The sequence below is a fragment of the Lemur catta genome, chromosome 2 (assembly GCF_020740605.2).
Source record: "Lemur catta isolate mLemCat1 chromosome 2, mLemCat1.pri, whole genome shotgun sequence".
NCBI classification, from domain to species: domain Eukaryota; kingdom Metazoa; phylum Chordata; class Mammalia; order Primates; family Lemuridae; genus Lemur; species Lemur catta.
In genome coordinates, this window is record NC_059129.1 from 99,250,394 (window position 1) to 99,394,572 (window position 144,179).

Genomic DNA, 144,179 nt, shown 5'->3' on the forward strand with positions numbered 1-144,179 from the left:
TTCAAGAGAGAAGATGGGCATAGAGAGGTAGACTTGGGAATTATTAGCCTGGAGGTAATAATACCTAAAGACATGAATAAATTCCAATATTTTTGCCATGCCAAAACTTGGGCCTTCATGGCATTTTATAGTTCAGGATGAAAAATTTTGAAAAAATACTGCATCTTTTTCTTGTAGTGAGCTGTATCATTAGGTCTACTACACCATAGCAATTTTATTGATGATTTTATAATTAAGACACAAAATATGAATTATCAAGAGTACCTATATTCATTTTGGCTCTCCATCTATTTTGAACTATTCCTCCTACTCACTTCAACTGACAGGATTGGCCACAGAAATCACAGCACCATTTTCAATGCTTTTAAAGAATATTTGGGTGGGCCACCATCCCAGTTGCTCTCCACTTGAATAAATTGTCAGAACACCAAGAGCTTTTGTACAGCCAAAAAGAACCAAAGAGTGTGCAGCTGGAGGTATCAGCTGTGCATGTCTAATTCTGGCCAAAATAACTCCCTAGAGTGCCCAGCTGTAGAGAGAGAAATGAGAAAAGAAGAAAGACAGTAATTCAGTCAGGGAAGTCAACAGCAGCTAAAGACACAAGCTGGTCACAGAGTACTGATACAACTGGGTAGTAGAAGAGGTGCTGCCACCACAACATTTGGGTAACCTGCAACTGCAAAGTGCACATCTGTCTGTGACCATCTGTCTGAAAGCATGCTGGGGGTCAGAGGCACAGTGAAATACAGTGACCTGAAAGTGGAATGAGATAAGATAAGGAGAAGAGAAAAATATGTAAGGAATCTAATTGACTTCACTTAGAAACAGACAGCAAGTTCAAAGTGTGGGATGGGGTCTCCGTAAGTAAATTATGACTCAGCCAGTGCCATTTTATCTAAGAAAGTAATTACAGGAAACCATTGTTTCCTGAGAAGTGTCTCTATGAATGAGCCTGTTTGGAATAGTGACAGAAGGTGCTGGCAGATGAAGGGTAGCGCTGGGTGACTTTCCCAAAGATGATCTGGCCTTCTTATCTCAGTCAGGTACAGAACTGAGATTACTACTACAGAAAGCATTGAAACTTGCTTTCCTTGGCTTCCATGATACCCAGTACATTCCATGCACTGATTTTCCTCCTCCATCTCTTGGCCATCCTTCAGTTGCTTTCACAGATTTCTCTTTCTCTGCCTGTTTCCTAATACTGGAGCTCCCCAGGGATCTAAGCCCTCCTCTCTTCCCAAACACTCTCCCTGAGTGATCTCATCTGTTCCCTAACTTCGGTGTCATTCATGTGTTAACGACCATCAAATATTTACTCTCAGTCAGACCTGGATAGCAACTGCTTACTAAACATCTCCTCTTGGGAATTTTACAAGCTCAATTTGTCTAAAATTGAACTCTTGACTTTCTCCTAGAGACTCATGCCTCCTCTAATGTTTCCTATCAGTGAAGGGCACCTCCATTCACTTGTTACCCAAGTTGGCCACCTTACAAGTGCTTTTTGGAATGTTCTTTCCCTTGGCCCACACTTCAGTCACACATCAGTGTCCCAAATCATCCATTGCTTTCCAGCCCCATTTCCATTAACCCAAGGGGCCACCACCTTTCATGACTGGCCTTCATTTCATCATCACAATGGCCATCCCAAGGGTCTTCCTGTCTGCGATCTTGACTCTGCCCTACTTCACCTTCAATCAATTCTCAAGAACCTATTCTATAATAAAGCCAACCATCTCACCTCCTCTGCCTAAAACTCTTCCATGGGTTACTCTTGCTCTTAGGATAAGGTCCAAGTTTATTAATATGATTTGCATACTTTGCCCCATTCCACCTTTCCATCCCTCACCTTTGCCTCCCTTTAAACTCGACAATCCAGTCATATTGAGTTTTGTCTATTTCCTTGAACCTACCAAGTTCTTCCTTGGCTACAGCATTTTGCTAATGACAGCTAGTCTTCTCTTCTTTTATTTGCCAAACAATAACTATTCATCCTCAGGTCCCAGTTTAGACAAAACTTTCTCTGACAAGCCTTCCCTGAGCAGCCCAGTGTGGGTTAGCCACCTCCCCCACCCACAGTGAACTCCCCAAGTACCCTGTGTGTCCCCTCATCAAATCACATTCTATTGTTAACGCCCATTGACATATCTTTATCTTCCATTAGACCGTGACCTCTATAAGGACAGAAAGCATGTCTGTTTTATGGGCAATTGTATCTCCAGTACCCAGCTCATTTGGGCTTGTTATATGTAGAATGATTAAATGATTGCATGAATATGTGGGTTGCAGACTCACTGATCAGCAGCAGAACTGTACCAGATCTATGTCAAACTATACCCCCTCAGAGAATTAGAAAGATTTCCAATGTTCCTTTGTCTAGGATGAGCCTGGCAGCTGCAACATCTCCAGGACATTCATTTCCTGAGGTGTGGCCAACAGGTGTCTATTGAGGGATTCCCAGCTGCAGCTCACTGCAAAGCTCTTACTCCAAGCACAAAGTAGTCTCTTCATTTCCAGCAAGGGGTATCAAGAATTAATGAATCTTTCCTTTAGTATCTGGTGCCTAGGGATGCAGAATATAAAACAGAAGGGTCTAGGGAGACTCAGGGTCTTCCTAGAATAGAGTGTACTGTACTACACCCTAAATCATTGGTTTCAAAACTTGAGCATGTATCAGAATCGCCTGGAGGTTTTGTGAAAGCACAGATGTCTAGGCCTGCCCACCAGAGTTTCTGATTCAGTAGGTCTGGGATGAGGCTGTAGAATTTGCATTTCTAATAAGTCTCCAGGTGATGCTGATGTTGGTGATCGGGGAGCACACCCTTGAGAATCACTATACTAAACATTTGAGTCAGCCCTTTTAGTGATACAAACATAAGAGAAATAGGCTCCCAATGCACTGGAGGGGAGGAGAACCTCCTCCTAAACCCCTGCCCATTGCTGGGCAGGAAGTAGGCAAACTTGCATAGGAATCAAAGAACCTCTAGGAAATAAGAAATCAGAAATCCCACCCCTTTTGTATTGAGGTTGATGATTACTAGAACCACTCTGATAGCTTAGTACAGTCTGAATTAAAATAACTCCACAAGAAAAGCACATGGGAGACCTTTTGGTGGAAGTGCCTACTCAAATATTCATTCTTCTGAAAGCAGCCCCTCATTTTCCCTTGAGGAACTACTATTCTCTGGCTCTTAGTCCTTATGATTCGGGTAAGGCAGACTTCACCCCCTTGGGCACAGAGGAGAGCCCAAACTTAGATCTGTCCAATAAATGTGTGGCACACCCAGCCCACAATGATTGGTTCAGAGCTGGCAGGTGACCCAAGATGATCTAAGGAGAATCAGTTCTGTAAGATTGTTGAAACTGTTAGGAAAGAAACCCTCCCTTTCCTCTGGGCTTGTTGAACCGATAGGAAAAATATAATGGCACCAACACTGCTGAAGAAAACTCAGCCAAGAGACAAGAGAGACATACTCCTGACAATATCATCTGGATCCAGCAGAGCCTGCAGTTATAATACCCTAGAAGTTGAGGTGAGTTTCTGTCACTTGCACCTGAAAGTCTTGACTGAAATAAGAGGGAATTCTACTAGCCAACTTATCATTGATGTGGTCCAGGATGCCTAAGTAACCAATTGGCCTAATGCTTTCTCTCCATATGGACAGACCTGCCAGGTTGACAGCTTTGCCAGCCCCTCTGCAATTCCAGTAAATAAAATTTGTCCTAACAAATCACTTCGTTAGCATAACACTTAGCACCTTGCCTCACCACTACTTACTTGCTTTTTTTTCCTTGCTCTGAGAGCTCTCTGCAAAGAACTATGCTTTTTATAACAGTTTTCTTAGTGGTCATGCACAGTAGCTGGCTCACAGTAGGTGCTCAATTAAATGACCACAAACAGCCTTTAAAAGAAAAATAACAAGAGGCCAGTTGTGTGTGGTGGCTTGTGCCTGTAATCCCAGCTTGAGAGGATGGCTTGATCCCACAGGCTCAAGGCTGCAGTTAAGCTATGATTGTGCCACTACACTCCAGCCTGGGCGACAGAGTGAGACCATGTCTCTAAAGTACATATATAGAGAGCGAGAGAGAGAAAGAGAGGGAGAGCCTGGTTACCTGGTTAGTCTATATCCAAACAGAATGGAATTTTTTATTTTTTAAAAGACAGGCAAGGGGAGCAAAGCACACCGGAAGTAATACTAAACTAAAAACAGGCAGCAACCGTCCAAGGTAAGCTTCAAAAGTCAGGTAAACCTTTACTCAGTTCTAGATTATTTCTAACTAAATCCCAACTCCCACTAGATGCGTCACCATTTTTCTTTTCTTTGAAAAAGCATGGTGGGGGGGAGTGCACAAGAGAATGACAACTGAGTTGGTGACTCCCACATAAGTCAGCTTCCTCTTCCCCAAATCAGTTTCCAGAAACTGCCATATCATGCAACGAGAACTCCTGGCTCCTAACTCAAAGGAAAGTCTCAGAGGTCTTGGGAAAGACGACAGCAGCCCTCCTTTGGTGGCTTTCAATGATAAATAGCTTCCTGCCAAAGCACTCACAAACCCTGAACTCATGCAAAAGAATTACTCTATGAAAAACAGAACCCAAGAAAGAGTTTGTACAGGTTTGTCACAGCTTTGTCGTCAAACGTCCTGTTGCCTCCTGAGGCGTCTGCAAGACCCACTGGGCACAGCTGTGGTCACAGACTCTCCATCCAACAACTGGACCTGAGAAGTGGCCCATCTTTCTGACATCAAGAGACCTGTCCTAGAAGAAAAACAGAAACAGCACAGCGGAGCTGCCTTTTCAAATCCTTGTGGATGTCATAAGATTAGCAGCTTTCCTCTGAGTCTACCTCAAAGACTTCCTTTGCAATTGTTCACAAGCTAGCTCAAGGGATAGGCAGTGAAGTTCACTAAAACAAAAACATAACCTCAAACATCTAAAGCAGCTGGTGGAAATTGTGACTGTTTTAGAAGAGCTGACTTATCTAGCTGAGTCAAAACAAGTGTGAGTGCTTCAAACAGGCACAAGATCAGAAACTAAATTAGGTGTTTATTGAGTGCTGTCCCTCTCGATTTTTTTTTTTTTCTCCTTTGCTGGAGATGAGTCTCTTCCTTAGCTTCATCCTGGCAAGGAACAAATCTTTTATGATATAAAAATTGACACGTTGGGAAATTCGTTGCAAAATAAGGGTTTTTTTCCTAATTGTAAAAGTACTATCTGTTCTTCTTTAGAGGATATTTAGAAAATGCAGAAAAGCCACAAATAATAAAATAAAAATCACCTATAATTCCACCACTGTTTCCATTTTTTTTAACTTTGGTTTTCGTACACATACAATTTTAAATATCTGGATCTAGATCTAGATAGATGAATATAGGTATCTGTGTTAGACTCACTCATTTGGATCCTGATTTTTTACCAAGTACATTATGATTGTTTTCCCATGTCATTTATATTATACAGACAACATTTTAATGTCTGCATAATGTCACAGTATATAAGTACCATAAACTATTTAGCTAATGCCAATTGTAAACATTTAGGATATTTCTAATTTTGTGCTATTATCAACAATGCTGTGAACAAGATCCTTATTGATTAATCTTTGCCCATGTACACAGTTAAGATTTTTACTTTCTCAGGGCACTGAAATTCAGGATATAAAATGAATAGTAATTGCATTGAATAAGTCTAGCCCCATTCTCCCACAGAATTGCTGATAGTTGTCTTTTTTTTTTTTGACAAATTTTCAGACCAGTTAGGCTGCTACTGTTAGAACTACAAGGCCTTCCTGGTTTCATAGAAGGCTTGCTTTCAGTCAAGTTAATGGTTTCTTCAGTCTGTAATGGAGAAACATTAAAATAACTTCTAAAAATTTATGACAAGAAGTGAAAGCAAGTAAAATAAATAAATATTAGGAAATATTACTAATCTTGTTAAGAAAAAGAAAATACACCATAGAAGAGTAATTATATCAAATAAGGTTTCAGGCTTGATTAAACTGGGATACTCAAAACTTTATCTTCCAGAAAACTCTTAAATTTAGATAATGTGTAACAGGTTTTACAATTATAGGAAACTATTAAAATGTTTCCACTTTTTCCTATTTTCTAATTCAGAAAATGAAATGTTCCTAAAAAGAAGACTCTTAAATGGCATTATTATTTCTCATTCTAGATTTACTGCCCACATTGAACAACAATTGCTTCTGAATTGGCAAGAGATATCCACTCACTATTGGGGAATGAATCACTCCCCAAAATCACTCCAGAATTTGGATAATGGAGAAGTTTACCTCCCGCCAAAAGCTAAAAAAAATGCTGGTAAAATTTAGGAAAATCATTATCATGAAAGCCTGCCATGGTTTCAGAGAGCATCTCTTAGTAGTTGCTGCACTCTATGACCTCTAAAAAAAACACGTAAGCAACTCCATGCCTACACACAGCCCCTGCCAGTTTCCCTTAAAAGTCTCATTCTCTTCATCACCACTGAGTGGAATTAAAAACAGTTGGTCAAGCTCCACTAATCGACAGCTGCTTACAATTAGATGAAGCATTTAAAGCCATTCTCCTAACTACCTTCCCAACTGCCTAACCATTCAGCATGAGCAATACACCGTGACAATTTGCCAGAATGTTTAACTTATCTCCATCTCTAGCGGTTTCTATACCTTCCTTTCTTCGGTCTTCCCACACACTGTCTGACTCTTCCAGTTCCTCTTGTTAAATTAGGGGAATACAGAGAAGGGATTAGTTAAAACCAGGTCAAGCCGAGCCATTTTGTGCAAAGATGGAAATTTCTACCCAGGCAACTATTAGAGGGCAGAATAATCTCGATGTTTCTCAAAGAAAAGAGAAAAGATGTCTTTTTTCTTTCTTTCTTTTTAAACAATGAAATGGAAAGTTTGCTGTAATTTTCCTCTTTTAGGATGATGAAGAAAAGCAAAAGTTACTGGGCTTTTGTGAACTATTTACAATTTTCATAACTTGTAAACAGTCATTTTAGAGCAAGGAGAAAACGTACAGATCACTGTATCCAATAGTTTCCTTTACAAATGAAGAAACTGGGCATCAAGAATCTAGTTGCTTTTCTTAAGGTCACACAAAAAGTGGCAGAGTGTGTACTAAGTCCAATCTCCTGATTCTCAGTCCAGAACATTTTCCGCGACTCCAGCTGCCTTCTCTGCAGAGAAAATCATCCCATCTTGATGGTGGCACCAGTTTTGTCATCTAAGGGATAGGACTGCAGTTCTCCTGTGCTGCTCCCTCCAGTCAAGAGGCACCCAGATCTCCAGCCCTGCCCATCTTGGGACTTAAAAGGGGAAAAAATAACATGGCTTCTCCTTTGCACTACTCCATCTTCCCCACCTAAAAAAGACACTGCACAAACTTAACCATCTCCAACTACAGTTACCTTTCTCCATCTCACCCTCTGATGTTTATCACTAGCCTATAGTCATTTGGGCTATTTTGACATACCAAGGGCAGGAGGAAAATGAAGGAAGGTAAGAGAAAAGAAGTGAGAGCAAGAGGGGTCGGGGTTCAGTAGAAGGAGGCAGTCATGCCTACACAGAATTCAAGAAGGAGCTGAGAGCCAAGGCAAGAATGGAGCCCTCACACCCTAGACCTCACACTCACAAGCTGTCTTGTCCCAAATCCACTACTCTTCCTGAGTCTAATCCCCTCTTCTCCAGAAACCTCTTTACCACAACCTCAAGACTCCAGTCCAGTCTTTGAGACAATCATGGGTTCTTCCTATTATATCTAAGGGCACCCTAAGTACATTATCCCATTTTTTCCTTAAACTAATATTTCCATTATACTTACCATAGAAAATGTTACCGCTATATATTATGTGGCTTCAAAGTCTCTTTATTATTTTATTGTGCTTATAATAATGCTTTAATATGCTATATATATATGCTTATGTTTATATACATAATATGTTCCTCTCTATATGTGTATATCTATGTCCCTACTACATTCATTTACTTTCACATATACTGTACATAGAGGGAGAAAGAGAGAAATTTAAAAAATTTTCCTGTGGCCATAACATTCTAAATGTTAAAAAATATTCTTGGTGGAGTTATCATTACATCTATTACAAGTATACAGTTGATCAATATAACATAAACATACACAAATCTTATAATTATTAAATATATAAAATGTATTGGAAATGAATCTCTTAATGCATTTAGTGGCATGTTTTTTACCCCAATTAATGCAAGTAGAGCAGGTCCTCAAATAACATCATTTTGTTCAACATTGTTTCCTTATAACGTTGATGAGAAAAAAAAAAAAAGGAATCGATTCCCAGTCAGGGCCACTGTCTGTGTGAAGTTTATACTGTTCTACCTTTGTCTACATGGGTTTTCTCCTGGTAATCCCATTTCCTCCCACATCCCAAAGACGTGTATGTTAGGTTAATCAGCATGTATAGTTGTCCCAGTCTGGGTAAATGTGGGTGTGTGTGAGTGTGCCCTGCAATGGAATGGCCTCCTGTCCAGGTGGGTTCCCGCCTTGTTCCCTGAGCTGTCAGGATCGGCTCTGGCCACCCAAAGCCTGAACTGAAATAGTGGGTAAATAATTATCTTGTTTTTATTAATCTTTCTTAAATATATATGGCTCACATTTATTTCAACATTTAATATTATTAGAAGTGTTTGGGAACTTCATTTAGAAGCTTGGTGATGTTTTTATGACCAGAAATATGCCGTAAGAACTTAACTCTGTTTATATCAATTATAAAAATCATGGTAAAATTGGTTTGGTTATACATTATTTCACTTAAAGTCATAGTTTCCAAGAACCTATCAACAACATTAAGTGAGAGCTTACTGTATTTATGATTTGATATTACTTAATGCTAAACTATGGCAGATTTCAGAGTCAATTCTTTTACCAATTTTTCATTTTTATGGATGTAAGCACTGAGAAAGTACTTGTTTTATTCACCTAAATAGAGGAAATGAGAGGAGTTTTGTTATAGCAGTGACTCTATATATTAGGGTCTCCTTCCTAGTTACATACCAAAATGGAGAGTTATCTATCACCAAAAATTATTTTTAAAACCCTATTTGCTGATAGCTTAGACCCTCCTTCAATTTTGTAGAAAGCGAAGAACTGGAAACCAGTTGACTTGAGAACAGATTTTGCTTTTATTCCATAATTAGAGTCATTCATTTTTTCAACACCAAAGTCAAGATTTTGAATTATTCCTTGTTTTGTCCCCCAAGTGATTTTACATCCTAGGACAAGACACCCTAGCAAGATTTGCTAGGCGATAAGTATGCCTTTCTTTCACAAAGAGGTAGGAAAGGTAAATTACACTACCAAAGTACTGGCTCTGGGGCAGATCCATTTTAGTATATAAGGAAGGTGATTCTCTTAGGACTACAGGTGCCTGCATGCCCCTCAGGAAGTCTTCACGCACCCCAGGAATGCACGTATCCCAATTTGAATATCACAGGACTAAAGACACTGCATAATCTAGTCCCTGCCTACTTTCCAATCTCATTTAACCCTTGTTTCCTCCATACCTTAAGCTCCTCTGAGTCATTGAGCATGCTGTTCCCCACTCCCAAAAAGTCCCTTCCTCAGAGACACCTTCCCTGACCATGGAATATAAAATAGGTTTCCTAGCTATTCTCTCTCGTAGTTCTCTGGTCTTCTCCTTCACAACACTGATCACAATTTGCCATCATATATTAATTGGTATTTATTTAAGCAATCCAGTTAGACCAGTGTCTGATGTGGTCACTGGCATCGCTGGAATTACTTGGGAACTTGTTAGAAATGCAAATTCCCAGGCCCCACCCCAGACCTGTGAGTGACAAACTCTGAAGGTAGGACCTGGCAATCTGTATAGTCTTCCAGGTGTTTCTGATACCACTAAAGTTTGGGAATCACTATACGGGATCATAATCTCCATGAGGACAGAGACTACGCCAGTTTTTTTCCCATATATGTATATATATACATATATTTCCACCCAGGACTTTGCCCAGTGGCCAGCACATAAGAGATGCTCCATAATTTTATATTATTGAATAAACCCAAATAAGACAGAAGCTTGCCCCACAATAAGCACATTTATATAGTGACCCATTATATATGTGGAAACATATACATATAAAACAAAAGTTTTACAAAGTAATATCCTTACAACATGCCATATACTTTAAGCATTCTCTGTCCTATTCTATTTGTTCTATTTCTTTTTTTTTTTTTTGATGCTGATAAGAGTACCACTAAATGTATTTCACATTTTACTAATGGGTCTATGTGCAGTTTGAAAAACCCTAGTCATTGAGGCTATTCTAAAAAACAATTTCTGCCTGTGTTCCTGTTAATCTTTTAATCTGGAATTCCTTCCTCCCCTCATTTCCTCATGCCCAAATCCTACTGACACTTTAAGGCTCCCCTCTTCTAGTGGATTTCTCCCATATGAAGCTCATACTTCCCCTTCTCAATTGCCACCACATTTTTTCTGTGCCCAGCTTACAACTTTTCTTACTTTCTCCTTTTAATATAGTGTTTATGGGATATCACTTTTCCTATTAAAGTTAATCCTTCAGTTAACCTGTGTTCATAATAGCATTATTCACAATGGCCAAAAGGTAGACACAACCCAAGTGTCTATCAGCAGATGAATGGATAAATAAATGGTGATATATACATACTCATACTATGGAACATTATTCAGCCTTCGAAAGAAAGGAAATTCTGTAACATGCTATAACATGGATGAACCTTGAGAACATTATGCTAAGTGAAATAAGCCACACACCCACACCCCCACACACACCCAAATACTGCATGATTTCCCCTTATACAAGGTAACTAGAATAGTCAAATCCATAGAGACAGAATCCATACCTGATTCATTTTTGTATTTTTTATAGCATTCACCATATAACTTAAAATAATGTTTCCTAAATAAATTAGACTTTCAAAGAGCAAGCTGTTAATTTCACTTAGAGTTCTGTGGAGAAATACTTTTCAAGGAAATAGGGTTTCAAGGCGTGGCTAAGAGAGGGAGGGCATGTAAGAAAAAGGGGACCATCTGAGCAAAGTCCTCATGACAGAGAAGTGGGTGGCACATTCCAGCAATATTATTTATGTGTGTGGTGCAGAACAAAGGCTATAAAGTCAGAAAGGGTTGAGTGGCAGAGCATCTTAAATGACCTGGACTTTATTCTACAAGGAAAGGGAAACCATCAGAGATCTTTAAGGAGAATAATGTGGTTGGTTTTCTGTTTTAAAAAATTATATCTTTGGTGGCAAAATATAAGCGATACCTAGGTGTGGCAGCTCTGAAAATATGCCACTTGGATCTCCTGCTGTGGGCAGCACACTGAGTGACCATCCAGCTGCTGCCCCTGCGGGTCCATCATGGATTTTGTGTAGAAGACATGTTTTCCCAGCTGCCCCACCAATATGGCAATACTAGCACTGACCCATTTCTGAAAGACAAGGAACTTCTTCAACTTGTGGCTCAAGGACCTCCCATCTATCTACCCACAATTTTATTAGAATGACACCCAAATCTGAGACTTTCTATGCAATCTTCCTTCTTTCCTCCAGTCAGATGTGTATGGCAGTGCAAAGGCTCTCCTGACCACTTCTGCTTCCCCATCTTTATCCTTCACAGGCATTTTCCCCAACAAATACCTTGCACTTTTAATCCCATCTTGGCATCAGCTTCTCTGGGCACCTGAAGCAACTGCAGAGGACAAATAAGATCAGGAAGAAGGTAAGAGGTAAAGAGGTTAAGATAGACATGGCTAATTAAAATGCACATATGCCCTTCCTCAAAAACTTAAAACTAGAATCACCAGATGATCCAGTAACTCCACTTCTGGGTATATAGAATTGGAAGCAGGGATTCAAGAAAATATTTGTACACCCATATTCATAGTAGCATTATTCACAATAGCCAAAAGGTAGAAATAATCCAAGCGTCTGTCCTCAAATGAATGTATAAACAAATGGTGGTATATCCCATTAACTACCATGTGAGTTGTATTTAACTCACGATAGTTTTGAGCCCAGGGTCTTATGAAGCATATGTAATTCACATGTCTCTTCACCTTGGGAGCCATGAGAACTATTTTTCAAGTCGCATATAACTTAATGCACAGAAAACAATAAAAATAACCAATTTTTCACTAAATTAGAAGGATCGTTTTGTATTCAAAGTTTTTATTCTATTTTCATAATAAAACACCGTGGCACCGAGGAAATATTTTTTTCTACTGTGGCAGTCAATGTGATATACCTACTATGGAACATTAGTCAACCTTTAAAAGGAAGGAAACTCTGTAACATGCTATAACATGGACGAACCTTGAGAACATTATGCTAAGAGAAATAAACCACTCACACAAAAAATATACTGTATGATTTCCCCTTAAACAAAGTAACTAGAATAGTCAAATTCATAGAGACAGAAAGTAGAGTGGTGGATGGCAGGGGCTGGAGGAAAGGGGAAATGGGAAGTTGTTCATTGGGCATAGATTTTCATTTTTGCAAGATGAAAAAGTTCTGGAGATCTGCTGCACTACGATGTGAATCTACTTAACACTATCAAGATGTACATTTCAAAATGGATAAAATGGTAAATTTTATGTGTATTTTACCACAATTTAACATCTGCCTGAAAATATACATATGTGTTTATTAATGTATACGTGCAGATATTGAATATACAACAGATACTCAAACTAACTGAAATTATCAAAATTGAAAGAAGAGTTCACCTAGGAAGCCACTGTGTAGGAAAGAATCCAGATGTTTTATCAAACTGCATTTCTTCATAGGCATAAATCCAACCTAGGTCAGACAACACTAGACAATCTTCCACAAAACGTGAGATAGCTAGCTGATCAGAACACTCTCACCATGTCACATGCTGCCAGAGAAGCTGGGGCTACAAAATACAAGCAGACGTCAACACTTTCACCTTCCACTTTCTAAATATCGCTGATCAAGCCAAGTTTCATTTCACTTATTGGGCCACTTTCCATGTTGGGGGACAAGGGTTGAGGGAGGGAGGAAGAAAGTGTTAGGATCCAAGTTTCATATCTGCTAAAGTAAACTGATGTTGCTTACTGCTGAGTTTCAAGAGCAAAGCTTCCCTAATCAGCCAAGAGTTGCTCAGAAAGACACATAGACCAGGGTCAACAAATGTTTTCTGTAAAGGGCCAGGTAGTAAATATTCTAGACTTTGCAAGTCATACAGTCTCTGTTACAACCACTTAGGTCTGATGTTGTAGAAAAAAAATAGTTATCAATAATACAAGTGAATGTGCATGGCTGTGTTCCAATAAAACTTTATTTGCAAAAATTACAGTGAGCCAGATTTGGCCCATGGACCATAGTTTGCCAACTCCTGATATAGAGCACTAGGAATTCTTTCAAAAAATACTTTCTTCCAGTCTGGATGTGAATGCATTACCTGCTTTCTGATTTTTTTTTTATCTGCTTAATACAAAAAGTACGCAATTAAAATCTGGTTGAAAATGTTATGTTAAGCACCATCTTTCACAGAGAAAATGGCCATGAAACAAACTCTGACCTGGAGGAAAGAAACCAAAATAGTCATCTGATTTCAATCTGAAATTATTTTTATCTGCTGGACCAGCAGTTCTCAAAGTGTGGTCTTTGGACCAGCAGTATCAGCAATGCAAGGAACTTGTTAGAAAGTAGGAGTGTGCCCTTCCCCACCGCAATCTGTGTTTTAACAATCTCTCAAGTGATTCTGATGCAAGACTTAGTGTGAGAACCACTGACCTTGACTATGTCTGAAGCTGCCTCAAATTCTCCAGCAGCAAAGTAGGAATATGGAAATCTTGTTATTTTTCCCCCGTCCCTAAGGTCACAAGAAGATAGCCAAGGCTGGCTGATACTTAAGGTTGTTGACTTAACTTAAGCCTATTTGTGTTTAATTTAAAATACGTGTTCTTTTTTTTTCTTTGAATTTGGATCATCTGCATTTAGAAGAAAGGATTGTTCAATTCTAAATTAAATACAATGACCCTTGAACAACACAGGTCTAAACTGTACAGGTCCATTTATATGCAGATTTTCTTCTGCCTCTGCCACCCCTGAGACAGCAAAACCAGCCCCTCCTCTTTTCTCCTCCTCTTCAGCCTTCTTAAGGTAAAGATGATGAGGATGAAGACCTTTACAAGGATCCACTTCCACTTAATGAATAATAAATATATTTTGTCTTCCTTTGTGATTTTCTTAACAACATGTTCTTTTCTTTAGCTTACTTTATTGTAAGAATACTGTATCAAACACATATAACATATAAAATATGTGCTAATCAACCATTTGTGTTATTGGTAAGACTTCCAGTCAACAATAGGCTATTAATATAATAGTTACATTTTGGGGAAGTCAAAAGCTATACGTAGATTTTCTACTGTGTAGGAGGTTGGTGCCCACATTGTTCAAGGGTCAAGTGTATATATTCATAATGATTTTCTTCATCTTGATCTGTGGAATTATCAATAGAGTTCTTGGGACTATAGAGATAAAATATTTAAGTTGTGATGGGGATTAGATCCCAGCTGGGCCAGAGCCAAGACATGTACACCTTTGGTGTGTGGAATTAGGCAATACTCAAACCCCACCCAAGTATCTATTTGCATCCCTAATTAGGGACCAAGGAGAATCCTGAAAAAAATTTCAAGCCATGTCCCTGATGGAGAGTCAGATATTAGAGACATATCTGGGAGACTCAGTGTGTTGGGGAGGAATGGAAACAAAGAAGAATGGGGGAAACAGAAGTCAACCCCCTATACACACAAACATATACCCCAAAATAAAATTAACCATAAAGAAAAATAATCTGACAAAGCCGTCATGCCAGCCAGAATGCCTTTCAGAGCCAATGCTCCTGTGCAGAGCTGGTTTCTGAATATGGTATAGCAAGTGACCCATGAACCATTTCCCTCCTAGAGGTACACGAGCACCTCAGAGATGCATAGTGGCTGGGTTCACTGGGTTTGTACATTGGAAAAGCAGGCTCTCTAAGTTCTATAATGTTCCACAGAGCCAAGCAATTCTCCTGAGGCACAATATCCTTCCCACTTTGCACGAGGATGCTGTACTCTTGAAGAGATGTATGAGGACCTCCAGCTCTGGGGTCAGATGGCCAACTAGCAGCACAGTAGAAGCCAGGAATTTTGTAGTCAAGAGCACCACTAGAGCTTCTATTAGGCACTTTTTGGGGACTCCTTCAACACTTGGGGAAGTCTGCACAAAGACCTGGAGTTCCCAAGTGAGCCAGCCGGAGACTGGATATAGCAAGATTCTGATATCTGTGTTAATGTAACTTTATTGTACCCATAAGATGGTAAGGGTGCAGGATGTGTCTAATAACTCTTGTGTCCTGTATCAGATTCTCTCTGTTTCACCTTTCAGTTATTGTAACAACTACTATAGTGACTGGTTTTGCACAGACTCCAACCAGCCTCACACAGGTGTAACCTGAAGGGCCACTCCTGAAGCAAGCCTCTTGTCTCCCATACCAGAGCTCCTATGTTGAGTCGGGGGAGAGGAGCAATTAATACCCATGGAGTGAAGTTTTTGAGATGCGGTCTTGCTGTGTTGCCCAGGCTGGCCTCAAACTCCTGGCTTCAAGTGATCCTCCCATACCAGCCTCCTAAGCAGCTGGGATTACAGGAGCATGCCACCATGCCTGGCTAGCCATGGGGTTTTAACCAAGGGGTTAGGAACTAATTAATAAATGCTTCCATCTTTTTCCCACCACCACCAAATGAAATGGAAAACCATTTCATTCGGCTCCTCAGGCAGACCTGAGGGATCAAGTGCCAGTTGCCCGCAGTTGTGGTTGACCCAATACTATATATTTGTTTTGTGTCTCCCTCTCTGCTCTGCATTCTGCCCACCACTAGTACCTCTTGGGTCTCATTTCCCCATGAGTAATTGCACTTAAACCTCTGGTTCAGGCTCTGCTTTTTGAGGAGCCCATGCTAAGGCAGAATGTTTAGGTTTCATGTGACTTGAAAGCAATAGTACATTTGTGATCAATACGGGACTTGAACATCTTTCAAGACAAACAAATGTATTATTTCCCATTTATGTAATTAACATATACCATAATAATTCCATTATATGCCTCTAGCACAGGTAAAATAATCCTCATCATTTCCCTAGATTCCTAATCTTGCATTTTCAACATACAAAGAACTCTAGCCCTGCCCCTCGCCCCCCTTTTTTGAGACAGAGTCTCTTTCTGTCTACCTGGATAGAGTGCAGTGATGTCACCATAGCTCACTACAACCTCAAACTCCTGGGCTCAAGCCATCCTCCTGCCTCAGCCTCCTGAATAGCTGGGACAACAGGTGTGCACCAACACACCCAGCTGATTTTTTTCTATTTTTGGTAGAGACAGAGGTCTTGCTCTTGCTCAGGCTCATCTCAAACACCTGACCTGTCCTGACCTCAAGCAATCCTCCTGTCTTGGCCTCCCAGAATGCTAGGATTACAGGCAAGAACCACTGCATCCAACCTCTAGCCGATTCTTTTTTTTTTCCTTTTTTTTTAAACTTACAGAATTTCTGTCACCCAGGCTAGGACATGATCATAGCTCACTGTAACCTTGCACTTGTGGGCTCCAGTGATTCTCCCTCTCCAGCCTCCTGAGTATCTGGGACTACAGGTGTGTACCACCACACCCAGCTGATTTTTTTATGTTTTGTAGAGGCAGTTACCCACACTGGTCTCGAAGTCCTGGGCTCAAGTGATTTTCCCTCTTTGGCCTCCCAAATTGTTGGGATTACAGGCATGAGCCACCTCACCCAACCTCTAGCCCTTTTTTTTTAAAGCTAAATATAACCACATGCCAGAACTCTAAGAATTCATTAAACAATATTCTAGTGATCTGAAACAGCAATATTGAACAAGTTGCAAAGCAAGCTCAAGGTAGATGATGAGCAGGAAATATAAACAGAAAGAAGACAAAAATACTAGTGTCTTATTAATAGTTTTGACAGAGAGTGAATAACTGAACACCTATTCTTACAGCTGTAATAAGTTATTTTCTAAAACCTGGGGGAAACAGAGTCTTACCTGGTATTTAATTTCCCATCCTATTCTGTCCCTCTCTCCACCACCTTCATCTTCCCACTAAGGACTAATACTTTTCTGAACTGTCAGTTACTGCTTTATTCTGTTTTCTGTTTCAATTTTAAATATCAAACTCTAAAGATCATTTATACACAATTTGCAGGCAGAATTCAAGGAGAATACTTATATTAACAGAAACAAATTAAATCCAGGTAAGATTTTCAAAACAGCATACCTGCTAAAACACTTTAATTCTTAATGTTAAAACTCAAATTCTTGGAGTAAGAAGAGTTGAGGATAAGGAGAAATTTCCATTTCAGATAACTCTTTTTAGTCCAAAACAGAAAAGGATGGTGGCATGGATTAATTTTTCTACCCATGGTAGCTGTGTTAATTTCTTAGACATAAAAGTAAAAATTGCATTCCCTCTTTGTTGTGAATGAACCATCCCACAGCCCTCTTTAAACATACCCTAATGGGCCGGGCGCGGTGGCTCACGCCTGTAATCCTAGCCCTCTGGGAGGCCGAGGCGGGTGGATCGCTCGAGGTCAGGAGTTCGAGACCAGCCTGAGCGAGACCCCGTCTCTACTAAAAATAGAAATAAATTATCTGGCCAACTAAAATATATATAGAAAAAATTAGCCGAGCATGGTGGCGCATGCCTGTAGTCCCAGCTACTCGGGAGGCTGAGGCAGTAGGATCACTTAAGCCCAGGAGTTTGAGCTCGCTGTGAGCTAGGCTGATGCCACGGCACTCACTCTAGCCCGGGCAACAAAGTGAGACTCTGTCTCAAAAAAAAAATAAAATAAAATAAAAAAATAAACATACCCTAATGATGTTGGGCATCCTGTATCATCAACATTTACCCCTCTTCTGCGTCTGCCCAAGACCTCCCCAGGTGTGAATCATTTTAAATTCCTGAAAATGAAGCTTCTCTTCAAAGACAAAGCCTTTAAAAGCAATTAAAAATGATCCTTAGGATTTTTGACATCATTAGGGCAGATTCTTAACCTCTAGCGCTGGCGATGGTTTCCCTAAGAATAGTGTAGGCTGGTCATTTGGTCCTCAGGCCTTAAACCACTATGTTTTGATGCATTCACTGTGATTATCCTATAAACAAGTACCACTTTGATATTACTGCAACATAAGAATCAATAAATTTACTGGCCTAATGGTTTTATTGAATTCAAAGTACATGAAATCTTATTCAAAGTCACCCTGTATGCCTCCACAGTGTCTCTGATAGTAACCCACAACCCACAACATTGTGCTAGGGCAAGAAACCTTAGCTAATTTGATTTTTCCTAGTAAAGGAAAACAGCTAAAATATATAATGTATTTAAACAATCAAAGGAATATATAATACTATATTTCTCAGCCTTCGAGTATGGCTATGTTCTGACTAATAAAATATAAACATCAGAAACATGTCAATTTTTCCTAAGTTCATCTATAAATATAATATGATCTCCATAAAATTCCAAATTCCAACCATTTGAGTTTTTTTTTCCCCTGGAGCTAGACAAGTTGATTATAAAAGTATTTGTTCTTCTGGGTTGGGTCACTAAGGGGAGCCTTTATCCCCTTCCTTCTTCCTACTGTGAGAAAGAGAGATGACTGGAACTCCAGCAGCCATCTCAGGTCATGAAAGGCCCTTCAGATGAAAGCCACATGCAAAGGTAGTAGACCAGAAAGATAGAAAGCACGTAAGCCACTGATGTTCTTAGAACCACCATAACAGCCTTGCACTCCTACATTCATCCTCCTTTTACCAGAGAAAACAAACTCATTTAAAACACATTAAGGTACTCTTTTTTTGTTAACTGTAGCTGAACCTAAGCCTACCTGATACCGTATACCATTGGCCAAATGGCCAGATGGTATCATCCATGAACCAAAATGGGCCCATCACTTCTGATGCCTCTAATTGAAATGCATCCAAAAATTAATAATAAGGTAGGCTGATAGAGGTGGCTAGGTATAAGATAGGTAATTATAAAGTAAATATAGCAAAATACTAATTGTAGAATATAGATGGTGGTTGTATGGGTATTCACTATACCATTCCTTCCACTTTTCATAATAAAATGCTGAAAATCCTATTGACAAGCCATCAGTACTATTTATTATGTTTTAAAAATATTCCTGGGCCGGGTGCGGTGGCTTACGCCTGTAATCCTAACACTCTGGGAGGCCGAGGCGGGTGGATCGCTCGAGGTCAGGAGTTCGAGACCAGCTTGAGTAAGAGCGAGACCCCGTCTCTACTAAAAATAGAAAGAAATTAGCTGGCCAACTAAAAATATATATAGAAAAAATTAGCCGGGCATGGTGGCACATGCCTGTAGTCCCAGCTACTCGGGAGGCTGAGGCAGTAGGATAGCTTGAGCCCAGGAGTTTGAGGTTGCCATGAGCTAGGCTGATGCCACGGCACTCACTCTAGCCCGGGCAACAAAGCGAGACTCTGTCTCAAAAAAAAAAAAAAAAAATATATTCCTGGTAGTGAGTTTTGTAGCTTCTCTTTTCTCATTAAAAAGGCCACTTCTCTTCCTGTTCTATAAACACTACTGTGAGCTTCAAGTCTTGAAAAATAGGACTAGAAGTACTGCCAATGGGACAAACTGGGTGCAAGTAAAAATTTTAAAGGCTGTATAAACAGAAATCCATCTGGAAAGATGTTTTCTTCTTCAGCACAGTAAAAGTTAGAATAGAACTTCCTGATATAGACGTACCGTTTGACTCTCTGCAAATCCCACTGGGTACAGGAGAGAGGCATCTTGCTCTTTATTTAAAAGTAAGTTTCACCAGGAAAATGAGGCTCAGAATATTCAATTCTCAACTAACTGCATTCAACCCTAGGAACATCATTTTCTTCCCCCACGGAGATGCCCTTCTCTCTTCTTGTTAATACAGGTTAATACTTCTAAGGAGATATCATTTCAGTTTGGTCTCCTGATCAACTTGAAGCATTTCTGTTGAGAGTAATAATTGTGGTGTTGGATCTTTTCCCATGGGTATGTATCATACGCAAAACAAAAGTGGAAAGCACCGCTGAACAATTACTGGCAAGAATGCTAAAGTTTGCAGAAGCCTTGGCTGCAAACTGCCAATACAGAAGAAAAAATCTTTTCCTATTCTTGGAGATGCAGTAAGAATGTGAATTAGGGCTCCCTAAAACAATGTCCAAACTGATTTTGACTACTGTGCCTACCAAAAGACTCTATTAGTTGGTACTAAAATGCCTTCAGAAAACGGTACAAATTTAAAATCCCTGAGAATTTAACTCTGAACTCATCCAACAGTATTTATTTATTATATTTATTGAAGGGCTGTAGGAGTAGACACTAAGCCAAATGAAGAACATGGATCCACATTAAAATCCTGTAGCATCACTTGCTTATGATTTGCTGAAAAGTTCTGCTTCTGAATCAACATTTTCCAAATTTGATCTCATCTCAGAAAGAATGCTTCAACAAAGCCTGGGGGAAATATCCTCAGCCGTGTTTAAATTATTTTAGGATGAAAAAGAAGACAATTTATTATTTTTATATATATATGTATATATATATATTTAATTTTGGTGGAAAAGTATCCATTGTTTATAGAGTTCTATAGCAGAGTTTTCTGGGAGAGAAATAAAGGATGGAGAAGACCAGACATATGGACATTGTCAGTATTAGGCAAAGTGTTAAGCACTTTACCTGTATCATTACCCTTGCAAAATCCTATAAGAAAGGAATTGTTTTTACCTCCATTTTATATAGGAAGAAACAGAGGCCTAGAAATGTTTGCCCAAGGTCACCTGCTAGTAAGAAGTGGGGCTAACACTGGGACCTAAGTCTGTCTGATGTCAGAGCCTGATCTTTTAAACATCATTTGATACTACTGTGATCTTTGAAAGCCAAGTTCCATGCAGAACACTCACCAATGAGAGAGCTGGGGGAGGGAAAGGGAGAAATGAAAGGAAAAAAGGAAAGGAGGAAGGGAGGAAAAGAGAAAAACTGGCCTAAGATACAGGTTGGTAATATATAAGTCTTTAGAGGTTATAGATAAGAAGTATCTATTCACTTCAAATCTAGATGATTTATTTGTTTCTTACTTTCTTATCCTTAACTTCTTCGATGTTTTACTTCTGGTAAATTAATAAAAAAGAATGGCAAGTACTTATCTCTTAATCAATTGTAAAATTGATTAATTGTAAATGCTCTGCCTTTTTCCATTTTTTCTGCATGTTTTTCTCCCAAATATTAATGGAACACCTACTGTGTGCCAGACCTTGTCATTTATATTCTTCCAGTATAAAATATGTCCAAATTAATTCACTTTTATTAATTAAAAGGAAAAATTATTTTTAACTATTAACACAGAGTAAGACAATGAGGCAGTAAGATAAAAGGCAACAAACAAGCTGTCAGAATATTAAGAATATTAACATTAAAGCATCAGATGAAGCCTCATGTTAATGAACCAGACCAGGCATCCAGCTTGAGTTTCAGCTCCACTTCCCTAACCTTCACCACAAGAGCTGTGCAACCACCACCACCACAACCACCGATATTAAGGCTCCAGAAAGAATTTGATGCCACTTGAGAAGAAGAGCAGAAAAACAGTATGGACAGCTGCCAGAGTGCCAATAAGGGTCAATGAGAAGAACTGAGAATACATTTCTACTTTGTTTATGGACTGTTGGCTCAGTGAGTTAACAGAAAAGGGTCAAAACCTTGTCCATCTTGGTCACCACTGTATCCCAAGCACTTGGCACTCTACCTGGAATATAGTCGACACTCAAGTGAAAATTGGTTGACTAGTTAAGAATTAATGAATAATGTAGAAAATGACAAAGAGCCAGAAATGACCACATTATCTCTGTTAGATGAAACAAAAGGAATAGCCATTTATCTAGAAAATGTTAAGATGTCTATATCCAATTTATGTACATCCAGATCTCCAACATTCTCACAATTTTATTATGAATCTATATCTCACAGTAAGCACAATAAAAACCACAGTAGTCTACAACTCTAATAGAAGATGTAATCATAGATAAGAGATGTAGAAAGGCATCACATGGAGGGAATTACTCACTTCCTTGCTCCTAAACCTGTTTGGTCTCAAGATTTGTCACATCCATAAAAGAACCTTCCTCCTGGAAAGAACGCTTTGTTGGTTTCAGCCCAGTGACCCCACTGACCACTGCCTTCCAAGCACCCTGAAACAAGAAACAATTGTGAAATGTGGGGAAATCTTGTTTATCTCAAGTCCTAAGACACCAAAACCCTAACCAACAGTTAGTCTATTTGAGTGTAGTGGGAAAGATAAATATTCTGGTCAATTTTCCTCATTAATATCACCTTTTTCTCTTCCTACTTCACCCCAAGAGAGTTTTGTATGATAGAGTCATGGCAGTTCAGTATATATATATATGAACATGTTAAAATAACAATGTATTTTGTAGCCATTTTTATTCCAGCCTTTTGTGTCCATCATCATTTATTTTCTTCCTACCCTAACAGCAATCCTCAGAAACCACTGATAGTATTAATAACTGCCCTGAAGCCACTCTGTTCACAACCAGAGAGAAGGTGAAACATGGCCCAAGGAGCCAAAGAGGAGCAAACTCAATCTAAGGGAGAGCATCTAGACAAGGCAGAGAGTAGAGGAACCTGGCATGGAATACAGGGTCCCTGGGGAAAACAACTAGTTAGGCAGAGCTACAGTGGGTTGCAGTGATCCTCAGCAGCAGAGGGGGACTAGTTCCAGAAACTCTGCAGGCACCAAAATTCACAGATGCTCAAGTCCCCCATATAAAATGGTGTAGTATCTGCATATAACCTACACACATCCTCCCGTATACTTTAAATCATCTCCAGATTACTTATAATAACTAATGCCAAGTAAATGCTATGGAAATAGTTGTTATACTATATTGTTTTTATTTGTGTTACTTTTATTTTTGTATTGTTTTATATTGGTTTTTTTTTCCCAAATATTTCCAATCTTCTGTTGGTTAAATCTGTGGATGTGAAACCTGTGGATACGGAGGGCCAACTGTATAAAGAATCTGGGTCTTGATGTGGTGATAATAGAGAGTAGTAGTACCCAAATAGTAATAAAGAAAGCAATATACAGTAGTCCCCCCTTATTTGTAGGGGATAGGTTTCCAGACCCTCAATGGATGCCTAAAACCATACATAGTACTAACTAAAAAACATACACTGTGCTTTTTTTCTATATACATATACATATACATACTTATGATAAAGTTTAATTTATAAATTAGGTATAATAAGAGATTAGCAACAATAGTTAAAAATAAAATAGAACAATTATAATATACTGTAAAAGTTATGTGAATGTGGTTGCTGCCTCTCAAAACACTTCATTGTACTGTACTCATTTTTCTTGTGATGCTGTGAGATAAAATGTCTCCCTGGGGAGATGAGGTGAGGTGAATGACGTGGGCACTGTGACATAGCATTAGGCTACTATTGCCCTTCTGATGATATATATTAGGAGAAGGATCATCTGCTTCAGGTGATCCTGGATCATCAAGCCACAGTGATATCAATGACTAATGGGCAGGGAGTGTGTACAGTGTGGATAGGCTGGAAAGAGAATGATACATATCCCAGGTGTGATGGGGTGGGACAGTGCGAGATTCCCTCATGCTACTCAGAATGATGCAGTTTAAAACTTATGAATTGTTTCTGTCTGGAATTTTCCATTTAATATTTTCAGGTATGAGGGAACTACTACTATAGATGGATAGGAGAGAGAGGGAACAAAGGGACAAACCAAATAAACTGTCAGGGAATCCAAACTTAGATGATGAGGTCCTTGGCCTCAGCCATAGAAAAATCAATGAAGGACCAAACAAAAGACTTACTAGACAGTGTGTCCTCAGTGCCTTGCATGTTGCTGGAACAACAATTCATTATTGAATAAATGGAATTAAAAAAATGAAAAAAATGAGAAGAGAACAAAGGAGGAGGAGGAAGAAGAAAAGAAGATGGGCTGGGGATGGGAGACAGAGAAGAGGGACAAGAACAAGACCAAACAGAGGAGGTGAGGTGGAAGCTTGGTAGCTGGCAGGATGGCTCTAAGTGTATATTTACTTCAAAGGAGAAGGAAAAGAGGGGCAACCATGATGAATTGGAGAAACACAGCATCTGGCCGAGGGACTGAGGTGGGGGGGGCAGGGGGGCACAACTCCTGGTGGAGCCTCCCTGAGGGGAGTCAGCAGGTCAGCAGTATGGGGCACAGTCCGGGACAGAGTCAAGGCTGGAGATGGAATTCTGAGGTGAGATCTAACAGCAGACAAGTAAATGAGATCACCAAGAAAGAAAAGCTTTACATGCAGGAGGAAAGGGAACTAGCAAAGGGGACTGAGAGAAAAAACTGAAAAAAAAAAAAAAAAAGAGAGAGAGAGAGAACTAAGAAAATGCAGTTGCATGACTATGGTGGAGAAAGTTTCAAGGAATTGTTTGGGGTATGAGAAGGACCCACACCTGAGGGGCAAGGAGGCTGCACTCAGCCTGGGTTCTGCCACCAGCTAATCTTGTGAGCTGGGCAGTGTCTGAACTTGTTTAGCCTCCATGTCATAATTTGAAAGTGGTCTCTGAGATCTATGCCAGCTGTCAGGACCCTTGAGACCCTGAGGGCTAAAGATTTCAGAGATCAAGAATGATGGAATGAGGAAAAGAGAGTGGTAACTTCAGTAATCTCAAAGAGAGAATGCTACCATTAGGGTAGAAATTAGCAGGAAAGGACTAGGAAGAAAAGAGTAGACATGACTTCAAGACTTTGCAAATAAATACAAGTGCCCAAAAGAGCAGAAGGATCAAAAGGAGGTTTGGTTTTCTCTTTATCTTTTTAAAAATTTTATGGGTATATAATAGTTGTACATATTTATGGGGTACATGTGATATTTTTATACAAGTATACAGTGTTTAATGACCAAATCAAGGTAACTGGGATATCCATCATCTCAAACATTTATCATTTTTTTGTGTTAGGAACATTCCAAATCCACTCCTCTAGTTATTTTGAAATATACAATATATTATTGTTAACTATAGTCACCCTATTGTGCTGTTGAATACTAGATCTTATTCCTACTATTTAACTGTACTTTTGTATCCATTAACAAGCCTCTCTTTATCCCCACCACCACCACCACTACCCTTCCCAGCCTCTGGTAACTACCATTCTACTATCAACCTCCATGAGATCAATTTTTTCAGCTCTTACATATGAGTGAGAGCATGTGATATTTGTCTCTCTGTGGCTGGCTTATTTCCACTCAGCATAATGTCCTCCAGGTTCATCCACGTTGTTGCAAATGACAGGATTTCATCCTTTTATGGCAGAATAATATTCCATTTTGTATATATGCCACATTTTCTCTGTCCATTCATATGGTGATGGACACTTAGGTTGATTTCACATCTTGGCTACTGTGAATAATGCTGCAATAAACATGGGAGTGCAGATATCTCTTTGACATAGTTATTTCCTTTCTTTTGGATATATTCTCAGCAGTGGGATTGCTGGACCACATAGTAATTCTATTTTTAGTTTTTCCAGGCACCTCCACACTGTTTTCCATAGTGGCTACACTACTTTACATCCCCACCAAGTATGTAGGAGCATTCCCCTTTCTCTGCATCCTTGCCAGATGTTATTTTTTGTCTTTTTTATAAAAGCCATTTTAACTGGGGTGAGATGATATTTCAAGAGGTTTTGTTTTGATGATGGGAGAGACTAGAGCTTGTTGAAGACAAGGAGAGGAAGAGATTAAAGATAAAATGTGAGAAAGAATTTAGAGAAGATGGGTAAGAATGGGATTCAAAGTACAAGTAGATAAAAATGAAAGAATATTTTTATCTGAGGTGCTAAGGAGAGGGTTGTCAGAAAACTCAAAAACTATGCTATATGAGTACTATGAAGAAAAAATAAAAGAACAGAGACTACTCACCTAGAACTGAGTCTCTATAACAGTCTGAAAAGGAAGCAAACGTTTGTATAAGTTATCTATTACATCATTACAAATTACCCAAAACTTAATGGTTTAAAACAACAAATATGTGCTATTTCACACAGTTGGTAAGGGACAGCTTAGCCTGTCAGTTCTAACTCAGCATCTCTCATGAGGTTGCAGTCATGGTGTCAGCCTGGGCTGCAGTCATCTGAAGGTTTTACTGGGGCTGGGGAATTCACTTCTAAGGTGGCTGCCTCACATAACTGTTAGCTGGTAGCACAGTTCCTTGTAACATATACATTTTCTCATGCCACAGCATCTGGCTTCCACACAGAAGAAGTGATCCAGGAGGGTAACCAAAATGGAAGCTGCAATGTCTTTTGTGACCTAGTCTTGGCAGGGACACACTGTCACTTCCAGCATAGTCTATTCATTCGAAAGGACTCACTAAGTCCAGCTCACTCTCAAGGGAAGGAGAGTTAGGCTCCACTTGAAGGAAGGAATATAGAATAATTTGGGAACATATTTTAAAACCACTACAGTCTTCAAAGACTATGAATTAGGAGGAGGATTGGCAGTTAAGAAAAATGTAACTATGAAATATCCACTTTGGGAATAGGCTAGGGGACACTGAGAAAAGATGAAAATGTTCCCTAAAAAGGTTATACTAATGATACAATAACAACAACAAAGAATGACCTTTTATAAAGAGCAAAAATGATTATATGAATTTATACCAGTCAGACCAGAAGTTTATAAAGAGGAGAAGACTAATGTTACCAGACAAGCAAAAGCTTACAAAGAACCTGTTAAAGGTCATAAAAGGTGGAAGACTAATAGTATACCAGACCCACCAGACACACCTGACCTCTGTGGAGTCAGCAAGGAAACACTGATACGTGCCCAAGATCTAGCAGACAGCAACGCTCACTGTAGCTGTCACTCGAATCCCAGTCCAAATGGGTAGGAAAGTTGCCACGCTATTAACCTGAGTGCTCTCTGCAACACTGAATTAATTATCCCCCGGAAAGCAATTTAGAGCAAGAATCATGTTATTGTTGTTATTTTCATTTTAGTACCCCAGTGGTAGTATGATGTCTGAGGGGAAAAAGCATAGAGAATACATAAATATCTATTTGAGGGAAAGTTGGATGAGTGAGTGTATGTATAAAACTAGTTAAAATGAAGAAACTAGTATACGTTATTTCCCTTAATGCACTTTGAATGTTTAGATTTTAATGGGACAGAGGGTACTGAATTCATTTCTTCTTAACCTTGGAAATACTGGTAGTTTTCAAAGGATTATATAGCATACAATGTGGTAGCCAAATATGCAAAATAGGAAACAAATAGCAAATTTATTAATAAAGGTACTACTATGTTCAATAATTAATAAAATTATTTGTTAGAGTTTACAATTAGATTTTACAAGGTATATTTTACAACTGAATTATGTGTTCATCTTTATTTTCTTCTGCCTGTCACTGCTATTTAATCAACATGTACAACAGATATGCTTGAACTTAACACATTTTCAAAAAGTATATTAATTGACCCAGACTCAATATACTTTCTTAATCTAATTATTCATAATCAAGGCCTCACTTTAGCTAAAAACCTATGTTTTAAAACCCATGTTTGTCAAAAATAAAAATAAGAAAGCCAGCTAAAAAATAAGTTAAGGCTGGGCGCAGTGGCTCACACCTGTAATCTTAGCACTCTGGGAGGCCGAGGTGGGAGGATAGCTCGAGGTCAGGAGTTTGAGACCAGCCTGAGCAAGAGTGAGACCCCGTCTCTACTAAAAATAGAAAGAAAGAAATTAGCTGGACAACTAAATATATATATATATATAAAAATTAGCCGGGCATGGTGGCACATGCCTGTAGTCCCAGCTACTCAAAAGGCTGAGGCAGGAAGATCGCTTAAGCCCAGGAGTTTGAGGTTGCTGTGAGCTAGGCTGATGCCACAGCACTCTAGCCTGGGCAACAGAGTGAGACTCTGTCTCCAAAAAAAAAAGTTAAATTCTTCCCAATTACAGATAGTTTGAGTGTATATTTTAACATATAAGAGATACTATTTCCCCTGCCTCATAAAAACATAGTAAAACTATATCATCATAAGCATATATTTAATTTTATTGAGTATCTGTTATAAATAAATTGGATATTATACTGGAAATAAAGAATGCATGAATCTATTTATTGGGTAAATATAATAAAATAACTGGTAGACAGCTACATGTGCAGAAAGTTGTTCAGATCCATTTTCAGCATGCCTATAACTTTTCTGCACATTTTAGTGAATACTGTAAAACAATCTCAAATTAAGTAAGATTAAAATCAAATGGGATGTTTGTTGCTTATTTTAGTATTAACTTTATTGTAACCTTATTCTAATTTAGTATTATATTCAAATTTGATATTTATTAAACACATGGAAAAGTATATTATATCCCATAATAACATATGAAATGTATATAAAATGGAAACTATAGAATGATATAAATATCAGCATGTCAAATGGTCTTAAGAAAGAAATGTATATTCTACTCTGGATTTTTATAGAAAAAAGGTTAAATGGGCTGGGCGCAGTGGCTCACACCTGTAATCCTAGCATTCTGGGAGGCCAAGGCGGGTGGATCACTCGAGGTCAGGAGTTTGAGACCAGCCTGAGCAAGAGCGAGACCCTGTCTCTACTAAAAATAGAAAGAAATTATCTGGCCAACTAAAAATATATATAGAAAAAATTAGCTGGGTGTGGTGGTGCATGCCTGTAGTCCCAGCTACTCGGGAGGCTGAGGTAGTAGTATTGCTTAAGCCCATGAGTTTGAGGTTGCTGTGAGCTAGGCTGATGCCACGGCACTCACTCTAGCCCAGGCAACAAAGTGAGACTCTGTCTCAAAAAAAAAAAAAAAAAAGGAAAAAGGTTAAATGACATTCTACATTTATACAAATCAACTTCAATCATTTTTAAACACTAGGAAATGAAATGTTCCTTTTTTTTTAATTCACTGATGATATTATTCTTTATTATGGAAAGAGAAAAGGACTAAAGCTTCAAGAAACTTAAAAATTCATCTCCTTCATGCTTCTAGGTGATTTTTCAAAGCAGCAAATGGTAAAACAGGAAGGAAAGAAGGAAGGAAGGAGGGAAGGAAGAAAGGAAGGAAGGGAAGAAGAAGGGAGGAAGGAAGGGAGGAAAAAGGAAGGAAGAAAGAAAAATATATACTCACCTATATGCAACAATGGACTGATATTTTTGACTGTTTTCATAAGTGGGCAATGATTTAACTGGACTTCTCTAATAGGCATCAGAGATCCTAACAAAAATACCAGTGTGCCCCTAGCCCAAATGCAGAATAAATGACTCTAAATCCATTCCAAAGGCCTATAATGTTACAAATAATCTGGAGACTTCAATGAATGAAGTCACTGAATGATCAGAGACCCTAGGGGCAAATGGGGAGAAATTCCACATGCTCGCAGTGTTTGTATCCGTGGACATCTGTTGGGGGAGGCAAGAGATTATATGCAGTGATGTGCAACAGTCAGCACCTCCAAGCTCTCAAGAGCCAATTGTGCAAATCTCTTTCCAACTCCACATTCAGTGTGGTATCTTAAAATGGGCTATGGTGGGAGTATTTACACCATAGTAATTGGCAAATTCTACAAATCAGGCTTTTTCTCCAGAGGGCCAGTTGTTGAACATTTATGGGACTACTACTAATTGATTACAAGTCAACATATCCCTACAAAAATCTAATGAGCAGTACTCATGCTACAGTTTTCCCAATTTACTGGTCCTAGGGAGATTACCTTCTTCTTCTAACCCCAACTTTCCAGGTGAAATCGATTCCCTTTTAGAAATAGGTTAAGTTACAATTACTAATCACTTGATCAATTTAAATGTCCAAGTTATTGATTGTGCTGATCCCATTGTCAAAGCCAATAAAATTTCACTGAATTCAAATTTCCTGTTCTTAGCAGCAGAGAGACAGACAAGTTAATGATGTCATCTCCAATATTATCTGTACCACACAGTATCTAGAATTATTTTTATACTACATCAGTGTTTGTTGAAATGACTTGCTCATGCAATACCAATAAGATGGGAAAGAGAATTAAGCAATATAGGATAAATAAAGAGGAAGAGATGCTAATAAACAACCCAGGGACACGGTTTACATCTGCTGGTAGGTACATTTCTAAAAACTATTCTAGATAATAGAGTGAAACAGATAGTCTGACTCTTTTCCATTTTTCCCTCCTAAGCTGGCTCTGACAGTAAAGATGATTGTGCTGGGTATCTTCCACTTCCCCCTCCAGATGCCCTCTCCACCTCTCTCCTCCCCTCTCTAGGGGACTGACCTGCATGGACTTCCGCAGAAAGTCTCCCTTGTCACCTGTCTCCTGGGGAGGAGAGGAGGAAGAAGAGAGAGATCAGATCTTTCTCTCCCTGCAGGGTGCAGTGGGCTAGCTGTCCCCCTCCACCAAAGATCACAGCTCTTTATCAGGCACCTGTGCCATGCACCTCCCTCCTTCCTGTTCCAACAACCACGACCACCCTTGCCCTCAAGTCTTGGGTGGTAGCCATGCCCAGCTGTGCCACCTCTAGCATACTGCACTCTTCCTTCTGGGTTGCCCCACACTTTGCCAAGATGTTTTAACTGTCCCTTTATTACATTCCCCTGCAATTTCAGGGGAAAAGAAAATCAGAATAAAGGGGTTCAGGAGGAGAGGGCTGCAGGCACTTGTCCAGGGGATCTGATGAAGGCTGGGGACAGTCGTTGCTGGTGTGGACAGCTGCTGATGCAGAAAGTCCCCTAAAGCAGGTTCTACACAAGCAGGCAGCCTTTATTTTTACTTTCTTTTCTAATTTAAGACAACTTGTAAGCTCAGAGTAGCTCTGAGCCAACACTAGTGGTGGAACGTCATTACCAAGATGAATGATAACTACTTGTGGCTCTGAAGACAAGTATCTGCTGGGGATTGTCCAGAGTATAACATAACCAATGCTCATCAAATCTTTTCAGAATGAATGAATACATGAAACAACCATGTAGAGATGGACAATGAGGCCAGACAGCATAAAAAGAATATGGATATTCATTTTAACTGAAATACAGTCATGTTATATTGTAAATAAAGTTATATGTCCATCAATAGGAGAAATATGCAGTTTAAAAAAAGAGATTCTATAGGTGTTGATATTAAAAATATTATATATATATATGTTCAAGATATATTAAGTGATAAAGGCAATATGTGTTTTTAAAAAATGGTAACATAGTCCTACATAAATATATATACTTGATATATAACAGATTTTTAAAAGAATAGCATCTATGGTTAGCTCCGAAGAATGAAAATATGAATTGATGATAAAAGGAAGAAAGACACACTTTACTGTTTTATCTTTCTATGCTGTTTAAATTTTTATCACAAGTCAGGATGACTTTTTAAAAAATTTTTTTATTGTGGCAAAATTTACCTAACATAAAACTTACCATCTTAAACATTTTTAAGTGTACAGTCCAGTAGCATCAAATATACTCATGTTGTGTGACTATCATCACCATCCATCTCCAGAACTTTTTTCGTCTTCCCAAACTGACACTCCATACTCATTCAACAATTCCCCCTTCTCTCCTCTCCCCAGAAGAATGGCTTTTATAACTTAAGAAAATAACATGGAGAAATTCTTTCCACACAAAACATCCATGCAGAATTAATGATAACAGTGCTATCTTTAGAAGTGAAATAATTATTAGACTCTGTTTCTGAAACTGGAAATTTCATAACACAATATCAGACTGAGTATTTGTCAGTGTACCATTAATGTATGCAACTGATTAATCATCCTTGACTAATTGTCCTGACTCTGGTTCATTGTTACATCCATACATTATGACTTGGAGAACACCACGAAACTCCAGTATCAGTATGCTAATAAGCCTAAATCCCCCAGTCACCCTTCTCTGATCCTTCTCCCCCTTTCCTGTCCTTGTTATATGCCACCAATGATTTGAGAGGGGAAAGTGATTTTATTTACACAAACTTGTGTCAATTTGTTCAAAAAAGGTCCTGCATACAACACACAGCACACGTGTTCAGGTACCACCCGAGAGGGAAGGACAAGCCAGAGGCAGAAGTGGGCAAATAGGGTGACTGTGAGATGGGTAGGGTGTAGACAGGGAAGGCACTCGGGAGGACCAAATGGCAGGAGCCCTGCCCAGCGCATCTGGGACACAGATCTGGGGAGCAGCAGTGCTCCCAGGCAGGAAGAGGTGTAAAAAGCCCCATCAAGGATGATTAATAAATTGCATATGTTAATCTGACAGAACCTACAAAACCTGCTTGTCGGTCTGACTTCACAGAATGACTTTATGGCCGGGCGTGGTGGCTCACGCCTGTAATCCTAGCACTCTGGGAGGCCGAGGCGGGTGCATCGCTCGAGGTCAGGAGTTCGAGACCAGCCTGAGCAACAGTGAGACCCCGTCTCTACTAAAAAATAGAAATCATCTGGCCAACTAAAAAATATATATATATATATGTAGAAAAAAATTAACCGGGCATGGTGGCACATGCCTGTAGTCCCAGCTACTCGGGAGGCTGAGGCAGTAGGATCGCTTAAGCCCAGGAGTTTGAGGTTGCTGTGAGCTAGGCTGACGCCACGGCACTCACTCTAGCCTGGGCAACAGACCAAGACTCTGTCTCAAAAAAAAAAAAAGAATGACTTTATTATCAAATTATGTCTATCAATAAATAATTAAGTACGTTTATCACTGCTACCTTGGCCCCAGAAAGCCTTCCCAGATGAAAACTATTTCTGAACTTACAAACTGAGGAACAGCCTTATGAATGTGATCACAGAGCCAAAGTGACCTCTTCACAGAAGGCCTCGTCTACGATGTCTTTATTTCTGCTCTATCTACAGTAGTGAAACATGAAGATTAATTTGCCAAATTTGGTGTTCTTTCCTTGCACACAGTTGTAATCCAGCCTGCCCTTTCTCTAGCTTTTAATGAGGCTATTTCTTCACAGATGCATGCCTATACAACACCAATGATGAAAGACACCCCTCATCTCAGGAGAGGAGAAAAATCACAGAGGGCTGGGTTCACAGCTTGGATGAACAAGCATATAAAGAGAGGTGACAGAAATTTAAGGAGCAATGAATGTAGGGGAGTATCCTGCAAACTTTTGATTTGAGTGTCCAAAACTTAGATTTATCACCAGGTTTCAAGCATTTGTTTTACTCAAAGATAATTCAACAAATATGCATGGAGCATGCCTAACATGTCCCAAGCTCTATGCTGGAATCTATGGACATAAAGGCAAATTCGACCTCAAAATCTCACATCCTACAGACCTCAAGAAACTCACATTCCACAGTTTGTTTCTTTCCTCCACGTGGCTAGGAAAACAGTAGTATACAATCCATAAATTCTTCTTGACTTGACTTAAATTTAGGGTCAGTGAAAGCAGTTCAGTAAGTGCTGGTGAATGCTTCTCATCTCACTACCTCTTCCTTCCTATTTCTGTTGAGTAACACAAGCCCGAAGCTTCCTTTTTCAGAGATTACTAAATAGTGTATTCTATTAGTTTTCAGCATAGTTTTATTGATCATCTACTAGGAGCCAGATACTACCTTTAGCTCCATTAACAATAATTCCAATAATGTCAAAGGCATGCATTTTGGAGGCAGGAGATCTCGACATGGTCCCAGTGCCACCAATCAGTACCTCTGTGGGTTTTTCACTTCAGTTTTTTTGTTTGTAAAATGCATATAATCATAATAATAACTACCCTTCCTACCCTCATGTGAGTACCACAAGGATTGTTTTCAAAATAAACTATTTATGTTTAAAGATAACATTGCTACCAGTATCGTTTAAAATAAAAACAAAAAAAACAGATTAATCACAGGCAGCATTGCACGTTCCTTTTCAACACCAAAGCAAGCAAGGAAATCCTATGGCCTATCAGGAGCTGCGGCTTAGAGGACCTGTAGCTACATGTTGCTCTACATCTTTGCAATGTTCTGGTCCCTGAAAAGTCTTTGTTAGAAAAAAACACAGATGCTATTATGACTGCCAGTGTGTGTTATTAGAAGATGTGCTTCAAGATATCCAACGGCTGAGGAAAACTTAGCAGTTGAAGATCCTAGCACCTGCAAATCTTAGAGAACTCTATAACTTGGATGAAAATGTTTATGGTTCGGATGGGAGTTGGTTGCATTAGAAGGCACATCCTCATCATCAGGGCCACATTGTGACTTTTGTGGGCCCTGGGTACTTTTGCCTGCACAGGCTACTTCCTCCTTAAAAAAAAAAATTAAAATCATATTTTGTGACTGTATTGGTATAAAGATGAAAATAATCCAGGCAGGATTCATTACTCATTACTGCAGGTTGAGTATCCCTTTATCCAAAATGCTTGGGGACCAGAAGGGTTTGGGATTTCTGAATTTTTGGATTTTGGAACATTTGCACTGCATACTTACTGGTTCAGCATCCCTAATCTGAACAGGCAAAATCCTAAATGCTCCAATGAGCATTTCCTTTGAGTGTCATATTCACACACAAAAGGCTGTGAATTGTGGAGCATTTCAGATATTGGATTTTCATACTAGGGATATTCAACCTGTATACATTCATTATTATTACTATACTATTTTTTCCTTGTGATTTTAAAAGAAATTTCATGATCCCTAAAACTATTGTGGGCTCTAGCCCCTGAGCCTGCTGTGCCTAATGGATAAGTCAGTCCTGGTCACTGAAGCAGATGTCTGTCATCTGACCCCTGCTGCCTCTCCAGCGCATCTCCCAGCACCCTGCCCTCCTTCACTCCATTCCAGCCTACCCAACCCTCCTTCTTGCCCTCTCATGCTTCCAGCACTTCCTATCCCACAGCCTGAGCCCTGGGGTTCCCCTGACCTGGGATGCTCTTCCTCAGATCTTTGTAAGTCACTCTGTTCTCTGCAAATGTCACTGCCTCAGAGAGGCCTTCCCTGACTGACAATCTACCATCGCAGCCACTCCTTATCCCATTACCCTGTTGCAGTTTCTTAGTGGACCTTAGAACAGTCTGAAAAGGTCTCATTTCTTTGTTTATTATTGGCCTCTCATGCCAACATGAAATAAGGGATATAAGTTATATGAGGACAGGGACTTGATCTGCCTTATTCCCTGCCATATCCCCAGTGCTTGGTCCATGGTAGATACTCAGTAAACACTTACGGAATAAATGAATGAGTGGGTAGGCTGCAAAGCTTTCTCTGCTTACTCAAAGAATGTGAGAACAAAATAGAGAGTGCCTGCCCTTGTGTTCATTCATTTATTCTTTATAAATAACAGGACTCCACCAGATGAGGACAGGCATCCTTGGGGAGGTAGTGTCCAGTGCTGTAGGGAGGGGAGGGAGGAGAAGGCAAGTACTTCTGCATATACAAACAAGTCAGACTCAAATAAGAGCACAGAAAATCCAATCAGCTGAGCTCTCTGCTTTAAGAAAGTTTATTCAACAAGTATCTATTAAATGCCTACTCATGTTAGGCACTAAGAAGAACTGGATTAGCTCTTACCCTCAAAGAATACAATGAAAAGGCAACCAAGTGGAAAGTTGAAGATTAGAAAACACCTTGAAGGGACACTTACTCCACCTCTTGTCTTCAGGCAGGACATGGGACATTTTTGAGAGATTCAGAGAAGAGTGGCTTTAGGGACTGTGGGGCCCACTTATTGTTTCCCAGCACCCATTCCTGCTTCTTTTGGTAATAGCACACCTATTTTCTTTGAGGAATTACCCCTCCCCATTATATGAAGGTTTGACGGGATTCTTTTTTTTTATTTCAGCATATTATGGGGGTACAAAAGTTTAGGTTACGTATATTGTCCTTGCCCCCCTCCCGCTCCTAGTCAGAGCTTCAAGTGTGTCTATCCCCCAGACGCACTCATGAATGTATACACCTATCCCACCCCCCATCTACCCAACACCCAATTAATGTTATTTCTATATGTGCTCTTAGGGATTCTTATTCAAGGTTCTCAGCCCTCCTCTCTGAGAGAAAGAGTTGTCATGTGACTCAAATAGGGACAATGAGATTTTCTCTAGAGGCTTGAATCTTGGCAGACTGACACAAGAATTGGGGGGTGGGAGTGAAGCATTCATTCATTCCAGTAGTGGCACTCTCACAAAACCATGGGTTCATCCCTACTTTCAAGAATCCCAGAAATGCCCTAGTACCCTTCTTTTCTGAGCATGGTTCTCCAACATGCCTCACTTTTGTGAACTTCCTGATAACTCTTTTTCTGTTTAAGAAAGCCAGAGCCCCTTCTGTAAAGCTCCCTGACTAAAGCGGTGGTGCTAGACTGAAGGCATTAGACTGGCTTTCTAGGCTTCTTAAGACTTCAGGAGAGAGAGAATTTGTACTCGATCAGTGTTCCAAGGTTACTGGGAGGTTAAAATGAACTGGTAAATTAGCAAGTATATGTGTCAGGTCTCCCAGGAAGGAGATGCTGGGACAAAGTTAGAAGAGCAAGTGGTTTATCTGGGGGTAACACCTCTGAAAATTAAAAGGGGAAATAAGCAGAGCCAGGCAGGGAAAGTCTTCAGACCACAGTGTGTTATCTTGTCATGACTTCACAATGAGGGTAATCTTCATATGCATAAAAACCAAGGAATCTCTTGGGGGAAAAGAATCCAGACCCCAGTCTTTTTCCTTAGAGTTTCAAAATTCCTAGTACTTCTTTGATGGGCTGTTACTGTTTCAACTGGCCCCAAAAAAGAACTCACCATAAGGGAGGGGGTAATCTAGACTGGTGACTGGAGCTCACCACTAGGTCCACGGGTGTTTGAGGAGAAGGGAGTTCTACAGCTGCTTCTGGAAGCCCCTCCTGACACTCCAATTTTAATTTCAAAGGCCCTGATTCAATAAACTGTATAGACACTAAATAATTGAGCTTAAAATTTTTATGAAGTTTTGTTGGCCAGGCACAGTGGCTCATGCCTGTAATCCCAGAACTTTGGGAAGCCAAGGCAGGAGGATCACTTGAGCCCAGGAGTTCTAGGCTGCAGTCAGCTGTGATCATGCCACTGCACTCCAGTCTGGGCAACAAAGCAAGACTGTCTCAAAAAATAATAATAACAATTTTTTAAAGAATGTTTTGTTAAATCTTTCTTACATTGACTCCTTTCTAGTTTTACTCACAGACAACATGTATAGATCATTGATTGAAGTTAAAGGAAGACAAAATAAATTAAAAGAGACTAAAAAACAATTAAACATTTTAATCTACATGAAAAAATTAGTTTTCAAAAGACTAAAATTAGTTTAAAATATTTTTAAGGCTGATTTGCCTATATGCCGTCAATAAAATTATTACATTTATCCCTGAAAAAAGCAATCATGTAGGGCAGGAAGAGAGAGGGTGAAGGATTTCTCTTGGCATGGAGAGGGCAAAGGCTCACTGAGACCATGCTTCTTTTTAAAATAGAATTTACAGAGTAACAAAATATGGGTAGTGGGTGTGAGGGAAGAAGAGATTTTTTTTCTTTCCCAAATTGTCCTAGTGCTGACATTAGGAAGATTAACACTTGATTCGAAGTGACCCTACAATCCACTTATTTGTCATCTTAGAAACAATAGGTTAACAGTTTTCAAAATAACTGAACAATATAAACAAACAGTTGCTTTGACTAATCTGGGATCTACGACTGACACAAAGTCACCTTCAGGACATTTTCAAAAAGGGTTTTGGGGGGGTTTTGTTTTGTTTTTTTAATCTCCTGACAGCATGAAAAGCCTTGCCTGAAAATTGACGGGTGTGTAAAAGGAAGGCATCCTTCACACTAATGGGGTCCTTCAACATGTTTTCCCTACACTCCAAGCTGCCCTCAAGCTGAAATGTGAGGCTTCCACCCAGGGCTGGCCGAAAGAATTTCACTACCCTTCCAAGGCATTCAATGTAGGCTTCTTTTTAGCACATTTTCTTCAGGTTTTCATTCACAGACTACTACCATCAATAAAATAAAGCACTCAATTTCTGAGCACCTGAAAAGTGCTGACATATGCACACCTCAAATGAATGGGGTGTTTAATCCTCTCCTCCACTCTCTACCTCCAACAAAACACAAAAAACAGCCACATATGGCATATTGACAGAATACACCTTGTACTCAAAATGCTGCTCTTGGTTTATATTCTGTCTCCTTCACCCACCCCCACCACAGGCACATGTACAAACTTTGAATCCTATCCAAGAGCTGAACCAGTAAAACTTAGATGCCCGATATTTTTATTTAGCTACTATTATTTCTCAAGTCTGGAAAATTTTGAGTTTTCATGAATTTACCCTGGAGAAGAAAAATTCTCAATAACCACACACAGGTTTCATAATCACTCCAAGGAAATGACAAGTTCTTCTTGGGAACAATTCCTTTTGCTTTCTGAAATTTGAGGTGAGAAATTTCATTTGTTTTTCACCAAACCACGAAAATGAATGATGTCATTCTTACACCACAGGAATTGGTACTACAAGTTCTATGAAGAGATGTCTGTGTCATTTCCAACCCAGATGATTAAATTATGGGTAGCTCTAGTGGAGAAGGAGAGTGAAAGCCACATTACCATCACTTCTTATTCAGAGCCATGTATTCCTACATTGCTCCCTTCCGGTATTTTCTTCCTAGGAGTGTTAAGGGAATATTTGGGGCTTTTTTCTTTGTCTCATTTCCCCTCAGTTAGGAGCTGCTAGCTAGTTACCTAGATTGGTACTAAACAAGAGGAATCTGCTTAGTGAAATACAGATTCCACCTCTTAAACTGCTCTTTTAACAGGGATTGGGTCCACAGAGATATGTAAAACTGTACCAATCGCATGGTAAAATATCTGCTTAAGAGTTGTTTTGACTTTTTAAAAATAAGATGAGCCTTTTGAAAACTTAGAAACATTATAGTCCAGCCAGATACCTCCTCTATATACATAAGGAAACTGAGCACCAAAATGTTGAGCTGATTTTTCTTAAGCTCACATGGCTAATTAGAGGCATAATTGAAACTAGAACCCAGGTCTTTTACATCTATCTTTATTATATAATTATAATGGGGGTCAGGAAGAAATTCATATTTGTAAAATGGAATTTAAGCTAGATTTTGATATTCAAAAAATCCTCAAATACTGTTTTACATTTTTTAAAAATCCTATCACATTTTGCCTCAGGGTTATCATTTCTGTAAGGCTATCTAGATCTATCTTCACCTTTCCTGGAGAGCAAATAAATTTGGTGAAATAAATTTAACAGCAATACACTGAAGTGGTATTAGACTCAAGGAAGAACCTGAAAGGAAGGGTTATTGAATACTGAATCAGCCAGGCAGGCAGTAAAGCATTAAAAATTATAGACCCCTCAAAGATAAGAATTGTGTTTATTGACTAGCTTCCAAACAGCAGAGTATAAAAAGGGAGAAAAATAATTTTTACAGTGGAGAAACCTGGAAACCACCACTTTAGCAATGTGCAAGGTTAACATCATCAGTGATAAATCATGTTGAAAGCGTGTATGCTTGATATAATGTGATGAGAATAGCACTTCATCTCTGTTGTCTTCCTTCTAAAAACCCATAACCCCTGTCTGATCATGAGAAAACCATAAGACAAACCCAAACTGAGGGACATTCTATGAAATACCTGACCAATGCTTCTCAAAAGTGCCAAGGTCATCCGAAACAAGGAAAATTTGAGAAACTGTCATAAACCACAAGAGGCTAAGGAAACATAATGATTAAAAGGCACATGATTAAAAACCTGTCCTAAGTGACATATATAGAATATTGCAACAATATAGAATATACATACTTTTCAAATATGAAATATTTATCAAAATTGACCATGTTGCTAGGTCATAAAGCAAGTCTCAACAAATTTTCAAGGGTTGAAATGATAAAGCATATACTTCCCACTATACTGGAATTAAATTAGAAAGCAATAATAAGATTATTAGAAATTTTGCAAATATTTAAAAGTATTAATACACATCTAAAATATCCAAGGGTCAAAGAAAAAATCATAGTAGAAATTTTAAAATATTTTTAACTAATGATTATGAAAATGTGACATATCATGCAGCTAAAATCATGCTTAGAGAAAAATGCATATAAATAAATATATGAAAAAAAAAGAAAGACTGCAAATCAATAATTTAAGTGTCCTCTTCAAGAAATCAGGGAAACAGGCTGGGCTCAATCCTAGCACTCTGGGAGGCTGAGGTGGAAGGATTGCTCAAGGTCAGGAGTTTGAGACCAGCCTGAGCAATAGTGAGACCCCATCTCTACTAAAAATAGAAAGAAATTATCTGGCCAACTAAATATATATATAGAAAAAATTAGCTGGGCATGGTGGCGCATGCCTGTAGTCCCAGCTACTTGGGAGGCTGAGGCAGGAGGATCGCTTAAGCCCAGGAGTCTGAGGTTGCTGTGAGCTAGGCTGACACCACGGCACTCACTCTAGCCCGGGCAACAGAGCGAGACTCTGGCTGAACAAAAAAAGAAAAAAAAGAAATCAGGGAAACAAAATAGCAAATTAAACACAAAGAAAGAAGGAAGAAAAAAATAAAGTCACATGCAGAAATTAATGAAATAGGAAATATATAATACAGAGGATAAATAAAAACAAATATTGAGTGGTTTTTGGTAAAGAATATTAAAACTGAAAGACCATGGCAAGACCAATCAAGCAAAAAAGAGAGAGAAAAAAGATACAAATTACTAATATCAGGTTTTAAAAAGGAGATATCACTATATATCTTACAGATATTAAAAATATAGAAAGAGGACAGTACAAAGAATCATGTGCCAATTAATGTGAAATTATAAATAAAACAATTTCCTAGAGGAAAACAATTAACTAAAACTGACACAAGAAGAAATAAAAAACTAAATAGTCCTTCTTGTACTAAACAAATTGAATCTGTAATTATTAAATAACAACACTCTGCCCTCATATATTCTTCCTAGCATTTAAGGAGAAAATAACCATTCTTTCATAAAACCTTCCAGAAAATAGTAAGTAGGGGAACACTTCCTAACCAATTTTATAAGGCTCATATAACCTTTTTACAAAAATGAAACAATGACATTACAAGAAAGGAAAATCAGAAAATCAAATCTCTTATAACCATAAAGGCAAAACATTCTATATGTTACTAAACTTAATCCAATATGTATAAAAGAAGAACAAATTAGGATTTGAATAGATGAAGAGGCATTTCAAAAAAAATCCACACTCATTCAACATTTTAACATAAAATAAAAAAGACTCAGCACATTATAACAAAAAATAATGTCCTTTACTTCATAAAAGTCATCTACAAAAACTGTATAGCAAACATCAGACTTAATGGTAAAATGCTGAAAGCTTTTCCCTGAGACTGGTAATGAAACAAAGATGTCAGCTATCCTGACTTCTGCTTAACATTGTATCTAAGGTCCTAGACGGTGCAATGAGGAAAGAAAACAAAAAGAAATAAAGGATTTAAGGATTGATGGACTTATATAATCATGTACTTAGAAGTCCAAAAGAATCAATAAGTTATTAGGATTAAAAAATAAATTTAGCAAGGTTATTGGATAAAATGTAAACAAAATCAACTATATTTCTAAATAACTATGAGTAATTCTAATAGCAACCAAAGAAATAAAATACTAAAAATAGTTCTATCAAAAGATGTATAACACCTCTACGTGAAAAACCATACAACTGTACTGAGAGAAATTTTTCAAGACCTCAATAAATGAAGTTCTATACCACATTCAAGAATTGAAAGACTCAAGATGTTGATTCCACCTAATAGAGCTATAGAGTCAGTGTAATCCTAATCAAAATCCAGTGAAGTTTTCTTTGTTTTCCTTCACTGGAAATCATTCCTATACATTTCTTTATAGAGAAATGTACAGGATCAATAATAACCAAGCCAATCTTAAAGGGAGAACTTACTCGACCAGATATCAAGACCTAATATAAAGCTACAATAATTGCAAATAATGGAGAACAAGCTGACTGGAGAAACCAGGTAGGCAGTTTTGAAGATCCAGGTAAGAGCAGTGACCATGAATTCTTCATAGCCTCTTGTTGGAGGTGGGAAACCTGATTTTTCCCTTGATAAATGTTTTCATACAAGAGACTAACATTCTTGGCTTCTTTCCATCCCTTCACTCACTCCTTTCCAGGAGTGACATACTTGATCAGTGAGTTTGGGAGGAGGAGCCGGGCCTGCAGCATGCAGATCGCTCTTCAGGTGCCAGCCAGCCCATAGGAAACACAGCTTGGCAAAGCCAGGCTCTGCCAGTGAGCAGGCTAGGCTGGGGCTACAGTGGGAACTCAGTACTGTAAAGGCAGCTATGTTCTGTGAGTGCCAGGGAACATCAGTGTTTGAGGTGCTCCGGTAATCAGGTATCTGCAGGAAATTAAGAAAAAACTCATGTGACTCAAAAGTATGCTTCAGTTTTATTCAGAACAGAAACAGTGGAAGAATACAAAAAAATAAATATATAAATTGGCTAAGGTAACTAGAGGAAGAAAAAATTTACCTAAGGGAAAAAAATGAAGTCTTAGAAAACTGGCTGGACAGAATAGACATGCAGGAAAAATAAAGGAAGTTGTGCCAAGGTCTAACAGCCCTTTGAAAGAAAATTCAAAAAAGGATGAGATTGGAAAGACTACTGGGACCCAATAATCCAATAGAGGAAAGAAGGCAAAATTTTGGAGGATCAACTGAAAAATTCCTTCTACTAAGGTCAAAGTTCAGGAAACTACTGGGTAATGCTCCCTTTAAAGCTGCAGATAAAGAGTCCATTATAAAGACACATGAGCGATGACCATTTAAATATAATGATATCTAGACCAAGTGCCTACACAAACTGAATATATCTGAGAGGGAAAGTTCAAGAATATCAGCATAAAATATTCAAAATATAATTGGGCAAACTTCAGGATAACACAGTTATTATAGATGAGTACATAGGTATTACCTGACTTCTAAGGAAACATGTTGAAGGAATTTGTGGGATTAGGACTCTAAGGGCAGACCCAGCAAAGATGGGGCATACTAATGAAACCCAAGAAGAACAATAACAGATTTCTTCCAGGTCTGGATTTAATGTTAGTCTGATGGGTGGGATCATCCACCCGGAAAAGTAAGGTAGACAAAATGTGTTTGAACAAGAATGCTTTTGATAGGCTCAAAATTCACTGATTTTACCTCTCTTACTATGAAAGAGACCACAAGAAATAACCTAAATTATAAAGGAATGTGTAAGAAAAACAATGATCTGATCCATAAACCTTGAAAAAGTGAAAGGAAAGGAGGAACACAATTCCAGTGCACAGAGCAAGCCCTCCCAGTGCTAGGGAAGACAAGGGATGAAATTAAAAAGCAGGTGAGGAAGACATTAGTGAAAATGGCCAAGTAAGGATCTCCAAAAGCCCTCTCCTCCACAAAAGCAATAAGAAGACTGGTAAAATTGTCAGAAATACTTTTATGGTTAGATTTATTTTGAAGTATTTTATGCTTTTTGATGTTATTATAAATGGAATTATTTTTTAATTTCCTTTTTGGACTGTTTGTTCATTACTAAGGTATAGAAATAGAATTAATTTTTGCATATTGCGTTTATATCCTACAACCTTGCCAAACTCACTTATTAGCTCTAATAGTTATTTTTGTGTGTGCAGATGTCTTTGGATCCTTAGGATGATGTCATCTCCAAGTAGAGATAGATTTACTTCTTCCTTTCAAATCTGTAATCCTTTTATTTCTTTTTCTTGCCTAATTGCCCTGAATACAACTTCCAGTATGATGTTGAATAGCAGTGGCAAAAGTAGACATTCTTTCCTTCTTTCTGATCTTGTTTCTTGTTTCTGATCTTGGGAAGAAAGCTTTCAGTCCATCACCATTACGTATGATATTAGCTGTGAGCTTTTTGAAGGCTTAGCAAGTTCCCTTCTATTCCTAGTTTGCTGAGTGTTTTATCATAAAAGGTTGTTGGATTTTGTCAAATACTTTTTCTGTCTCTAGTGAGATGATCATGCTGCTTTTGTCTTTTATTCTATTAATATGTATTATTTTGATTGAACTGAAATTGAAAAACTTTTCACAAGGAAAAGACCATATGGCTTCAATGGCAAATTCCACCAAATGTTTAAAGATTAGCACATTTTTGTCACAAACTTTTCCCAAAAATAGAAGAGGAGGGAATTCCACAAATTGTTCTATGACACTAGTATTACCTGATACCAAAACTAGACAAAGGCATCACAAGAAAGCAGACCAAACTCCTTTTAAATATAAATGCAAAAATAACAAAAACTAGCAACCAAGTCCGGCAACATAGAAAAATGATTATGAACCATGACCAGATGGGATTTATACAAGGTATGTGAAGTTGGTTCAACATATGAAAATCAATCATTTTACCTCTTGACTGAAATTTTTTCTCAATCGAGCTTATTTCATGGTCATAAAATAATAGCTGGTATCAAAAGACAGGAATCCTGGCACAACTGAAAACAGAAGAATTTTCCACTGTGTCTCTGCTATAGCCTTTGGTAAATCTGAGTCCTCAATTCTGGGAACCTCGTTTTGCTTAAAATAACTGCCCTAGGGCTGATGATTTGCTTGTTTCACAAATTTCATGGGTATTGGCTATTGCTGTGACAATCTTGTAAATCCTATTAATTCTTTGGATTCTTTATTTTTAAAAAGCCTGATATATGAGAGCCTTAGTGGTGAATTCATACAACTTCTGAGGCCATGAAGACTTTGGCTTCTGAAGGACAGAGAAACCCTTGGGTTGAATCTGAGCAGAATAAGAAATTGGAGAGAATGGATTTTGGATTTAATTCCTTTGTACTTTAATGTCTGTCAACTCTAACTTACCAGGGAATTTCATCTTTGGACTTGAATTTCTTCCTAAGAGATTGATAATGAAGGGGATTTTTATTCAAATGTGAGGCATCTCTACGTTGGTTGCCGTTTATAATTGGAGTATCCTTATGTGGGAATTTAATCTTATTGTAGAACCTCTATACTGGATAGATGTACTTGGACATAATTTGTGATAGGAAATAGAGTATGAAGTGAACTTTCAGCCTTAGGATATTTTAGTTATTGTCCATTTTAACCCATTTAAGAAATGTCTTGGGGGGGAATTTTACATTGCATATCAGCAGTCGCTGGTAGGTTTGGGACAGCTGCCCTTCCTCAAGGCCAGTCCCTGGATGATCAAAGGCTTAATAATAAAGTCAAAATGATTAAGCCAGGAAATTGGGCAGACGGCTTAGGGTATTACACATTTCATGAGAAGGAACCTCTAAAGTGACGCTCTGGGGCTTTCTCCCCAGGGTTGGTAAATTTGAGGAGAATGGATAAACGTGCTCTGCCCATACCTGTCTCTTCTGTTTGGGAAGAAGCCAGACTGTAGGAAGTACACATTCTCTGTTCCTTCATGCCTTGAGTTTTACAGGCGTGGAAGTAGTTTCATAAGCAAACTGGAAAGATAAGAGCTATGATCAGAGTGAGCATTCTCAATTAGTAATTTTAATTAGTAATTTTGGAGCAGTTGAATTAGCAATGTTAATCAGTAATTTTGGAGTAAGAGCAGTGTGGGGGCCCAGGTTCCCAAAAAACTTTCAATCCCAGCTACTCCTCCCTATTCTTACTGCTACTGCCTTGCCCAGGCCCATGGGACTTACATGCATTGTTTTACATCACGCTTTAATTAACTCATGGGAAACTCTGCCCCATATAAGCCACTTGAGGGAAATGACTCAGGTTCAGTTCTTTATCCCCCAGCAATCAGCCATATACCTAGTGCCTACCGCCAACCCAGGCCTCTTAGCACAATTCTGAGCACCTAGCACAACCTTGAACACTTCTTTGTTAACTAATCCATTAACTGGCTTTTACTCTTTCACTAGTAGATAAAGCCTGTATCAATACACGTAATGCATACTTGAGAGTTGAGATAACTACCTAGGAAATTAAAGCAAAAGCCATTCATTCTCTGCAGCCTCTATTTTTCTCCCACAACAAAACTTGCAAAAATCAGCAAATTGAGTGCTCCCAATATGAATCCACATGTAGTCACAGTTAGTAGCTAAGCCTTCTGTATAAAGTATTTTGTTTAGAAGTAGCCAAAGACAGCACACAGCTTTGTAAAACACAGAACCACGGTAACCAATATATCTCCATATGAGCACAGGCTTTCAGTTTATTGTATATATTATGTTGTCCCAAAACATAATCAATCATTCTATAGATTAACTATTTTCTTTTAAAATCAGACTTTTTTTTTTTGCAGATACAAAGTGAAGATGAAAACACCTTAATTTTTCTAGATTACAGACAAATTAGTAGGCTTTCTAATAAACATTAACATTTGCTTTGTTTTTAATTAAAATTCTCTCCACTGTAGACAGAGTCTATAGCTGTATTAGTTTTTAACAAAAAAAAAATCTTTCACAATACTTGGACATGAGTATACACGTGAATTTCGAAATAGAATACTATATGTTATTATATTTATTTATAATCACCTTATTTGAAAAAAGGATTTAAGATGTTACACAGAAATGCAAAATTCATATCCAGGCACTTAGAAGCATATACAATCGTACATACAATGACACCTACTATGATACTGCCTAGGCACTACTGAGAATCAATTTTATAACAAAATTCAAGCTTTAGTTCCTATTTGATAATGTGTTTTCATTTAATTATAGAAGGCAACATATTTAAATATTTGTTTTGATATTATAAGTTAAATTGTATTTAAGCTCTTTTGCTAGTTAGAGTGAATACAACTGCATACTTTGATTTCAGGAATATAAGTAACAATATACTACATCATTAGTCATCTTCAAAGACTAGGAGGTCTTCACACCTTTCTCTCAGTTTCCCTTGCCAGGACCAAAAAAGGATACTATAAATGTCATGTTGTAAATGATAAATCACATTTTTATGGACTTGGAAGTTAATTTTGCTTAGAAGCATTTTTATGGACTTTGGAAGCTAAAGAATAAAAGCAGTTAGGTTTGTAAGATCAAAAACTTTCCTTCCAGGGGAGTAGCGTTTGTTTTCTTTCCTACACATTCACCATTGGTTTCAGTTTCCTCTTGCTATTTTTTCACTGCTAAAAGGTACAAGCTGAAAACAATATACTTAATTAAGGCAGCTCTTCACCCAGCCTCTCAATTGAAAGCAAATTCTTTTTGGTCATGTGTGGGAAACAATAAAACAACTTGGAGAGCCCTCCCCACTGATTGTTGCCCTTCCTTGCTGATGAACCATGATTTTGTTCAGGGGTCCACACTCCTCCTAAGGACATGAGAAAGGCTGGCCCGAGTCCAAGAGGTGAATTTGGTTCATCTATGGCATTCATAGCAATGAATGAGGAGATTAGGGAGGGATGCCTGACTCAGGTCTGGTCAGTAAGATCCCATTTCTGCCCCTACTTATTAATGTCCCTCAAAGGGACTGTGAAACTATGGCAGTCATCTTGCCCCTACTAGGGAAGGTGGGCCACTGTGATGACAATGGCAGAACAGAAACATGGAACCTGGATCTCTGGTGATACTACAGGAGCCCCTGAATTAACCAACCTTGAAACTACCCTACTTCTGAACTTTCTGTAACATAAAACAATATATTACTAACCTCTTAAGCCAGTAGACTTAGGGGTTTTGGTTATATGTAACTTAAAACTAATATACTCCCTTCTATCTCATGCTATGATGGAGTACAGCAAAATTCGAAATGTAGAGAGAACTTTTTGATATTTTACTCTGTAAGTAGCAAGACAAAGAGCGAAAGGAACACAGGACCCGAGCATGAGTATTCCATCCATATATTAGCTGTCTCCTTTAACCTCAGTGCTCACTCACTCATTCCAGACTACTAAATTTCCTGGCATTTGCTGGATACTAAGAATACAGAGATTAACATAATACAAGCCCTCACCCTTCAAGAGCTCATAGGCCAATGGACGAGACAAATGAGTCTACCAAAATTTTTACCTCAATGTGATTATATACCATCTGCCCCAGAAGCCCTAAGTGGCACCTAATTAAACCTGGGGGTGAGAGGCTAGTCGTTTCCAAGGAAACGGATTGTTCAGGGAGGATTCAGAAGAAATTGTTTTTCAAATTATAAACATATTTTTAACTTTACCAAACATTTTACATTCATGAAGTCATTTACCTCAGAGAAATCTACATGACTGTTGGAGTTGATCTTGAAGAACAAGCCTTAGTCAGATAGATGCAGCATGGAAGGGACCATCCAAGAAGGGAACAGTGTGCATAAGGGTCCAGGTTATGAGACAGTACATCTGGGAAATGAAAATTAACCCTGCATGACAGGACAAAGGTGCACTTGGTGGTGGGCGATGGCTCTGGAGGAACAGATATGGGCCAGACAATAAAGATTTTTGTCCTGATGAGAGCCAAGCACTACTGGAGGATTCCAAGTGACAAAAGGACATTATCTGATATATCTTTTAGGAAAACCACTCTGGTGGTAGAAGAAATGAAATATTTAGAAAAGAAAGAGTTGAGAGAGAAAAAGGGACAAGACTCTGAAGCTACTGCAGAAATCCAACGAAAAAAATGGTGAGGACCTGGGCAAAGGCAGGAAAAAAAGTGGAATTTGAGAATGATTAAAACAAATTGTTGCCAGGCACGGTGTATGCATACCTGTAGCCCTCCCAGCTACTTGGGAGGCTGAGGCAGGAGGATGCTTGAGCCCAGGAGTTCTGGCCCGTAGTATGCTATGCCAATCAGGTGTCTACACTAAGTTTAGTATCAATATGGAGAACTCCCCGCAGTGGGGGACCACCAGGTTGCCTAAGGAGGGGTGACTTGGCAACTTCCATGCTGATCAGTAGTGGAGTCCAGCCTGTGAATAGCCACTGCACTCCAGCTTGGGCAACATAGCAAGACCCCATCTCTTAAACAAACAAACAAACAAATAAACAAATAAATAAATAAATAAGAAATTGTTTGACGGCAAAGTAGATGGAGGGAGGGCAAGAGGTAAACTAAACTGATTCCCTAGGACTGTACTGGACAATAGTGGAGATGACTGTGCTACCAAGAGAGACAGATGGGACACCTCCGGAGAGGAGAAGCGTGGCACAGTGAACAGCAGACACTGCCCTGGCCAGCAACCATGAGGAAAGCTCCTGATTGCAAACAGTCCATCCCATTGTCACCACTGTAATCTTAATCCACCTGAACTGACAATCTCAGAAAATGTTATCTATAGCTGTGAACAAACTGTCAGTGAATTACTACTCCCTTCTGATCCTCAAAGTAACAGAAAATCCCAGAGGTAGATATTAATACACTGATTTATTTTGCAATACATACATAAAACACAATGTAAAACAAGGGAAATGGAAGAATAAGTTGAATATCTTTCTACCCAGAAGCGTGAGTCCAAAATTAAAGAGAAATAATTGGAAGTGATTTTCCTTCTTTTAGTTTGGCTAGTTGGTCTATATCACACTATGTAAATGCAACAGTTAATTTACCTCATTAATATTTATGTATGTCTGTTGTGTAGGAAACAGAAAATATATAAATATATATGTAATTTTTTAGGTATCTTCTGATTGAATCTTTAAAGACAGAGATGTTACCTAGAAATAAATTTACTTGCAGCCTTCAATGACCTTCTATATGAAAGGGAAAAGGCCTTCTATAAACAGAGGGGAAACCACACCCCTTAAAGGCAGCTATTTTGGCCTAAGGCAGGTACCTGGGGGAGCAGAGTCCTGTGTCCCTTGCACCTCCTGAACCCTGGCAAAGAGTCAGCAGTGGCTGCACCCATAGCTCTCTCCAACGTATCTGCCTTATATAACAAGCAACTGAGGTTGATTTTTCTCTCACTATCTACCTTAGAAAAATTATATTGGGTGTGCAGGAGTTAGGTGATAAGAGATGTCTGCTACTCATGGAAGCAGCAATTCATTGAGAACCTATTGTGGGCAAAGTTCCCACTAAAATGAAATTCTTGCCCTCAAGGAGCTTGCAACAGTATTATTACTATGCTAAAGATGAAAAGAGAGGACTAGCCCAGCTGCAGGGCATGTTTCACAGTTGAATGAGTACTTGGGCTAGCTCTTAAAACTGTGTAAGGTTTACAAGAGGCAGAAACAGGAAGGGGAAAGAGTATTCACAGCATGCACAAGACACGGAGTCTAGAAAGAATGTGGTGAGTTCGGGGCATAACTCCAATGTCTCCTCTTTGATGACTTCCCTTAAGCCTCTAAGAATACCCAGGTGCCTCTACAGCACCTACTATAGGTGTTATAGTTATTTCTTTACAGATGTCTCTCCCCAGCTAACACGTGAACCACTAAAGATTTGGGGTGCCATTTTTTCATCTTCCATTCACAGCACTTGACACCACAACTGGTGTATGATTGGTACTCACCACATCTTGCTGAGTGAATGGGGCCTGCCCTGTGCATCAGTGAAGGTGATCCTGGCTGTCTGAAACCAAGATGAACGGGGATGACAGGCTGCAAGATGAAATACGGCATGGAGTTCCGAGCCAGATCATGAAACACTCAGGCCCATAATTACAGAGTTTGGATTTTATAGAGAATATAGACTGTTTTCATCATGAGAGACTGGTGGTAAATAACCGGAAAAGAACCTATTATAATGGGCAAGAGGCCAGGAAGATCAGACAGCTTGAGGCACAGAGGACTTGGCAACTGCTCAGAGTTCAGTGCTTACCAGGTGCCAGGCATCGTGCTGAACACTTTATGCACTCTACTTTATTACATCTTCATGCTTCTCTAAAGTAGGTATCATTATTCCCAATCTAGAGATAATGAAACTGAGGATCCTTATAAATGAGGACCCCTACAGAGCCTTAAGGCTAGGATTCCTTCCCAACCCCATCTGACCCTGAGAACAAAGCATTCTCTTGAGCAATGTATGAAGAACCCAGATGGAAGAAAGTTTCAGCACTGACCAAGAAGAGGCACACCCTTTCTACAGGTCCGGGGGCTATCCTGCCTGGGACAGATCTCTCAAGGGAAGCCAGGACATGTGTCTACTGCTACATACATAAAATTATATCTTTGCAATGATTTAACCTCATGAAAAGAAATTTTTAGATGCCAATTTTAAAATGTACAGAGGTGCATAGCTTTTATTTTGTTTAGTTCTTTTTAGGTGGTACAAGAGCAGAAACATTTGACAATCTTGGTTTAAATTTCCACACAAAAATTTGTGGTCCTAGATAACCACGCAAGGTATATTTAGAGGGATAACTATTTTCTCTTTGACAGCATGGACTCGCTCTTATTCATTTTTGTATTTGACTTAACACAATACTTCACACATATTTGAAGCTCTGTAGTATATTTTAAACCAACCTGGACTTAATCAGTTTGGGAACTATAGAAGGCAAAGCTGGCAAGATAATGACATTGAGTGACAGTCTAAGAATCCTAACTTTTGTCTTGTGGCTCGTGGCTTTTGGAAAAATTTATGATGACAGGATAATTTTTGGCTAGGAAAGAGAGGATTGGGGGGGACGGAGGGAGGCAGAGGGTGGCGAGAGGCACACACAAAGGAAAGAAGAAGGAAGGAAGGAAGGAAGGAAGGAAGGAAGGAAGGAAGGAAGGAAGGAAGGAAGGAAGGAAGGAAGGAAGGAAGGAAGGAAGGAAGGAAGGAAGGAAGGAAGGAAGGAAGGAAGGAAGGAAGGAAGGAAGGAAGGAAGGAAGGAAGGAAGGAAGGAAGGAAGGAAGGAAGGAAGGAAGGAAGGAAGGAAGGAAGGAAAAGGACCATAGACTTGACTTTGCAGTATACAGTAATATTTTTCTGGAGTCAGCCTCCTAAAACAGATTGCTATCAGGAGGCAAAATCCAAACTGAGCACGAGTTAAGGTTTATTACCTTGGTAAAAAAAAAAAGAAAAGAAAAGAAAAAAGAAAAAAACAGCATGAGAAAAAAAGTGAAGATCCTTATTGCCTGGATGAAAGTACACGGCAGTGAAATGCAGAAGAGAAGGGACGCCTGCATCCTTTCTGGAAGAAAACAAGCCCTTTGGCAATAAAAATGGTGATTATCTTTAGTATACCATTTTAGGGAGTGAGGAAATAGGAGTTGAATTAGAAAAAGGACAGATACGGAGGTAAAGAGAATGATGCAGTTTTACAAAGCCATATTATTATTGTAAAGAAAACTAGGTAAGAATACCCTCACTTCTAAAAAAAAGTATGAATTTACTTAGTTTTAATGCTGACAAACTGCTTGACATTAAATAGAATCTTTATGCATCTGTGTTCCTCGCACTCACTCATATCAAGTGCCCATCATTCTAAATTGATGGCCTTTTCGTTGTTTCCTTCACTAGCTCGACTAAAATCACCAAAAGCCTCTGAAAACTTTTTTTTTTTTTTTTTTGAGGCAGAGTCTCACTCTGTCGCCCAGGCTGGAGTGCAATGGCCTCACCACAGCTCACTGCAGCCTCCAACTCCTGGGCTCAAGCGATCATCCCGCCTCAACCTCTCAACTAGGCGGTGCCACCACCCCTGGCTAATTCTTTTTTTTTTTTTTTTTTTTGGTAGGAACAGGGTGTGGCTCTCGCTCGGGCTATGAAAACATTCTTTTTAAAGAACCAGAATCAATTTCCTAATTCTTTCATTCTTTGTACAAATATTTTTACTAAGCATGTATTAAACACAAGCGTTCACAACACCAGTGTGCCATGGGTAACGTGAGGATAAAAAGGACATTCCAGGACGCAGGGAGTTTTAATCTCGTAGGTGACGAGGGAGGTGGCATGTGTACACAGGGCTGTCATTCCAGCAGCGACCGCCACGAGAGAGAGAGAAACAGGCGCCTAAGGGTTCACAAAAAGGAGAAATCCCTTCTGGCAGAGGTGATCTGGGCAAGCTCCACATGTGAGGAAAAGGGCAGGTGCCTTGAGCCTAAAACACACCTCGGCTTCTAGAAAGAGGTTTTACCTCATGGCATGTTCTTTGCTTTCCACTCTCCATGACTGCTGGTTGGCTGAGGAAAGAAATCCCGGCCTATCTCTTGCAAAATGTCCGTTAAGATAAACAAAATGGCGCAGGCGCCCATGCACGCACTCACACGCGCGCACGCGCACGCGCACAAATACCCAGCAACAGAATTTCTAGACATGTTTTCCAATTAGGGATAATCAACAGAAGCAAAGGGGATGGTAGATGTAGTGGCATGTTGTGGGATGATTCCCTCTTTCATTCTTTATGCTCTGCCTCATTTATACAATAGAACGGACCATTGTAGCTGAATAAAATAAACAATATAACAAACAAACAAAAAACTCAAGGCTATTGGCTGTAACGATGCACACCGTGAAGATTAGCAGTGGTGACGCAATGTTTGGCTTTAACCGCTGGCACCTCTGCATACGCTGGGGGGCGGAGGGGAGGAGGAGAGAGAGAGTAGGTACAACAGTGTTCTCACAATGAGGGTGTCATACATGGGAATCACGTGGGGGGGCTTTTTAATTACAAAAGAAATTTAGATAAATTCGATTTCATGTACCTTATCACATTTTTAAAAAAATACTGAATGTATATATTATTCCTTTAAAAAAAAAATTTAAAAAGGATGTTAGAGAACGTTTTAAATTTCCCACCATTTCTAAACCCACTCACTTCTCCCAGACATGGACGTACCTTAGAGTTTGGAGTGTGTCCTTTCTTCCATTTTTTTTTCAATAAACAATGCATGGTGTTTTCTCCGCTTGACCTGCTGACTTCAAGCTGTAACACCAGATGCAGAAGCAGCAGGCCTCACATAAACTGTTTAAACCAAATCCCTACAACCGAGCCCTTATTCTATATCAGCTCAGCTTCTGTTGATCCAACCCTGACCTGGTACACAGGGGATGTCTTAAGAGTCAGAGAAATTAACCCTGCACTGCTCCCTCCTCCTGCCACCTCCCTCCCTCCTGCTTCCTTGGAGGACTGGGTGGAGAGTGACTAACTTATGCCTAAGAAAGAAAAGCTGTCCACACCAGAATAAGATTGCCTTCCACCTCCTCTGTTGATCTTCCTTCCTTCCTTCTGAGGGCACTGTCTACCCCTTGCTCAGAAATTAACTGATCAGTGCTGTGTAAAATTCCTTCTTGCCCAGGGCCCTCAAAGAAGGTAATTGCCTTATTTTGGGGATAAAGGAAATTCATTGTCTTGATGTTAAATATGAAACATATATCATTTGAAAACAATATGTCAACATAGTGCTTCACCAGGGCCTTCCCTCTTATTAGGATTTCATCAATATTGAAACAGATAAGGCTTGGGAAAAAGAAAGTCTTTTAAATTAAATTTTTAAAGGCAAAGGGTGTTGCTGAGGCAGGCAATAAGCCATGAGTAAAAATCCAACACGTTTGCTTACCCTAAGGAGAAATGGACACAGCCGGCTACATTTGAGGAAGATTTCACACAGGAGGCCAAATCAAACATCCCTCTCAAGAGGGTGCCAGCAGCCAGGGCCCATTGCCATCAACACAGACAGCAGTGAAGAGAGTGTGTGATTTCAATATCTCAGCTTCATAAATAAGAAAACTGCTTGCTTCTTCAAGACTACACAATGCTGAAAGCTAGGTACTTGAAGAAAACTAAAGCACAATAAGATAGGCTGAAAAACACCAACTCTTACTTTTTTCAGAAAGATTACTTCATCTTGCCAAAACTAATACTCTTCCCTCAACTTTAGGATTGATGAGGAATAGGGAGGAGGGACAATGCATCCTTCATTGTTCTTCCTCTTAAAAGAGAGAGAAAGAAAGAGACAGGAAACCTCTGAATAAATGGAATACTCTTCTCCCATGCAACTTTTATCAAATTGGAGTTATGAGACACACATGTGAAATCATGAAAAAAAGTACAAGGTAGAACAAGACATTTTTGGCAAACCAAGTAGTACGACAGATAGGCAGTCAGAGTTATTATTGTACATAAGACTCTGCATACATGTGTCATGGCAAGGAATATATCTTTATGTGTCTATAGGAGTCTACTTTTTGAGTAAAGGGTAAGTGTTACTATGGTAATGCCTGAGTTTATCTCCTGTTAAAAACTCAAATACAAATAAGAAACAACCACTGCTGAAGGAGAATGCTTTCAGCAGTGAGCAAATGAAGACCCAACTGAAGACAACCTGCATTCTAAGGGAATTTATTTTCTTGCATAACGAAAGTCCAGAGGAAGATCAGTTCCAGAGTTGATTAATTCAATGGCTCAGCAATCTGGTCACGCGCCCAGGGTCTTTCCGTCTTCCCACTTCATCATCAGGGTGTCAGATCACAATCACAAGACAGTTACAGCATCACAGCCTTAAATGCCAATGTCCAGAGATTTGTGTCTCTTTTTTTTTTCCTTTAAGAAACAGGGTCTCATTCTATTACCCTGGCTACAGCACAGTGGTGCAATCATAGCTCACTACAGCCTCGAACTCCTGGGCCCAAAGCAATCCTCCTGCCTCAGCCTCCTGAGTAACTAGGAATATAGACACACACCCAGCTAATTTCTTTTTATTTTCTGTAGAGACAAGGTCTTGGTATGTTGCCCAGGCTGGTCTTGAACTCCTGGCCTCAAGCGATCCTACCACCTCAGCTTCCCAAAGTGCTAGAATTACAGATGTGAGTCACTATGCCCAGCCTGTGTCTCTTTCTAAGAGCTAAGATACTTCATTTAGAAACTCCTTCCCATCTCCTTGTCCAGAAATAGATCCTGGCCCATCCCTAAGCCCTTCCCAAGTAAGAAGCATGAGACCTCCAGGATCAGCTTAGACCAGGTAGGGTTTAGCTGAGTCCCAGGGGCAGACACAGGAGCAAAGCCCAGACTCTGGGTGAGCCACTGACAGTGCATGTTAGGCTCTTGCTAAGCCAATGTATGATTCAACCTCAGAATAAAAATTTGCTATCAGGGCCAAAATGGGCAATTTCCATAATTTTTTTCTAGTTTAATACATTCCCCCGGAAAACCTCATGAATAAAATATTAGCAGGAACTAACACTATCTGAAACAGATTTATATTGGTAATCAGAGCAATTCTAAATGAGCAACATGAAACCTTTTTCCAGGTTACGTTCCTTCAAAGTATCAACAAATAGTCAAAGACTACCTAACTTCCTGGTAGAGAAAATATTGTTTAACATGAACAAGTTTCAAAATACTGGGTTTTTATAAGACAGACACCTTGTTTTGTCTACCCAGCAGTCTCTTTCTGTCAGAAAACATAAACCCCTACCTCCCAACATCCCTTTGTGGTTCTGGTAGACCTGCCAACCACAGTGTCCACCACAGAGATGGACATGTGGCCCAGGTCTTGGCAATCAGGGCATTCTAGTTCCCTGACCATAATATTAAATCAACAGTTAAACATTTAACCTCGACCCAGGCAGAGACCCCAAAAAAAAAAAAAAAAAAAAAGGTCCTTCTATGAGATTTACTAGGTGAAAACCAAGAGAATAAATATCACCCCTCTTTTATTGGATCCTGCCATGTTTGGATCTGGAGATGCCACAGGAGAAAATGTGGTCAATGCAATGACACACACAAAATCAGAGACTAGTGAGGGTGGGGGTGAGGGGAATAAAGAAATAGATCCAGCTGGCCTAAAGTTGTGACCTTCCCAGTGGTGACAGATTGCAAAATTGGCCCCAGATTTCACCCCTCCCTGTATCCAAAACTTTTGCCATAAGACTTGGCAGTTTCCCCCACTTCCATGGGAGAGTATATTTCCCTATTCCCTGACTTGGAGCTTGGTCAGGTGACTGACTGGTCAATGGGATGTTAACAGACATGACACAAACAAGGGCTTTAATATGCCTTTGCCACCACCAGGAAAAGGACATGCCGCAGCTTACCTGCAGGTTCAAGGAAAACAAGAGACACATGGAGCAGACCCAAAGATCTGTACCATAGCCTCGGAGCCTAAATCTGCTGATGCGTGAGCAAGCTCAGCTGAGATCAGCAGAGCTGGTCCAGCCACCCCTGGATGTGTGAGCTAAATAAATGCCTGCCGCCACATGTCACTGAGATATGTGTGGTTATTATACAGAAATGGCTGACCAATATACCACTTATGTGAGCCAGTAGATTACACACACACTCTTTTTCTTTACCTAATATTTTTGTTTGTTTTTAAAACCAAAATGGAAGCTTCAAATGCAGGGGGCTTCTTGCCGGTTTTGTTTCCTGTTATATCCCCCAAACCAATAACATGGGCTGGGACATTGTAGGCACTCAATAAATATTTGATGAATAAAGCAAGTTTGGGTTGAGTCTCTGTCACTTCAAACAAGAGCCCTGACTAATACAAGCCAGAAATCAAACGTTTGTTTTCCTTTGATCTTACAGCATTTTTATATCCAAAAATCACATCAATAGAATTTAGCCTAGTGGTTTTCTCCTAGGTTTGGAGGATTTTCAGTGTTAACAAATCATTAATGTGTCAAGGATCAACACAAAAGTACAGATTAGTACTCAATGAAGTCAATCCTCAATTATTTCTCAGTAGAGAAAATTCAAGTCATAAAGCCCTAAAGTCACCCAACCAAGGCCAACCTGTGCCACTGCTTTACATGATACCCCTTTGTTAACTGCACCACTTCTCCTAATTAATTAGACCAGGGTGGCTTTGTATTAAATGGCCACCATTGGTTTATTAATTTTTATTTCACACATAGAAAAATTACAAGACTAGTACAAAGAACTACTATATACCTTTACTTGATTAACCAATTGTTAACATTTTGTGCTATTTGCTTTATGATCCATTCATTTAATATACTTATTTCCCTGAATCATTTGAGAACAATTGCAGGCATCATGCCACTTTACCAATAAATACTTCAGTATATACTTCTTAGGAATGAGGACTTTCTTTGACATAACCACAGCACGTTTATCAAAATCAACAAATAGAACATTTAATACTAGTATCTAACCCACCGTTCATATTCAAATTTTGCTAACTGTCCCAATAATGTTCTTTAAAACCTTTCCCCTCAACCCTGGGTCTGAGATCCAATCCAGGATCACATAATGCAATTAATTGTCATGTCTTTTTAGTCTCCTCTAATCTAGAACATTTCTTCAGCCCTTCATTGTTTTCATAATTTGGACATACTTTAAAATTTGAAATAGAACCTAAATTTATTTAATAGAATTTAGGAGAGAAATGCTTATGCTCATTTCTCTCTCTCCCTCCCCTCCACCCCCATTATATGATTAAGTATATAGTAGCAAGGAATTTTATTTGTCCTAGAAATGTTTTTAATTATGGTAAAATACATATAACATGAAATTTACCATCATTACCATTTTTAAGTATAAGGTTGAGTGGTTGTACAACCATCATCACCATGCATCTCTGGAGCTCTTTTCAACTTGCAAAGCTGAAACTCTGCACCTATCAGACAATAACTCCCCATTCCTCCCTCCCCCGCCCAGTCTCAGGCAAGAACCATTCTACTTTCTGTCTCTATGAATTTAACCATTCTGGCATGCTCCAGTGGCACAATCAGTTAGCACGTGGTAACATGAATTTAACTATTCTGGGCACCTCGTACAAGTGCAATCATACAGTACTTGCTTTTTTGTGAATGGCTTATTTTACTTAGCATAATGTATCAAGGTTCATCTATGTTGTAGCATGTGTCAGAATTTCCTTCCTTTTTAAGGCTTAATACTACTCCATTGTATGTATAGACTACATTTTGTTTATTGATTCATCCATCAATGGATATTTGGGTTGCTTCCATCTCTTGGCTATTGTGAAAAATGCTTCTATAAACATGAGTATACAAATATCTCTTGGAGGCCTTACTTTCAATTCTTTTGGGTGTACATTCAGAAATGGAATTGCTGGATCATATGATAATTCTATTTTTAGCATATGGAGGAACTGCCACACTGTATTCCACAGCAGCTGCACAATTTTACATTCCCATCAACAGTGCACAAGGGTTCCAATTTTCCCATATCCTCACCAACATTTGTTATTTTCTGTCTTTTTGATAGTAGCCATTCTCCTGGGTATAAGGCAGTATCTCACTGTGCTTTTGATTTGCATTTCCCTAATGGTTAGAGATGTAGAGCATCTTTTCATGTGCTTGTTGGCTATTTGTATATCTTCTTCAGAAAAATGTCTAACCAAGTCCTTTGCCCATTTTTTAATTTGGTTATTCATTCTTTAGTTACTGAATTATATGAGTTCTTTATATATTTTAGATATTAACCCCTTATCAGACATGATTTGCAAATATTTTCTCCCATTCTGTGAGCTGCCTTTTCACCCTGTCGAGTGTGTCCTTTGATGCATAGTAGTTTTAAAATTTTTTTTTTTAATTTTTCTTTAGAGACAGAGTCTCACTATGTTGCACAAGCTGGTCTCAAACTCCTGGGCTCCAGCAATCATCCCACCTCAGCCTCCCAAGTAGCTGGGACTACAGATGTGCACAAAGTGACTTTTAGCAAATTGCTCAACTTCCTAAGTCCTGTTTTTGTTGTTGTTGTTTGTTTTCTTATCTGTACACTTCAAATGGTAAGAAGAAACCAGGTAAAGTGTTGACAATTGTCTAGCATGGTGCCTGGCACAAAGTAAATGCTCAATAAATTACTATTATGATTGAAGTTAAACAAGTTATATTTCCTCCTGCTTGTAGTTTTAAGTGACAATGTAGTATTGTTCCTCTGCCATGATTTATTTTTATATATTAGGTTTGATTATGGAGAAGGGAAAGCTTGTAAAGCAATTTGCAGTTTTTAATTTTAATATAGTCCAATTTATCTATTTTTTCTTTTGTTGCTTGTGCTTTTGGTGTCATATACAATAAATCATCCAAATCCAATATAATGAAGCTTTTCTCCTGTTTTCTTCTAAGAGTTTTACAGGTTTTTTCTAGAGAAAACCTCTAAGCCACTTAAGAGTTTTACAGTTTTACCTTTTTTTAGGTCTTTTACTTGTTTTCAGTTCATTTTTGTACATTGTGTACAGTAAAGGGCCCAAATTCATTCTTTTAATAACCAGTTTTTCCAGCAATATTTGCTGAAAAGACTTTCATTTCCAAATTAAATGGTCTTGGCACTCTTGTCAAAAATCATTTGACCATATATGCAAAGGGTTATTTCTGAGTTCTCAATTCTATTTCAGTGATCTATATATCTGTCTTTATTATGCCAGCACCACACTGCTTTATGATAGCTTCAAAATGTTTTGAAGTCAGTAAATGTGAGACCCCCTCCAACTTTGTTATTTTTTTAAGATTGTTCTGGGTATTCAGTGTACCTTGAGATTCCATATGAATTTTAGCATGGATATTTCTATTTCTGGAAAAAACAACATTGGGATTTTGAAAGATTGCATTGAATCTACAGATCACTTTGATAGTACTGACATCTTATTGATTCTATTTAGTCTTGCAATCCATGAACGTGGCATGTTTTTCCATTTATCTGTATCTTTAATTTCTTTCAGTCATGTTTACAGTGTTCAGTGCCTAAGTTTTACACCTCCTTAGTTAAGTTTATTCTTAAGTATTTTATTCTTTTTGTTGCTATTGTAAATGTGATTGTTTTCTGAATTTCCTTTTGCAATTGTTCATTGTTCATGTATAGAAACACGACTGATTTTCATATATTTATTTTATATCTTGCAACTTTGCTGAATTCATTTATTAGTTCTAACAGTTTTTCATGGAATCCTTAGGGTTTTCTACATAGAAGATCATGTCATCTGTAGAGATCAATAGGGATAATTTTACTTTTTCCCTTTTAATTTGGATGCTTTCTTCTTTTCTTCCCCTAAGTGTTCTGACAAGGATTTCTAGTACTGTGTTGAATAAAAATGGCAAAAGTGGGCATCTTTGGTTTCACATCTTAGAAGAAAAGATTTCAGTTTTCACCTTCAGTATGTTGTTAGCTGTGGGCTTTTTATAGATGACCTTTATTATGTTTAGGTAGTTTCCTTCCACTTCTAGTTTGTTGGTTGTTTTTATCATAAAAGAGTATTGAATTTTTTCATAAAAGAGTATTATTTTTTTTTTGCATCAATTGAGACGATTATGTGTTTTTTTTCCCTCTGTTCTGTTAGCATAGTATTTACATTGATTACTTTTCATTTGTTGAACCATTCTTGCATTCCAGGAATAAATACCATTGGTCCTTGTATATAATCCTTTTAATGTGCTGTTTAATTCTGTTTGCTACTATTTTATTGACAATTTTAGTATCAGTAATCCTCATGAATATTGATCTGTAGTTTTCCTATAATGTCCTTGGCTTTAGTATCCAGATAATGCTGCCCTCATAGAGTGAGTTTGGAAGTGTTTCCTCCTCTTCGATTTTTTGGAATAGTTTGAGAAGGATTGGCGTTTACTCTTTAAATATTGAGTAGAAATCACCAGTGAATCTGTGATAGTAAATTTTATATATCAACTTAACTGAGACATGGAGTTCCCAGATATTTTGCTAAGCATTATTTCTGGGTGTGACTATAAGGATATTTCTAGATGAGATTAGCATTTGAATTGGTAGACTCAGTAAAATAGATTGTCCTCCTCATTGTAGGTGGGTGTCATCCAATCTACTGAGAGACTAAATAGAACAAAAGGTGGAGGGAGAATTCACTTCTGCCGGTGTGAGTTGTGAGTTGTAGCATCAGTCTTCTCCTGCCCGCAGGCCTTTGGACGCAGACTGAACCATACCATTAGCTTTTCTAAGTCTCCAGGTTGCAAACAGCAGATCATGGGACTTCTTAACCTCTCTCTATACATATACATACACACATACACACACACACACACACACACACTCACACTCACACACACACACACACACTCACACTCACACTCACACACACTCACATACACCCCTACAGATTCTGTTTCTCTGGAGAACCTGACTAATACGAAAAAGCCATCTGGTTCTGGGCTTTTCTTTGTTGGGAGATTTTTGATTACTGATTCAATCTCTTTACTGTTTTTTTATTTCTTCATGACAGTTTAAGTCTTGGTAGGTTGTGTGCTTCTAAGAATTTATCTATTTCATCTAGGTTACGTAATTCGTTGGAATACAATTGTACATAGTACTCTCTTATAATCCCTATTTATTTCTGTAACATAGGTTGTAATGTTCCCTCTCTTATTTCTGATTTTAGTTATTTCAGTGTTCTCTCTTTTTCTCTTAGCTTATCTAGCTAAAGATTTGTCAATTTTCTTGATGTTTTCAAAGGACCAACCTTTAGTTTTGTTGATTTTTCCTATTGTTTTTCTATATTCCATTTTGTTTATCTCATCTTTAATCTTTATTATTTCCCTCCTTCTGCTAACTTTGGGCTTAGTTTGGTCTTTTTTTTCTAATTCCTTAATGTGTAGTAAGGATGTTGATTTGTGACCTCTCTTCTTTTTTCAATAAGCATTTACAGCTATAAATTTACCTCTTAGCACTGTTTTCATTGCATCCTACAAGTTTTGGTATGCTATGTTTTCATTTTCACTTGTTTTAAGATATTTTATAATTTCCCTTGTGATTTCTTCTTTGACCCATTGTTGTTTCAGAGTATATTATTTAATTTCCATGTATCTGTGGATTTTTCTACTTCCCTTCTGCTATTGATTTCTAGTTTTATTTCATTGTGATTAGAAAAGATATTTTGCAGGATTTTAATCTTTTCAATTTATGAAGACTTTTTGTGACCTAATATTTGTCATTTGCCTTCTGACTTTCCTGTGATGTTTTTTGCCATACAAAAAAGAAAAAAGTCAAATTTAAAAAATGTTTTTTAACTGCTTCAGGATTTTGGGCTATGGAGTCTTCCTTACACCCAGGGTATGAGAAATTCACTCAGCTTTTTTTTTCTTCAGGTAATTGTAAGGTTTTATTTTTTGTCTTTTGATTTCTGATTCATTTGGATTTTATTCTTGTATATGGTGTGAGATGTGGATCTAGTTTTTTCCTTTTTCTAAGTAGCTACCAGTTTTCCCAATAGCTTTTTAAAAAATGTCCTTCCTTACTCCAGTGATTGAAAATGCTACTTTTACCATTTCCATGTATACTTGGGTCTATTTCTAGACTTTCCATTGATCTATTTATGTACTTCTACCACACAACTTCAGTTATAGAGATTTTGTAGCATTTTTTAATATCTGAAAGGGCTAGTTCCACCTTGTTGCTTTTTTCCCCAGAATTTTTCTAGCCTTTCTTGCATCTTTATTTTTCTATAGAAATTTTAGTATCAACTTGTGTAGCTCCATTAAAACATTGTGGATATTTTTATCAGGACTTTTACCAGGATCAGGTAAAATTTATAAATTAATTTAGGGAGAACTGCATGAGGTTCAGTTGTGCTATACAAGAACAAGGATCTCTTTCCCTTTGTTCAAGTATATTTTAGCATCTTTGAGAACATTCTTTCTTCTCATCATAGAAGACATTTATTTCTAATTGTAGGATTTTACACATAGTTTGCTGTTGGAAAACTTCTAACGTGCTTCATTCTTGGAGGTGAACACCAACTATGTAAAACCAAAACCATATGGCAAAAGAATATTTTTGTTTTCATTCAGGGATTTGTCTGACTATTAAAGTAAATGAGACATGGCCTATTCTTTTGCCCTTTAATTAGGAAGGTAAAACAAGTTACAGCAAAAATATTAATATACATACTACTCTTGAAGAAAGCTCAGGTTAATTCATTCATTTAGTAAACCAATATTAATTGAGAAAATGTTCAGTTTGTGGAGTTACTCTCTTGACACTGGAGTTTCAAAGGTGAATAAGACGTAGATCCCTTCTTCAAGAGTTTCACATCCACTGAGGGGGCCAGCCCTTCCCCAAGCAGCCCAGGAACTCTGTGCACTAGACACAACAGCTTATCAACCACATTCTCCTCTTTGTTCACAGAGTTCCCTTAGACCATGATGCTCTGACCCTCCTTCCTTCTTTGTCCATCAAAATCATACATCTTTTTTTAGTCCTAGCTCAAATTCTACCTCTACTGAGAAATCTTTTCTGATTCCCTTGTCCAGAATTAATTACCCTATTTCTGTAGTCTCTATTAGATTCTATTTCTTAGAATGTCTTGTATTCATATCAAATCATTTCAGTATGATTCTATCTCCCCCACTAGCTTAAAGCAGAGATCAGCTGTATTTTATTCATCATTGATTCTTTTACAGCACCAAGAACAGTGAATTGTCCTATAGGTGATATTGGTCATTATTTTGGGATGCCCAGCATCTCTACAGCCTTTCTTGTATTTGGAGAATTCTCAGTCTTACCAGCCCTGGCACAAGCAGAGCATTCCTCCTACTTTAGAAGGTGTAATGCCAGAAACTTGCCCTCCCAAGCTTCCTTGTCAGGAGTGCATGGTTACCTAACCTACGAATATTTCATCAGAACTCCTAAGGTTGAATCAGGAGCTAGTGATGCAAGGAATTAGAGAGAATTGAGAATCCTATCTGGTTGTGATGTTGGCTAGACTGAAAGAGATAGCAAAGGTAATACCCAAGCTTCCGCACAAGCAATGTTGGCAGTGCAAGTGGATAAGACAGGAAACACAAAAAGGGAATGAAGCACTGTAGTCAAATCATTAAGGACCAAAAGTATTAGGATATACAAATTTCCATTAAGGCACCAGGATTTTAATAAGTACTGAGAAAACCAAAAAAGTGCACATGAATAGCCCCAAATTTCTCTAAATAGTGTTTGTCTTCAAACTACTGCTGCTACCTGAGACTCTAACATAGACCGCTTTAGAGGTTCACAAAGCAAAATAATGCTTAAATTCATTTTAAATGTTCATTCTCTATCCATTTATGTATTCATCCTTCCTGTAACTCTTAACTTTCTGTATACTACACCCTCTACTTGAACACTTTTGTTAACATTCAAAAACCTTTCTCCACATGAAAACACACTAGAAAGAAGAAAAATGTTAATTTAAACTACATTGAAACACAATCTCCTACCTACCAGATTGACAAAAATCCAAACATTTGACAACATATTCTATTGGTAATCTGAGGAAAAGCAGGTACTCTCATTCATTGCCAGTGGAAATGAAACATGGTACAACACCTAGGAGGGGAATTTAGATACATTTGTCCTTTAACTCACTTCTATGAATCTATCCAACTATAGATTATGAAAAACAAAGAGGAGAAGGTGAAAAAGCAGAGGAGAGGGAAGAGCAGGAGGTGGAGGGAGAGAAAAGGAAGAAAGGAAGGATGGAAAGAAGGAAGGAAGGAAGGGAGGGATGGAGGGAAAGAGGGAGGAAAACGGGAAGAAATTATGTTTGCACAAGGCTATTCACTATGGCTTTATTTGTAATAGCAAAGGAATGGAAAGAAGTCATATTTCTTGCACTTGAAACTGGGTGAATAGAGTACTATGCAGTTATGAAAAGAATGAGGAAAACCTCCATATGTTGATATGAATATACCGTATATATCATTTAACAATATATCTATATAGTATATATAATATATTGTTATAATATATTATAATATTCTTACTTTCCCATTTAACAATATATCTATGTACAATACATAATTCAAAGATACACTGTTAAACAATATTATATATAATACATATTATACATATTAGATATGTTGTTAAATGATAAAAACAAGAAGATTATTAGATGCCACATTTTGTATAAGAAAGCAGAGAACATTTGAATACATACATATGTAATATCACTTATATGCCCAAAGGGAAATGATGAAAGGATAAATGAATACTAATTAAAATGGCTAATACAGAGGGAGTACACAGAAGGAATAGAGATGGAAGGGAGATATCTATGAACATATCTTTTCACGTAGTTTTTACTTTGGAACCATTGTGAAGGTTTTACATAACTAGAAATCTAAACTAAATAAGAAAGAAAAGAGCAATCCTTAAAAATTAAAAAAAAATTAAAAAACAAAATAAATGGACTCCCTAATTGTATATAAAGCCAGCACCATAGCCACAGAGGGGAAAAAAAGAATTATTTCAAGTGATTCTAAAACACAATGTTTTGACTATAAATCCCTAGTGGGTTATACTTTAAGACCAAAGAATTGCAAATAAATCTTGAACTGTCTTCATTAGTAATATTGTCAATAATATTACAGATGTTTAGAAACTATTAGAGTCTATTACAGCATAAAGCAAATAATACTTATGTTAATTTCCTTGGGACCCAAGATTTTCAGCATAAGGAAAAACAGATACAATTATAAAATCAGAGAAGTTAAGGGAAAATCCTATATTTTTAAATTTGAATTGAAATGCAATATAGGCCGGGCACGGTGGCTCACGCCTGTAATCCTAGCACTCTGGGAGGCCGAGGCGGGTGGATCGCTCGAGGTCAGGAGTTCGAGACCAACCTGGGCAAGAGCGAGACCCTGTCTCTACTAAAAATACCAAGAAAATTATATGGACAACTAAAAATATATACAGAAAAAATTAGCTGGGCATGGTGGCACATGCCTGTAGTCCCAGCTACTCGGGAGGCTGAGGCAGGAGGATCGCTTAAGCCCAGGAGTTTGAGGTTGCTGTGAGCTAGGCTGACGCCACAGCACTCACTCTAGCCCAGGCAACAGAGTGAGACTCTGTCTCAAAAAAAAAAAAAAAAGAAAGAAAGAAATGCAATATAAATGAACAAATTTTTCTTTTCAAAAGTATTTCCTAGCTTTTAGCACTAAAAGGCTTATAAGGAATAATAATTCAACAGCAAGAAGCACCTACAATGCTCAGGTTATGCTCTAAAAACATAATTTACCACCAAGGAACCAGGACTCTGGTGAAATGACTGTTCCAGGTTTAAGGCAGCAAATGTATAAGATGAGCTTGAGATATCTTTTTGTACCAGAAATGAAGGAAAATATCAATGAGCAATTTGTTCATATCAAAAGAAAATAGGAGGCAACTTCAAGGGACTTCAAGTGGACTAAGATGTGACAATCTGAGTCTCAAATAGAAAAACAACTGCAATGAATTAAAACACATAAAATATATGCAAATCCATTGGTCATCATTGCAGGTTGCTTGGGCATCAACTCATTACTCTGAAAATTTAAAAGTAAAGGAAAAGCATCAAGCATTTATCCTCCATTTCCTATGCCACAATACATTATGGGAATCACAGCAGAGATGGGAGAAAGTTCTTTAACGAATTATTCCCCTTAATAAGTGGAATAATAATTAATATTTAATAATATTTAGTAATATGTAGTAATTATTCACTTAATAATATGAATGATAGAATGAAAAAAAATCACTATTTTTAACCCCTAAGAAAATGACAGGTCTTCTTAACAACAATCATCATGGGATCCCAAAATCATTAGATGAGAAGTTGATGGAGAGATTAAGCTGACACTCTCTGAATCCGTTGATTAATCTTAGCATCAATGAAATCAGGATAACCACATATTATGTGCTTCAAGAAATGGTGCCATACCAAGTCCACAGTACCTCCTATGAAGTATTCCTGACTAAATAAATTGAACCTATCTTTAATCAAGCCTCTAGGTCTAATTGCCAAGCTGCAGGAAATACAGGTTATAGAGGAACAGGGCAAAAACCAGCACAAGGGACATAATCAGCCAATGCCACAGAATGTGGCACATTTTACAAAGGTAAGTGACCTTGTTTCACCAACAAACCCACTAAACAACAACAACAAAAAAAAAAAAAAGAAAAAAAAAGGAAAGGAAAAAGAAGAGGAGGGGCAGTTATAAAATAAAAGAAGCTTATAAGCCATAACAATTAAATGCAATATGAGGACTTTATTTGGATGCCAATTCAAACAAACCAACAGTAGAAAGATATCTTTAAGACTATCAGAGAAAATGTGAATAAGGAGTGGGTATTAGATGATATTAAGATTTATTATTAATTTTCTTAAGTATTCTAATAGCACTGCTACTATGGTTTTTAAGAAAACTTAGAGTGGCATTCGAAGTATTTATTGGTAACACAATATGGATGTTAGGATTTGCTTTAAAATACTCCAGAAAAAAATAAAAATAAAAATCCACGAATAGTTTAAATAAGAGTGGCATAAAGCTAGACAATATATACATGGAGGTTCATTTTATTATTCTATTTTTGTAAACATTTTAAATTTTCCATAACAAGTAAAATTAAACTTAACAAAACAAAACAGAAAAAAAAACCCACAAAACAACAATAACAACAAAAAACCCTTCATCATAGAAGAGCACTGGAGCCTCAGAGGATGGGCATCTGCACTGTAGTCCCAGATCTGCTACTAACTCACCACTCTAGGGCTCTAGGCCTCTAGGGCTCTGGACCTCAGCATCTTTATTCATAAAATGAAAAATTGGATTTTGACTTCCAAAGACTCTTCCAATTCTAACATATTGTGATTCTGTTACTCCGAAATCCCCATCTCTGGCTCCTTCTCAAAAACCCTTTCTCAACTAAGTCACTGTAAGTAAGACAGGAGTTTCCTGTAACTCTCCCAAGAATACTTTCTCTGAATATGTGACTTGCATATCTCACTTTCTATTCTCTCATATATAGAAAGCACCAGAACTAATTCCTATATGTCTAAATCATTCAACACTTGCTGCACTCCACATACACATCTGCTTCTGTTATATGTGTGTATGTGTCAGTGTTGTATGTCTGAGACTGTAAACTAGGACACTGTCCACCAAGCATATGGGTGTTTGCTTTAATCACACTGATGACTTAGCACATTGTCAACATGCAGCAAATGTATAATACCATAATACTATAGTATAAATAGTGAACTTTCTAAGCAATCTGTTGCAGCTGGCCTAACTGCCCACAGACAGAATACAAAACCATGTATTTTCTGGTTTAATTTGCTTCTTCTCTTCCTGTCCAGTATTAGGAGTTGTCATTTGGTGGATCATATTTCCATGGATGTATAAATGAATTTTCTTTATGTTTCACACAAAATAGGCCTAATCCACAAGGTTTCTCTGTTCCCTCAAAGGGTATATGACCCCCTTTCTTATGTGAAGAATATAAACTTGTCCAATTTTCAAATTTTGACTATGAACTGTCCATCTACTGGCTAGACTCTATTGTATTGCCTTTTCTTTTATAATGTTGTCTAAAATCTGCAAATTCATAATTCAGATACACCATACAAAAAGAGTCTCAGTATGGCAGTGACACTTGGAAGTGATCAGATATCACTTTAGTATTTGAGACAAGTTCAAATCAATACTGTTGGTATGCTTCTTAAGATTGTGTCTTTTAGACAATTTCTAAAAACCAGGTAGTGATCACACGAAAGCTTAAGTGGATTTCTTTTCTTTTCTTTTGTGGGGGGTGGGGTGGTAGGGAAATGAAAGGGTGGTTGTAGCTTTGAATGTTTGGCTAATTTCAACTGAGTTCTCTATTTTGCTCATATGTAAATTTTGTCTAATCCATACTCTCAACTCTAGGATGACCTGGTCTAACGATGCAGATAGCTGAATTTCATACCTGCTGAGGCAGTGTTGGCAAAACCTTCTTTCTTATTCAAAAAAAAAAAAAAGTGACCATAAGTTTCCATCAGAGGTTTCAAAAAAGTACCTCATTGCTATTGCAAGTGACCTTACAAAATTCTGCTGCTCTACTGATGTCACTTCCCTGACCCAAAAGTCTTCAGTATTTTGCTTACTGAAGTGCATAGAAACTCTTCAGCTTGCATTCCATACACAGGATAATGATAGTATAGTACCTGCATCTCAGAGAGCTATTATGAGGATTAAATGAAATAATACACATAAAGTGCTTAACACAGCGTCTGAGAGCTGGAGGCAAACAAGATTGTTCTTAAGCACTCCTTGAACTCCTCAAAATCCCCAGTACATTTTCAGTAAACATTTGTTGAATAAATACACTGAATGACATATTGAAAAAAATAAGTTATTCAATAGCCATGAAGAAATAAAGTTCTCCCTTAACATGGTAGTATAATTTGTCAAGGGCTTTTACACAGGGTGTTAAGCTATTAACATATATAATGCCCCAACATTATATAACATTTTTAACATTAACATTTTAAAACCGAAAACTGAATTTTGAAAATTTAATAGGAAAAGACTTAATAAAGGGAAGGCCTATTATTCACATGAATCAAAGAGGAATCTGAGATGTAATCATGTTTTATTTGTTCAGGATTATTCACCCTGGAGTCAAAGCACTCACCACATATCTCATTAACCCTTACAACACCCCCAGGAGGCAGGTAGATGGTAAAGATGATCCCCTGTTACTGATGGAGAGAGCCTGAGGCCCAGAACAGTGAAGGGACTTGTCAAAGGCCACATCAAGTGAGTGAGTAATGGAGCAAGAAATGGAACTGAATTCTAGTCTTTATCCTCAGTGCACTATTTTATTTTACCATGAGGTTGCCAAACATCTCCATTACTTTTTACTCCAAAGTCCATTTTAAAATAGGGCTGGGCATTATGGCTATAATCCCAGCATTTTGGGAGGCTGAGGCTAGAGGATGGCTCAAGGCCAGGAGTTTGAGACCAGCCTGGGCAACACAGCAAGACCTCATCTCTACAGAAAAATTTAAAAATTAGCCGGGCATGGTGGCCTGTGCCCTATAGTCCTAGCTACTCAGGAGGCTGAGGAAGGAGGATCCCTTGAGCCCAGGGGTTGGAGGCTGAATTGAACTATCCTTACACCATTGTACTCCAGCCTGAGCAACAGAATGAGACCCTATCTCTAATAATAATAATATAAAATAAATCCTCTTTTTTAAAAAAGGAGCCAAGAGTATAAGATTCGATACCTAAGATAGAAAAAACACAAATCAGGTGGACTTTTTTGTTTGTTTTGATCATTCCATAATATCACATAACATGTCTGGGGAAGAAAATTTAGGCAAATACTGGTTCAGAAACAAACTTCTGCATAAAGCAAATCGCTACATTTTAGGGCAATTAATGTGAACTCTAATTTGCAACTGTATACAAAGCTATTTGGTTTTGATTTTCCAAACAAAACTGTATAAATTGAACATATTTCTTTACTGCTTTTTGCAGGATTCTACCTGGCAGTGATGAGTAAACGAAGTCTTTTTATTTGACTCATCAGAATAGGGATTACCAGAATTTTCAGGTATGTTAGCCTCCAAATTTTCCCAGAAGCTCACAGGATGAGTTGTTATGTTTTAAGTATCCCCTGAATGAAAATAAAACACATAACGACAAAATGACCCAAAGCTCCCAGGAGTTCGGTGATACTCAAGGAAGTTGTTTACTACCGCCTCTGTCTCCCTGAATTTAAAAACTGTCACGCAGAGAAATCGTGATGGCAGATGGCTTCCCAGACAGACGCTGGCGGCCCTAGGGCGGCAACCTGGGATCCGGGGTCGCTGCGCGGCCGGCCTGGAGATTGGATTCTACGTTCGCTCCATCTCCCAAGGACTGAGACAAACAGGCCCTCCAAGTGAACCATTCCAAGTTGTTTTCCTGATTTTTCTTTTTTACGCATGAAAAACGATGAGAACGAGGAGATTCACGATAGCGCCTCGCCGGCGCTCAGCTGTCCGCGGGTCCCCGCAGGGGGCTCCCCCGTGCCCGCCCTCCGCCTCGCGGAACCTGCGCCGGAGCTCACGCCGCAGCCTGCGGCCAAGCGCAGTCGCGTTCTCGTTTCCCAGACTCATAGTTCCCGGTTTTGAGTTTCCTTATCGACGCGATGGCTCCGTCGGGGTCTTCCAAGGGAATCCAAAGGTTGGCCGAGCCCCGCGGGGGAAATCCGCGAGGGCGCGGTCTGCCGGGCTTTTGGTGGCTCACCTACCCGCCACTGGCCACTGCTATTCCCGAAAATTCAAGTTGTCCGGGCACCAGCAGGGACTTTAAGGGTAGGGCTTTTGAGAAGACTCTCCCCTGGTTAACCTCCACCGATGGTCGCATGCCAGGCCCGCGCTGGCTTCACGGCAGCTCGGTTACTGGGGGGGGCCCACACCGAGTGGCCGCGGAAGCGATGGAAGGATGTTTATTTAGATGGCAGCAGCCTCTGGCCTCCTCTCAACCTTCTGGCCTTTCAGGGTCCTGGCCGGCTGCGCCTTATGGCGCGTGCGATCAGCCTTCTTCATTTTCTTCCCAAAGACGGCTGGGACTCAGGCCCTGGATCAGAGTCTGTCCTTAGCTCCGCCATTTATCGGCTGCTGCGCGACCCTGAGCAAGTTACTAAACCTCCCTGGTCTTCACTTCATTTGTAAAGTGGGAATTATAATAACACCTACCTCAGAGGACTGTAGTGAGAGTACTAGAGGATGCATTTAAAGTGCTTTCGCACTTGAGAATTGCTCCGTTAAAGCCAGGAGCTGCTTGGTAGAACTCAATGAGCTTGGTATGAGGAGTCATTCAACTAACTAGAATTTGACAGGACCATGAGTACCAGGCTGTGGTACTAGGAAGAAAGTGGAGACAGAACAAAAACTGCTGTCCTCGGGGGCTTACCTGGTGGGGTGGAGGGCGGGGTGGGAGTAGTGAGAATGCACAGCGTGAAACAGTTGCAATTTTAAACACGGTGGACAGTTGAACACAATGAGGTAAGGGAGAAAGCCAGGGTCTAGCCAGAGGGAAGAGCACCAGAGAGCTACTGTCCAATTTCCCTTGGTAAATCCTGTCACCCCTCTCCTCCACACACAAACATGTCATCATGTGAGTCCTCCCTAGGGAGACTGGCCTAAGGAAAGGGTCTGGGTGGCTGGAAGAAAGCCCAATTCTAGCATCACTTCCAGCCTGTGGTGGTTTAAGTCAAGTGCCTCCTCCTCCCTTCCACCCCTTACCCTGCAGCCTCATCCTTATAGGTCTTCAAAAGAATTTCCCTGGAAAGAGGCATAAGGGATTTTGCCATGTGAGGACATGGCAAGAAGGTGGCTGTCTATAGGCCAAAGACAGAGGCCTCCAGAGAAACCAAACCTGCTGACACCTTGATCTTGGACTTCCAGCCTCCAGTACTGTGAGAAAATAAATTTCTGTTGTTTAAGCCAAAAAAAAAAAAGAATTTTCCTAATAGAGTCATAATGGAGATAACTAACATTCTCTCAAGGAATCTAACTTCCCCTTCCCCCTTTCCTTGGAAGATGACCAGAAGGGTAGGTGATGATGCCGATACAAATCAAGCAAAAAGTGGTTTCTTAGACCTGCTTCTGAACAAACTTTTCTTTTAGCTCTCAGCAGTAACAGTGACCACACACTTCTGAGGCATTATACAAAGAAATATCAGAAACAGATGAACAATTTGAACTGGATGCTGCATTCTCAATTATATTACACCACTACAAATAGACAAATGTCTTCTAAAAGATAGGAAAGTAAGGTATAAGACATACGTACACACAAGTCTTGCCTCATATACACTATCAATATCACATATCAGGCGGGGTACAGAGGCACACACCTGTCATCCCAGCACTTTCAGAGGCCAAGGTGGGAGGATTGTTGGAGGCCAGAAGTTCGAGGCTGCAGTGAGCTATGATTGCACCACTGCACTCCACCCTGGGCAATAGACCTTGTCTCTGAAAAATAATAAATAAATAAATAACATATCAGTAAAAATAAGTACCACTTATTGTGCTCTTATGTGCTTAGTGTTTTCTGTGTATTATTTAATCATTGTTGATAACTCTAAAAAGTAGTATCTACTATCATTTTACGATGAGAAAATTGAGCTTTAGAGCAGTTAACTTGTCCAACATCATGGAGCTAGTATATAGCTCCCCCCATTTTATTAAACTAAGTATTTATTGAGTACATCCCATGTGCGAGGCACTGTTCTAGGCACTGGAGCTACAGCAATTTAAAAAAAAAATCCCTGCCTCTCTCTATATATACACATATGCACACACACACATATATATAAATTATATTACTTAAATTCTTGTGGAGGGGAAGAAGCGATAAAGGGCAGGGAAGTAAATTTAGTATAAGAGAGGTTAAGTACCATGGAGAAAAACAAAGCAGGGAAAGAGGGAAAGGAGAGGATCTGGTTGCAATGTCAATGAGGTGGTCAGGGAAAGCTTCCTGCAGGAGGTGGCATTTGAGCAAAGAGCTGAAGCAAACTACACCTATCTGGGGAATAGTGCTCCAGGCAGAGGGGACAGCAAGTGCAAAGACCTTAAGGCAGGAAAAACAGGAATGTCACTGTAGGTGAAGGGGAGTGGGCATGGACAAGGAAAAAGTAGGAGAGGTCAGAGATGGAGTGGTGACTCAGGGGGTATAGGAGATTGGCTTTTACTCTGAGTGAGGTGGGTTTTGCTCTGACTGGGGCTTTCTGAGCTCCCTTACATATCGGGTTCACTCTGGCTGTTGTGCTAGGAATGCACTGTAAGGGGGCAAGGCAGAAACACAGAGACCTATCAACAACCTCTCATAGTAACCTAGGTGAGCAGAGGTCTTAAGGAATGGTCAGATTCTGGATATATACAGAAGATAGAGGCACAGCATTCACCAGCAGGCTCCATTTGAAGTGTGAGTCAAGGACTGACCCAGGGTTTTTCCCCTTATCAACTCCTGAGAAAAATGATGTTGCTCTTAATCTAAAGGGAGAATACTGAAGATGGAGCAGATTCAGGGGGCAACGTGTAAAACAAATTAAATTTGAGGATCTTTTAGACATTTAAGTGGAGATAGACATCAAGTATGCAGTTGAAGAAACAAAACTGGAGGTTAGAGTTTAGGGAATAAATGGAGGCTGAATGTATGTTTTAAATTGGGGGATTGGTTTAAAATTTAGATGGTTGTAGGTGCTGGGGATGGCAAGAGATAACATAAGGGGTGAGGGCGGATGGACAGAAGAGGTCTGAGAGGTGGGCCCAGGTATGCTCCAACGTCTTCCACTTCACCAGGACTAAAGAGTGAGGGAGAAGAGCACACAGCCTTGGCACTCAGGTTAAGACTTGCTTCCACCGTTAAATCTCTGCCCACTCTCCTGGGCAGAGTTAATCCTTTTCACTGGAGGCAGCTGGGAGGAAGCAAGGGTTTGGCGCGCCAAGTCTGGCATTAGACAGTCACATGCTCCAGTGCCATGGCCCTTAATCTCTCTGGGTGTCAGTACTCCCCTCAGTAAAACGGGATACTAACACCGCCTGACTGAGCGGCAGTCTTGGATCCGCGAGAGAAAGCCCACACAACTGGCTCTTTTGCTCCTTCCTGCTGCTCAGGGCTTTCCTCAGCACTTTATGTCCACCTACCTCCAAATACTGTTATATCTTCACGTATTCTTGACATCCCCAGCCCATGCTGGTACAAAATAGGTGTCTAGAGAAAGAATGAACGAAGCCAAAGATCATCGGTTGTGGAATCCCGGGCCAGGAGCGATCCGGGCCAACTCATCTCGCCTTGACGGGCGGGGATCCCGCGCGCCGTACGCAGTGCAGAGCCACCGCGGCGTGCTGGGCCTACAGCCGGGAAAGGGCGCCGGATTCCCCCCGGCCCCCACGCCAGCCCCTTCTCCAAAGCACAGAGGAAGCGGGGAGGGGCCTCGGCCAAGGGCGCTTCCTCTCCTGCCAGAGCAGCGTCCTCTGGGCCGCGGTCTCTCGGACAAGCCCTGAGAGGCGCGAAGACGTCGCGCTGCGCCTGCTGCCGCCTGGACGCGGGCTTTCCAGTCTGGGGGTGAGGGAGGGCCCGCCCGCGCGACTCGAGTCTGCGGGTCTCGGGCACACGCGGCTCCGGCCCCGCCCGCCTATACGCATCGAGAAAGGCGCCCTTTCTTGTTTAAAACACAGATTCCCTTTTCCCTCTACTGCCATCCCTCAGATTTCTGAGGAAAAATGGAGCCCAAGTTTCCTGTAGACAGGTCATTCAGGGAAGATTGTGCGGGGTCCTCTCCGATCCACAGAGCGTCCCGGCGGAAACGCCCGTGCGTGCGGCCGCCGCACACGAGTCTGGCTTTCGCTGGCCCAGACGCGCGCGGAGCGCGGGCGCAGCCCTGGAGGAGGTTGCGTGCGGGCGTAAACACACACGCGTTTAGACCAGGTGGCCTGAGACTGCGGGTGACATCACGAGGGCACTTGCTGGGGAGATCACAGATTACTGTAGAAATTTATTAAACCAAATTTTCAATATATTTCAGCAACCCGGAAGCCCAGCAAGGACCCATGTCTGGCAACCATGAAGGAATTCACTTGGATATTCTGGGCAGTGGTTCTTCACATTTTGGGGGTCACTGATCTCTTCAAAAATGGGCGCAAGCTATGAATCCTAGCCCAAAAAACACACACTTTGGGATGCATGTTCAGTGGTCCGGTAATACCCCTCCCCCGCCCCCACACACGCCTCTTCTTTCACACCTGGAGCCCTAGATAAGAACCGGTGCCTGACAGAAAGAATGCACAAGCTTTGTGATCTCAGCAGGGGGGAAATTTTTCGCAGGGCTCCTTTGGGTGATTGGTTGTCCCCGTTGTTGTTTTTTTTCCTCAGTAACAAGTGGACAACAGTTAATCAAGGGATCAAGTGAGTTTGGTGGATATGAAAGGATATAGACCTCCTGGGAAAGGAAAGATTCAATTAGAATGAAATCATTCCCTTGGGTTGTCCTGGCCTCTCCAAACCACCAACAAAAATGTAATTAGGGCAAAAATGTTTTGGAAGGAAGTTAGCAAACAGGGAAGGTTTCCTTAGACGTAATGATGACAGTTCTGTATTTTGTTATTCCATTAACCAAGAAATTTCTATGTTACAAGCCAACAATGTTTGATGGCCTCTGAGAAGCAGCACATGCGCTGTTTGTTTTTTTTTGGGGGGGGGCGGGTAGGAGGGCAATAATGCTATACCTACTGCACCAGGGACTGCAGCTCTCCACCCTCTAACTGGCCTGTTGGTGGTGCGTTTGTGTAATAGTGGATGATAACATATCTGTCTTATTTTAGTTCACCAGATGGAGAAAATGCAACAATATTTGGGAGAAAAAACATTTCCTGCCTCTTTGTTCTTAACATAAAAAAGCACTTTATGACTATTTTTTTTCAGCTTATTTTCTCCTCCTCTGGGGCACTTTTTAAAACCTCAAAGCATATATTTGCCCGGAGTCTTTGATTTCTCACAATATTCCTATCTCTTCCTATAACCAAGACTTGGTGGACTTGCTCCATTAGGGAAACTTGTGTTTTACAAGCTGTAGATGATAACTGCAATAGCTAACCTTTTTTTTTTTTTTTGAGAGAGAAAATTTTAAACTTAAAACACTTAGCATTTAGCATTTATGGGCCACTGATTTTTTTTTTTATTACCCATTTAACCATGTCTTTTCTTTGACGCTCATCCAGAAGGACTCTCATCATCCATGGCTAGATCAGAGAAACCAAAAGGAAAGGTCTTCATCATCTCTAATCTCCATCTCTCACCTCCCTCCAAAGCAGTTTACAATAAAGAGAACTCACTCCCACATCCTGATCCCTGCTCTTCTTTGATCTTCCCCATCATTTTCTTATTAAAAACAACTGCTCTGTTGCCACCACCACCAGTTTCAAGTTGTCTGAGTAACTATTTTCATCCTTAAATTTTTAATTTTGAAAATCAAGTCATATATTAGAGTTATTATGGTGGCAAATACAATATCCCCACTTGAAAAACAGGGGAAATCTGTAGAGGATAACCTATTAATTTTCCACCAGCTAGAAAGCACTAAAATGCTACTTTCTGAATATGGGTCTCTGGTTTTCCAGCCTGGCTTCTTCCTGTCTCAGTCACACCAGCTTTCATGGTTTCCTGGGCTATTTCTCCGATTGAACAGGAATTAAAAGTGAGCAAACATTAAATTTCATTCCCATCAGCATAATAAAAAGAATTACATTCTGTAACAAGTTACCAAACTCCAGCCAATGATGCAATACACCACCAAATTCCAGTGGAACAAAATAATTTGAATAAGCCCTCAGATTTCATAGTTTTGGAATTTATTAACTACTAAAACAGACACACTGCATTACCCCTTTGCAAATGAATGGGACAAATAACTTATCAAATAAAAATTTTAAAATAAAAGTTAAAAAGCTTATGCTTTATATTTTATACATAAAGATTGTAATCAGATTTGGGGAAACAGCACTAACAAAGTTTTAAAAAAATGAATAGAGCGAAGACAGAACAAGATTCTTTAGATTTTTGTATCATAACTGAGTATCTTATACAAGTTTATAGGGGATTCTTTCATTCATAGCTAGATGTAACTCCACTTTCTGAATTTCAGTATCCTAGGGCCAATAGTATATTCCACTTGGAATCACCTTCTTCCAGGAAAGATGCTTTCACTGTATGTCCTTCTCAAGATGAGTTAGTTGCTACTGCCACAGTTCCCTCAGTGGCACTTTGTACTTCCGCCATAAGAATAATGGCTGCTCTTTATTCTCTGTGCTCATACAGCTGTGGATCTTACCTGCTATGGTATAAATTCCAGTAGGGAAAGGACTACATCTGTATTGTAGCATTGCATTCCAAGTACCTGGCACACAATAGGTACTTATTAAATATTTCATGAATAAAATAGACTTAGTAGAGTTGATAACTGGTTTTTTTTTTTTTAAGCACAAAGAATCCAAGTGCAAGAAAAAAAAAAAACAGAAATAAATTCCCTCCATCTCTTTCAATATATTGAGGAAGCCCGACGAGGGAGGAATGCAGGATAGCAATTGGTCAGACATCTGAGTTTGAAACCTGCTCGGAAACTACTAGTTTTGTGACTTTGGGTAAGTTACTTAACCTCTCTTAACATCATTTCTTCTTCTGTAAAATAGGTACAATAGAGCCTCCTTGTAGGGTTATTTTAAGAATTAATAAATATATGCACCTGACATATGTAAGCACTCTACAAATGAACTTCATTATCATACATTCACTGAGTGTCCAAGGGCCTGCTTTAGGCACTGAGGACACAGCAATCAATAAACCAAAACCCTCTTTCAAAACCTAAGTCTCTTGTGTAATATGGCAAATACAGTAACAGAGATATTAATAATTACAAGGCGTTATGGGAGCAGCAACTCAGCTGGAAAGAGAGGTACAATCCAAACAGAAGGCAGAACATGAACACAGTGGCTTGTAGGGGAGAGTGTGACCACAAGTAGTTGGTTCCCCATTTAAGGCAAAGTAAGTCCCCAACTTATTTCAATGGCTAGTGAGAGCCTGTCCAAAAGCACATTCACCCCCGTTTTCTCTCTGCCCTCATCTCCTATCACTCCCCCTTCTGTCTCTTCTCCTATCCTTGATGTGCTAAGCACACTCCCACCTCAAGGCTTTGCACTCTCTGTTCCCTGGACCTAGATATTCTTCCTCTGTTTACATAGCACATACACTGCCTCACCTCCTTTTGCATCTTTGCTCAAAAGTCACCTTTTCAATAAAGCCAAACTTGACCAGCCTATCTCAATTGCCCACCCTATAAAACACGCTTATTTATTATGTTTATTGTTTACTGATACCCCCTCCCCCCCATATAACTTCCATGAGGGCAAGGATCTTAGTTTTGTTCCTTGAGGTATCCCAAGTGCTTAGGACAGTGGCTGGCACACAGTAGTGTAGAAGGAATGAATGAAGTGTGGCTAGAATGTGAAGTCAGGGCAGGAAGTAGAGAAAGGTGAAACAGGAGAGAGGTTTGAATGCTGTGGTGAAGAGCTTAGATTTTTATCTGACAAGTAATGGAAAGCCTTTAAAGGTGAGTGGCATGTTCAGATGTGCTTTTTAGATAAGTCACTCAAGGAAAGGATTTGAAGGAAATGATAATAGCAAAGCCTTCCAGTGAAGAAGCTATTGCAAGTGAGCTGAGAAGTCAAGGAAGGCCTAGACTAGAGCAATGGGAATGAGAAAGGAAGGCAAGGGATATATCTGAGGCATAATTAGAAAGTTAAGTCAGGCAGGACTTGATAACTGACTTAAAGCAGAGGGATAGAGAAAGAGAAGACTGGAGGATGACCCCCAGGTTTGTAGTATGGATGACCAGTAGGGTGAACTAAGTAAGATTCATTCTAGAACATGCAAGGGGGAAAGGGCAGGGGAGGTGATGAGTTTAGCTTCATATATATACAAGTAACTCCAGTGTCATTTGTGGAAGATGGAATTTGGGGCTCAAGATATTCTAACTAGCAACAATTATACTAATATTAAAGGGAAAACAACTTTCATTTCAAGCATCCAAATTTGCTTCCAAAAGTAGGGATCTAAAAGCACCTATATTTTTTAAATTAAGATTTTTACATATCTGCTCTATATAATTTTTTCCCGGATAGCCAAAAAAGTGATATTTTTGATTATTTAATTCTTATTCTTGACTTCACTTTTTGATAGGAGATTTTTAGTTAACTGCACAGAGAAAATAATAATCTCTTCCCCCAAAAGAGTTACCATGTTTGGTTGTGAAATAACTAGTGGTATAAGACCATACCCTTTCATTTTGTAAAAGTATAAGGAAGAAGTAAGGAAATTCAAAGGCAATATTATATATTCCAAACAAATTTAAGGAAATACTTTTAAAATGACATGTAATTAGTTAGTGGAAGTTACTATCACAACAAAAGATTGAAGCAAATTGCTTTACAAGCTTTCCCTTCTCCCTAATCAAACCTCTATATAAAAATAAAGCATGGCACAGGGACAATACTATATTGTCACTTAAAACTAGAAGCAAGAGGAAGTGTAACTAGCTTAAATTCTTTTTTTTTTAGTTTTTTAGTTTTTTTTTTTTTTTTTTTTTGAGACAGGGTCTCACTCTGTCACCTGAACTAGAGTGCAGTAACCTAATCATAGCTCACTGCAACCTCAAACTCCTGGGCTTAAGCGATCCTCCTGCCTCAGACTCCCCAGTAGTTGGGACTACAGACATGTGCCACCATGTCCGGATAATTTTTCTATTTTTTGTAGAGACAAGGTATCACTCTTGCTCAGGCTGCTCTCGAACTCCTGGCCTCAAGCAATCCTCCCACCTCAGCCTCCCTAAGTGTTAGGATTACAAGCATGAGCCACTGTGCCTGGCCTCTAACTTCAATAATAATAATTTATTGGACATTTACTTAATGCCAGGCACCATGCTAGGCAATTGTCCACGCTTTACATGGCTTTTTCTTACCCTTCAAAGTGTACAGATAAGAAAACAAACAACAAAACAGGACTTAGAAAGTTGAGCAACTTGCTAAAAGTCACTTTGCTATCAAGTGGTGGAGAAATCTTTTTAGAGAGAAAGAAAAAAATTTTTTTCTTTCCAAGATCCAATTATTTGTCACAACTTGCCCTGACTTGTTACAGATGAGCACCATGGGTCACCTTATGCAAGAGTCAGCTTGGTTCACAGGTTGCTGACTCTGGCCCTAGAACCTAGCAGGCCAGTCACTGAAAAATGTGTAATACGTAAAATAACTTTGCTATAAAAATAAAAGAACAAATGAATGGGCTAAGCCCATGTTAGCGATCTGGAATATTGTCTTTCTAAAGGTTAACTTATTACTTAGGACCATAGGAGAATGTTTTAGTCAGTAACTAGCTGCGATAAGTGGTAACGAAAATTCAGGCACACACATTGGGCTGTTGGCTGGGCCTGGTTTCACTGACTCGCTAGCTCTTCCAGAGCTAGCACACAGCCCTCTCCCTGCACTTCTGCCGAACTAATTCCAGTCAAGCCACCCACGAGTTAGAGGTTAGATGGAAACCATTATCAGTTTGTTTTTCAAGCTAGCACTGTTTCCTAGGTTGGATAACACGCCAGCTTTGGTGGCCCTTATGCTAACCTAATAAACTACCTGGAGAACTTTCCTCCTCAAAAACAAATTATAAGTCAGCTCTCGGGGACTGAAGCCCCGACTGCTTTCTACTTTTGGTTGTGATCCTAGAGGCCTTTGTAATTTCGCAGAACATTTTGTGGTCGCGCACGCTCAGTTTTACCCTTTAGATGGGAGAAACAGCGGTTTCCCCGCCCGGGTCCTTCTTGGAAAGCGGCCCCGGTACAGCCCCCGACTCGACCTCCCCGGCTCCTCGCCCCTCTCTACCGCAACACTTGGAACTCTTATTTCTTTAGATTGCTTCCCTTTTGTACCTGCCACCTCAAAATCCTTTTTTAAAAAGACCCTGTTATCACTCAGGTGCGAAACCGGAGTGCAGAAAGTGAGAGCGGGCGCAGGGCCCGTCCGCGGCCGCCCCACAGGGCGCGCGCCGGGAGGGGGCGGGGCTCGGGGCACGGCGCGCACGCCACGTGACGCTCGGCTGCCCAATCGCGGTCGTCCTGCGCCGCGCGCCGACGCGGGCCTGGGAAGCTCTTCTCCCTCGATGGAAGTTGTGATTTGGGCTGTTACCGCCTAAACGCTACGTACGGAGACTTAGCACCTTCCTCCGCTTCAGGTCCCCTCAGCCTGTAAACTTCGAGAGTGGGACATCCCTAACCCGAGGGCTCTTGGCACAGTGCACCATCACTTTCATCCACCGCTACCTGCTTAGTAGGCGGGCAAGAGCTCTTTAGGTGTGTGTCTCCAGGTGGGCCCAGGAAGGATGAGGCCTCAGTACTCCTCCTCCTCCAAAGCAGAAGCGCGGAGTGGAGACTGGAGGGAGTCTGTGAGTCCAAAGAACTGACCCGAGGAGCCCCGCTGTTGCCAGAGGGGGCCCGTGAGTGGAACAGCCCCTGCAGAGCAGGGCAGATAGATGCGGATGTCAGCCCTCCTTTTACAATATCTCAGAAACGACTTTGGATCTTTTCTCCACTGGCGTCGTTAACTACGCCTAATTCAGTAACTTACTTTAAAAGAACTAAAGTCCTCACTTCAGGTTAGGGTTTGCCCTTTCGAAGACTTCTGGGAGGCTCAACTGTAGCATCTCGAGTTTACCCCCAGTATCCACGACGAAACAAAAGCTAGCTTTACTAAACTCAGTAACAATAGGAGAACTGGTTTAAGCCACCTCCAGCAGGCAACCCCCACCCCCAAAGCCCTCCTTCTCACTCCAACCTGCCTCTAGGTATGTTTGTGTAATCGGAGACTGGTTGTAGCTGCATTGACGCTTCTCCCCGGGAAAGCTTAGTTTGCATTCGTTGAAGTCGCTTGCTTTCTAGGTTTATCTGGGCGGGAAGAGAAGGTGCCACTGGGAAGATTGCTGGGTTTCCTGCTGGACGTCCTTGGGAGTGGGCTGAGCTGCGCTGCTGTGCCGCTTACGACTGCAAGGAGGAGAGTGACGTTAGAAGGTCTTTAAAACGTTACCTTTGCTATTTTAGGAAATAAATTTTCAAAGAATCGCGACAACGGGGGCAAAATATATTTGACCTAGGATTTTAGTGAAGAGAGCATCACGCCCAGAGCTAGGGATAGTAAAAGAGTGGTGATTTGGGGCTCTGATATTGCTTAATCTGTAAACTCTTGCAGTGTACCTAGACATCTTGCCAATGTCATTAATTCTGTAGTCTGTTAAAATAGAGAAGGGACATTAGGATTGATCATTACGGTTTGTTTGAAGAATAGAATTCCGTGTCACCAACGTGGAAGGGCCAAAGAATCGTAGAGGCGGATACACCTTATTTTTGGAATGTAAGCTTTCCATCTTTTCCGAATTTATAAAATGTGAAGGGGAGCAAGGCTATGAACGTTAGCTGAACAAGGGCAGGAGCGTTTATTCCCTGTCAGTCACGCAAAAGCTGCGCCCAAAGTTTTAAAAAGCGCAGGGACTGTGGCGAGGGGGGCGAAGAGCCGGCGCGGCTCTGGGGATGCGGTCCGGGCTGCCAGGCTGGGGAAGCCGCTGGGACTGGCTCATCCACCGGAGACGCCGGGGGAGGCGAGGGGGCGAGGTAAGAGGTCGCCAGAGAGGACCGGGCTCAGGACAGACTGTCCCCCCGGGTCGTTGTGGAAGAGCAAATTCCACAGTGAATTGTACTTACTGAGCTCAGCGAGTACGCAGCTAGCGGCTCTCAATTGGACTGCATTAGCCTAATTTAAAATAAATAAATAACCAGCAACCCTGCAGCGACGCTTCCGCTCGAAGACCAGTGGGGACGCGAGACAGAGCGGAGGTAGCTTTTCTATTACGCATCTTTTTCTCCGAGCTCTAGCTTCTTTCTTTAAAGTCGCTCGCCCAAAAAAGTGGGGGGAGGGATGAGAATTGCCCAAATATGTTCATTTGGACGAGATGAGAAGAATTAGGGGTCCTGACATCAGATCGAGAGCACTCTTGAGATAGGTTTAGGGTCAGTCATTTTGTCTCGAGTGCTTGGGGCTCCAGGAGAAGCGGGTTGTGCAAGACAAATTTCCAGGGAAATCTTTGCCGGGATCCCCCTGAGGTCACAAGCATCAGTCCTTCCCAGGAACTGCCTAAGTATAGCTGTGCTGGACAGATTCAGCGCCATGGATAGCTGGGTTTACAAACTGAAAAATAATTTGTCAGCGCGCCGGTCAGGCTGCGTTGCTAAGGCGCACCGGGTGCCGCCCCCGGCGTCATGCTACCCGGCCGGGCTCAGTGACAGCGGGCCTGTCGCAGGAGCCTCCGCAGGCTTCGGAGCATCCCGACTTTCTGAGGGCTTGATTTTTTTGGCGGAGAGGGAAGAACCCTCGTTGAGAGAATTAGAGCGCGCCTTTCTCCACGGAGCACAGCGCCTGACCCGCTGCAGCCGCGCACTTCCCGTTTGAAAGCCAAAGAGATGAGTCAGACGCAAAAGCTGCGGGGTGACAATCTGATCTTTTGCCCAGCCTCGTCCTCGTCTCCCTCTCCCACCTTCTTTTAGGTCCTCGGTTGGTTTGTGGCAAGTGTATAGGTTAGGCTTAGGCGGAAGAGGGTCTGGGCAGGTGCCAGCTCAGGGCTTCTACCCGGAGTTGTCACGTTCCCTTTGGGGTCAATGAACCACCGACTGACTCTTTCATAACCATGCTGGGCATATTAAGTCAGCTGTCTCGGCATCGGGGAGACGTTCCCGTTCCCGTAAGGTTTTTTCCTTTCCTTTCCTTTTATTCCTTTCCTTTTTTAAACGGAGCTTTCTAGGAAAATATCTTTTAAAGTTTTAAATATCTTGGTGTATACAGAAACGGATAACAAAATTTCAAAACGAGAAGGGGAGAACAAAAGGAAAAGGTATGACTTGGAGGTCGTTTACTTAGTAGTCATTGCTGAAGCTACCATAGTGTAGGACAGAGGAAGAGAGTTCCAGAAGAGAATTGGTTAGGTAAAAGTTTTAGCTGTAATGTAATAGAAAAGACAAAGTAAGTGGGAAAAATAATAAAATGTACAGTAGATACACAATACAGATGACTGAGAACCTCTGCTCACAATGCAAGCCTCTTTCTCCCAGAGAGAATATGTGAATTAAAGTTTTCTTCTTCTATCAGTCAACTAGACTTTGTTCTTTAATTAGGAAGCACAATGAAGTTTCTAACAGATGTTGTCAGCCACAAACTCTGATCAAAAATAATAAGTATAATTAATTTTCAGGGACATCTTTAGTTTATAAGGCCTTGAAATTAAAATACGGTGCTTTTAAACATTGTGGTACGAAAACACAGAAAACATTTGTTCCAGATCTTGTAGTGACACCATTTCCTTGCTCTGTGCAATTCAATAAGATATGACCCCTCTCCTCTCTCACCTCAATACCTCTTTCTTCAAACTTGATTTATTTCTGATCATAGGAAATTCTGCTTAAAAAATATTTCCTGATTTTAAAAAGCCAGCAAGATCGAGTGAAATCCTTAAAATTTAACATGATCCTGATCAGATCATATAACTTTTTCTCATAAACTGAGTGTTATAAAGAATATGCTTAAGCAACTATTCATCTAAATATAGCCTTTAGACATGCATCATTTAATAGGAATTAATGCTGCCAAACTTCTAGTACCCTGAAATGTAAGCACAAAGATCAAATTCCATATAATAATTGTCAGATAAAGGTAATGATCACTGGTTCTGCTTGATGTAATAAAAATTCATCAACAATCAATTATTTCTAAATTGAATATACAACATTAAGACAAAGTATTCAGTGGGATGCCCTAATATATTCAGATCTTAATTCTTATGGTATCAGGCCTTCTAAACTCTGTGCAGTGGGTTGAAGATTGTCATTCTAAATTATTTGTTTCCTACACATTGAAAAGAGGCAGAAAGTTAACAGGTTTTTTATGGTATTCAACCGCTGCCCCACCAAAACATCTATCTTATAGTTTGGACTGCATTTTAATGTATGCCATGTTTTGAAATCTATTTGGTTTTGAACAAACTTTAGCCTCTGTACAAAAATAAGCTATCATCCTTTATGAGATCTTTATGGCTGTCTTAAATAAAAGTTTTTAAAAAGTAAATGCCAAGAGAGAATATTACAAAGTGAGGTCTATCTTCTTGGGAGTCCATATCTATTTGAGTCTTTAGGCCCATAAGTACTTTTCGTTTTCTAGTGATGACACCTCTGAAGGGTAGTTAAGGCTGATAATAACATCTTCTTTTGACAGAGGGAGAGTAGAATCCTAAGTTTCTGACACAAAGGTGGTTTCTGCCAAATAGACTGTCTCCTGGGTTAGAGTCACATCACCACAATTTTGGTTTGCCACATTTAAGTAAATAAGAAAACAAATGCTGGCCTTGCAAAAGCTACTGCTTATTTCTCATCTCCTTTTTTGGCTGTAGGAGTCTTTCACTTATCTGCCTATATACTCACAGGCTGCTGGAGTTCTGAGAAGTAAGAATATTCTAGACTGGCAATGTAATTTAAATGACAAATGTGTATTGAGCAAATACTAACTGGGTAGGGTAAAAAGTAGAAGACCTGTAACTTAGTATTTATAGATGAAAAGGCCTCACCAATAAATGTAAGGCACTGGGATGGGTCATGGTACTTTTCATGCATATTGTTTTAACAGTAGTATTTTTATTTCATACTAAGTAGCTTTTCCTAGCTGTCTAAATTGTTCTTGAGCTTCTTCATATATTACGGAAAGCACAAAAGTCTGGGCCAGGACTTTTATAATTTTTAAAAAATAATTTCTCTCAGTTTGTTCTCTCTTTTTAAATACTGGGATATTTGCTTAATAGTACAATTTTAGTCCTTTCTTTAAAAAATGGCTCATTTGTTGTTCTTTAAAGTAAATGACATGCAGTACTATTTTGGGTAGATTAAAGAGGAAAAAAATTAAGCTAATCACATTTCTCAATTGCACTTGATTGAGTCTCATCATATTTGAGAATCAGTCCAGTTTTTTCTCTTTAACTGATTAGAGGTGATGATGCTGAATTTAGGACTAAGTTCTGCCATCAGTTCACTTATAAGCCTATTTTAAAGGAAGTAGGTTGGAGAGGTTGCCCTCAGAAAGCTCATATTCTCCATATTTGTAGAAGGGATTTTGAAGTGTTTCTTTACTTACTGGAAATTATAAAATCCTTAGAGGTATTACAAACTAGTAGAAATTGCTGGAAAACAAAAGGAGAGATCTCCAGGGTTTGTAATATGCGTTTGGATGACAGCTAGAGTACATATTGAAAAAAGAAACTGTACCTTCAATTTCAGTAGTGTTTTATTTTTTGGTAGTGAAATTTTAAATATGTTGCTTTCTTGCTGTTCAAAAACGTATCTAAATTTGAAGGAGATTTTTCTTTTAAGATTTTAGCCACATTTGCTCATAACTTTTAAAGAGTTCTATAAGCAAACTTGCTTGTGTAAGCAGTGGAAGGCTTTGTACACTAAACAGAATGTCTTTCAACAGTTTCTGAGTAAAATATGTGTGGCGGTTTCCCTAATGAAATTTTAAATATGGTGCTATGAATTCTAATACAATATGTGGATAATATATGAACAAAAGCATGTGTGTTAAACATTACCATTGCAGAAGAAAAATATTTTGTTTCTTTTGACTGGAATACTTTAAACTTTGGTAATGATGAGGATCATTGTTTGAAAGAAAAGATCATGCATGTGATATTTATTCACATCTGACAAATTGAGAGTCAGTGTTTTGTAACTAATTCACTTAGTAAAATGGTACTGTATGCTCAAACAGAATTAAAAAGTAAACTTATTGTTAGAGTTTAGAAATATTCTATTAGAAAACTTTGTATGTTTAGTTGGTTTCTATTTTACATTAATATATGTATTAACAAAGTACAAGGAGTTTGAATACATGAACTTTAAGTATTTTCATTGCAAATCTAATTGGCTTCTGATTGTGGTTTTCTGACAAGTTTGTTCTTATAGATTAACATTGATTCGTCTTACAGCATTTCACACTTGAAATACCTGTGTGTTATATTTTGGTTCCATCAAACTGGAAGTTTGGAACTAAGTATTAACTCTTTTTTTCATTTTTTTAATGAAAAAAATTGATTAATGAAGTAGCATCCACCTATAGTCCTACCTACTTAGAAGGCTGAGGTGGCAGGATCTCTTGAGCCCCTGAGTTTGAGTCCAGCCTAAGCGACAGAGTGAGACCCTGTCTAAAAAAAAATTTTTTTTAAAGTAAAATTTTTATCATTTATAGTTTTGCCTCTGCTAGGCTGGTAACATACATATTCCTTTATTGGGTTATTATAATCAATCTGGCTATGGTTTTGCATTGGGATGCTTAAAGATAATACAAATGTACTTTTGATTAGATTTTAGAAAACACACTATGATCCATTAAAATAAAATTTGTATGCAAAAGTGACACATAATTCTTTTGTTGGCATTAAACTAGAGTGAGACACGAGCTTCCAGAAGCAATTAGATAGAACACTGGGCCTCAGAACCAGAGAGAATGTTGCCCCAAGTACACAGTTGATCTGTGGCCTTCCAAACACTTCCACATTTGGAACTCTCCTTTTCCTCGTGTTTCTCCGTAGCTCTGCTCATCATATTACTGTCTGCTCCTGATGGTCTAGTGTAAACTTGATGGCCTAGGAAAACTTTTGTTTAGCCAAGGGCACCCTTCCTGTGGACTTTGATTACATATGTTGGCCCTTCTGTGTTACTTGCCTTGCACCAAGTCCTCTGAGACTTGAGTGTCTGTGTGATGGGCTCAGGTGTACCAAAGCAGGCCTTCCAATTCCCTGCACCCTCGGCACTGAGTCAGGGCCTTGAGTACAGTAGAAATTGACTTAGACCCAGGGTTTACCAACAAGTTTATGTAACCTTTGGAGTTACTCAACTGCGGTGCCTCAATTTACCTTTGGGTAAAATAGTGTTGAGATTAAATGATATTTGAAGTTGGGCAGGGTGGCACATGCCCATAGTCCCAGCTACTTGGGAGGCTGAGGTAGGAGGATTGCTTGAGGCCAAGAGTTTAATGCTGTAGTATGCAAGAATCTTGCCTGTGAATAGTCATAGCACTCCAGCCTGGGCAACATAAGAAAACAAAAATATATACATTTTTTATGTTAAAACCTCCTGTATATTCTTTCCATCTCTCTTCTCTCCCTTACTCACTTAAGATTATTTCCATGCATGTTTTCTAGACTTTTATTATATTTTTATGTATTTATAGTATTGTTTGGCTTATTAAAAAACGTGACATAAACAGTATCATACTGTTTCCTACACATGTGTTCTTTTTAACTAAACATGTTTTTTCTGAGATGTATCCACACAGATATATGTTGCTTTGGTCTGTTCCATTATCAACTCTGTAGTATTCCATTAATGGATATAACATCATTAATTTATCTGTTTTGTAATGCCCACTGTTTCAAAAGAGGTTACTGTGAACTCCTCTTGCTTGTCTCCTTGTGCGCAGATATAATTGTCTTTCTACAGTGCCACATAGAAATGGAATTGGAGTACAGTGGCATGATCATAGCTCACTGCAGCCTCGAACTCTTGGCCTCAAGCGATCCTCCCACCTCAGCCTCCCCAGTAGCTGGAACTACACACATGTGCCACCATGCCTGGCTATTTTTTTTATTTTTTGTAAAGACAGGGTCTCTCTATGTTGCCCAGGCTGGTCTCGAACTCCTGGCCTCAAGCCATCCTCCCATCTAGGCCTCCCAAAGTGCTGGGATTACAGGAATGAGCCTTTGCGACCTGCCATGAAATTATTTTTCAAAGTGGTTGCACTAATTTACATTGCTACTAGCTGGATGTGAAAGTTCCTATTGCAAGTATGTTGCCACGAACACTTGATAAATTCAAACTTTAAAATATTTTCCCACTTCATGGCCAGGCGTGGGCCATGAAGTCTCAGCACTTTGGGAGGTTGAGGTGGGAGAATTGCTTGAGCCCAGGAGTAACAGGTTACAATGAGCTATGATCAGGCCACTGCACTCCAGCATGGATCATAGAGTGAGATACCCTGTCTCAAAAAATATACATATTTTCCTACTTCAGATGAGTATAAAATGGTGACTCGCTTTAAATTATATTTTCCTGACTGCTAGTGAAAATGAGCATTTTATTCACTTTTGGACATCTAGCTTTCCTCTGTTGTAAACTGCTCATTCTTAGCTTATTTTTATTTTGGAAGATTTGTTTTTATTGGTGTTTTATTATTCCTTGTCTATTCTGGATTCTAATTCCTTATTGGTATGTTTGCTGTAAAAATATCTTCCTAATCTATGGCTTAACCCTGCATTGTTTATGGTGTCTTTTAAAATACAGAAATTTTATTTTTAATATAGTGAAATATATTAATATTTTGTTTTAGAGTTTGTGCTTTTGTCTCTTGTTTAAGAAACATCCTGAAGTCATAGATATACTTACCCATATATTCTTCTAAAAGTTTCATAAAATTTTGCTGTGTCTTTAATTTACCTAAAGTGTATTTTTGTGTTTGTTACTAGATAGAAAGCTATTTTTTTGTCCCCAGTAGATAAATAAATATCCAGGCACAATTTATTAAATAGCTTATCCTTTCCTTACACTTTTAAAATGCCATCTCCATCATCTATCAATTTCATATATACTTGTGCATGTCCTTTTTCTTTTCCTTGGTCTGTCTATCCTTGTTCCACTATAGTGGAGTAAATTGCTTTATGTTTTCGCATCTATTAGGGTGAGCTCCCCAACTGTTTTCTTCAGAATTGTCTTGGTTATTCTTGGTGTTTTGCAATTCCATAGGGGTTTTAGGTCAGTAGCTGTACTTTTTACAAAGTGGGAAAACATTATACAATTTTTATTTTTGGATGCTGCTATCCGTGAATCACTTTCCATAGAATTTCAAACTGGAAATATTCACTAATTTTTGCTCTATTTAATTTTTGGATCTTCATTGTGGTAGTTGATACTAAACTAACTTCAAATCTGCTGTTAAATTTTGCTGTCCTGAATTTTGGTGCATGAACAAAGTTGGAAAAGTTAATTTAGTTTCAAAAAACACTCAGTTTGATTAAGCTGAAGAGTTTTGGGTTGCAAAAACTGAGGTTTTTTTGTTTTCTTAAGTAGCATTTGAATGGAGATGTAGAGGTAAGGCCAGGTAATCGCTTTCTTTTCTCCTTTTGTCATTAAGCAGAGATGGAACAATGGGTGTTATTTGAGAGCTGCCCTGCTAACCTTTGCTGCTCTTAAAATGCCTTCAGGTCATCACAAGTTTCTTAGTGGCAATTTAATTTTTTGATTTAATGTTTAACTTTTGAGAGAATTGTTTAGAAACATTTACCTTATTGATATTGCAGGGAAATGGTTAGATAATGGTCACCATTGGTGACACTAAGGGATTTCATAACATGTTTATTTGGGGGAGTGATTAAAAATAGGATTGTCAAGTTTTATTTAACTGGAAATTTATTTTGGATTCTTTCATCCTTAAGGCATATAATATTGGAAATGAATTTTAATGTCAAAAGGTAGGAGACATCTAGGGCTTTGATTTTTTTAAATGTATTCTGCTTTATATAAACTTTGAAAATACTTTTGATAATCCTCTTCAAAAGTGACTTTACATCATAGTCTCATAAATATTTTGAGATATTTTTCTTATGTATTGCATTTGCCTACTGGAAGAAGAAATGATATTTAAGGCATTCAATTCATTTCATGCTATAATTCATCAAGAATTGACCCTAAATGCTTTTGTGTCTACCTATAGAGAGTGCTGTCATTTGTTCGTGGTCCTAATTTTTCTCAATTTCTCATCCTTTTCTGTTCTGAAGCTTACTTGGCCAGGTTCCTCATCTATGTAAGGCCAAGAGAAAAGGAATAGAGTGGCTATTCTCTCTTGGAGCATTCAGCAGGGTAACACCTTGTGGTGTTTGGGAGTTTTTACTTTATTATAGTACAACGGCATTTGTGGTTATTTTTGTTCTTTCTCTTTTTATGTTAGTTGATGTATTCAAAATTAATGAAAAACAAGATACTCCTAGTCAGAGAATACCTTTACAGATATACATAGTTGGAATTTAAGATACTCATTTATTCATTTACTCATCATGGGTATATATGCATATTATGAAACAAGTGACCATATATTCTATTGTCCAAAGCAGGACATTTTTGAGAGTGAAAGGTGATATTTACCCCAGGTCAACAAACACAAACCAGGATCTTCCCTGGCAAGTCATCAGACATTGACTACTGTGTATCATGCTTCCTACAGTCAGGAAGTTTTAAGTAATTTAGTTAACACTATCAGGCTGGGAAAGAGAGGAAAAGAATACATGAGAAGGAAGGGGAGGCTTCTGTATAGACACTACACCTCTTACTATAACACAAGCACCTGGAGACTGCAGGTTTACTGGGTGCTAAATATGCCCTGCTGTGGTCTGATAGTTTCATTTAATTTGCATATCCTATCCTGTTCCTGCTTGTGTAGGAATTAGTCTCCACCTTGCTTCATTATTATCCTATATATAGTATATGTGTATATATACATATATAGTGTGTGTGTATATATATATATAGTTAGATTAATTGGATTTCTAGACCATTCAGTTGGTTTTGGTTAGCTATTTCTTTTGACCACTTGGGAAGAAGGCCTACCAGTAACATATGTGCTTTTTATTCCTGTCCAGTCATTCAAGTCATAGGTTTTGTAGGTGGTTTATTTGGATCATAAAGAATCTGAAAGGAGCACAGACTTTGACCCCAGGTCCAGATCTTGCTAATTTTTGGACATGAGTTCACTTGGTTCTCAAAGCAGCATGGCTTTGAGTGCCTACATTCTAGCATTGTTGCTTTAATTGCAGTTTGCCTCTTTCTCTAAAGGGAGAGTGAGTGTTGAGTCCATCCAGGGCTGACAGATGGAGGAAGGGATCACCTTTCCTTGTGTAGGATGTATGAACTGTTTTGCAAAGACTCATTTTGTTTTTGTGGGTAATGTTCCTCCCTTTTCTGAAATCTATACCAGAGAGTACAAAATATAGGAGTGTGTGTTTGCCAATAATCAGATCAAAGGTTCCCGGGGGCCTAACCTACTTGAAAAGGGAAAGGAGCTATAGTGGCTCTGCAACCTGACCTCTCCACTCTCATTGTAGCCAAGTTTTTGATAGGCATCTAGATAGAAAGCTGCTGGGGTTACCTTCCCAGGTGCTTGTGAGATAAAATGTGTGTATCTGTATATGAATATGGTAAATCTGAGCTATTGGGGGTAGAAAAAAAGACAGTAACATGTAGGCAAACATAAATATTGAAACAGATTGTTAATCTTCCATCAGAACCTCTTGGTTTGGAATCCTTTTGTTTGACAATAATGAAGGTAACTATTGACTAATATTGTTTAAAAGACTGGTATTTGTGGCACCAAAGATAAGCACAACCAGGGAAACTTCTTGACACTTTGCAAATATTTACAGGCTGAAAGAATATAGTTTCATAAAAGAGCCAAGTGATTTTGTAGTGACTTTCTGGTTTTCCTGCAGTTCAGAAGATAACTTATCTGAAAAAAAGGGTAGGTTTTGCTTATAGAGGCATATTATTGTAAACCTTGTTCTTTTCCTTTAAGGGTTATTATTATTGTTTTTTAAGTTTTTAAAAAAACAAAATCTGGATTAATTTTTTAGGGGAGATGCTGATGGTGTTAATATTATGATACATTATGCTGTTATGAATATTATTAAAGCATTTAAAAATATTGCAGTAATCAAAAGCTACATCCACTTTCATTTTACATATTTTGGCATTGTGATGAAAAATGTCAGCATAAAACTACATTTTCTTAGAATAGATATTTAGTTAAAAATGTATCCTTATAAGGAACAACTGTTAATGATATATTTGTGGAAAGAGAAACAGTGTTCCTCAAATAAATGTTTTAATGGAAACAATGGATGCTTTGCTAGATTTCCTCTTGTACATGGTTCTTTTAATAATGTAATAAGTTTACAACAGGACTGGTGTCTTTAATTCTCCTGTTCTTTTATACAGTTAAGTGCTGGCTGGAATCTTCTTCAGGCTGAAAGCATGACACATTCAAGAAGTCTTTGACAGTGTTTAAACACTTCTTATCAAAACTTAATTTCCATGAATGATTGATTTTGGCACTTGATGGAAGGCTGAAGAATGTTCAATTACCCCATTTTCATGTGCTAATGAAGCCGAAAGTGACTTAAGAGGATTTCTTTACACTGTGGCAGCCTGTTTGGATATGCACATGACTTCTTAGGTTTCTCTCCCAGGGTTTGTCTCTATTAAATAATTGTCTTATTGAGTAAGTGTGGCTAATCTGTCTGCTTGGCCACAGGCCTTGGCCTTCCTCTGTAGAGTGGACTGTAATTAGTGAAGCTGTCAAACAAGGTGTTTAATTTCAAGAGAACCTATTTTGTTCAAATCTTCTAATTTGCAAAATCAATGAAGTTTAGAATTTCTGTTTGTTCACAGGTACTTCTTTGGTATTAGGTTTTGAGTAAAATCAATATGGAAAACATTTTAAACTGGGAGAAAAACAACTTTCAATTCCACAATTTAGGTTTAAAAAGCTTGAGTAATAGATTCAATTTTTCACATACTGCACTAGAGTTTTTCATTAAACATTTAGCCCAAGCTGGGCTAGAAATATAAGTATCAAATGGAAGAATTTTCTGCCCCATTTTTTGAGAGGGAAGATTGAATGAGGGAGAAGAAAAATTGTATTAAAGGAACATACATGACTCTCCCCACTAAAATACATGCATATGTTGTTGGTGGGTTTAAATTTTGATGATTATGCTACATATTCTTATATAATCTTAGCATTAGAAACTAGAAAACTTTAGTTAGATATCCTTCCAGATTGAGATTCCCTTGGGGTTGATAATTCCGTGGATTCCAAAAAGGTTATTTCTCTGGCATCTGAAGACTTCTGAGGCTTGAAGTAAGTCACAAACTGGTTTTGTGACCCCAGTGAGCCACTCTAGCCTCTTAAGTTCAAAACAACAACAGTCCTCATCCAAACTGCTTATTATTCCTCATGGCTTCCACTTCCTTCTCAGGAAGGTGTTTGACTCCTCCGAGCATGGAAAGTGTTATATTTAGGGGAGAGCAGATCCTTGTTTAGATTGCAGCAAATGTGCTGTGTGTAAACACTTCATGGGTGTGTTCTAGTTCTTGTTAGGGGTGTGTTCTAGCAGACGCAGCCAAGACTGATGGGTGTCTTTTTCTTTTTTCTTTTTCTTGCCCTGTGTGGACGGTAGGGATGGGCGACTTCTCTAGACAACCTGGCATAATCTTTACTTTTGTAGGAAGTGGGGAAATATGTGAGGGAAGGACGCAGCTCTGTTTCCTCAGAGGACCCCTGCCTAATGAACTTGTAATTAGGAAAATTCAATAAACTTGCTTTGTGGAGAGAACCTAAACTCTGATTAAACTGAAGCTTCAGATTCTCTCAAAACTTCATTTAACTTCAGACATCACTTTTTAATCTCCACCTGTACCTAGAAGTCACACTCTCTTTTCCTCCACCCTTCAATGGTTATCTCCACCTCATCTCCCCACCAAAAATATTTAAAACATTTTTTAAAAAAAGGGAAGAAAAGAAGACCATTGCCAGATATCACCAAAGCATCCTTAGGGTTTGAGTGGTACACAGAATGGAGAAATTACTCCCTTCTTTTCACTTTTTCAAGATGAAGGCCATCTTGTGTCCTAGCCACTCCTAGCTTGCCATCAGAAGCCACCAGTCCACTTCCTACTCCGTATTAAACTAGAAGGCAGGAATCCTCCTCATGGTTTCACTACTTTGACAGCAGAGCAAAGTCATTGCGTTTCCTGGGGCTGGGCTTATCACAGTAAGTTTAAAACGTCCAGGGTTTCTTCTAATGCTCATGCTCAGTGATAACTTATGCCACTTGCATAATAATTTGGAAGATGTACTAAGGGATGACAACACACTGCACTCAAAGTCATGCTTATTATTTGCAGTGTCCCCAGTATATTTCACTGGGGCTTGGTAACAATTAGCTCTGAACTCATTTCTCTTCCTTGTGAGTGATTTCTCTCTCATTTTTCTTAGTTTGCTTCCTTACCATTCTCTACGTTTTTTAGGAGTAGGTGAATCAAAAATAATTTGAGACAAAGGCAACTGTCATTTTTATTACAAATACTATTTGAACAGCCCATTCATATAAAATTTCCTACTGCTGCATCTTTTAAATTATATGCAACTAAAGATGGGGGGTTGACAACTAGAAAGTTATATTCACAACTAATGTTTCCCTGCCTGGTACAGGGGATACAGACATAAGTCAAGCAGTTCCTGCTGCCTAGAATTCCCCTCCCTCCCTGGCAGGGAGAAAGGTAGGCCCAGTCAGGTAACATCTGAGTGTGAGAGGGAGGGTGGGGGTGTTTGGTGGCAGAGGCTAAAGTCTGGCTCTTTATTCATCCCTGTGTCTCCAGGGCTTCGCCCAGTGCTTTGCCTAAAACAGACTCTTGATTACTGGCCATTGCTTGTACTACCTTTGTCTTTCCTTCCTTGATTGCTTTGTCTTCTGCACCCTCTAGTAGCTCCCACCTGGAATCTCTTTCCCTTCCACTCTGCCGGTAGGAATCCTACTCTTTCTACAAACTCCAGATCAAAGACTGCTGTCTTCATGCAGCTGTGGCCAGGTCCATGGCCAGACATCGTCTTTCCCTCCTAAACCCCAGAGACTGGACACAGGTCCCAGGCGGCAGTGGTTCTATTCTGCCATGTGACCATGTCTTCTCTTTCACTCATCCCCTTCTGCCTTAGTGCTGTTGTCTCCCTAGAACACTTGCAGGGAGGCTGTTAGGGGTTTGGGTTTGCTTCTCAGTATAAAATGAATTAACTTTGACAAAAGATATTTGGAGCAAAGAAATTGGGCCAATTCCAAATGAATGAAATGCATTCAAAGTATATATGTGACAATCAAGTTTTAAAATGTTACTCACATGCATCAAAGTAGATTCATTCTGGTTTCAATTTATAGTGTAGCAAATATTAACATGGATTTTTTAGGATTACTTTCCCTTCTGTCTCGTCCAGACAGCTAGATCACACTAGGTAAAGAAAAAAATTTAGAAATGTTATAAATTTACTTAGGTGGGTAATTAGCATTCTTTAGGCAACTCATTCCATCAGGGCTATATTTTGATTTTCCTACAACTCTCCTCATTTCAAAAATTCCCACGTATTCAGAGCTTTAGTAAATGAGGAAGAGAGGAAGAGGGTATAAGAAATATATCTACATATATCTATATGGAGGAAAAAAACTGTATCAAGATGGAGAGCAGAAGTGAATTAATGAATTAGGGGATGCAGTAGGAGAGAAAGCGCTGAAACTGAAGAGGGAGGGAATGTTGTGAGCATCTGCTCTGGGTGTGATGTGATTATCTTCTTCCCCATGAATGTTTGAGTCATCCTTTGGCAGGTCAGAGTCAGCAGAATCCAACAGGCCACTCTGAGAGGCATGGGGTCCCAAGATATGCCCAATCCCCCTCCCTCCAGAGTGTAGAAGTCTAGTTTAGGCCCTCTGCAAGCTAATTTAGCTTCTATAATTAAGTCACAGCTTGAGATACCCAAGAGTCTGGCAGGGCACTCTTCTACGGGTGTTTCTGATCCTTTATATATTTATTTATTTTCTCTTATGGAACAGAACCCCTTTTTCAAAGAAAAGCTTATAAGAATCTCAATAAATAAAATGCAAATGATAGTTTAATACCATAAAATGCAAATTATAGTTTAATACTATAAAAGGAATAATCATTTATTTTCTATATCTACATTTAAAACATTTATTTATTTATTTATTTATTTATTTATTTGTAGGTGAATCAGTTCAACTTTTTTTTCCTTTGTGATTTGCCCAAGTAGGATGCAGTGGCAGCATCATAGTTCACTGCAACCTCAAACTCATAGGCTAAAGCAATCCTCCTGCCTCAGCTTCCTAAGTAGCTGGGACTACTGGGACTACAGGCGAGTGCCAGGACACCTAGCTGATTTTTCTATTTTTAGTAGAGATGGGGTCTCACTCTTTTTTTTTTTTTTTTTTTTTTTTGAGACAGAGTCTCACTCTGTTGCCTGGGCTAGAGTGCCGTGGCGTCAGCCTAGCTCACAGCAACCTCAAACTCCTAGGCTCAAGCAATCCTTCTGCCTCAGCCTCCCGAGTACCTGGGACTACAGGCATGTGCCACCATGCCCAGCTAATTTTTTCTATATATATATTTTTAGCTGTCCATATAGTTTCTTTCTATTTTTAGTAGAGACGGAGTCTCGCTCTTGCTCAGGCTGGTCTCGAACTCCTGAGCTCAAACAATCTGCCCACCTCGGCCTCCCAAGTGCTAGGATTACAGGCTTGAGCCACCACGCCCTGCCGAGATGGGGTCTCACTCTTGATCAGGCTGGTCTTGAACTCCTAACTTCAAGCAATCCCCTGGCCTCGGCCTCCCAGAGTGCTAGGATTACAGGGATGAGCCACTGCACCTGGCCAGTTCAACTTCTGCTGAATCTCAAATATGAAATCTTATGGATGATAGTTACAGCCTTATATCAGCCTGGGCATCTAATTAATTTCTAAATATTGTATTGATTGTATTCACCTTATCAAATCAATCCATTTCATGAAAGTATTGGTCTGTTTGGTTCAATTCATCTTAAGATTGATTAATCTTATCACCTTTATCATCAACTTTTCTTTTTAAATTCTTTTATTTCTAGTTTTAAGGTCACAAAAGTGCCCCAAACCAACAAGTGCTAAAACTGGAGCTATCTGCAGCATGACACTATGGACCTGTATTATCACAACATGCCCTGTCATGTTGGGGGTTCATTTGTTACTGCACAACTCACTTTTGGCCAAGAACCTGCATGAGGTGATGCCCCCAAGCCTTTCCTGGGGTCTCATTGAGCTCAACCTGTGGGTACTGGAGGTCCACTCATAGCTTTACACCTATGGACTTGCTCAGGACTACAGTTTTAAAAAGACCAGTGCAAAGCAAATGTCCTAGTCAGTAATGCACATCTCAGGATTTCAGCTGTAGCCACAGAATAACAGCAAGAATAGCCTGCAGAGCCCACTTTGAAAACTATTGCTGTGATATACCCAGCATTATTAATCCCCAAACGGTATCACTTTTCATCTTCATTGTCTTCCATCATTTTCCATCATGGAGTAGTTCTCTTCAATTTGTTTTGTTTAGCTTTTCCATTTTAAAGAATTAAATTACATTGTTATAGATATTACCGGAGATATAGAGAAGGCTTGAATTTGTCGCTCTTTATAGCAGACAATCTGGAGGTAAGACTATCTGAGCAACCCCTGATGCCTGATTTTGGCCTGGTCTGTGGAGAGGGAAATTGACACCACATGAAAATTTCTTAATGTTGACTAGCGCTATCTTAACCTAAAAAGGCACTTTGGTTCTTTTGTTCCTGAGACCTAACTCCAGTCAGTCGCTAGACAGAGAATACCAGGACTTGTTTGGGTCTGTCCACATTACTGTAAGCAGCCTGCCTTCCTGGGCAGAGGCAGGAAGGGTGGCGTGTGCAAGTGGGTGAGCCCTTGGAGTGTGGGGCCGTGGGGACAGCTCGGGCTCTTCCTCCTGATTGCAGTGCCCAGGCGACCAGGTGAGGACCCAAGTTCTGCCTTCTCACTCCATCCTGCAGAGCAGCTTACCATGGTGCAAGGAGAACAAGCATTGGAGTCAGAAGTCCTAGTTTAGTTACTCGCTCCAAATGATATCTCTAATTTTCATCTATAGTCACATTTCCAAGGGGGTGGGTTGGGAGTGGCCCAAGCTCATCTTAACAATTTAAGTGAAAACAATGTGCATGGTGGCTACAGTTCCTTACTCTCAATCAGCCTCTTGCCCAGGGTCACGCATACACACCACAGAATACACCGCGCGCACACACACACACACACACACACACACACACACACACACACACACGGCTATTACAATGTAGGAGTTTCCCTGCTCCGCAGGTGTGTTTAGGTCAATGGTTTTCTAGAACAACTTTAGAAGATTCAGTAACTTTGAAGAGCTGGAGTAATATGTTCTAGGGAAAAGATTACTTGTTCCTCTGTATATTTGAAAATATAGATTTTTTTAAGGTTTGGAATTTGTTTTCTGCATTTTTGTCTTTTAGTTTGTTAGATGACTGAATAAATATGCAATTAGATGTATAAGATTTGCCAGTCATTTTTTCCCCTTACAACTAATGTTATTAAAACCACAAGGGGGTTTCAGTCTAGGTCCAGTTACTAGTTGCACAAAGATCCAATTATTGAGACAGAAAACAATTTTTCATAAGAAGAAAGGAATTTTTAATATTACCCATCTTGTTGGGAGAATGGGAGAAGGCACCTCAAATCCATCCCGTCTCTCAGACTAACAGAGATATCATGGGCTTTTAAGGGAAGAGGCCACATGGCTTGGGGCAGGTGGGGGTGTAACTAACAAAGGGCTAGATGAATTGGGGGCACGTTATGGGGGATGGTGGGTCAGGGAATCTGTCCAGTGGCTTTCATAATCTCAGCTCCTTTCTCTTGAAGAAAACCCACCATTTCTGGGAAACAACCCAAAAGGTCAAGTAGTGAGTTAAGGGAGAAGATTATATAGGGGTCCTTGAAATTTGTTCATTGGGAGGCCAGTTATACTAATCCTTCTAAAACAGAAATATTTTATAGGCATCTGCCCAAACTGAATTTATCTCCACCCTGCATGTAAACTGCCTTTTGGCCTTTCCTTAAAGTTTCCTCTTTCATTTGAGGGTCATTTTCATCAAGAACCGATACTACCAATACTTTTAATCTTTGTTAGTGCTGCCAAGAGTTCTGAGATCCCACATGTACCAGTAGAGACTCAGATGCTGAAGTGGCTCCCTGCCACTCTCCTCTTGCCCACCAGAGTCCAGCCACACTGTCTTCTGCCATTTCCTCCCAGGCTCTGTTCACTTGCTGGTCCTTCTGGATGGAATTCTCTTCCCCGAGTTCTTGGCCCCCTCCCTTTATTGAGTTTGGTCACCTCTTCATAGTGGCCTTTCCTGCTGGCCTTATCAAAAAGAGCTTCCTCATTCCCAATCCCCTTATCCTGCTTTATTTTATTTAGTTCTTTCTTTTCTTCTCTTTTCTTTCTTTCTTTTTTTTTTTTTAGAGACAGGGTCTTGTTCTGTCACCCAGACTGGAGTACAGTGGCGTCATCATAGCTCACTGCAGCTTCAAATTCCTGGGCTCAAGGGAACCTCCTGCTTCAGTCTCCCAAATAGCTAGGACTCCAGGCAGACCTCATCACACCCGGCTAATTTTTAAACTTTTTGTAGAGACAGGGTCAGGCTATGTTGCTCAGGCTGTTCTCAAACTCCTGGCCTCCAGTGATCCTCCCACCTCGGCCTCCCGAAGTGCTGGGATTACAGACAGTGGCTAACATGCCCAGCCCATTGTCTAAATGTAGTGATCTATTTGTTTACTTCTTTATTGTCTGTCTCTCCAGCCAGAATGATGATTCCATGAAGACAAGGAATTCATTTGTCTGCCTTGTTCACTGTTTTGTCTCCAGTTTCTGGAACAGTTTCTGGCACATAAGAGATGTTCAAAAAAATCCATAAATAAAAAATGTTGAACAAATGACTTGGATGAATACAAATGCTGAAGTGCTTAGGATTTTTTAAAACTTTAAAGCCAGGTTACTTTTATACCTACCTTTAATCTATAATATAAATCTAAATGTAATCTATAATATAAATTTCTTACATAAATATAAATGATGATGGTAGATGATTATGGATTAAATAACAAATTTAATCCAGAATCATCACATTTTTAAATTTTGGATTTAGCCTGAGAAGACAGAATGTGTTGTTTTTTTTTATGGAACCTTAAAAGGCAGTAGTTGGTTTTCTAGTGACAGGTGTCTTTCTCTCTTTTTTTAAAATAGCCAAAGCTGTAAATTATTGTGACCAAAATAGTTTGGAAAGACGATGGGGCTGGGTTTTTACTTGTTTTGTTTGTCTTTTTGTGAGATGGGGTTGAGGAGCAGTGGAGACATAATAGGTTCATAGGGTTCAAGATACGGTCCTCTAGGATGCCCAGCGAATTTCCTTAAATTGAAAAGAACAGAGCCTTGCCCTTGTCGTCTGAGTAGTGGTCATCTAGAGGCCAGCTCCCCCCTACCAAGTGTTCCCTTTTCTGGGATGGATAACTCAAAGGTGGGGAGATTGCGTTTCTTCCTTTCTTTTACAAGGTGGTAATCTCTTAGCTGCCTGTGGAAATAAGGCTGCTTTGAAAGAGGAGCTTTACACATTGTAAACTTTTTCCCTAGGGCAAGTCAGCCTTTAATGCTTCTTGAAGTTAAAATTTCTTTTCTCTTTCTCTCTCTTTTTTTTTTTTCTTTTTTTTAAATTTTGGTTAATGAAGTAGAAAGTGAACTTCTCTGTACTTGTTAAAAAGTGCTACTTGAGTAAGGAAAACTGTGTCCCTTTCTTGTACAAATGTGTAAAATCATCAGTTTTGAGATTCACATTTAAAGATTTCAAACTCCTCAAGATTTAAATGGAAGGCAAAGTGCTACACAATGAATCTAGGATGCCACCTTTTGAGTAAGAAAGATTGAACCATATTTACTTCTGTTTGGTAAAGAAGCAGCTGGAAGGATGAAGAAAGCACTAACAGTGGCCTCTGATGGACAGGTAGGAATGTCCGGGTGGGTAGGAAGGGCATGCCTGGAGATAGGACCAGGTGAGATTTCTCCTTGTGTATCTTTGTATATCATTCTAACTTGAATCATGTAGTGTATTACCTATAAAAAACAATGTAAAAACAAAAATAAATATTGTCCAAATTCTTAACTGCCATTTTGTTTCAGTCTTTGGCATTTCCTCTTCTAGTGTTTTTCTTCTTTTGGAGGGAGTGGAGTGTGATTTTTTTAAAAATTATCGTAAAATATCCATAACAAAGTTTACCATTTTAACTGTTTTTAAGTGTGCAATTCAATAGCCTTATGTTCACTTACAATGTTGTGCAACTGTCCCATCCATCCAGAATTTTTTTGTCATCCCAAACAGCTCTGTATTTATTAAAGAATAACTCTCCCTCTCCAGTAACCTCTATTATACTTTCTGTCTGTATGAATTTAGCTATTCTAGGGACTTCATATAAATGGAATAATATAATATTTGTCCTTTTATATCTGGCTTATTTCACTTAGCATGTCATTTTCAAGATACATGCATGTGTATATGTTGTAGCATATACCAAAATTTCATTCCTTTATATGGCTGAATAATGTTCCATTATATGTATATACCACATTTTGTTTATCCATTCATCTCTTGATGGACAGTTGGGTTGTTTCCACCTTTTGGATATTGTGAATAATGCTGCTATGAATCTTCTAATGCTTTCTTAATATCACTGTATACTTATGACAGCAATTATTTGCATTTCAATGTTTCTCCCCTTCTAGACTGCGAGCTTCATTTGAGAGTGAGGGCCCTGTCTTATTTCTTGCTCATTTCTGTATCCCTGATACTGGTAGAGCATCAATCCAGTGTTTAGTTGGCATTTAATAAATATCTACCTGTAAAATGACTAAACAGTGGATTAAACATGAGTTTTGAGTTCACTCCATAAAGGACAAAACAATTTAAAAAGTTGACACTTGAACGACGGTTTAAACTTTGATGGTCAACTCGTACATAGATTTTTTTCAATAAATGTTTGAAATTTTTTGGAGATTTATGACAAGTTGAAAAAGCTCACAGACAAATTGTGTAGTCTAGAATTATTGAAAGAAATTAAGAAAAAGTTATGCCATAAATGCATAAAATCTATATAGATACTAGTCTATTTATGTGTTAGTTGACTGTGTTATCAGTAAGGCTTCCAGTCAACAGAAGACTATTCCTAGTTTAGTTTTGGGGGAGTCAAAAGTTACATGTGGATTTTTGACTGGGGGGGTTGGCACCCCAACCGCCTCCTTGTTCAAGGGTCAACTATATTTGTTCAGCTTTGAAGTAATAATCTTGTTTATTTGGAATTAGTTTTAAGTTAAAGCATATTTAGATGATAGGAAGTAACTATAGAAATGTAGCCATTTTCTAAACACAACATGGCAGCCAGAAGGCAATATTAATGAATACAGGCTAATAGAAAACACTCCTGTTCTGTGTGTGTCTGAGTCTGTGTATGTGACTCCATTGTGAACTGCCATAGAGGGTGACCTGTGTGCCTTCCCCCTACCCATGCCGGAGGGCACTATGTTAAGAATAGAGCAACTAAGTTCAAAAACAGGCAGAGGGAAGCAGTGATGGGGTTTTGGATAAGTTCACACAGTTGCTTGGCCAGTCTGACCCTGGGCAAATGTCCCCTCATCTCTCAATGATGGATGATGCAGCAGCTTGGACCACGCTGAACAATCCTGGTTTCAAGGCCAGCTGCCAGATTTTTTTCCTTTCTGGAAAGGGACCCTGAAGGGATGTTGATTTAGTGGCATGTCTTCACGGTTGACTCTGTCAGTCATCATACTGTGGAAGCGGGGGCAGATTAAAGGCCAGGCCCACTTTTTAAATGAGAAATAAAACCTGTGGTGAGCTGAGAAATGGGTGGGGGAAGTGTGGGTGAGAAAGATCTCTCTTATTTTGAAGAGAAATAAGAATTGTGTAGCCCAGAAATATCGAAATAGCTTTTGGAGAAATGACATTGAATATGGTGGGCCTATAGAGCTGTAAAAAACCATGCTGATAATCTAGTCCAGCTTCTTGGATTTATTGGTGAGGAAATTAACAGATGAGATTGCTGAGGAGGTTTTGTATGTGGCCATATTACCAGGAGGCAGAGTTGGGCAGATGCCAAGACTATTTTCATCTAAACTGCTTAGCCTTTATGAAACAACTTGATTTTTCAATGGTGGCCATTCCCTTTAATAAAGCTAGAATGAAAGACATTTGACTCTGGAAAGATAAGTTTATTAGTAATGGAATGTATAGTCATTAAAATAGATTTGTTAATATAATGATTTATACTATTTTTAGAATAGACTATTTTTTAGAACACCTTTGATTTACAGAATATTGAGAAGATAGTACAGGGAGTTTCCATATTCCTCGCTAGCACCCACTTTCCTCTGTTATTACATCTTACATTAGTAAATTGATAAACCAATATTGATACATTTTTATTAACTAAAGTCCCTGCTTTATTCAGATTTCCTTAGTTTTTACCTAATATCCCTTTTTTGTTCCAGAATTGCTTCCAGGATCCCACATTACATCTAATGATCATGTCTCTTTAGGCTACTCTGGCCTGTGACAATTTCTCTGACTTTTCTTGTTTTTCATGACCTTAACAGTTTTGAGGAGTACTGGTCAGATATTTTGTAGAATTTCCCTCAATTGAGATTTGTATAATTTTTAAAAAAATGAATAGACTGGGGTTATGGGTTTTGGGGAGCAAGACTACAGAGGTAAAGTGCCATTTCATTACATCATATCAAGAGGACACATCAACATGACTTATCGCTGTTGTAAACCTTGATCACCCAGGTCAGATAGTGTTTCTCAGTTTTCTCCACAGTAAAGTTACTCAGTTTTCCCACCTTTCCATACTGTACTTTTTGGAAGGCAATCACTGTGTCCGGCCCACACTTACAGAGGCCCGCCTAATGTTCCACCTTCTTGGTGACAGAGAATCTACATAAACTATTTGGTATAGTGAGGTTTTATATTCTAAGAAAAGCTCAGAATATTTTTATATGTTATCTTTATGTGTTTTATGTTATTTACTCATGTAAATTTACCCAAGTGGCATCTCAAAATAGCATGAATAATTGAAATGTAGGTAAATCACAAATACTGAGTTTATAGCTTTTACTTTTTTCTTCCCTCTACAATTTTTTTTTAAAAATTATAACTGAAAGTTTAATTATTTTCATTTTTCTGTGCCAAAAGGAAGCTAGCTAAAAAGAGAATGAGGTGGTTGGAGAAACAGATGTGAATATTCTGCATATTGGCTTTTCAGTCCCTAAGTTATAAATGACGTTTGTTACTGACTTGCTTAATTTCTTTTTTTTTCTCTCTGTTTTTATTTTTTGTTTGGAATTTTACTTAAAAGTTAAGGAGAGAGAGAACCAATATTTACTTAATATTTCTTGTATGTCAGGCAGGCAGTTTACATTTACATTTGTATTATCTGACAAAAACTGAGAAAGCTGATGAGAGGTGGTGGACTATATTGTCCCCATTTCACAAATGAGGAAACTGAAACTTGGAGAGATTAAGCAGTTTGCCCAGAGTTTATGCAGACTAATCTGGATCAAGTTCGGGTCTACAAAACCCGAATGCTCTTTGAATTTTATGTACTCCCCACCAACAATCTTTTTGTTTCTATCCTTCATGGTGAATTTGACAAAGAGGAGGAAGAAGGGAGGGTTTGCCCCAATTCACAGAACATTCTAAAGTAATGTTCTTGGCATCCCATACAAGACCACTTTTCTATGACTTGTGTGATTTTTAAATTGGTTGTTGGCTTTTAGGTACTTGGGCAAGTCCCTTCACACCTGAATCTCAGTTTCCAAATGGGTAAAAAGAGAACTTTGAGCCGAGTGCCTTCCCAGCAATCATACTTGCACACTGTTCGGTGGCAGCTCTTTCCCATTCTCTCCTAGCTTCATATCCTCTGAGGGTTTTCATTACGTTGGTGTGGAGTTGGGCTCTCATAAAAGGCTAGCATTAATAAGTAGAATAAAAAGTAGGCCGTTTACAACAATAACTTATTAAAGATAGTTTTATTTGGTTTTTGATAATCGAAGAAAAACACAAGTGTGTACACTAAATCAAGTTGGCAAGAGTGTGTAATCTGATGCCAAGTATAAACTGAACAGACTTCAGGCTTACTGACATCAATTCTTTGATTATGTTTTTTTTTTCTTTTTTTTAAGTACTTCCAGTTTCCCATGTTTGGGTGGTTTCCCTTCCCAGCTGCCTGCTCCCAGCCCAATTTCAGCAAAAGATGCAGAAAATGGAGGATAAAGCCAACAAAGACTGTGTGCATACGTAGGTAGCAATGCAAAAATCAGCAGTCTCCTTTTCATTGAAATTTGCCCATTATTAAGATTGCATTTTTGAGGGAGTAAATAAGACAGGGTTGGTTTTCTCTGAATTAACTTAAAAGGCTCTTACTCCTTTACTTGGGAGCAAAGAGGAAGCTTCTTGAGCGCTATCATAGGAAAACATCGTGATGGTCATGCAGTTAATTGAGAAGAAAAAGGACCATTTTCCTCCTCTCCCACAAACTGGAATGTTTATTATTTCAAGTGTGTGCCAACAATCAGGAGATGTCACTAAGCAGATTGATGACTCTGAGAAAGTCATGTTATGCCTGATGTTTCATTTTTCTCATATCTAAAATGGAAGTCACAGTATCTATACTTCCACCCAAAAGACTGGTATAAGGATAAAATAAGGTGAAAAAGAATTTAAGAAGTATGGGCTTTGCAGAAACATAATGGTATTTCTATTGAAAGCGCAAGCTCTTCTGGCAGAATTGGAAATATGAGATTCCATGTAAATCTTCCATCTATATAATTAGGCATGTACCCTTAAGCACTAAGTGTAATATTGAATATCATTTCGTTAGTTCTTAAAGATTCAAGGTCATCACCATGAATATTGATTAAGGAACTGTTCCAAGATCTTTGCCCTTCATTCTAAGTGGCTTCAGGCTGCTGTGATTTTTTGAGTTCTTAAGTGTGTGTTCTGCTTTTCCATTCCTTTCTAACAGACTGCCAGCTGCCCTGACCTACACTATTAAAATGGTTTACTTCATCCTTTCTGATTTTCTCTCTTGGTGCTTAGGTATCTGGTCATTAATTTTTTAGCATGGTCTTTGATGTAAAACTATATTTCACTGAAGGTGGGGAATTACCATGATTTGAGGACACAACCTTTGTTGCCTCTCTATTGGTTATTTGGTCTATTATATACCATGGACATTATTCTTATTTTCTTTCTTTTCCTCTACTATGGGTTATTTCTGTAGTGTCTTTACGATTCCTGCACTTTAGTAAGACTACCTGTAGTGTGTAATAGTGGTTTCAATTTTAGTGATTTGCAGTAAATTCTACCCTCACCTTCTCTAAGAAGCTTTACTAAATTAGGCAATAGAGGTAGTTACTTTTTCTTCCTTTAACAGGAATTTTGCTGAATTCCTTGTCTCATTGTCTCTATTGAATAGGCTGGACTCTTAGCTCTTCCTTAGGATAGGAACTGCACATCTTGCCTTAAAAAGCCTGTCCTTTAGAACAGGGCTGGATATTCTTTGCTTGTTATTGTCCGCATTTTATAGACAAAGGAATGGGCTGGATAGACCACGTGGGTGGCTCATGGCAGGGCCACCACTTGGTGCTAGTGGAATCTGCTGGCTGATGTCTGACTCTAAGTTGTTTTTCTCCCACATGTCAACTGTGACCTGACTTTTTCTCTGACAAAAGATCAAGAAAAATCAACCCAGTGTCTACATGTTCATTTAAGTGTATTTGAAGCCCATTTGATTTCTTTTGTGCCTACTGGACCATCTCTTCTGGTGGAGCATGGTCCTGTGGCTATCTCAGGATGACCATGAACCCCCAAAATTAAATGTAACAGTTTGTGTGCCTATAGTTTTCTTCAAAGTTTCAAGGAATTTTGGCTTTTAAAAAATTGTTATATAACATTATATTATTGTTTTTACACAACATATAGCATCCCTTCTCCTTACCTAATTATTACTATGTCTCCTTCAAAGGATTAAAAGTACTTTAGACACCTCATTTTATTTGCATATTATGATAACGATGATAGATTGCATACGAAATTATAAACTTGTCTCAGACATCTCTTCTGTGAAAGGAAATGACTTTCTTGTGAGACAATATGTGACATTTGAAACTATCATTATACTATAAATTCAAACTATTATTTTCTGCATTCTTAATCATTGATCTGGTGGAAGAAGTCACATAAGAAGGTGTGGAGCTTTTTAAATCTCACCAAATTTGAATCTGTCTTTTTCTATCCAGTAGAGTACAAATGAAAGCACTGACGTGCTTTTAACATTGATTTTATGAACGACTGTGTACCAGATATTGTGTTTAGCTCAGCCTTTCAGGAGATTATTTGCCAGGCTCCAGAAGGAGAGGTAGTGATATCCCTCTTTCTTCCTAGCCATCAGATCTGCATTTGGAATATGTGTTAGGTGTGAATTTACCCATCCCCTAACAGGTACAACGCACACTATCTGGGTGATGGACACACTTATAACTTTGACTCAAACTGTACAAAAGTAACTCATGTAACCAAAACGTCTGTACCTCGGTAATATTCTGAAATGAAAAAAAAAAGAATATGCGTTAGGTGATATATCCAAGCTCATAAAAAACAGCAGTAAAATAAAATGGAGCTGGAAATGGTTTTGTGTTGAGATCCAGAACTTGGGGGTGAATCTCACTGTCTTTTGTCTGCCAAATATTCTATTTCTTACCTCTGCAAAGTAGAGCATCTTTGACCTCTTTAAGACAAAAAATATGTAAAATTAATGATTTAAAAATAAATAATGCTGTATATAGTTGAGACCTTTTAAGCAAGCACACCAGATCTGAGCTATCTGGTTAGGGTTAAGTTGTAATATGTTATCAATCAACTTCTTTCACATTTAAAAGGAGAAAAGAAGGGGAGGAGCCATGGAGATAGAGACCTTAAGTTAAATTTGAAAAAGCCTAAATGTTAAAATGCAAAATTGTTAATTTGGGCTCTTCCACTGCTGTATTCCTTTGTGTTGCTGAATTCATTAACTTTTATTCCGTATGCTTGACATAATCCCTAGTACAAAATAACCCAGAAGCACGAGAGGGTGGAATCTGTCATAGAAGATCCATAACTTTCAGCCCACTGACAATACTGAGGTTTAGCATGCTTGCAATTTTTTAAGATTAAAAATATTTAATTGGTATTTATTACCCACAATGATGCAAGTTTAGGACTGTGATTCTTCTTTATTAAACTATTTTCCAGTTGAAATGCAGATTTGGAATAGTCAAAGCTTCAATCTGCTTTTAAGAAGAAATATTTTAGTATGAGACTAAGTGGCTGCTTAGCATGTTCAGTCTTAAGTGAGAAGAGAGTATGTGTATTTTCATTTCTTACCTAAGAAAAAGAATTATCTGTATCTTTCAATAACTAAAGTCTCAAGGTTATAATAATATGGAATTATTATGCATCTTCTTAATATCAAATTGGTACTCCTTGGGGAGTTAATAAGTTGCTTATACAGAATTTTCTTACAAAGCCTTTTGGCCTTATAACATACTAAACTAATGTCTTTCTGGTGTTTAGTCAGGGGAGAGTAATAAGAATAATAAACATGACTAAAAGTTGGTGATCTTACAGGGGATTCAGAAGTTTTGAAACAAACCTTCTGCATTTCGTAAATTAAATGAAACATTACAAAGGCATTCTTTTATTTCCTTTCATTTCTTTTTTCTTTTATTTCCTTCAACAATCTTCCCTCAATTCCTATAATGTATAAGAGCTTTATTAACAGAGGTACTTTTGCTTTTCTTTGTAAGCAATGTTAAGGATATATGTAATCAGACAATTTCTTTGAAAGAAGGTTGTTTTCTTTTTCATTGTAATGTAATTTTCAGTACAGGAGGAATCTCATTTGCGTGTTTGATTTAGAGCAGAAAACTGAATGCTAAGTTTTTCTCTGATGCAGCGGAGGGGAGGGAGGAGCATAAATTTCCTACTCGTGTCAGTTTCCTACTTGTTAGTGACAGTAAGTGAAGGGTGTACTAAGCAGCGTCTGGCTGTCCAGCATGGATAGATGGCACCTAATAATTAGCTTCTTACTTCTTAACTTAGTTCAGCCCTTAGATATGCAGGTCTTTATTTTTCCATCCTATCTAGAGAGTTATTTGTGTATACAAAGATGCATATTTGTGGATGGGAGGCCATAGAATAAGAATGAATGCATATCAAGACAGTCATGGCTGAGAAGCAGCAAACAGAAAACTCTCCATCTGTGGGAAAACATGGAACAGCAAAACCACAGACAGGAAACAGTGCTAAATCTAAACGAGTCACAGCAGTAAGTTTCAGCAAATGGGAAAGAGAATGTAAGATGTGCTGTTTTTACCAAAGACATCTGTCAGAGTTTGCGCATACCCACCGCAACTTCCATCTTTTCCCTCTCTAGGCCCCCCGCTGCTCCCGGGTTGTTGAAATTCGGATCCCCACCACCCACCTTATTCTTCCACAACGTGTCCTATGTGATCTATTCAAATCTCATTAAACTGATTTACTGGGCCCGCTGGCTCTGCTCACCCTCAGTTTATTCCTACTTTGTTTAAAATTCGGGAAGTGCTGGGGGAGGGGCAAGACATTAATCGCTGCACTTGTGCAAACGGAGTGCCAGCTGATTTATGGCAAAGGTTATAAAGGAAAAGTATTAAGTGTGCTTCATTCCATTTGGCAAAACCATCCTGCACAATGTCTACAGAAACCCCAAGAGTCCTGTTTTGTAGAAAGAAGGGGGGAAAAACTCCACCAAAGATGTCCTCTTCTTCTTTTGAGCATTAATTAAGACTGTAAATCACAGGCCACATGAAACAACTGTATACGACAGAACGTAGATGGTCCAGGAATTCTGCTGGGCTCGTGTGATCGGTCTGAATACCTACACCAAAGCCCTAATGGGAGGGTGGACTTCAAAGGGCAGTTTTGGCATGAAGGAAGGTCTGCTCCAGCAGGGAGAGAGTTGTAAAGTACAAACTGCAAGGAAAAATAGGTGGCCGGGACCAGGAGGGATGGGGAGAGAGAATAAGAGTGGAGCAGTTTAGGATTTTTTTCTTAAAAGTACCAGATTAAGTATTGAATAATGTATATTCTTCTATTCTAAGTGATTCTGATTTCATTGATTTGAAAATGAAAAGAATACCTCTATTTTGGGGGAGACAAAAAAGAGAAAAAGAAAATAAATTTAAAAAGGTGAGACGCAGTGGCTCATGCCTGTAATCTGGAAGGCTGACGCAGGAGGATTGCTTGAGGTCAGGAGTTTGAGACCAGCCTGAGCAAGATCAAGACCCCACATTTCTATTAAAAATAGAAAAAATTAGCCGGGTGTGCGCCTGTAGTCCCAGTTACTCAGAGACTAAGGCAGGAGGATTGCTTGAGCCCAGGAGTTTGAGGTTGCAGTGAGCTATGATGACACCTCTGTCCTCTAGCCAGGGTGACAAAGTGAGACTCTGTCTCAAAAAGAGAGAGAGACAGAGAGAGAGAGAGAGAGAGAGAGAGAGAGAAAAGAAAAAAAAAGAAAATATTCTTTCTGTTCCCGCCCCTCCCTGTGAAGTGTTGTTTAGCTGTTTTGTTGACTGTTCCGCCATCTCCTAATGCTGGGTCTCAGGTCATTCCGACTACTGGCAATTAGGAATGATCCCCTGGAGTGGGTTTGCAAATAGTGAATTTAGCTACTTAAGTCACTTTCCTCCGTGCAAGATCAGCTTTCAGGACCGATAGAGTAGAGTTGCAATCCTATCTCATTATGTTCCTTGAAGAACTCTCTTCTACCCCAAAATACACGTTGAATACCTACAATAAATATTTTTCTTTCATGATTCTTTTAAGGCTGATGCAGGGTGTTCTTTGCATTCATAGATAATGTGGCTGATCTGCCCTTTTTTAGCATATATTTCTTTTTCTTTTCTTTTCTTTTTTTTTTTTTTTTTTGGAGATAGTTTCACTCTTTTATCCTGGCTAGCTCACAGCAACCTCAGACTCCTGGGCTCAAGCAATCCTACTGCCTCAGCCTCCCGAGTAGCTGGGACTACAGGGATGCGCCACCATGCCCGGCTAATTTTTTCTATATATTTTTCAGCTGTCCAGATAATTTCTTTCTATTTTTAGTAGAGATGGGGTCTCGCTCTTGCTCAGGTTGGTCCCAAACTCCTGAGCTCAAACGATCTGCCCACCTCGGCCTCCCAGAGTTGCTAGGATTACAGGCGTGAGCCACCGTGCCTGGCCAGCATATATATTTTTTTCTTCTGGTGCGGCTAGATTTCTGCTGAGTTTTCCTCACACTGAGGTGGTCCAGTGTCTTCTGGTACAATTGCATATATTTTTAGCTCAGCAGTTCAAGACTAAGGTTAAGTCCAAGTTCATGGCTGTGGAACGAAATTTAACGTTAGACCTTTGCTTCATAAGTGTAGTATTTTAACTGATTAAGGTATTGCAAGTGTTCAGAATTATACATCGTCTCTCATTGAAAATACTGTTGTCTACAGTTTGTAATAGTGAACAGTTGAAAACAACTTGAATATCCAATAATAAGAGTTTGGTTAAATAAATCAGAATTTGTTCATGCAATGGAATACTAAAAACATGGTACAGAAATATAGGCATTAATATGAAAATGTGCTAGGACCATATTAAGTTAAAAAAATAAGTATCTATGATCCTATTTTTTTTTCTTTTTCTTTTTTTTTGAGACAGAGTCTTGCTTTGTTGCCCGGGCTAGAGTGAGTGCCGTGGCATCAGCCTAGCTCACAGCAACCTCAAACTCCTGTGCTTAAGCGATCCTACTGCCTCAGCCTCCCGAGTAGCTGGGACTACAGGCATGTGCCACCATGCCCGGCTATTTTTTTTTATATATATATATTTTTAGTTGTCCAGATAATTTCTTTCTATTTTTAGTAGAGACGGGGCCTCGCTCAACCTGGTCTCGAACTCCTGACCTCGGGCGATCCACCCGCCTCGGCCTCCCAGAGGGCTAGGATTACAGGCGTGAGCCACCGCACCCGGCCCCTATTTTTGTTTTGTTTTCCACCTTATTAAGGCATAATTGAAGTACACTGAACTACACATATTTAAAATGTACAATTTGATAAGTTTTGACATCTACAGACACCTGTGAAATCATCACAATTGAGATAATAAACATTCCATCAGCAGCCCCCTCAAACTTTTCTTGTGCCTCTTTATAATCCACTGATCTGTCCTTCCTTCCATCCCCATCCTCAAGCAAACACTGACTTGTATCCTATCACTATAAATTAGATTGCATTTTCTACCATTTTCCAAGGTTGTAAATATATTTTCCTATTTTTTTAATAGAAGTTTCATAGTTTTGGGTTTTACATTTAAATAAGTCTAAGATTCATTTTGAGTTAATTTATATGTGTGATGTGAGATAAAGATCAATGTTAATTTTTTCCCTGTATGAATATCCAATTGGTCCAGCACCATATATGAAAAAGACTTTCTATTCCCCCATTGAATTGCCCTAGTATCTTTCTCTAAAATCAGTAGGTCAAATAATGTGTCTATTTCTGAACTCTGCGTTCTGTTTCGTTGATCTTTATGTCTCAGATGAACCTATTTTAATATGAATAGATGATTAAAAGCTTCTGGAAGAATATGTCCAAAGAAGTTAAAAATGATAGATAGTGGGTTGGAGTTTACTCTCTTTTTTTTTCCTTCTTAATGAGTATGTATTACTTTTGTAGTAATACAAAATAGAAAAAAGAAACTTTACTTTGAAAAGAACCTAAAAGCAACACCCACATGATGCCAAGACTTTGGATATTATGTTTAACTTTATTGGGACACTTTATTCTTTAAGTTTGAGAATATATATTAAACAACTTCTGTATTACATAGAAAATACAAATGTAAACAAGACAAAAATTATTTCTGCCCTCATGGAACTTACAGCTGAGATGTACAGAAAAGTTAATGGATAAATAAATATATGGTTCTGTGTGCAATGAGGGTAGAAGTCCCATGGTCTTCAGAAACCACCCAGCAGAGGGATCTGCCCAGACTGAAGGGAACAGGGAAATGCCTCCTAGAGAAAGGCCCTCCAATCTAGGGTGTCCTTCCATTGAAGCCAGAAGGAAGAAATGAGGGTGCTGGTGAATTTAACTTTTGGTGGTAGAAACTTGAACGTAATTTAGTGGTTTATAATTTCTCTGTGAAAACAGAGATCTTCAATTTTCTAAGATTTAAGGACAGAGGCTTGAGAATGAAGGTTTGAAATTGAAGATGTGGAAAATCAGAGAGAGCACTGAGTTGGGAAACATGGAAGGATGGCCAGGCAATGGCGGAAGTCCAGTTGAAGTGGAAACCAAGATTTTATGCAAGGCTCAGGCCATCTCCAAGCTTAGCTTTGTGCAGTATGTGGGAAAAGGTGCCAGGGCAGCAACCACAAAAAATATAGAACTTTGAAATTTAAAGCGGAAGGGGACCTTAAAGAGAAGTAGGTCAGCTCTCTAATTTTACAGATAAGAAACAATAAGGCAAAACTGAGGTTAGAGCCTGAGCTGGTGATTTCCATCCCAGTTTTGTTTTTGTTTGTTTTGTATCTAGATCCTAGCAGCCTCCTTTAATATGTTTGAGTCCCTTAGACGCAGGAATCTTATTTATTTTTCCTTAGGCATTTCCCCTGTAATTATTATATGTTGCCACTCAGTTGAAGAGATGCCTTCCTTAAGGTCTCATAAAACCACAAATAGATTGTCACAGAACCAGACAAATAGATTTTGTTAAAGAGAAGAAATGAATATGTTTTCCCATGAAATTATCAATTAAAAATTTAAGTAGTAAAGTAGGCATATTAGGTAGGCATATTAAACAATACCATACTTAAATGACAACCCTCAATTAAAGTAAAATTTAAAGAAATAAGCACCCTCATTCAATTGGTACCTTTCTTATTATTTGTTAATTGTTATTAATTATTGATTATTTTAATCCTGGTTCTCCACTCACTAAAGTTACTTATAAGAAAGAATGACAGTTAACAACATTAAGAATTTATTGTATGCCTGGCACTGTGCTAAGAAAATTAAACATTTTCTCATTGAATCCTCACAAAAGCTCTATGAGGTGGGTTGTATTATCATCTCCACTTTAGAGATGCAGAAATATGGGCTTAGAGTGGCAGAGCCAGATACTAAAACATGGGTAGTTTCTTTTTTCTTTTTTCTTTTTTTCCAGTTTTGTTTGTTTGTTTGTGACAGGGTCTGGCTCTGTCACCCAGGCTAGAGTGCAGTGGCATCATCATAGCTCACTGTAACCTCAAACTCCTGGGCTCAAGCTATCCTCCTGCCTTAGCCTCCAAGTAGCTGGGACTACAGGTGCACACCCAGGTAATTTTTTCTATTTTTAATAGAGATGTGGGGTCTTGCTCTTGCTCAGGCTGGTCTCAAACTCCTGGCCTCCCAAAGTGCTAGGACTACAGGCATGAGCCACTGTGCCCGGCCCAATTTTTGATTGTGATAAAATACACATACCATAAAATTTACCATCTAACCATTCTAAAATGTGCAGTTCAATCAATGATATTAAAAATATTCATAATTCATAATATTGTACAACCATTGCCACCAGACATCTCCATAACTCTTTTCATGTTATAAAGCTAAAACTCTATACTCACTAAAAAATAACTCCCTATTCCTCCCTCCCCTATCGCTTATCCACCATTCTACTTTCTAGCTCTATGATTTTGACCACTCTAGGGACCTTATCTATGTGCAATTATACAGTATTTGTCTTTTTCTGATTGGCTTATTTCACTTAGCATAATGTTCTCAAGGTTCATTCATGTTGTAGCATATGTTAAAATTTCTTTGCTTATTAAAGGCTGAATAATATTCCATTATATGTAAATACCACATTTTGCTTATCAGTTCATCTTGTCAGTGGACATTTGGGTTGTTTCCATGTTTTAGCTAATTACGAATAATGCTGCTATGAATATGGGTATATAGATATCTCTTGGAGACCCCACCTTCAATTCTTTTTGGTATATACCTAGAATTGGAATTGCTGGATCATTCGGTAATTCTATTTTTAATTTTTTGAGGAACTGCCATACTGTTTTCCACAGTAGCTGTACCATTTTACATTCCCACCAACAGTGCACAAGAGTTTTGATTTCTCCACATTTTCACCAACACTTGTTATTTTCTGAGTGACAGTAGCTATTCTAATAGGTATGAGATGGTATTTCTTCATAGTTTTGCTTTGCATTACTCTAATGATTAGTGATGTTGAGCATCTTTTCATGTTCATATTGTCCTTTTGTATATCTTCCTTGGAGAAATGTCTATTAAAATCTCTTGCCCATACTTGAGTAGAGTTTTCTTGTTCCTGTTGAGTTTTAGGAGTTCTCTATATTTTCTGAGTATTAATCCTTTATCAGATATATGATTTGCAAATATTTTCTCTCATTCTGTGGGTTGCTTTGATATAGTCTTTTGACACACAAAAATTTTTAATTTTCATGAAGTTCAACTTGTCTATTTTGTTGTTTTGTGCCTGCACTTTTGATGTCACATCCAAGCAATCGTCACCAAATTCAATGTACTGAAGCTTTTTTCCTTTGTTTTCTTCTAAAAGCTTTCTGGTTCTGGTTTTACATTTAGGTCTTACATTTAGGTCTTTGAGCATTTTAAGTTAATTTTTTGTATATTGTGTTAAGTAAGGTTTCAACTTTATTCTTTTACATGTATATATGCAGTTTTCTCAGAACAATTTGTTGAGAAGACTGTCCTTTCCTCATTGAATGGTCTTGGCACCCTTGTCAAAACTTATGTTACTATGTATATATATATATATATATATATATATATATATATATATATATGCAAGAGTTTATTTCTGGGCTATATTCTGTTTCATGGGTCTGTATGTCTGTCTTTATGCCAGTACTACACTATTTGGTTTACTGTAGCTTCGTAATAGATTTTGAAATCAGGAACTATGAGATCTCCAACTTTTTTATTTTTCAGATTATTTTGGCTATTCATGTTTCCTTGAGATTCCATCTGAATTTTAGGATGGATTTTTCTATTTCTGGAAAAAACATCATTGGGATTTTAACAGATTGCATTGAATCTATAGACTATTTTGATAGTATTGACATCTTAGTGATACTAAGTCTTCCAATCCATGAACGTGGGATGTGTTTCCATTTATTTAAGTTTTGTTTAATTTCTTTCAGCAATATCTTATAGTTTTTATTGTTCAAGTTTTTTACTTCCTTGATTAATTCCTAAGTGTTTTATTCTTTACTGATTCTATTTTAGATAGAATTGCTTTCCTAATTTTCTTTTCATTTTGTTCTTGTTAGTGTATAGAATACAACATGATTTTTTTGTGTTGGCTTTGTATTCTGCTACTTTGCTAAATTTGTTTATTAGTTCTAATGATTTTTTATGGAATCACTAGAGTTTTCTGCATATAAGATCATATCATTTGCAAGCAAATAATTTTAATTATTCCTTTATAATGTGAATGTCTTCTTGCCTAATTGATTTGACTAGAACCTCCAGTACTATTTTGAATAGAAGTAGCAAAACTCGGCATCTTTGCCTTGTTTCTGAACTTAGAGGAAAAGCTTTCAGTCTTTTACCATCGAATGTGATGTTCACTGTGGGTTTTTCATATATGGTTTTTATTATGTTGAGGTAGTTTCTTTCTATTTTTAGTTTATTAAATGTTTTTATCATGAAAGGGTGTTGAATTTTGTCAAATGCTTTTTCTACATCAATTGCGATTCATGTGGGTTTTTTCCCCTTCAATCTGTTTTAGTGATATATTACCTTGATTGATTTTCATATGTTGAAACATCCTTGCATTCCAGGAATAAATTTCACTTGGTCATGCTGTATAATCCTTTTAGTAAGGTGTTGAATTCATGTGCTAGTATTTTGTTTAAGATTTTCACATCAATGTTTATAAGGGGTATTGATCTGTAGCTTTTTTTTCTTGTAATGTCTTTGTCTGCTGTGCATATCAGGGTAGAATTAGTTAGGAAATGCTCCCTCCTTTTTAATTTCTTTGAAAAGCTTCAGAATGATTGGTATTCATTCTTTAAATATTTGGTAGAATTCACTAGTGAAGCCATCAGGTTCAGAGCTTTTCTTTGTCAAGAAATTTTTCCATTACTGATTCAAACTTCTTGCTAGTTATAGGTTTCTTCAGGTTTTCTATTTCTTCATAATTCACTCTTGGCAGGTTTTCTGTTTCTATTTTATTAATATCTAGGTTATCTAATTTGTTAGCATACAAATATTCATACTACTCTCTCATAATCCTTTTTATTTCTGTAGAATCAGTGGTAATATTCCCACTTTCAATTCTGATTTTAGTAATTTGCGTTTTCTCTCTTTTTTTCTTAGTACATCTAGCTAAAGGTTTATCAATTTTTTTATCTTTTAAGAACCAGCTTTTGGTCTTGTTTATTTTCTCTATTGCTTTCTATTCTCTATTTTGCTTATCTCTAATCTTTATTATTTCTTTCCTCTTCTAGCTTTAGGTTTAGTTTGTTCTTTTTTCCTAATTCCTTAGATAGTTGATTTTAGATCTTTCTTGTTTTTTTAATGTAAGTGTTTATAGCTATAAATTTCTGCCCCTAGCACTGCTTTTACTGTATCCCATAAATTTTGGTATGTCGTACTTTCATTTTCATTCATCTCTATTTTCCAATTTCCCTTTTGATTTCTTCTTTGATCCATTAAGAGTATGTTTTTAATTTCTACAAATTTATTCATTTCCTGGTTTTCCTTCTGTTATTGATTCCCAGCTTCATTCCATTGTAGTCAGAGAAGATACTTTGTATGATATCTATCTTTTCAAGTTCATTGAGACTTAATTTGTGACATAACATGTGGTGTATTTTGGAGAATGTGCTATGCACACTTGAGAAGAATATATTGTGTTATTGTGTAGAGTGTCCTGTGTATGTCTGTTAGATCTAATTGGTTTATTATGTTGTTCAAGTCTTCTATTTCCTTACTAATCTTCTGTCTGGTGTTCTATCCATTATTGAGAGTGGGGTATTAAGTCTCCAACTATTATTATAGAATTATCTATTTCTCTCTTCAATCTAAGTTCTATTAATTTTTGCTTTATATATTTTGATAGTCTGTTATTAGGTGTGTAAATGTTTGTAATTGTTATATCTTCTTGCTGTATTGAACCTTTTATTAATAAATAGTATCCTTACTTGTCTCTTGTAAGCTTTTGAGATTTAAAATCTATTTTGTATGAAGCTAGTATAGCTACCCCTTCTCTCTTTTCGTTATTATTTATATGGAATATCTTTTTCTATCCTTTCACTTTCAAATTATTTCTGTCTTTGGATCGAAAGTGACTCTATTACAGACAACATATAGTTGAATAATGTTTTGTTTTGTTTTTGAGACAAGATCTTTTTTGCCCAGGCTAAAGTGTAGTGGTATCATCATCCCTCACTACAACCTCAAACTCCTGAGATTAAGTCATCTTCCTACCTTAGCCTCCCAAGTAGCTGGATTACAGGTGTGCACCACCACACCTTGGTAATTTTTCTTTTTTTTGCAGAATTGGGGTCTCACCGTGTTGTTCAGGCCAGAATAATGTTTTTTAATCCAGTCTTCCAACCTCTGATTTTTGACTGTAGAGTTTAATCTATTTACATTCAAAGTAGTTACTGATAAGGAGGGAAATCTGTTATTTTGCTATTTGTTTTCTATATACCTTATAGGGAAGCATTTTTGGGGCCCTCATTTCCTGCATTACTATCTCTGTAGTATTTAGTTGATTTTTTGTAGTGAAACATTTTTATTCCCTTCTCATTTCCTTTTGTGTATATTGTAGAACTATTCTCTTTGTATTTACCACAGGAATCACATTTAATATCTTAAAGTTATTATACTCTAATTTGAATTTATACTAACTTAACTCAATATTATACAAAATCTCTGCTCCCTTATAGCTCCATCCCCACCTCTTTCAGTTACTAACACCACAAAACTTCATTTTTGTACATTTTATGTCCAAAAACACAGACCAATAATTATGTTTTTTAATGTATTGGTCTCTTAAATCATATATAAAACAAAAAAGTGAAGTTAAAAAGAATTTTACAATCAACTGGCTTGTATAATTGCCCATGTACTTTACTTCTTTTTAGATCTTTATTTCTCCATACAGCTTTGAGTTACTGTCTGGTGTCCTATCATTTCAACCTATAGGACTCTTTTTGGCATTTCTTATAGGCAGGTCTGGTGGTAACCAACTTCCTCAACTTTTGTTTATCTTGAATGTCTTAATTTCTCTTTACTTTTGAAGGACAATTTTGCTGAATATAGGATTCTTGACTGATGTTTTTTTTCTTTCAGCACTTTGAAATGTTAGCCCACTGCCTTCTTGCCTCCAAAGTTTCTGATGAGAAATCTGTGGATGATATTATTGAGGATTTCTTGTATGTGATGATTAGCTTCTTTCGGGATTTGTCTTGGTGTGGGTTCATCATACTTGAAATTCACTGAGTTTCTCAGATGTTTATATTTATGTCTTTCATCAAATTTGGGCAGTTTCCAGCCATTATTTCCTCAAATAATCTTTCTGCCGCTTCCTCTCTCTTCTTATAAGACTTTCATGATGAGTATGTTTGGTCCACTGACGGTGTCCCAATGGTCCCTTAGGCTCTGTTCACTTTTCTTCAACCTGTTTTTTCCCTTTTTCTTCTCAGATTCAGTAACTCCTATTGTCCTATCTTCAAGTTTTCTCATTCTCTCTTCTGCATGCTCAAATCTAGCGGAATACCCCTCTAGTGAATTTTTTATTTCAGTTGTTATATTTTTCAGCTATAGAATGTTTTGGTTTCTTTTTAGGTTTTCTATCTCGTTGATATTTCCATTTTGTTCATACATTGTTTTCTTGACTTTTTCACTTTCTCCACATCTTCCTTTAGTTCTTTTTTAAATTATTTATTTATTTATTTGAGACAGGGTCTCACTGTGTCACCCAGGCTGGACTGTAGTGGTGTGATCATAGCTCACTAAAGCCGCAAACTCCTAAGCTCAAACAATTCTCCTGCCTCACCCTCCTGAGTAGCTGGGACAACAGGCATGCACCACCATGCCTGGCTATTTTTTAAAAAAATTTTTGTACAGATGGGCTCTTGCTTTGTGCCACAGGCTGGTCTCACACTTCCAGCCTCATATGATCCTCCTGCCTTGGCCTCCCAGTGTGCTGGGATTACATGCATGAGCCATCATGCCCAGCTTTCCTTTAGTTCTTTCAACATATTTAAGATCGTTTTATAGTCTTTATCTAGTAGGTCTGCCATCTGGTCTTTCTCAGGGACACTTTCTGTTGGTTTAGTTTTTCTTTTTGGATATAGGATTCTTGGTTGAGTTTTTTTTTTTTTCTTTCAGCACTTATGAATGGGCTATACTTTCTTGTTTCTTTGTGTGCCTTGCGATTTTTGTGGTTAAAAGTTGGATATTTGAATCAAATAATGTGATTAACTCTGGAAATCAGATTCTCCCCCTTCCCCAGAGTTTGGTATTTTTTGTTTTGTTTTGTTTTATTTTGTATTGTATTGTTGTAGGCTGTCTCTATGCCAAGGATCAGCCTGAAGTGTAAACTTGAGGTCTTTTCAGCTCTTTTCTGATCCTGCACATTTTCCTGGGCTGTGTGATGACTGTGTAATTTACCCCTTATATACAGTTGTTTTAGCATATCCAACTTTTTAATGTCTGGCTCCCAAAAGGGGAAAAGGAGAAAAATGAAGAGGAGGAAAAGGAGTGCCTGTTCTTTAAAACCCGAGGAAGTTGCCTTAGCCTGAGGAGGAGGAGCTTGCAACAATAGGGGGAGGTGTATGCAACAAAGACTGCCTGCTTCTGTATCTGCACTTCCATGATCAGAAGCAGCAATCAATGATAAGAACATAGATCCCAATATTTGTAGGACAGAGTCTTTAATGCCCACCCTGGCAAGCTGCCTGCAAGCTGCTCCAAGAATACATGCACAGCTGTCTGCCGTGGGGCTAGGGTGGGGAATGGGTAACTGCTGCTGAGCTAAGATCTGAAATTACCCACATTGAGGACAATTTACCATCCAAGCCTTCTCCTAGAAGTTGCATTCCTTCAATAGACTCCAGAGTTCCAAAATAGTTACATCAGACAAATTTTGACTGTGTGACTGCTGTCTAGGTGGGAAGACAGATTCCTGGTGCTTCCTACTCCACCATTTTTCCAGAATCCTCTCTCCCAATTGCCATTTTAAACACATACATTTTTATTCTTCTTCTTTTTTTTTTTTTTGAGACAGAGTGTCGCTTTGTTGCCCTGGCTAGAGTGAGTGCCGTGGCATCAGCCTAGCTCACAGCAACCTCAAACTCCTGGGCTTAAGCGATCCTACTGCCTCAGCCTCCCGGGTAGCTGGGACTACAGGCATGCACCACCATGCCCGGCTAATTTTTTCTATATATATTTTAGTTGTCCAGATAATTTCTTTCTATTTTTAGTAGAGACGGGGTCTCGCTGTTGCTCAGGCTGGTCTCGAACTCCTGACCTCGAGCGATCCACCCGCCTCGGCCTCCCAGAGTGCTAGGATTACAGGCATGAGCCACCGCGCCTGGCCCATTTTTATTCTTCTACATGTATTTTCAGGAATCTTATTCTGACTGCAATAAAACTTGTCAATCCTGATGGCCCATTGCTAGAGAAGATCAAATGAGACAATATAGGAGTATGCATTTCTAAAACATTTTGAAAATAAGTTAGTTATCTTCTTTCTTGTTACAATCTTTATAATTAGACCAGAAACTTAGAAAGCTCAAAAATAGCTATGGTACAAGCAGTCCTTTTGATTTCCTGTGGTCATTTCTACCCTCTCAGTCTGTACTGGTGGGGTGAGGAGAGGCTAAGAGGTTTCCTCAAAAGACAGGACATTTCTTTAAAAATAGACAGGTATAGAGAGCCTTAATTGTGTATGAATTTTATTAAATCTAAGAGTATAAAATTATATTTGGTCTGTGTGTTCATAGAAGTCTGTCTTGGGTTTATTTTCACCTAAGATAGAAATGAATCAATCCCTATTATATTTTCCTGAGTTTCTGTATGATCCAATACATCGATTATGGAAAGATGGATTATCCTCTATAGCTACTATTCTGGTTACTAATAAATGTTTTGGAAACATTGTGTCAACTTATCAAATAAGTCTCTATTTCTAGATCCACTCATTTCAGGAAACACCCACAGCTATTTTTTAAAGTTACTGTTTTTATTTTGTTAGGATTTAAATATAGGCCACCTGGAATTAGCTTCCTTCTGTCTCCCTTATTATTAAGTTCAAGTGTATAATTTTACCCCTGATGTGTTCAGTGAAACATGATTAAAACACTACTTAAAAAAGTTAAAATAAGTTAGTTTACAAAACAATAGTACTAAATGGGTTAGTCACAAATCTATTGTCATATAATATTAGAAATAAGTATTTCTCACTGACATCTCTGTCTTAATCAGTTAGCCAGTCCATAGCGGCTTAGTGAGATTGTGTTTAGCCTATTTTCTGAATGGCAATTAAGAAATGGTTTTATTTCCTAGTAAAGGTTTGCCAGTGATATTTTTCTGGCCTGTCCACCCCTGTAGATTCTCTGTCTCTGTGCTCCATTTACATTCCCCACACCTCTCTAGAAACCCTCTTCCTTATCCCCATCACTAAGACCAAGGCATTCAAAATATTCTCTGTGTGTTTGGGCATTGCCGGGTGAAGAAGAAATGATTAGGCAGCTAAATGCTTGAAACCCAGCTAAATGCACTGATTATCATCTGCTTAACTCTTATCTTGAACTGTGAAGGGCTTAATAGCTGGGACCCATTGTTCTCATTTTCTTGACATTAATGAAGAAATCAGAGCATCCAGTTGATTTCCTAAGGTGGCTGAAAGTGACCTGCTGAATTGATTTATTTGTCTCCTCCTTTTCTGGACCATCCCAGCTGGACTAGAGCAATGAAGTGTGGTATTGCTAGAATAAATACATGCACATGTGATCACACACACAAATACAAGCACACCACCAAGCCAGGGTGTACTTAGCCTCTAGTAAAAGGATTGAAAAGGCTTGCAGATAGTCTGCTTAAGAGATATGCTGTCCTCCTAGTTTCTGCTCTACTTTCTCAGTGATTAAGAATCCTGACAGCAGCAGCCTACAGCTTCTCTGTGTAAAGCAGACTTTCCAGTTCAAACCTGTATCCTGTGGGCTCAGGTGTTATCCAAATACATACCTGACTGTATAGATCAGAAGGTTGTCTATTTCTTATTTGTTACAGTTACAAGAATTATTAATTTGTAGTTAGGAATTAGGAGTAGAAACTGCATTTTCAATGTTAACAATGTGTATATCCTTTATTACATTCTTCTATGCTCATATAATTGTAGAGGAATAATTAACAGAGATATAGAGCATTTTCTGTCATTGTTTTTGAAAAATAAGATCATATTAAAAATCTCACTTTTGTCAATGCAAGGGTGATAGAAATATTTTTAAAGCCACTGTTATAGGTCTAACTTATTCTATTTAATGTGTGCCTGACGTTCAATGGTATGGCTGTAGTGCAGTGTACTCAACCATTCCCTGATAATGAGCGTTAGTTTAGTTTCCTATCTTTTTCCCACTGCATACATGACATTTTAGGAGAGGTAATAGTAACATAGTTTCTGAAGTTGGTCTACTTGGCTAAGAATCCTGTGGTACCACTTAACAACTTTTTGATCTGCGGCAAGAATGTTTCTTGTGTGGAATTCTTGGTTATTCTCTCTCCCAGGTCTCCTGAGCTGGTACTACTATTAATGTTACTATATGTCTGTTACTTTCCCTTGTCATTGTTCTTCCGAGAGAATCTTCTTCTGTATAACATAAAGCATCTCCCAGGCTCTACCCCCAAAGATTATATTTTTTCACATTGCTCAAAGGTTAGTATTTTTCATCAGGAACAGAATGAGTCAGTTGGAGAAAATTCTAAGTTGAAAAATATCTTAAGCATCTATCTCCAATAATGATCAAGAAAAATGAAGCTATTGCTTTACGTTATTACTGTTTATTATGTTGTTCTTTTACTTTTATTGCTTTAAATATGAAGCGATTTTTGAAAGTTTTAGTAATACATGCTAATTGTAGAGCCTTTGAAAGCTACAGCAAAGTATAAAGATTAAAATAAAACTATCAGGTATGACTGTAAAGAAACAGCATGAGAGAGTTTTCTGGAATGATAGAACCATTCTGTATCCTGATTGTGGTGGTAGTTACATGAATCTACACATGTGTTAAAAGTCATAGAAATTTACATCTCCCATAAAAGTTATTTTTACTGTATCATAATTTTTAAAAGTTAAATAAAAAATAGAGGTCTCTATAATTAATTCCTTCACTCAGCATTAATCATTATTAACATTATGGCATATTTCTTTCTAGTATTTCTATGAATATAACTACAAATTTTTTTTTAAACAAAATTGGGATTATATGTTTATGTAGATACTGATTTTTAGTATCTTGAATATTTTTAGTATCATTATAAATTCTTTTAAAACATCTTTATATGATTGTATAATATCCCATCACCAGATATATCTAATTTAAGTGTTCACCTATTGTAGTACATTTCTCCAGTATTACCTTAAAAATTAAATATGCAAAAAAATTGTTAATTAAGAATGACTATTTAACTTTTGTTTCTACAGGAGTTGTCCTTAAAATAAAATCTGGTCTTCAGAAGACAAATCCTTGTCTTACCACAGGCTACAAAGTTCTCCAGCCTCAACTCATGCACTCACCCAGCCTCAGCTTAAAAGTCACCTCCCAGGGTGATCTTCCCTGAACACCTGGTTCCCCGCCACTCTTCTTTTCTCTCACACAATACCTTGTCCTGATTTTTTGTATTTGTTTTTTCAACGCATGCCATAATTGGCATTTATCTTTATATTAACTTATTTATTGCTGGTTTCTTCTGCTTACTATAAGCTCCATGGAGAGCAAGGACTATGTCAGTTTCATACCCACTGCTTAGCACAGTGTCTGGCATGTAGTGGGTGCTCATTCCACACTGGAGTGAGTATTTTAAAAACCAGGCAGTTATTTCTCTTCCATTTAGCTTTTTCTCACTTTTATTTCTCTTCTGTGTTGATTTTATGCCCTCCTTCCCCACCCCAACTATATGTATGTATATATATTTATACATCTCTATTGGTGTTTTTTAAATTACCATGGGTTTTACAGTTCCCAATTTATTTGGAAAACAAAAGCTTTAAATTCTTTTTTCTCCCACCAACAACTTTTTGTTCTTTCCTTTTTTGTTATCTTTTTTTCTATCCATTATCCGAGCCAGATTCTATTGCTAACACTTTATGAGTTTGCCTGACAAGTCTCTTAACTCCATTTGTCTTTCTTGAACTGTTTAGATTTCGAAGTTGTAACTAAGTAATTAAGTTGAATACTAGGTAAAATTTGACACTAGGTTATTTTATGTAGGTTTGATTATTTTGTTGTTCTTGTGTGTTTGTTTAATAAATCACTTAGTATTTTTTGCCAAGGGAAAGCCAAGAGTTAATCGTCATTGCAAAGTGTACAATAGATAATATCCAGGGTGAGCATTTGGGTGTGAGGGGAGCAGCAATACTGTTCAGTATCTGGAATCAAATCAAATCACCTCTTTCTATCCTTCAGTCCCTCCAGTCTTTTACCAATACTTCGTGGAATTTCTTAATTTTCTGTGAATCAAAGACCTACAGCTAAAAGGTTAGGATCCCTGCAACTTCCCTTGCAGGAGAATGGATCATCACTTTCTTGTGGTTGTTAAGCTCAGGTATGAGAGCATGGTAGTTATCAAAGACAGAATTAAATCAGGTTCCTTCTAAGGACATCCTATCCACCTAGATAAGGCAAAGGAAAAGAGGAAAGGATCACTCAGATTTCCAGTGAGAATTAGGTGATAAGAAAAAGGCAGTGAACATTATTTTCATTGAGGGTTTTTCCTCTCAAAATGAAACAAAAGGTAACTATTAATATATAGCCACCTTTAGAAAGTTCACTTTCCCTTTACAGTGACTAGAAAACCAGAGGGCTAGAAATATTAAATCTAAGATAACCCTTTAAAGATAAGATGATTGGATACATCGTAAGTGGAAAATATGGCATTAAAATACATTTTAAGTGATTTTTTTAACTTTTATCTTTCTGGTAAGCTATCGTAGGTAGAAAATGTACTTTCTTTGCTATCTTGCCAAGGTTCCACCTGATTCAGGAACTATCCCAGTAAAGCACCATCATTGTTAAGACATTGTTCAGGTGAGTGGGAATAGCAGTGTTAAGCCCCAGAGAAGTGGCTATTGCACAAGTTTCAGAGAAGAGATTGGTTGTCAGTGGGATGCAAAACTTGAATTAAGGGTCGCAAGTCCACACTTTTACTGCTTTCCTTAAGATATGTGGTTTAAAAAAAATTAGTTTCATATTAGACTGTTTAAAAAAGCAAACAAACTTTATTTAGTTTGGTAGATTTTCTTCCTGGTGTCTGGAACTATGCCCTCATTTATTGTGGCTTATTAAAAACAGCATATAAAGCAGCAATTATAGTATAGATGATCAACAAGGCCAATATATGCCATACTAATCTTTGTACAGTGTTCTGAGAAATCAATATTGTTCTCTTTTATTAGTGGCTGAAAGTAGTTGAGAAATGTTTTCAGTAAAAACCTTGTTGATACTCAAGATATTTTTAAGAAACAATGGTGGGACAAAGGCTAAATCCATTGGCTTTTGTGTGGCTATCATTGGTTATTTCTAAAATGAGATGGACAAAAAAAATACAGAGAGGTAAGAATCTCTTTCTATGTGCTTCAGTCTGCTGAGGGTGTGGGGGAAGATTTGGAATCGCTTGGATCTTTAAAACTTAAACTAAATGTACAATGTTTACTAGGCAAAGGCTAAACAAGCCAATGTTTGGGTTCTAGAAAAATATTCTAAACAACAATCTGTTCTTCCCCACCAAGACTCACAGCCAATTCCTTATTATCATGGGTGATATTATTATAAAATACACTCTCACATTCAGTGCCACCAAATGTCTAATTATTTACCTTGAGCAAGACAAAAATGTCACCATCGTTAGAGGAAAGGAAAATATTAGTCCTGATGCTAGCAGAGCTGCCTAGGAAAAGGGAAAAAAAACCCAAAGAACCCTTGGTATGATGCTAATCAGGCCTATTCAGAAAAGCCCTAATTAATATAATTAAAATCTGTCAGATCAAACTGATTAGCCTGATACTGAAGCCAAGTAGAGGGAGTGGGGCTCCTCGGGGAGGGGAGGCAACTGCTGCTAAGGTGGGGTTAGCTTTCAGGAGAAGGAGGTGGTTGGTCTCCAAGGTGATCAAAGCAACTTGTGTTTCATTTCCATGAATAAGGATAGCAGGCTCCTGGCTGGAGATCTAGTTTCCTGAATCTCTAGTTGCTCTCATGTACTAACCTGTTCAGGTAGGAGAATCAGGTCCTTTCTGGGCTGTGATGGAAGGCAGTGGAAGAGGTGGCTTGTCTTCCTCTTTGACAGCTAGAATACGGATGAAGCATTTTTCATCCCCTGGCAATCCCCTGTTGTAGTCACTGGCCATGACCACTGACACACTGGCAGGAAGGAGACAAAAGCCGTGTCATGTGATCTTCCTGATAGGGCTGTTGACACAGGCCTCTTCTGCAGCTCCACATTCTAGGGTGGGAGAGCAGCCAGTGGCCTCTGCCCCACCAGGCTCCGCAGTGGGGAGAGGGAAAGCTCTGCTCAGGGGCAGCTCTTGCAGAGGTCCTGAGGAAAATTCCAGACAGCCCAAGTAGAAAAGTGAGTATTTCATCACCAGTGGGAGAGAGTCTTAGTCTAGAAGAACGGACAAGTAAATTCAGGGCTAAGAAATTCTCTGAGTTTCTAATCGTGTCTGGAAAATTTATTCTTTTCTATAGGTGTAAAATGACATTCCTTCTAATAACAGTTACTCTGAAGTTTCAAGAAGGTCTTTGCAGGTATTTATCACTTCTTTACTGATTTAGAAATTTAAAAAGCAAGATTTACTTAAGAGATTGGTGATAACCATATGAAGTGATTTGTATGATTTTTCCTTATTTCTCAACTAACTAATGAATACACAGGACTAAGTCCTGTGGGTCTTTATAATGCTTTAGGCATGTTGTAACCATTTTGATTTTCCTGCTAACACCTATTTCAGAAATACTAGGAAAGAAAAAAAGAATAACTAATGAAGGTAAGGGAAGAATTTGAAATCTCAGCTTGTTTTCTTAATTGTAAGTACTACATATAGTGTACCCCTCATTTTAAGTTACAGCTTACAATTCAGTTTATGCAATTTCTTTATTTTTTGACAATAGTGAGAGAACTAATCAACTTGGATTTTGTTAGCATAGCACATTTTAAAAATTGTCTTTAGCAGTGGAATGGGCCATTGGTGAAAATGCCTATAGAAAGATGAACAGACACATGAATAGTTGGTCAAAATATAAATTGAAAATTGCATACCTTCTTTTCATTGTATGTGTCTTAGCTAATCACACAAGAGTAGGACATACAAAGGTAAATCTTTGTTATAGGAACTTAATAGAATCAAACAAGGGGTAAATGTGCATTAGGATTGCCACTGCAATGCACCCTTCTATGATCCTGATCTTCAAAGTCACATTTTGCTACAGTATCTCATAATAGTTACACCAAAGGAATAAAATTTATAAAGGCTTTCACCAAAATTTTAAAGATTAACAAGAAAACCATTTCTGGTAACTAAGAGCTAGGAGTTGAGAATGTTGGAAAGTTGTCAGTTTTTGCTTTTGTTTGCCAAGTGAGAGCAAATCCCATCCTCTGACCCTCAGTTTCCTCAAAGCTAAAATGCAGGGACTGGGCTAGAAGAGCTTCACAGTTCTAAAAGTCTTGGACATTTTAATTAATAAATTCAAAGTAGATGTATAGTCCTTTTTTTTTACCTGTAAAACTTCAGATTTGGTACTTGTTAAACAGCTTGTGCCAGAAATTTAAAAATGTAATTAGTAAATGAGTGTTATGCCTTTGTTTCTAATTTTATTTGGTATGAATGACTAGAATTTACAAAAATTCCCCTCCCCTTTCCAGACTTCTGATGGCACAGACTCTGTGTCTCTCAAAAGCAACATCTCTAGACGCAGCAATGTGAGTGTGTGGGGATGGGCAGGACTTGGGCACTCAGAACTGACCATACTGCATTATCACAAAGTCAGCAAGTTATTTCTGTCCACACCTGTACTGAGCAGGCTACACTGAGCCTCTGTTTGACTTAGCCCTCCTTTTCTCACAATTTCACAATTTTATGGCTCTCCTGGTTGCATTGATATCCTTGAAAAAGACAGCCGAGTTCGGTTAGTGAAACTGCAGTAAAGTGTGGCTGCCTGGTCAGCACAGGGTCTTATCAGGAGAGAAATGTGTTTTGTGGAGTATTGAGGTCCAGATAGGTGGGGTAAGGCTTTTTTCTCTTTTTCTTGTTGTTACTTTTGTTTTGCTTCAGGTTTAACCTTTTCCACTCCTTACTATTTTAGAGCTCTTTTCTCTAAATATGAAAGAAATGCTTTCCAACTTTAGCACTTTCGGAGGTGGCAGAGAATGTGCACAGGTGAATATGAGAGCGAGAGAGAGAGAGAGAGAGAGAGAGAGAGAGAGAGAGGACACAGATACTGGAAAGCAAACCAGTTGCAGCTCCCACAGCCAACTTGACAACAAATATTGAAATCTATAACTTCCTTTTACCAAAACCCCTCAGGTGGCTAACCTAATTGTATACACTTACGTATGCATGGAGGTGCTTTGTGTGCATCCCTTTAGTAAACGAACACTTCCAAAGTCACTTTTCCAGTCATACTTCCCACAGTTCTGTGCGAGTCCTTCCTTTTGACCAGTGTAGATGGGAGAAAGGCGTGCACTCTTCCCTTCCCTAGCACCGTTGCTTGTCCAGTTGCAGCTGCTGGGATGCCATCCGAGGCTCAGCTCAGATGATGCCTTCCCCATCACCCTGCCCTGGTTGCTTTCTCCTTTCCTCTCCTGGGCTGCTTCTGTGGCATCTATCACATTATTCCCTGAACTGCACACACATGCACACATGCTTGTACTGTGCCAAATTGGGAAAACTTTCTCCATGTCCGGCACCGTGTCTGTAAAAATGGTCCACTGAGCAAATGAATATAGGAAAGAATGCTGAATAGCTGGCTGCCTTTACCATTAAATTCAATTGGTCCCTGTTCTCTTGATTTTTCATTTCTCTTTATTTCTTGTCCTTTTGGTCTTGAGAACCTGAATTTGGGTCATCAAGAATTTCAAACACACACTTTTCCCCACACACTAATCTGTCAACCACTTCTTTAGTTTTCCTACCAATGCAAAATAAACTAGTTGAACTTTCAAACTATTAAAATTTGACAGAGAGTAGTATATGGCACCAAGTAAAGAGTTTGAATATTAGTCTGATACTGGTGTGATGTGAATTAGGGAAAGTCACCTAATCTTATTGGGCCTCTGTTTCTGCTTCTTTAAAATGAGGGGTTGGACTGATGGACAGTGGTTCTCAAACACAGACCTCGGATCCTCAGGCTGCCTCCATAACCAGATTTCTGCTTTTATTTATTCTATTCAGTAGAATACTTCTAAGATTTCAGTAGGTTTAATAGAAGAAAAAAGATAGTCAGTGGTGGTTCCATTACTACAATAAGATGTTTGATATTGTTATATTCTAGTACATTATCTCTAAAGTTCCATACAGAATTGTAAAATTGTGTGATTTGAAGAGACCATGAGAAGAGCTTTACTAAAACTGAAGTGAAAGCCTCAAAGAGAATTATTACACACAGGAATTGGGTTGTTGTTTAGTTTTGATTTTAACCAGAGTTGTTTGTGGTACTTTTGGATATAAAGTGTTGAGGGTTTTTTAACATTTACTTTTTTATTCTTTTAAAAAAGCATGAGATTATTTCAAAAGAATGTATATTCTCGAGCTGTCAACTTTCTGGGCATGCTCCCTTCATCCGTCTCACCTGCCAAAAGAAAACTTCCCTCTCCCCAGGAGGCTCCCTGTGGACGTGCTGGTTTTGTGTGCCAGCTGTCCCGCAGAATTACACCTTCCAAAACACATTTTATAGCACCTGTAGTACTTAGGTGGATTTTGGCCATTCTTTCTTTCTCTTCCTTGAAGTAAAATAAAGCAAACCAATATACTCACACCTAAGGAACTGAGAAAAGCACTATTCAGAAGTTACAAATAAAGAAAAACCTTTTAAAAAGTCATGTCCTTAAAGAATGAATTGGTTACTTTTTGTGTTTATCATATAGTGATAAGCTGTACTTAGAAAAAAATTATAAAAATATTTGGAAAAGGTACACCCATAAAATCTTTATGCCTGATTGGTTGGTTTTGCCATTATACCTGTAGTGTTTCATCAGTTTTCAAAAAAAAAAAAAAATCTTTCTAGAAAAGTTAGATCTCACCTGTCCTAAGTCCCCAATGTTATCCTTTTAGTATGTGTATTTTTTCATTCAGAGCATTGGGCCCAACTGAAGAGAAACTTAAGAAGGATCAAAAAGTCAAAAAGTTTCCCTAGTTGTACCTAGGAGTGAAAATCATGGTAACAAGAATATGTGACATGTAATATGGTACTTGTTAATCATTAACTCTTTGAGTTGGACCTGGCTCCTTAAGCAAACAACCACAGTGGGATGGGTCTTCTTTCCCCCTTAGACCCAGGCTTAGGGACTAAGCTTGAGAATTGAGGAGGCCTTTTCCCCAGACTAAGAGAGTGGACTCGCAGCAGGAGGGCTTTCACTGTCTCTTCAAACAGGAAGGGAAGGAATCATGTTACTTAAACTGCTATTTTCAAATAAAGAAGGCAGAGAAGGGGGACTGGTTCTGTAAATGTCTTTAAGATCACAGGGTAGCTGACCTGACTTTCTCAGCTGTTATTTTGCTTGTTTAACTGACCCGTTGTCTGAACAGGTGTGTGGTACAGCAAAGGATTGCTTAGGATAGCTGGCATAACTTTCCTTTCTGTCTGGAAAAAAGAGGGGCAAAAAGTAGACCATAACATGGCCTGGCTAGCAAGATTCTGAAGTCTGAGCCCTTGAAGGGAAAAAATGATGCTGAAACCTGAATTTTCTTTATAGAAGACAAAATTATTTTTGAAAAGGTGAGTGGGTGGCCTAGGATGGTTATACTGTATTTGGGGAATGGTGTTGTCTGTATATCTTCTGGGTAACAAGTTTGTTTTCTTTCTTTTTACATGTATTAACTGTATAACTAGAATTTACATTTTAAAAATTAACATCATGCTAAGTGAAATAAACCAGACACAAGAAGACAAAAATTATATGATTCCACTTATATGAGATTTTTGGAATAGTCAAGTTCGTAGAGACAGAAAGTAGAATAGAGATTACCAGGGACTAGGGCTAGTGAGGAATGAATAGGGAGTTATTGTTTAATAGATTTTGGGATGATGAAAAAATTCTAGAGATGGATAGTGATTATGGTTGCACAACAATGTGAATGTACTTCATGCCACTGAACTGTACACTTAAAGTGGTTAAAATGATAAGTTTTATGCTATGTATATTTTGCTGCAATAAAAACATCAGTTATTATAAATATTGTTCAATGACATATTTATTATAATATATACCAAAGGAAACCTGTAAAAACTTGGTCCAGTTACTAGGAAGTTATCATGATTAACACATAGCAAGATATTTTTTTTTAAGTGAACTATTTTGGCAAGATTTTTTTTTTACTCTATGGAAGATTTTCTGCATCCTGTGTATTAAGGGTATGATCTTCTTGAATTTCTAGTTAGCAATGCCTTTACTATTTTTTATGCTTCATGTACTTTACATTTAACTAACAATTTAAAAAATAACTATCTACTTGATGTTAATAATTTATATCTTACCTCATCAGACTGTGGTGTAGTAAAATATCTAGCATATTAGATTCAACAATTATTTAGAATCCTTTCTTGGAAGACAGACTGTCTTCTGATTGTTACCACTTGATGAAGCACTTGGTAGGATGGTGAGTTTATACCCAAATACTTCTCAACCAGGTATGTAAAAATATATCTCTTTAAAAATCCATAGTCAACATTCAGTGGTCATTAAAACCTAAAAATTATAAAATATTATTATTTTTATTTTTCACAAATTTATCCCTTAAAGTAGTTTTGGGGAGTAGAATTTTAATTTTAGGATGAATTGATTCTTTTATTTTATTCAGTTAAGGCAAACTGGACTCAACTTCATTTCCTGCCTCACCTGGTGATTTTATTTACATCGGTTCTAGGAACATGGTCCTAGGAAGGAGTGCGATGCCCACTCCTTTCTTCTCTGCTCATTCCCTCTCCCCAAAGAAGAAAAAGGCTTGTTGCAAATAATTTAATTTGAATTTGTAGTCGAAACAAGAGAAGTAATGTCTCTTGGTGAAAAGTAAAACTAAAACTCAGCTGAAAACTAAAATTAAAACAACCAAATTAGAATAAAGCAGAATGTTAAGTAATAAATAATCTCTCAAGAGTAGCGTTCTCCCCTTTATGTGTTTTTCCTGTGTTTTATTTACAGTTTAAAAAGAGAAAACACAGTTAGAGCCAGACTTATAAATACATAAATTTTCTATTCTATTGTATCCTAATTGCTTTAATTCTTTTAAATATACTTATTAGAACCTAAGGATGCTTACGAAACTTTAAAATACCAATACTCTAAGTAGGTTTGCTTGTTATCATTGGAACGTAGTTCTCGAAAAAAAGGATTGAAGCTGAAATTGAGTTCCCTGAATTGAGAGGCTCCCTGAATAAACGTGTCTTGGCTAATGTCCTTTTTTATGGTTTATTTTAGCAGTAGCACAGTGCCCCCACTCCACCGCCCCCACCCCTCCGGTGTTTACAATAGTCTGTTTGGGTAGAAAGTTCATGCCTTAGAGCATCCTCAGCCCTTAGTTTACAGAGTGATGAGATAGTTTGAATAAGTGTCTAGAGTACAAAGGTTATGAACTACTTGTAAAAAGTTACAGAATAAAAGCCCCTCTGGGGTTTCATTGCAGAGCATGATCATAGTGTTGGTCTCTTGTTTTCACGGAGACTCAGTTCTTAAATCATAGGTCATCTGCGTGAAGCATCAGTCCACCTACCTACTGCTTGGTTAAGTGGTTGGCCAAAGACTGATGGTGTCATGAGGTAGCTGTCATTATTTCATTGTAGCAGGCAAAGAGAGAGCAAGATCATCTAAAAATTTTTACAGAAAGAGTTATGTTTAAAGAAAACTGAAGGGAGATACAAACTTAGATGTTTTACAGATGGGTTTTAAAATGCTTTTTGACTCTGAAGTAAATAATTTGCCTCTTAATTCTTCTTGAAAGTATTTAAAAAAAAATCTTTTGTTTGGATGCCTAGTATACTTCTGCTTAAAATTGAAAACCAAATTGCTACTTGTTCACTTCTGTCTGTCTCTCACTTAAGACTAATTCTGAATTTGGGGGTGGGGGGGAGAGGGTGTCTTCAGTGGTACTGGATTTTCCTTCAAGATTGTCTTTCAAGGATATGTCAAGTATTTAAAAGACCATTTAGATGAATAAGAAAGCATAGCTCTTCAACTGAAACAATAAATTCTATATGTTTTCTTTTGTGCTTTACTAACTAATGTACGAAAGACTCAGACATTTCAGCCTAAGAAGATCAGTGTGGGATTAATGTATCAGCTTTAAGAAGATAAGGACCACGTGCATTTTACTTCTTCAGGTAGAACTAAAAATAGCAACGTGCAGCTTAATCAATTATTTTTATGGTATTGCAATGAACCATAGTGGTTCTCTCTAAGGAGAAAAAAGAAGCTGAATTTAAAGTTTTCAAAATTTTCTATGCCAAGAAAAGGTATAAATTTCTTTGATCATTATGGGAATAATATATATGTGTTCCTTTGTAAGCAAAAACGTGTTACTGGTCCTTTGACAGGTCCTTTGACAGAGCAGGTACGTTATTTTGAATTCGAAGTGAGGAGAAGGTTTTGATATTCCACGTACACTATTTCACTCAAGATATCACTACTGTGAATACTGGCAATTTGTTTATACCCTAGGAACAAAATATATTGAAATGATCCATGCTCCTACTGAACCTGTGACCTGGGATTCATCAGCTAACTAGCCCTTCTCAATATGCTCTGTCCTGAATTATCTGAGCCAAGCAAGGAAATCATTCTCACAAAGCATGTTTCCTCATGTTTCCCAGCAATTAATGGGTTAGGACTTGGTTCATCACACTCAAACTGCTCCTTCTCCACTAAATGTTGGCATCTCTGCAGGAGGGGGTATTGTGAAGGATAATGCCTTCCCACCCAGAACTGCTTGGTTCAAAACATACCATGGAATTTTAACCTCAGGTTGTCCAGTAGTTAAAAATCAATGCTAACTGAACCATCCTAGCATTTTTGCTGGTAGGAGTGGGCAGGGCCCCTAAATGTATGTCTGCTAATACCCAATTTTGCAGTTTGATGAAGCAAAAAGAAGAGTTAGCTTTTATAGGATTTTTTTTCCATTGTTTTAGTTATATTTGTGTGAACAAAATGCCGTCATTACTTTGGAAGAATACATGCATGTCCTGCATTCTTATACACGTGAGACAGACATATGATTAATCCAGTTGGGACCCACTGTGTGATTAGCAACCTGGTTCACTGTTATAACTAGTTGTCTATCATATCTTATATTTTATTTACTTGTTAGAACATTTTAAATGGAAAATGTTTGTCATTTGAGTATCTGAAACCATAGGGGGAAAAAGGAGAATGGAATAAGCGTCCTCTTGAAAAGCCTGCAGATTAGATTATCAGCACAGTTAATACTTAAGGGACCTTGTGTCTCCCTGACTTGCCAATATCTGTTTGTTGAGTGTTGCAAGAGTTTGCTAATTAAACAATTCACAAGGTGTTTTGAGTGGAACTTGTGGACATTTCACCAATTGAACAATTTATTGCTGCAGTTGAAAAAAGTTACTTGGTGTTTATTAACTAACTTTCTTGCCACGTTTATGGGGAATCATGTGTACAACTCCTGGTCCCTGACTCTAGAATTTTAACGAGTTTGGAGTCATCATTGACACGTTACTTGCCAATGTGCCTGTTGCTCTTTCAAGGCACAACCATCACTTTGCTGAACTTGCAAATATGGATTAAGTAATAAGACTCTTTTGACTGAGAGTCCAAATAAAATTAAAGCTGTGTGGGAGGGTATTGGAAAAGAGGTACATTCTTAAGAACAAATATCAACTTTTTTATTCAAGGAAAAACATTGTTTCAGATATAAAGTTAGAAATTGAGGTATTTAAGATAAATACCCTTTCAAGTTAAAGTAAACCCTTTCAAGTTAAGAATTTCCATCTCATAATCCTTTACAGATGAAGCTACAAAGCAGTTTATTTCATAATTTAAGTGCAAATTTCCACCGCTAAGTCTTTGTTGTACAACCACGCAGGACTTAGGGTACTGGCCCTTCTCCTCTGTTGCCCAGTGAGTAAGCCCTCAGTGCCAAAATGGAAGAAGCGCAGAGTTTAGACTCAGACCTACAGATCCCTAAGAAGATAGGGGCAGTTTCGGGCCACCTCACCTGTTGCCAGCTCTCCTGTGCAAGTAATTTGAATTGAACTAATTGGCCATTCCTAAAATGTAATTAGTAGGAATATTTATCTAGCCTTAGTAAGGGTGGAAAAACTGTCCCACTCATTAAATACCATATCTAATCTGCTCCAAAGTGTATTAACTTGCTTGGACTCTAATGCCTTCAGACCCAAAAGCCTGTTTTGTCAGCCACACACAATTCACTCAGAAATAGCAAGGGCAGCTCCTGCAGAGGAAGTAGATGTGAGTCTATTTGCCCTTTGTTGTGGTCACTAAAGGAACTACGTGTGCTTTTTAATTAAAAGGATGGGACCATATTCTTCTTAATTGCAATTTGAGCTATAATATAAAGCATTTAAAGAAGAATGACTTTTTAAAAGAAATTCATTGACTTTTCTCTCCTGCATTCAACCCGTAGCCTTTTCTTTGAATGATTTCTCATTTTACACTTTTTACTTACCCCCTCCTCCAGAACATATTCAGCCTCTTCAGTTCTAAATAAGTTTTTGAAGCTGCAACACTGCTTGTTTGTTATTTGGCTTGTGAAGGTGCCCAAGGTATGCAAGGCCCTGGCGGGTGAGAATGCAGGGGCCGTGGGTATGGCTTTTGCTTTCGGAATGTGGATTTAAAAGTGCTCAAGAAATATGAATTCAGCAGGGCACGTTTAGAATAGCCAGAAAGGGGGCCGGGCGCGGTGGCTCACGCCTGTAATCCTAGCACTCTGGGAGGCCGAGGTGGGTGGATCGCTCGAGGTCAGGAGTTCGAGACCAGCCTGAGTGAGACCCCACCTCTACTAAAAATAGAAAGAAATTATCTGGCCAACTAAAAATATATATAGCAAAAAAAAATTAGCCGGGCATGGTGGCACATGCCTGTAGTCCCAGCTACTCGGGAGGCTGAGGCAGTAGGATCACTTAAGCCCAGGAGTGTGAGGTTGCTGTGAGCTAGGCTGACGCCACGGCACTCACTCTAGCCTGGGCAACAAAGTGAGTCTCAAAAAAAAAAAAAAAAAAAAATAGCCAGAAAGGGTTCATCAGAAACTGCAGACAGCTGCTTGTGCTATGTAGAATTTTATCCTTAGAACTAGACAAGGAAATTTGTATTTCCTGTTTTAATTAGAAGGGACTTTCACAACATAATTATAAAAGGCACGGTTTGCCCCAAAGACATGCATCTGCTTCATATAAAACAAATGCATTATAAGTGTGAGAAATTGCTTGAAGATGGCTATGATACTGAGAATATGCTGTGTATTTACTTTATAGTCATCTGAGGTTTTCTTTTCCCGTAAGGTTAAGAACCTCAAGAATTTTTATGAGTGGTTTAGAGAAAATCATGTTTAAGTACTCTTATTAATGTATTTCTATAGAGAGGTGAAAAGTAGCCTTTTGCTTCATACACCTGCCAAATAGATTCACATACATGCAGCTTTTTCTTATATACCCTGAGAGGAGGCAATGGTCCTTAATTTTTCATCACAATTGTTGGCTTGGGATGCATGGTGAATGGAGTTGATAGGAACATATGTGTTGGGGGTGCATATATGTTTTTTCTTCTGAATTTGTAGGATAGTTTACTGGTTTATTGCACAACATTGATTTTTCTTTTCAATAAATCAACTTTACATATTATACATATGCAGAGAGAGCTAAATTCACTGTTTCAAAGGAAAGCATGTCAAAGAGCCATTTTAAATCTTTTGGAGTGACAGGATTTCTAGCAGAACCATAAGTCATCTTTTAATATGATACTGGATATAATAATCACTCTGTCCTTGCTCTATATAAAATTCAACTATCATTCCTATACCCTTTGTTCTCTAAGAAAAAGTATCTTAAACTTTAGATAATTCATTTTTTTAAAAAAAAAATACAAGTATAGGTAAGAAAGAAAATAAGGAGAGGTATATTCTGAAAATTATAGTTCAACTTTTGCTGTTAAAGGTAGGTAGAACATGATGCAAATTAATTTATAGTTTTTTGTCTCTCAACCCTGTATTGTTCCTCCTAACTTTCCCATTTGGGCAAGGGACACCTCTTGGGTATATAGGTTTACAATCTTGAAATGCTTTGTGACTCTTTCTTTCCTTGGCCCTTCCTTCCATGACATACCACCCTGCACCAATATTTGGCAAATGTTCCTAGAATCAATTCTCAGGTGACTTTTGGAACAGCTTCTGTCTAAGTAAGTTTGAGCTGCTATAACAAAGTACCACAGACTGGGTGGCTTATAAACAACAGAAATTTATTTCTCTTAGTTCTAAAGGCTGGGAAATCCAAGATCAGGGTCCAGCATGGTTGCATTCTGGTGAGGGCTCTCCTCTAGGTTGCAAACTGTGAACTTCTTATCATATCCTCACGTGGCAGGAAGAGGGTGAGAGAGCTCTCTGGGGTCTCTTTTATAAGACACTAATCCCATTCATGAGGGCTCTACCCTCCCAAATACTATCACAGTGAGGGCTAGGATTTCAACATATGAATTTGGGAGGACAAAAACATGCAGTTCATTGCAGCCTCAGAACAAGTGATTCTGGCCTTTGTTTTCTTCCACTCTGGCATTCCTTTCTTTACAAGTAGTGGCCAGCATTTTGCTTTCACTTTATCTTCGTAATGTCAGTGTCCTGTTCAAGAAATCACTGTGTACCACAATCACTCAATGAACCAAATTTATATTTATAGCCTTCAAAGTAAGTCTCCATCCATTCATTTAATAATTCTTACATCCAACAAATATTTCTTGAGTACCTACATGTGCCAAGCATTATTCTAAGTGCTGAGGATACAGCAGTAAAACAAAATAACACCAACACAAGACATTCTGTAACCCCAATGGGGATTACATTCTAGTGGGAGAGACAGATAAATCAATAAACACATTTATTAATATGATTTGAGATATTGATAAGAGATAGTGATCATGATAGTGGACTTAAAACAGTGTAAGGGGATAGTGAATGACGAGATAGTATGCTGTTATAGATAAAGGTAGACAAGAAAGGTCTGTAATGAAATGAGTGAGACTGTAATGATATGAGTGAGTAATCAGTGTAAGGACTAGTGGAAGAGTAGTACAGATTCAAAGGTGGAAATGAGCTTGTTTGTTAAGGAAACAGGAAAAAAAAATCAAAACAACCAATGTGGTTAGATCCTGGAGAACAAGTAGGAGAGTGAAAGGAGATGAGATCCAAGAGATAGATAGAACATAGAAGGTCTTGTTTGTATACCATGATAAGTAGGCAGTTTTAATTTCATTCTGAGGATGATGGAAACCCTTTGGTGAGTTTTATCATCTGATTTATGCTTTCAAGATCTCTGAATGGTGGGTGAAGACTAGACGGTAGGGAACAGGAGGGAGAGAGGAAGAACAGTTAGTAGACCCACTCATTCAACATTCCAGGCAAGAGATGATGGTGTCTTATGTCAGGATAATAGCGGTAAAGATGGTGAGATATGGTTGGAGGAGTTGGGATATATTTGAAAGGTAGAGCCAGTAGGACTTACTGAGGGATCGGATGTGGGCTGGAGAGACAGGGGGAATCATCAATGACTGATGGTTTCCAAGTTTGATCTTGGAGATGGAAGAGTACCACTTACTGAGATTGGAAGGCATAGAGAAGACCAGTCTTGTGAAGAGAGAATCAATTCTGCTTTGGATTGTTAAGATTGAGATGTTCATAAAATGTCCAAATACAGATGTTAAGTAGGGAGCTGTTTGTAGGAATCTGGTGCTCATAGGAGTGTTCCAGGCTAGAGATTAAAATCAGGTGCTGTCAGCATGTATTTAATGTGTTTAATGTAGAGCGCTATTTAAATTCAAGCATTAGATGAGGTAGCTGAGCTGCATATCACTATCTTTTCAAGGAGAAAGACAAGGATCCAGCAAAGTCCACTAGAGGCAGTGGCCAGTGAGGTAGGAGGAAAACAGGAGAGTGTAGTAGTCTGAAGTCAAGTGAACGATGTTCTCAAGTAGAAGAGCATAATTGTGTCAAGTGCTGCTCAGAGATAAGCCAGCTGAGAACAGAATTTCCCATTCATTTGGCAAGATGAAAGTCATTGGTGAACATGTAGAGTGATTTCAGTGCAATCATGGAAGAGAAAGCTTGATTGCAATGGGTTGGGGAGAAATGGGGATGAAAGGAATTGGAACCTATAGACATAGATAACTCACTTGAGTACTAGGGATTGGGGTAAATATGAAAGAGAAGGGACCATGTAATAAAAAATTATATACAAGGGAGGATGGAAAATAGACTTGAAGTTGGGTGATAAGGGAAGTAAGAACAAGTGGTAAATATTGCAGAATGAAAAGGTAGAGCAGCTGGTCACTGGATTGGAAGATCTGATGTAATCTGGGGGATTTTTGGAATCAGGATAGTAAAAATGTGCTGGGAACACTGAAAAAAGATGATGTGGAGACAGAGGCTTTGGAGGAAGTGTGCTTCATGGTGCTTCATGGTGCCATGACCATTAAGTGGACTGGGAATGGGTGGCTGGGAATGGGGGAAAGGGGGGAGAAAAAAATCTGATGATGGCAGAGGTAACAAAAATAATAGTAGGGAAGAGGACAGTGAGCCAGGTGTAAAAGTCTTCAGTTAATAAGGGGGATAGACCAGGAGATCTGGGAAGGATGGCAACAAGCAGAGGTGCAGCTGATGCCTGATGTGATGTGCTTCAAAGGAATTGGGATTGGGGTTAGGAGAAATTATTTGTAAGCAGTCAGGGAAGCAAGGAGAACCTCAACTCCAATGCCAAGTTTTGTGCTTCTCTCTTTGATTTTCAGCCAATGTCCTGGGATTTAGCCAGACCAGTTAAATGGCTCCACTAATCTGGACTAAATACCTTCCAGCAGTTCAAATCCACCTTGTCCTTAAACACCTGGCTCAGAAGTTAACACCCTGGCCAGGATGTCCCTGGCTTCCCTTCTGGCTGAATTCATTTGCATTGGGCATGATAACTATGACCCATAGCTCATTGTTATTTCAACTATACTTTCTAGTATGCAATTATATTCTGAGTTCCTCTACTTTATTTTGGCCATCCCCAGCAAGTTTGGCCCTTATACCCCAGCAACAAGTACTGTGATATAAGTACATGCTATTTCCTATTTGAGTTGAAGGTCTTAATGAGGAAATTGAGGCTCAGAGACATTGAGTGATGGGCTTAAAGCTTTCAGCTAATTAGGGGCAGAGGTCTTCATGCATTTTAGAGGCATTGGGAGACTTTAATGATATCCACCAAGCAAAGTCAGCTTTGGCACAGCCATGATCAGTTTCTA